The sequence below is a fragment of the Equus asinus genome, chromosome 9 (genome assembly GCF_041296235.1).
Source record: "Equus asinus isolate D_3611 breed Donkey chromosome 9, EquAss-T2T_v2, whole genome shotgun sequence".
NCBI lineage: Eukaryota > Metazoa > Chordata > Mammalia > Perissodactyla > Equidae > Equus > Equus asinus.
Genome location: NC_091798.1, coordinates 61,654,476 through 61,777,113, shown reverse-complemented (window position 1 = coordinate 61,777,113; position 122,638 = coordinate 61,654,476). Strand labels below are relative to the sequence as shown.

General features: G+C 36.1%; 1 protein-coding gene across 2 annotated transcripts; it reads left to right on the top strand.

Moving 5' to 3' along the window:
- Window positions 1-22,615: 22,615 nt before the first annotated feature.
- YTHDC2 (YTH N6-methyladenosine RNA binding protein C2) lies at window positions 22,616-98,589 on the top strand. Of its 2 annotated transcripts, XM_070517576.1 has the most exons (30): window positions 22,616-23,026; window positions 24,205-24,295; window positions 31,397-31,593; window positions 32,914-33,113; window positions 37,733-37,899; window positions 38,650-38,752; window positions 39,895-40,051; window positions 43,132-43,239; window positions 44,391-44,539; window positions 45,910-46,045; window positions 53,092-53,218; window positions 53,427-53,492; window positions 58,495-58,673; window positions 58,926-59,022; window positions 59,103-59,190; window positions 59,274-59,354; window positions 61,326-61,408; window positions 64,752-64,857; window positions 66,329-66,448; window positions 73,602-73,874; window positions 75,904-76,030; window positions 77,522-77,727; window positions 78,077-78,272; window positions 82,624-82,733; window positions 84,119-84,411; window positions 88,946-89,120; window positions 94,265-94,468; window positions 95,222-95,404; window positions 96,634-96,721; window positions 96,824-98,589. In XM_070517576.1, the coding sequence occupies exons 1-29, from the start codon at window positions 22,825-22,827 to the stop codon at window positions 96,712-96,714; spliced, it is 4,305 nt and encodes a 1,434-aa protein (XP_070373677.1). In that variant the 5' UTR covers window positions 22,616-22,824; the 3' UTR covers window positions 96,715-96,721; window positions 96,824-98,589. The 2 variants fall into 2 exon arrangements, with proteins under 2 accessions (XP_070373677.1, XP_070373678.1); XM_070517577.1 differs by lacking the exons at window positions 22,616-23,026; window positions 31,397-31,593 and having other exon boundaries at window positions 24,207-24,295.
- The last annotated feature ends 24,049 nt before the right edge of the window (window positions 98,590-122,638 follow it).

The window sequence follows — 122,638 nt, the reverse complement described above, 5'->3', positions numbered from 1 at the left end:
CAACACAAATATTCCTGGCTACAATGGAACAAGGACCAATACCCAAGTTTCTAAAAATAAATAAATAAATATTTAAAAATCTTTATTCTAATTTTTCATAGAATAAAACTTTTGTTGTTGTCTGACAATACAGCCAGACAGGAGTTGTTACCCTCAAATCCTCCTGTAGACTTGATGGTCTGTGGGGAAAAAAAGCATTTTTCTAAATACAAAAATGTATGGAGAGTATGGAAACCCAAAGGATTTTCCAGGATTTGCGTAGATCTCTACATAACTACACTCCATATATACAGAAAGTGGAGTATAAATTCAGTCAATTACATTTCAAAGCAAGGAATGTTTTTCTCCTGAGAGAATACATGCACGACAGCTCTGGAAATTTAAATTTAAACCATCTTGAATTAAATCTGAGCACACAAAAAGTGGGTCTTGACAAATTTCCTAAACAACATTTGCTCATGCTTGGGTAACTCAGAAATGGCTGAACAGATAGGTTCAACCTTCCAGAAAAGAATTTGCTTCTGAGCTGATAAGAAGCATATGAAATTTCAGCTGAAAAGGTTACTAGAAGAAAGAGAAATTTGTAAGACATTGAAAATAGAGATGGCATGTGAATATAAAGATGATAAATGTAAAGCAGGAGCTTGGAATGAGAGCAATACCCAGGCCCATAAATCTAACAGTCCTGGTTATGTCATAATTTCAAAGGTTTTATGTATTTATCTGAGATGAGTACATAGCTCAACGTCGTTGTCCTTATCCAGTTTTTTTTCTTGTCAGATTCTTCTTGGTTATAATAACACTTCATATTTATGTACTACATTTCAAAATACGCTGTAGACATTATAAGATATGCTGTCTTATATGTCTAAAGGTACCAGTTAAAACAAATAAAACAATGGCAGCACTGTGCAAACTTGATTACCTGGTGCCTGCCCTTCCAAATTCTGTTTACCAAACTAGGACTACAAGCTGGAGTTGAAATGAGGACCCTTCTGGTGCGCTCTGCCCACCTTTCTCTCTCTAGGGCTCTCTCTGAGCCCGGCTGAGGTCCTATATCCCTCAAGAAAACTTCCTTCACCTACCCAGGTGGCACTGATCTCCTAGCGCTCTCCTAGCTTAAAACATACATTTTGAGAGCAGAATCAAATAGTTTAATGGTGATTTGCCTCCCCTACTCACCAATTATTTATTATTAAATGAGGTTGTAAATTGAGAGAAAACAGTGAGGTAGAGTTGAGGGAGCTCAACTAACTTTTACTGAGCCCTTATCACAAATCAGTCAGTTCTGATTTAAATGTTTAAATACTTTACCTCACTTAATGCTATCTAGTGGGGGAAAGTATTTATCATTGCTATTTATGGGGTGGGGGTTGGTGAGTGAGGGGAATTAAATCCAAAAAGTTTAGAGTAACATGCCTAAGTAAAGAGCTGGATTTGAACTCCTATCCACCTGTCAAGCCCATGTTCTTCACATTTACTTCATGTTGTCTTAATATCAGGCCAGTGCTATTTGTGTTAGCATTACTCTTTTTGAGAAACACTGAAAAGGGGTAACAATAATAAACTTTATATTTATATATTTGTTTCTTATATATTTATAATCATAAAGAGTCATCATGAGCTTTTATAATCTGTCCCAGTTTGGGTTCTCTGGGAGACCGCCTCCAAGACAGAGTTTCACATGCAGGATGCTTACTAGAGAGTGCCAGTGAAGGGAGCAGGATGGGACAGAGGGAGAAGTCATGCTGTGACACAGGCCCAGAGCACCCTTGTCTGACTTCACAGAAGCTCTGGAGCTAAAATGGCCTATATTAATTCCCTGTTACTGTTGTCACAATTTGCCACAAACTTAGTGACTTAAAACAAAACAAATTTATTAACTTACAGTTCTGGAGGTCAGAAATCAAAAATGAGGGGCCAGCCCCGTGGCCGAGTGGTTAAGTTTGCGCACTCTGCTTCGGCGGCCCAGGATTTCTGTGGTTCAGATCCTGGGCGGGGACATGGCACCGCTCATCGGGCCACGGTGAGGCGGCGTCCCACATGCCACACCTAGAAGGACCCACAACTAAAATATACAGCTATATACTGGGGGGATTTGGGGAGAAAAAAGCAGAAAAAAAAAAAAAGATTGGCAATGGTTGTTAGCTCAGGTGCCAATCTTTAAAAAAAAAAAAGAAATCAAAAATGAGTCTCACTGAGCTAAAATCAAGGTGTCAGCAAAACTGTGTTCCTTCTGGAGGCTCTATCAGGGAATCCATTTGCTTGTCTTTTCCACCTTCTAGAGGCTGTCTGCATTCCTTGACTCTTGGTTCTTTCCTCCATTGTCAAAGCCAGCTGAGTAGCATTTTCAAATCTCTCTGACTTGAACCCCTTATCTGCCTCCCTCTTACTCTTTAAAGAACCCCTCTGATTCTACTGGGCCCACCCAGATAATCTAGGATAATCTTTATTTTCAATTCAGCTGATTAGCAACCAGAATCTATCTGTTACCTTAATTCCCCTTTGCCATGTAACATAACATATTCATAGGTTCCAAGGATTAGGACGTGGATACCTTTAGAGGGTCAATTATTCTACCTACCACATAGTCCATTCAATTATCCTGTACTGAAATGAAAGGGCTGGGTTTTTACACCTCTGCCTCAATCAGTCATTGAATGTAGAGCCACATGCCATTGGATCCACAACCCGGAAACGTTGTGACCTTGGCAAGGTGACTTTCTGTAGCACAGTCAATTCCTGGTGAACTGACAGGTTGTCACAAGACAACCTTCTTAGTAGCTGGGCAGCACTCTTAGAAGCTAGGCAACAAGTCCTTTCTTGAAGGGAGAACTGGATGGAGCATTTCCATGTTCATCACTGGTCACTCCTTGAGCCATTGGATCCACTTCTTCATGTATGTTTGGGGAACATCTCCTCCAGGATTCTGCTGGCCCTCTCCTTCTGGGGGGATCTTTGAAGAGGAAATTTAGTGGGAAAAGTTACATTCCCCACCACTGCTGCAGGTCCTAGGGTCCCAAATGCTACTCATTGTCTCCCTCCTCCACTACCAAGTCTAGACTCCCTTTACCTCAGAGAGCCAGCCTAGGGGGTTTACTTGGTGTCACAACCAGATCCTCATCTCTGATTGCTACACTTGTTCATTTTCTGTTATAACTGGACAAGGGAGTATGAAGAGGTACCCATATAAATCACCTGTGTGCTAAAAATATTCCTTTTGCTCCTGTTATGTAACTGTAGCCTTGCCTCTCCTTGATGATTAGGGTCAATTGCCTCAGCCAAGATAGTGACTCTTCTTTTTGGCTGCTGATGTCTGTATCCCTTGGTGGAAGTGGTCTTCCATTGGAGAATAGGACTTCTAACCCTGCAGAGGTGAGAGCTTTGGGGACAGGGGGCACAAATTTCCCAAATGGATTGTGAGGAGTCAAGGTAAATGTGGTTACCCTGCTTCCACCCCTTGGTTTCTAGACCCATGTAGTCTTCCTACTGGAGATGCAGCACTATATGAAGTTTTTGATTCAAAGTATAGTTTGTGTCCTGGAGGATGGTTCACCATCATCACCTTCAAGCTGGCACTTCAGCTGTTCTTCCAGGAGGATGTTCTACTTCTCTTTTCAGCAGCTTCTTCGTGGTGCAGTATGTGAAATGACCAGTGAATCCCATGGTCATAGCCCATCCTGCACTTCAGGTAATGTGGTTTACCTCATTTGACACAATCTTATGTGGGATCCCATGTTAACAGATCAAATACTCTGTAAGCCCTTGGACAGTAATACTGGCTGAAGCCCTGCAGGTAGGAAAGGCAAACTCATGCCAGGAACATGTATCCAGTATGAGCATGAATCACTGGCCCTTTCAGAGTAGAAGTGGCCCAATGTAGTCAACCTGCCACCAAAAGGTCAATTGGTCTCCTCAAGGAATAGTGCTACATTGGGACCCAGCATTAGTCTCTGTTAATGGCAGGTTGGACATTTGGTAGCAGTAGCAGCAACATCAGCCTTGTTAAGTGGGTGCTTATGTTGTGGGGGCCATGCATAGCCTCCATTTCTGTCACCAAGTTACTTCATTTTATGCCCATAGTGCTGACACTGCAGTGGCTGATGGCAGGGGCTAGCTGGTGTCATCTGGCTGAGGCATTTTGTCTACTCTCTATACAAAGTAAATGACCACTTGAACCTCTGCTTATTGGGAGGATTGTCCCTTGTTACAGTTTTGGTTCTCAGGGAAGCATACCGGGAGACAGAATTTGTTGTGCAGGATATCTACTAAGGAATGTGCTGGAAAGGACTGTGGAAAAAAGAGAAAGGAAGCAAGATTGGACAGAGGGAGGAGTATAGCTTGGTATAGACCTGATAGCAATCTTAGTTGACCTGATAGGGAGCTCTGGAGCTAAAATGAGTTTTCAGAGTTGTCCTATGTTGGCCTGCGTGACTAGGCCTTTATATCTCTATCTTAGTCAGTCACAGGGTGTAGGCTGCTCTGAGAAGGTCAGTTGTGACTCTGGTCAAGGAGCTTCTTTGAGGCTGAGTCACTCCTTGAGCAGTTGATGGCTGAAGGCTGCCACTGATGGCATTCCTAGCTGCTGGAGCAATAAGTCCTTTCTTGAAGGGGGATTCAGTGGCACATCTTTATGTCCACACTGAATCAGATACCCTGAGTTCAAATCCTATCCATATTAATTACTTCCTGGGTGATCTTGGACAAATTACTTAATCTCTCTGAGTTTTGGTTGCTTCATCTGTAAAATGGGGGTTATAGTATTACTTATTTCTTGGGAATGTTGTGAAATTCAGGGACATAATTCATGTAAAGCACATTATACGAATCACTAGGAAGAGCCCAGTGAAACTGAGGTATTATTATTTTTTATTAGAGAGCTGGATCAGGCTATATATCATGATATTTCTGGGACCTTTACTGTTGGATATCTCATATCATCAGACATTCTCTTTTAAAATGTTTTACGTTTTTCTTTCTGGGTTCATATATAGGAGGTTAGCTATAGTATTTAGATTCAAATCTCTGGAAAAAGGGCCTGGTGTTTTCTTTGCACACACAGCACCTCTTGTATATAAGAGGCTTGCATTTCTTCTTGCAGCTAAAGGGTGTGGCAAACATAGTAGGGAATTCTGGAGTAGGCTGAGTGTGTGCCTGGCTCTGCGTCATCATCATCACTGTCACATTACCTCAGACGATGACTGGCTCTCCAACTCCCTCCACCCCAGCTATGATGGGTTTGATGGGTGTGAAGAGGAGCCTTCCTTCTGGCAGGTGGTCAATGTTGGTTGACTTTAAATAATCCCTCACTAAACATCATCTCTTAAAAGGAGCCTAGGTATCTTGGATTTAAACTGAGCAGCCATACTCTGTGAGGGGTCAAACTGGCCCCCAAAGAAGGAAATGGTGAAGCCAAGAGCCCCAAAGGGAAGAGTTCCAACTTAACATCTTATGCAAAGCCCTTGGGGCAGTGGTTTTCAAACTGCAGGTTGCAACTCATCAATGGATTGAAAAATCATTTTAGTGGATGGTGACCAGCTTTTTTTTTTTTCTAATGAGCTAGAGAAATAGAAAATAGAAAATATCTGAATGCATTAACCTAGTAGTCTTACATATAGTTTCAAAAAATTTTTTCATTTGTACATGTATGTATTTTTTCTGGAATACAATATAAAAATCGTGTGTATCTGGCTGAAATACACTACCTTAGGGGGACGATACATATAGCAAGAACAATTACCCTGACACTTTTAGCCCAGAAGTCTTACTTTTCTTTCTTTTCTTTTGATCGGGAATGGCTTGAGGCGTTTCTTTTATTCCTCTCCATTTTATTCACCTTCTATTCATCATACTTGGAGTGGTCAAGGAAGAATGCATTTTATTTCTGTTCCTCCTATGCCCCTCTCAGTTCCAAGTGGTGCCTGGGGTGGGCCAAGAAGCCTGGTCTGCTCTATTTCTCTCTCCTAGTAGGCAAAGCAGTCAAGAGTGAGCTAGGCTGCTGGGTTCAGGGAGAGAGTTGGAGCAAGCTTCTTTATCTGAGATGGGGGGAGCCAATGAAGAAATTACTGGAAATATCATTTGGATCCTCAAATCTAAGTTGCTAGGCAGAAATCTGGAGCCAATGTACAGAGGTAAACAATGTCAGAAACAAAGTTGGGGGAGGAAGGGTTGACCTCGCAGGGTCGAAATGGGAGGAAGAGACGTGAAAGAAAAGAATTCGCAAAATGAGGAACATCCACAGCAATGCTTCATGATTTGAAAATGAGAAAAGCTAAAAACATATAAGCTACTTCTTTATCTATAAATTTTCATATTATAAATGTGCCAAAAGGAGATGATAGGGCTGTGGGTTACATAGGTGTATCCATTTCCAAACTATATAGCTACAAATTGTGCACCTCAGTATATATACATTTTACTTTAAAAAATTATAATAATTGAGTAAGAGTGGGAAGTGTGTAGAGATACAGATGGATCAAGAATGGGAGATTGTTGAGGTTGGGCATTGGGTACATGGGGATTCATTATACTATTCTGTTTACTTTATATTTGAAGTTTTCCACAATACGAACCGGAAAAAAATGTTTCAAAATGCCTTAAATGCTCTTCCATGTTATTAATCCATCCAAGAGCTGATATTATCTTTTCCCCTGTAATCTCAAACCAACACGGAAGCAACAAATGGGCTACACTGTCTCCACATTCTTGGCTGTTTGGAACAGCCACATCCTGAAGCCTCAATAGACCAAGCTCTCCAGGAGAGGCTTATCTACCATAGCCACACTGGGCAATCAGAAGGGAGCTAAGAGACAGAGATGGTGGCTTTGTGTGTAAAAGACTTATTAAATCCAGCATTTCTTCATTGACCTCACAGATCTCTCTAATGTCACCTTTCCAGTAGCCTGTGAGGGTCCCAGGAGATTTGTGTTTGTTATTTCAGTTGTTGTTGATAATTAAGGAGGCAATGAGACCTGTACCTACCTAGAAAATGCCTGACGTTGTGAATTATGAATAGAGAAGATGAAATGGCAACAGCTGGCAATTCAACATGTGTGGTTTGCTGTAACAGGAAGCCACAAACTAATCTTGGAGGCCCAACACAGCGTGAAGGCTGTAGAACTGCTTGTTCAAGGCTAAGAAGTTAAAGGCTTGCTGTGAGGAAATGGCCCCCTCATCCACCTCCTCATTAACAGGTCCAGAGTGAGGGTGTGCTGCCAGAGGCTGATCTTGATGTCTAGTGATATGAGGCAGAACTGGAGCCCCGGCATGAGACAGTGTAGTAGAAAGGTATTCTAGTCTTGGATCTTCAAGTAACTATACAGCTAACCTATACTTTTATTTCCTCATCTGTAAAATGATCCAGCTGAATTCCAAAGGTCCCTTTTATTTCTAAAATACCATTATATATTTGCCTTAGTTAAAGTTTCACTCACCTATTGCATTGCAAATTATCAATTCGGCAGAATTGTCCTCTCCTCATATGTTACCAAATTCTTGACAAGGGTCAGTCTCAAAGCAGAGAGAGTAGTAACTGCTTCTATGTTGTGATTTAGGGCATAAAGAGATGGAATCCCAAGTTTGCAAACTTCTCACTAGCTATATATTTCCTGAAATTACACTTGAAGAGATTTGTTTCTTTGCATTTTGGAGGTTCATCTTTAAGGTTCATTTTTTTTTATTGAGTTATTGATAGGTTACAATCTTGTGAAATTTCAGTTGTACATTAATGTTTGTCAGTCATGTTGTAGGTGCACCACTTCACCCTTTGTGCCCACCCCCCACCCCACCTTTCCCCTGGTATCCACTAAACTGTTCTTAGTCCATAATTTTAAATTCCTCATATGAGTGGAGTCATACACAGATTATCCTTCTCTCGCTGGCTTATTTCACTTAACATAATTCTCTCAAGGTCCATCCATCTTATTGCAAATGGAATGATTTTGTTCTGTTTTGCAGCTGAGTAGTATTCCATTGTATATATGTACCACATCTTTATCCATTCGCCTGTTGCTGGACACTTAGGTTGCTTCCACGTCTTGGTTATGGTAAACAGTGCTGCAATAAACATTGGGGTGCATAGGACTTTTGGGATTGCTGACTTCAAGCTCCTTGGATAAATACCCAGTAGTGGGATGGCTGGATCGTATGGTAGTTCTATTTTTAATTTTTTGAGGAATCTCCATACTGTTTTCCATAGTGGCTGCATCAGTTTGCATTCCCACCAGCAGTGTATGAGGGTTCCTTTTTCTCCGCAACCTCGCCAACATTTGTTGCTATTAGTTTTAGATATTTTTGTCATTCTAACGGGTATAAGGTGATATCTTAGTGTAGTTTTGATTTGCATTTCCCTGATGATCAGCGATGATGAGCATCTTTTCATGTGCCTATTGGCCATCAGTATATCTTCTTTGGAGAAATGTCTGTTCATGTCTCCAGCCCATTTTTTCATTGGGTTGTTTGATGTTTTGTTGTTGAGTTGCGAGAGTTCTTTATATATTATGGATATTAAGCCTTTGTCAGATATATGACTTGCAAATATTTTTTCCCAGTTAGTGGGTTGTTGTTTTTGTTTCAATCCTGTTTTCATTTGCCTTGAAGAAGCTCTTTAATCTGATGAAGTCCCATTTGTTTATTCTTTCTATTGTTTCCCTTCTCTGAGAAGGCATGGTGTCCGAAAAGATCCTTTTAATACTGATGTCAAAGAGTGTACTGCCTACGTTTTCTTCCAGAAGCCTTATGGTTTCAGGTCTCACCTTTAGGTCTTTGATCCATTTTGAGTTTATTTTGGTGAATGGTGAAAAAGAATGGTCAATTTTCATTCTTTTACATGTGGCTTTCCAGTTTACCCAGCACCATTTGTTGAAAAGACTTTCTTTTCTCCATTGTATACCCTCAGCTCCCTTGCCAAAGATAAGGTGTCCATAGATGTGTGGTTTTATTTCTGGGCTTTCAATTCTGTTCCATTGATCTGTGCACCTGTTTTTGTACCAGTACCATGCTGTTTTGATTACTGTAGCTTTGTAGTATGTTTTGAAGTCAGGGATTGTGATGCCTCCCATTTTGTTCTTTTTTCTCAGGATTGCTTTAGAAATTCGGGGTCTTTTGTTGCCCCATATGAATTTTAGGATTCTTTGTTCTAAATCTGTAAAGAATGTCATTGGGATTCTGATTGGGATGGCGTTGAATCTGTAGATTGCTTTAGGTAGAACGGACATTTTAACTATGTTTGTTCTTCCAATCCATGTGCATGGAATGTCTTTCCATCTCCTTATGTCGTCATCCAATTCTCTCAGAAAGGCCTTGTAATTTTCATTATATAGGTCCTTCACTTCCTTAGTTATATTTACCCCAAGGTATTTTATTCTTTTTGTTGCGATTGTGAATGATATTGTATTCTTGAGTTCTTTTTCTGTTGGTTCATTACTGGAGTATAGAAATGCTACTGATTTATGCAAATTGATTTTATACCCTGCAACTTTGCTGTAGTTGTTGATTACTTCTAAGAGTTTTCCAATGGATTCTTTGGGGTTTTCTATATATAAGATCATGTCGTCTGCAAACAGCGAGAGTTTCACTTCTTCCCTCCCTATTTGGATTCCTTTTATTCCTTTTTCTTGCCTGATTGCTCTGGCCAGGACCTCCAGTACTATGTTAAATAAGAGTGGTGATAGAGGGCATCCTTATCTCGTTCCTGTTTTCATTGGGATGGGGTTCAGTTTTTGCCCATTGAGTATGATGTTGGCTATGGGTTTGTCGTATATGGCCTTTAAGGTTCATTCTTAAGGTTCATATTTGTATTTGAGGAGGTTCCCTTATTAAAATGGAAATGCTCCTGGAAGACTACTCAGTCCTTAGCACAGATTTCAAACTTTGTGCAAATAGTCCATTAGATTGGTCTTGTGGGCAGGAGGAGAGGATGGAACTGGGGAAGAGTGTGAAGACACTGATGTGAATCCAGTGCACTGTCTGGGCTCTACCACCCTGAGTGATGGACCAATTGTTATAGGAAAGGAAATATGAAAAGATTAGGTTAGGGGATGGTATGGGGAGACCTGAATCAGTTGGAGTCCACACAAATTTTAGCACATGACTCTAAAGTCCCCTACATTTCTGTCATGGACTTAATATTCATATCCCTTCCCAAATTCACATGTTGAAGCTCTAACCCCCAATATGAATGTATTTGGAGACGGGGCTTTTGAGGAGTAATTAGGGTTAAATGAGGCTCTGAGTGTGGGGTAATCATGATGGGATTAGTGCTCTTCTAAGAGGAGACATGAAAGAGATTGCTCTCTCTCTCCACACACACATATACACACACACCGAGGAAAGACCATGTGAGTACACAGCAAGAAGGTGGCCTGTGCAAGCCAGAAAGAGAGCTCTCACCAGAACCTACCTCTGGATGTTAATCTTGGACTTTACAGCCAGAAATAAATTTCTGACGTTTGCGCCACCCAGTCTGTAATACTTTGTCATGGCAACTGGAGCTAAGACAATCTCCTTTTAATCACATGGCTCTCTTCCCTTCCAGTGTTAGCCATGAGTCAATTTGCCAAATTAGGCATGAAAGAAATGTCCCCAAAACATCTGGCAAGGGAATATTCTTAAATATTATTCCTATCCCAGAGGTTACCAGGGTGGTCTTTCTTCATGTGCTGTTGCTGAAGTTGACTACTTTCGGTTGAAGTTGACTACTTTTGGATGATCCATTCAAACAAGGTGATAGCATTTCCTAAAGGAGCACTTCTTTTTTAACCTGTCCCACATGTGAAGTTAGATTTACTAACTTGATACGTATTGGAGCTGGAAAGACTTTTACTGATTTTTAAAAAATTATCAACATTTTCAAACATGCTGCAAAGTAAAAACAATAATACAAAGAGCACCCACATCCTTATCACCCAGATTCAGTGATTACCAGGATTTTGCTTGTGAAGATTTTAAAGAAAAATATCAGTGAGAGGCAAAGTATTATATTTACAAATACTACATGTGCCATGGAGAAAAACAATCATTATTTTGTGGGGTGTAATATGCTGTCAAGCTATAGAAAATGCATCTAATCATTCTTCAACTAGAATGTAAGGGTAAATCTGGCCTAAACTTTAAAAGCTGCATTCTTTAATAAAATGGAAACATTAAATATTCAGCAACAAACCATTTGTCTTTCAGTGGGTTTTGATGTTTTCTTCTCTTCAAAGGGCCCCAGGAGGAGGTTCCCAGGAGAGGGCTCCATGAATGGCCAGACTCTCCCTCTTCATATCTGAGCTCTTCTTAACAGTCTCCTGAGAGAGAAACCTAGAAAAGTCATTCTCCTCACCTTACTACATGCTCCGATAGATTCTCATTTGAGTCTTTTTACAATCACAGTTAAATCCTTAAAGTGTCACCATTTCTACACTTGGTTTTTACAGCCTACTCTTGGCTGGCATCCTAACAGCATCATTTCCTTAAAATTCTACAAGGACATATGCCAGCTAACATATTTATGTTACTTCTATCTTCAAAACGGTTTAGTGGTTCCACTTTCCAGGGAAGTAAATGTCCTCTGCTACCAGACCACAGACTAGACTCACATTGATCACCTTAGGTCGCCACTTTCTTTCTTGCTTCCATCAACCTGCCTCTCCATGTTCCCAATGAGTGGTCTTCAGGTTTGTGAACTGGTGCATTTTCTCCTACACCACTCCTTTGCTTAGAAAGTTCTTTCCTGTGAGCTTTTCTAAACCTCTTTTCCCCTTTTACTGTACGTCTCTTTAAAATTACATCTACTTGAAAGAACAAACAAACCTAGCAAGACTGCCTGGAAGAAATGTTTTTCCTCCTTCCCTCAGTCACCCTCAGCATGAGATAGCAAGTACTTGATAACTTACACAATGCATTTGCTGACCTATTGTGTTCACACTTCGGGGCTGAGCTTTAGCTTTTGAGAGATGGTTTTAGAGTGTTCTGAAGGTTTTTGAGGAACGTCCTGTAAAAATATTCATTTAAATTTTAACTCCAAGATCTGAGAGACTAAATCTATTTAAATTTTCTCTATGAGTGCTGAATAAATTAGTTTTTGATGTCTTGAGTAATGGTTAGGATATTGTATGATGACATGATAGTGGGTAAGAAAAAGAGGAGGAATACAAACTAGTTGATAGCACTTCCAGAGAGTCTATTTTCATGAGTTTTAAATAGAAGCACTGCCTTCATGAACCCAACAACTGTCATCTCAACCTTCACTATGATTACTGCTATTATTACAGGAGTTCAGTTGTATGTTAAAATCAATGACGTTCAAGAAGTGGGACCTAAAGCAAAAGACAGCTTTCTAGTACCACCTTGTGGCTAACCTATTAATATACATTGTAAGCTGATTACTACGTAGAAAGGTAGATAGACACATGTACGAAGTATTAGTGAAATATGCATTTTTGATGAATACATAATTATATATGTAAAAAATTATAGAGCTGAAAGGAATTTTACGATTACTTAAACCTCAAGTAGGATAAATTTCATCCCACAGATTCAGATATGTAAGACAATTTCTCTGTAATTAACTTACTCTCAGTTAATTCTGGGGCCCCCTAGTCCACCTTTAGGCGTGCTCCAAATTCTGGAGGACTTAAGGGGCGTAAAGGCATCAGCAAGAGCGGGAAGGGGTTTCTGATCCTTGGTCATCAAACAACATAAGTAACTTCTGAATCTTTTGTTGCTTGTTCCCAGCTGCAAGATGCCTTCAGGTCTGGTGTATTTCTGCCAATTCTGGACTCTTCTTGGGTACCAGGGATCCTCTGCTGCTCTAGGTCACACTGTGCCCTACCTGTCTAGATGCATCACATCACCATTCCTTCCTGGGCTGCCTCTCTGGGGCCCCACTTGGTAAAGCAGCACATGTCATTCTGGTCTAGGATCTCCCAAACCATCCGGAATTTTTTATGTATTTTCTCTAGGAGTGCAGGGCTCAGGATTCCTCTTACTGAGTCACTGGCATGTTAGTACATGACTTCTTCCTCCCCTACGTCTCCCTATTTCTCCCATCCTCTGGCCCCTAGCAACTACCTTTCTACTCTCTGTTTCAATGAGTTTGACCTTTTGTTTTACATTCCACATCTAAGTGATGCCATGCAGTATTTGTCTTTGTCTGGCTTACTCAGTATAATGCCCTCAAGTTCTGTCCATGTTGTTGTAAATGACAGAATTTCCTTTTTTTTTAAGGGTGAATAATATTCCATTATGTGTGTGTGTGTGTGTATGTGTACACCACATTTTCTTGATACATTCATTTGTTGACGGACAGTTAGATTGTTGGCTATTGTGAATAATGTTGCAAGGAACATGGGAGTACAGATATCTCTTTGAGGTAATGGTTTTATTTCCTTTGGATATATACCCATAAGAGGGATTGTTGCATCATATGGTAGTTGTATTTTTAATTATTTTGAGAAACTTCTGTACAGTTTTCCATAGTGGCTGTTACCAGGTTTCCTTACCACCATTCACATACCTATTGGCCATTTGTATATCTTGTTTGGAAAAATGTCTATATCAGATCTTTGTCCATATTTTAATTGGATTATTTGTTTTTTTGCTACTGAGTTGTATGAGTTTCTTATATATTTTGGATATTAACCCCTTGTGGGATACGTGGTTTGCAAATGCTTTCTCTCATTCCGTAGGCTGCCTTTTCGTTTTGTTGATTGTTTCCTTTGCAGAGCATAAGGTTTTTAATTTGATGTAGTCCTGCTTGTTTATTTCTGCTTTTGTTACCTTTGGTTTTGGTGTCAAATCCAAAAAATCATTGCCAAGACCAATGTCAAGGAGCTTACTCCCTTTGTTTTCTTCTAGGAGTTTTACAGTTTTAGGTCTTACATTCAAGTCTTTAATCCATTTTGAGTTGATTTTTGTGTATGGTGTAAGATAGAGGTCCAGTTTCATTCTTTTGCATGTGGCTATCCAGTTTTCCCAACACCATTATTCATTCAATTATTTATTAATATAACTGTAGGCTGGTGGATGTTTATTTTATTCTATGGGTGATAATCCAATACTATCATTATTCTGTTATTCAAATTGTGCCAGCATTAGCTCTTAGGAAGGAGTTCCTTGAGGTTGGCTCCTGTGTTCTTTTGGTAAGCCTGTATCCTATTTTGAGCAATTTCTTTCTTTCTGAGTCATCAAGATGTTTCAGGCTCATCTCGTTTTGTCCTGTCCCAGACCTGGAGTCAATCTTTTCTCTAGGGAGCCCTAGTTCCTTTTACTGGAGAATAGTGTTTAGAAAGTAGGATGTGGGTGCTAGGTATACTTAACGATACTGAGGTGTCATTGCCTCTAGACCCTCCCTGTATTTATACTCATATATACTTACACATTTATTTTTACTTCTTTATCTATCCATCTGTATATATATATTAAAAGCTATTATTTCATACTGAAGCTGCTAATTCCAGTCAAATACCACAGAGCTCATTCTGGCTTTCCCTCTTTCCTTTTTTGTAATTCCTTCCTCCAACATCTGACTGCAGACCAGAGAAGAGGGAGAATCACAGGAGGGGTACTGTAAATCATTTCTTTCCACATTCCATAGGTCAAAGCTTAGCCATATGGCTTCACAATTTCAAGGTAAAAATAAAGACAGAAATGTAGAGGAATATGGAAGAATGTGGTCTAGTGTGCTAAGAAAGAGGAGGAGAAACATGAAAATTTATGAGCACTAGCGTTCTTTACCATACCCAGGGGATGCAAATATCATTTTCTATGTGTGCCATCAGGTGAAAAAGTTTGGGAAGTACTAATAAGAGAGACTAAATGATATGTAAAAATTAAGGAGCAGCTAGATTTCTTCCAATGAAATTATATTATCTACTTAGGGCTAAACATAACTTTATTATTTTTATTTGGAAATATTTTTGATATGTAAACAATGAAATCAATGAGAAAACACCAAAACTTAAATGTGGTAAGTGGATTTAAGGTTTCAATTCAGAACACATTTTTCCACCTCAATCTCTAAGACAAATAAAAATCTGAGTTTTTATATACGTATGTCTGTTTATTGGGCTGGGTTTTTGGTTTTTAGTTTGCAAATTGTCATCATTTGAAACTCTGACATCTTGTTAAGCACTGTAAAAAGGTGACTCACTAACATGGTGGGGATGACAATTACTCTTTAACTGATACTGAGCTGCCAATTCAAATTCTATATGGATGTACTGGGAGTTGTATGCTCTTTTCTGCTTCAGTGAAGGAGACAATTGTTCTCTGTGGCTTTCTGATTTCTTATAAAATCTGTAATGTATGCTCTGGGAATTAGGATATTCTATCCTCAAAGATAGTTATTCTTCCTCTTTTAATGTAACTGTATCGCTGATGTTTTCTTGTGGGAAATCAGACATATTTACTTTAGATAAATTAATTATCTGAGCTAAACAAACCTGAGAGTTAGTATCTTGCGTAACAGAATATTTAATTAATACAGAATACTTGATCATGCAAATTGGGCTGGAATTACATTTAAATTTAAAACAAAAGCTCACATAACAGCTCTGTCTATCCAGAGGTCCCAGGATGACTCTAAAGGAAGAAAAAGGGTATTTATGCCTTATGATATTATGTAGGAAAAAATACTACTAGACTCAAAGTCTCATAGGAGACTTTTTTTTAAAGAACAAATTTATTAAGGTATAATTGACATACAATAGCACATATTTATAGTTTACAATGTGAAAAGTTTTGATAAACATATATACATGTGAAACCATCACCAAAATCAAGGTAATGAACATATACACCCCCCAAAGCTTCCTCATGGCCCTTTGAAATTCCTTCCTCTGCACCTTATCCCTAGGCAACCACGGATCTGCTTCCTGTCACTATAGATTTGTCTGCACTTTCTAGAGTTTTACATAAATAGAATTATACAGTATGTACTCTCTTTGTCCCACTTCCTTCATTCAGCATAATTATTTTGAGTTTCAACCATGTTGCTGTGTGTAACAATAGTTCATTCTTTTTATAGTTGAGTAGTATTCCATTATATGCACATATCACCATTTGCTTATCCATTCCCTTGCTGAGGGACATTTGGATTCTTTCCAGAGAATCCAAATGAAGGCTGTCACAAATAAAGCTGCTGTGAACATTTGTGCTCTAGTCTTTGTATGGACATATGCTTCCATTTTTCTTGGGTAAGTGCCTAGGAATCAAATAGCTGGACTTTATGGTAACTGTGTTTTACCTTTTTAAAATTTTATTTTATTGAAATCAAATTGAAATTGAAATTGAAAAGTGTGTTTTACTTTTTAAAGAAACTGCCACATCTTTTCCAAAGTGATTTCTTTCCCATCAATAGTATGTGAGAATTCCAGTTCCTTTGCTTCCTCTTCAATATTTGGTAAAATCAGTTAATTTTAGACATCCTAATAGGTATGTAGTAGTATCTCTTTGTGGATTGTATTTGCATTCTTCTAATGACTAATGATATTTAGCATCTTTGCTTATTTGCCATCCATATATCTTCTTTGGTAAAGTGCCTGTTTAATTTTGGCCAATTTAAAAAACTGGGTTGTTTCTTTTCTTATTATAATGTTTGAAAGATATTTATATATACTGGACATGTGTTTTGTCAGATATATGATTTGAAAATATTTTCTCCCAGTCTGTGCTTTGCCTTTTCATTCTTTTAATAATGTCTTTCAAATAGCAAAATTGTTAACTTTGAAGAAATCCAATTTATCAATTCTTTTCTTTTATGGTTTGTGTTTTTGGTAGTATATCTAAAAAATCTTTGTCTAACCTAAGATCACAAAGATTTTCTCTTATGTTTTATTCCACAAGTTTTATAGTTTTATTGCTTATATTCAGGTAAGGACTATAACCCAATTTGAGTCAATTTTTGTGTATGGGTTAAGGTACGGTTTGGGGTTATTTTTAAATTTTTATTTGCATTTGACCATTCTGTCACCAGCAGTGGACTCTAACTTTTTTTTCCTGTCTAGTGTAACCTAAATTCTCTTGTCTTGTTAGAAGGTGTAGATATTCCTTTCTCTAATGTCTTTGAATCTTGAGGTTGTTGGTTTCAGCTATGTTCCAGGAAGAAGATCTAAATGCCAACTGCCCTGAACCCAACTGCTCTGAGCAGGACCAGACCGATCCAGAGTGCAACCACAAGAGTGACACCCGCAGAGATGGGTGGAATGTTATACTAAAGCAACCCGACTTCATTAATGTCGTAAATTCTCCTCCTCTTGGAAGGGCAAAGTAGCCATTTTTAGATCATGCAATATATGTAAAAACATGTTTTCAAACCACTTATGTGCAAACTTATGCCCGCCTCTACATGCAATGATGAAACTTCCCCTTTTGAATATTCATTCCCTACCACAAATAAAAGACAACCACTCTCCTTGCCACAGCTCTGTGAAGTGATTCCCTGTGGTCTCCATTTTATTTGCTGCATGCTGTGAATAAAATTGTGCTTTGTGTCACAACTACTTCTGGTGTAGGTTTTGATTTAACTCACCAAGGAGCAGATTCACTTTGGTCCAGTAACAATTCAATTGTTCTATCACCATATTTTGAAAAAAGCCATCCATCTCCACTGAATTGTCTTTTTACCTTTATTGAAAGTCTGTTGTCCAAATATATATAGGTCTGTTTCTGGACTGTCTATTCCATACCAATTATCTGTTTGTCTACCTTTATGTCAGTACAACACTGTCTTGTTGAATGTAGCTTTATAATAAGTTTTTAAATCAGGTAGTATTAGTTCTCAAGCTTTTTTTCTATTTTAAAGTTGTTTTGGCTATTTTAGTGCATTTCCATATGAAGCATCAGCTTGTTAATGTTTTAGAAAACATTGTGCTGTGATTTTAATTGGGATTATGCTGACTTTATAGACTGATGTAAGGAAAATTGATATTTTAACACTTTGGAGTCTTCTGATTCCTGAACACAGTATATCTTTACATTTATGTAGGTCTTTAATTTTTTTAAGCTGTGTTCTCTTGTAGTTTTTGGTTTTTAAAATCAATTAGAATAAGATAATTCATTTTCTTTGTTATACATGTTTTGCTAGTAATTTGCAGCTAATTACAGCAAAAAAGTGAGGTCAACCTGAAAGTGACACATATCACTTCAACTCACTACTCGTTGGCGAGAACTAATCATATGTTCCCACCCAACTGTAAGGGAGCCAGGAAGTACAATTCTGCTACATACCTGGAAAGGAAGGAAACTAGAAATATTTGGTGAACATCACTGTTGACTACCATAATATCCTTGGTTGTTACCCATCAGCCATTCCCCATCCCTTATAGCTTGCTAAGGGGACCCCAGTTTTTTTCACTCTCTTCTAGGTGACTATCTGCTTTAGGAAAGACCAGACCTTTCACAGTAATCCCATTCCTCTTTACTGGTTATTGGGTTAGCCATGTTCTGGCTAGGATACATAAGGATGTCTATTTCTGGGACTTCTGGGAAACTTTTTCTCTCTCTCAAAAAGGGATATCAGACAGGGGCACTTATCTTTCTTGCCTTTATCTGATGCTGTCTGATGATGTGCTTCCTTGTTGCTGAAACTAAGAGGGAGTGGCAAACACTCCAAGGCTGGCAGAGTGGTAGGCTGGACAGATTCTGGAAGACTGAGGGCACTGGCGTACAATGCTGAAACAATCAACCCTAGAATCACCCTACTTCTAGACCTCTTGCTATATGAGATGATAAATGTCCTTATTTTGGACCTTTTCTGCTTGGAATTTCTAATTGTACCATCTAATTGGTACTGAATGCTAAAGAGGAGCCAGGAATTGTGCTAAGCGCTTCATCTGCATAAAGGTAATACAATCTAATTTAATCCCCATAATAACACTGTGATGTAGTTGTGTTTATCATATACATTTTATGGATGGGGAAATTAAAGCATAAGGAAGTTAAATCCTTGCACAAGACCACACAACTATAAAGTGGTAAAAACGAAGATTAGAACTTCAGGCCTTTCTGACACTAAAGACAACTCGAAATCATTTGTAAATATTTTATATCTTCCCTACGTCTAATTTTTCTCTGAAGCATACGTAAAAGGTAGAATTGCAGTGTTTCACTCTAAGCATCTACAAATTTCCAGGGGTACACAAAAATATTAGATAACGTAGAATCTGATTAACCTTATAATTTACTGCTATGTAACTTTAGGCAAGTATTCTCTTTTATTTCAGTGAACATGTTCCATATCCTCACTAGGTACCAGAAATACAAACATTTAGACATTTATCCAAAGAGAATGGCAAGAAGGAAAAAAGAAGCAAAACATTAAATCAATGCTTAAACATTAAATCAACAATTCTATAAAATGAGTATTAAATATATCCATTTGCAGATGGGAAACTTGAGGCTCAAAAGGCAAAGTAGTCAAGCCACAAAGCTAATAAATGATGGAATCGATAAGTGGTGGAATTATGAAGTTACAGAGTGAGATTGAAAGCAATATTTGTCTGACTCTGTGTAAAATATTTTCAGTTTTACTGCAATATATTTAGTGCATCCAGATATTATCTACTATGTTTTGTCCTGAAATGAAGCTAGGCTTCATGATCAGCTGGTCCTGGTTTCCATTCTTACTTCATTAATTACTGTGACAATTAATAAAGGGAAACCTCATTTAAAATGAAGACAGGAGGCCAGAAGGGGGAACTCCTTTACAGTGCCACCGGAGGTCAACTGCAGGAAAGATAGTCAATTACAGACCCCATCAGAAAGAAGTCATCAACTGGAAGGAATAGTCAATTACAGGAAGAAATGTGCATTGCGTCCCAAACAGAAATCTCCCAGCTCAGCAACTCAGCCAGTGAGAAGCCATCACCACCCTAAACTCTTGCTTTTCTCCGATCACCTTCCTTCAAGGCCACTCCTCCCAATTTTTTCCTTTTTCTCTATGAAATAACGTTCTTCTCCTTTGATTGTTGAGTTTGGCTATGGTCTGCCATAGCATACACATCCCAAATTGAAATTCTTCAGCTATTCCTGAATAAACTCATTTTGCTGGCAAAATAATTGCCTCTTTTATTTTTAAGGTTGACATTACCAATATCATGGCCTTGGGCCAGTTTTTAACCTTATGCAGCCTGTTTCCTCATTCGTATCACAAGGTAATATAACTGCTTCATATGGCTTTGTGAAGATTGGGAAAATAAAGACAGTGCTCCTGGGCACTTAATAAATGACAGGCATTATTATTGCACAGCTAAGGAAATTAGGATACATAGAGATCAAAGTAGTGATAAATGTTCACCCAGTTCACTGGTAACCATGCCAGGACCAGAATGTAGAACCTATTTCTGCTTATCCAGAACTCTTTCTAGCAGCCAACCAAGGAGACGAGGACGTTAAGGATTATGAAGAAAGTTTTTGGAGGGTAGAGACAACCAATCCTAATTCCAGATTCTAAAATACGGTCCACTGATAAAATGTTTATTGTGTGCCTATTCAGTTCTAGCTGCTGATGAGACAGTGACAAAAAGATCAACAAGATTCCTGTTCTTAAGGAGCTTATATATATTCTAGGAAGAGCAAGTAGTAAATAAATAAACAAAATAATTTCAAACAGAGGTAAATTATAACAGATTGATGTGGGAGAGCCTGTCTAGGTAAGGGATGGAATCCTGCCTTAAATGATGAGAAAGAGGCATCCATATAAAGTACTGGGAGGAAAATTGTCCAGTGTTGGAGGAAACTGTGCAAATGGAAAGTTCTGCTGATGGTAGTGTCACCGAACCTGAAGTGAGTTCGCTCACCCGTTGCGCAGCAAGCCAATCTCTGACACCGGGGGTGGTGGAAGAAAGTAGGAACTTTATTTTTGCACAGCGCTGAGCAAGGAGAGAGGGCAGCTAACGCTGAAATCCCAAACTCTCTGAAAAGCTAAACGGAAGGGTTTTTATTTGGGGCTTTAGGTAGGGGAGGGGGAGCATATGGCCTTGTTGGTCGGAGCTTTCCCACCAGCCTGTCTTTGGCCTTGAGACACTTGCAGAGAGGAGGGAGCTCTTGACCTTGCTAGTCAGCAGCTTTCCCACCAGCCCGTATCTCTTTGTGGGGAGGAGATGGTCTAGGTGCGTGTCCTTGATGGTGTCTGTCTCCATGGAGGATAGTGGATTCTGGAGGCAGGAAGCCAGAGAATAAGCAGGGAATGAGTGTTTTGGTTTTAACCCCATATATGCTGGGTTTAATGTGGGGAAACTGATACCAGGGTCGGTATCAGTAGTGAGCTTGGTGTGTTCAAGGGAGAGAAAGAAATAAGTGCATTTGAGCACTGTTGAAACAGTAAACAGACATTGATGATTAGGCACCTAGTAACTAAAGTATTTTTTCTTTTTTGCAGTTAGTGATTATAGCTTTCAGTTGTTCAGCTGCCCACTGTTAACTGTGCTGTTTAGGCAATACGCTGACTCCCACTAGTTTCCTATAGATAACATCTCCCTGGCGCCTGATTCATCCTGGCAATGGGTGTTCGAGCTGTTTTTCAGGAATTAGGATCCGCTTGTTCAGATCAGGCTGATTGAGACCACCAACCCATCAACTGGGCCCACGCAGATGCCTGACAAGTGACCTTTTGATGTCAAGAGGCTAAAGACTCCACCCTCAGATCATGCTAATGTCACCATTTCGTGAACATGCCTACTATGAAGAGGCATGAAGTTTGAATACACTTGTGCAGATAATCCATTACCTCACCTCCAATCATCTATCTCCACACTTCAGACCACCTTGCCTCCTACCCCATAAACACCCCCGAGTCTCCATTTTAGAGGAGTCAGATTTGAGATTCGTTCTCCCGTTTCCTCACTTAGTTGCCTTGTGATTAAAACCCTCTCTCTGCTGCAGTCTCATCATCACGGTGTTTGGCTTTCCAGGCAACCGGCGAAAACGAACCTAGTTTAACGCTGTGAGGATGAGAGTAGTGGGAGATGAGATTTAGTGGATGTTAGTAGAATTGCGTACAAGCAAGTGGAAATTCTCACAACCTTTCTTGACCTCCCAAACTAAAGGGTTCCACCTTCCTATTCCATCATCTCATATAGCACTTATACGTACCATTTAATCATTTACTTGTTTATTGTCTGTCACTCTCATTTAGGGTTGCCAGATAAAAGACAGACGCTCAGTTAAATTTACATTTCAGGTAACAAATATTTTCTTACTATATATGTTCCTAAATATTGCATGGGAAATGTGTAATACTAAAAAGTCATACGTTATCTGAAATTAAAAGAAACTGGGCATCCTGTATTTTTTTTTTTTGCCAAATCTGGCAACTCTAGCCTCGCTAGAATGTAAACTCCAGGAGGGCAGGAGCCATTTTTCTGGTTCCCCAATGTCTATCTAGGGCGTAGCATAGTGCCTGCGAGGCACATAGTGGGAGCCCACACACGCTTACTGAATGAATTAATGAAGGATTTAATGAAACAATGAGCGACTGAATCAAAGGATGAACTAGAGCTCCGTAGCGCGAGGCGTGCGCGAGGACGGAGAGGAGCACCTCCGTGCGGGACATTGGACGAGCGTGCACCGGCCCGAGGCAGCCGGCGGCAGACGCGCTGAGGTCACGGGCCCCGGCGGCCCTGGTGACGTCATCACGCCCGCGCGCTCCGCCTCGCAGGGGCTTAAGTGGCACCGGCGCCTCCTTGGCTGTTGTGGTGACTGGGGGCTTTCGGGTTACCCCGGCCCAGCTCAGGCTGCGTGTGGGGCCGTCCGGTCCCAGCAGAGGTCCCCGAGGCTCTCTCTCATTGGCCGTCAGCCAGCAGGCTGGCCGCTCCCCCGCGGGGAGAGCATCTCCTCAGGGCCATGTCCAGGCCCAGCAGCGTCTCCCCGCGGCCGCCGGCTCCTGGCGCGGGCGGGGGTGGCGGGGGTGGCGGGGGCGGCCCCTCTCAGTGTGGCCCTGGGGGCGGTGGCCGGGCCAAGGGGCTGAAGGACATCCGTATAGACGAGGAGGTGAAGATCGCAGTCAATATCGCTCTGGAGCGCTTCCGATATGGGGACCAGAGAGGTGAGGTTCCTGACAGGGACCCCGCCGGCTGCCCCACCTCCCCCGAACCCGGCCCGGGTGTGCAGGGGCCGCCTCTGCGGAGGGAGGGAGGACCCGGCCGCCCCCCGGCCCGCTCGAGCCGGCCTCAGAGGCGGCCCGGGGGCCTGGGCCGCGCTCGTTAGCCCCCCCTGGGAGGTGAAGAACCAGCCGGCGTCCTGCGGATCGGCAGGGGTGAGGGGCACTTGGCCGGCATCAGAGGGTGAAAAAGTCAGGTTACACCCTTGCAGGAGGCGTTTCTGTCCGGAGGGAGAGGCCTATCGGCAGCTTGGGCGCCTAAGCCACAGCTTTAGGTATTAGTAATCTTAAAGGAGGTTGTGGTAGCCTTAACTGAGGCACGTTCAAGCCACAGAGGTCGAAGAGCGGAAGGAAATCAGGCAGTACATGCACTGGCGATCTGTAGTGCTTTGATTAGATCCTAGAAGCATTACGCTAAACACCTAAAGAGATTGAAACTTGTTTTGGTGTAGGAAACGGCTTCCGCACTTCTGAAGGTTAGAAAGGTATTTGATGCAGAACCAGCAGCCGACCTGTGGTCATCTGTACAGTATAATGATGCTCATTCCGATTTGCTGGCCTAAATAGGGGATCCCTTACTGTGGAAGCTTACAGTCCAAGACAGAGAATGACCTGGACAGAGTGTTTCTGAGCTTACATTAAACAAAGGTAAAGCTTCAGCAGTATATAACAAATCCAGTCTGAGATAGTGATGAGTTATCAATAAGGACGTGGAATGGGAATTCTATACAGTTTTGAAGGCAGAGACAGTGGAGTTTGATGTTGCACATTCATAATACTTGAGCATGCCTCATGATGGAAGTAAATAAAAGTTTTGTTAATTAAGCAAGTAAGGACTAAGTTAAAATATTATCATCCGTCATTGTGCCAACTCAAGATTCCAGTACAAGTAAGAGGAATAATCTTCGGTTAGCGTTAGAGTCCTTTATCACATTTAGGTTTATCTTTTGTTAATATAACTCTGGTAGACATTGAGTTGTTATTGAATTAATATGTGCTTTTCAAGTTTGATTATATGCTATATGAGTTTATTCATATTTTAAATCTATATATGTTGTATATTGAAGCACCTTGATAGAAAATTGCTTAGCCTCAAATGGTACTTTCTGTTTTTTTCCATGTAGAAATGGAGTTTCCTTCTTCTTTGACCAGTACTGAAAGGGCCTTTATTCATCGATTGAGTCAGTCTCTTGGTTTGGTCTCTAAAAGTAAAGGGTAAGCTGATAGCTTTTCTTCTTTAAAAAAATTATTTATCAAAAAAAGAGAAATGTTTCTGACTACATTTAAATAGTTATTACTGTTTTAGGTTTACATTCTTAATTATATTGCATGTAGATAAACTGATTTTTGTCTGTATCAAACTCAGCTCTTTCCTTTTCCTCCTATCTCCCTTTTTTAATTTTCCTTAGGGGGCAACAAAGAAGTAAATTTTAAGATGTAAGAAAAAATAGCTTAAAAGTTGAAATTGATTGCTTGAGAAAAATATTTTCTTTTTTTGCAGAAACTAGATCCTTTTTTTAAGAATGGATGGAGTAAAGATAATAAGTACGATTATTTACAAAACTTATCTCTTAATGTTACTGTACTGTAATGGTAAGCTTTAGAACACATATTCATTGTTTTCTTTCCTACCAACTCAAGAATCTGGTGATTAGAAATGGTTGAGTAAAATGGAACAGGAGAAAACAGTATATATTTTTTGAGTGTTCCTGATCCATATGGGGGAAAAAGTCATTTGAGCCCTTCAGGTGGAAGAACTCTAAAATTCTCTGGAGCTGTTTTATTTTGGGAGTAAGGATGGTGGGATTCCTCTATAGCAGGGTTTCTCAGTGTTGGCGCTGTTGATGTTTTGGACTGGGTAATTCTTTATTGTGGAGGGCTGCTTTGTGCATTGAAGGATGTTTAGCAGCATCCTTAGCCTTTACCCGCTAGATGCCGGTGACACCTCCACCTGCAGTTGTGACAACTAAAAATGCCTCTGGACGTTGCCAGAATGTTCCCTGGGGAACACAATTGCTCCTGGTTGAGAACCACGGAGAGAGGGAAAAAAAGAAAATTTCAGCTTACCGGTTTTTGCCAGGTTAAGAAGAGGGAAAGCAAAACTTTATTAAGTACCTATATTAATAAATAAAGAGTAGGAAGGTCTTAAAATGAAATTAGCTTATATAGGAATGTCTTGCATATGAATGCCCACCACTGTGATACATTACTGACTGAGACAGAGGCTTTAGCTTAGGTGAATGTGCATTTTGAATATCATTAAGGCCAGTGCTGGGACAATGGTTAGGTTCCTGAGCATGCCCAAATTATAGTTCTCTGGATAGGTAATATTCTGCATTTGAAAATAAAAATAGAGGACCATAATCCTTTATCCAAAAACACCCGGACCAAATATGTTTTGAGATTCTGATTTTTCAGATTTTAGAGAAGTATTGTGGTATATTTGCAATATGATATGTAATATCCTTAATAAGGTATGGGCATCACCTTTAATCACAATAATATTTCTACTGGAAAATGTATGAATATTCACACTAAGACAAATAAAGACTAGAAATAGCTTCATGTCAATTTAATCAGGATTTGCTGCCGAACAAAGCTGCAGCAAACCTACAGAAATCTTCCAGTTTTCAGAGCTGTTTGGGTTTAAGAGTTGCAGGTAACAGGCAGTAGGCCTGCACTAGAAATCATATATTATAGATGCACACTTCTGCAGCTATGTCATTTCTGTGGTTAAATGGTTTTTGAATTCTGAACAGTTAATTTAGAAATGACCATTGGAAATTATTCTTGGAAAAGCAGTCCATTGGAATAGACCGTCTCTACTTCTGTGCAGTAGCATGGCCGGTTAAGGGATGGTGCAGAATGGAGAAACATCTCGGGAAGGGGAGAGCCAGAAAGAAATTATCAGGACAAAAAAGAGAGATAAGGAAATATTGAAGAGACAGAGAGAGAGGAAAAAGGAGCGAGATGCTAAGGGAAGCAAGGCAACCCTGCCTGCTTATTCAGCCCCTAATACCAATACCTAGTGCTCCACAAACCCTCCTATGAAATTTCTTAGCTCTTTTCTTCCCCTTTTTATCTTTGAGCAAACTTAATACAGTGTTTATCTAGTGGTCCTTGTGATTTTTAAATGTCTTTCCTTCTTTTCACGTATATAAAAAACTAAATAACTTTGAATATACTTCTCAAATCCTTTCTTTTCATTTGTGTGAGAATTTGTACCTGACTTATTATATTTCATGGGTTTTTCTGTTCACCCTTGAGTAAAGATTTTTTTTAACCTCCTAGCATTAACTTCATTAACTTATTAGCAAATTAGTTTTTCTGCTTTTTTTTCTTTTGTGCCTGGTATTATGGCTCTTTAATACATATTTGAGAGACAGTCTGGTGTGGAGGAAAGAGCAGGAAACCTGCATTCTATTCCATCTCTGAGCACTTCATTCTCTAGCTTTGGTCATGCCTCTTAACTTTAAAGGCCTGTTTTCTTAAATGTAAAATATGAAGGAGTTATTCTCTTTGTTTTAGTTAAGATTCTGTGCTTCTGTAGTTCATTTTGAGCTTCCTACAAGGTTTTTAAAAATAGATTCCAGGCTTACTCTGTGATAGTTTACAATTTTTTTCTGATCACTTTTTCCTTTTTGATCTCCTTTCTTTCAAAATGAAGCCATATGTTTTGGATTTTGTTTCTGTTTTCCCAAAGAGTTGAATTTGCTTTGCAATTGATTATTTTTAATAATTGCTTTTTTTTTTTGGTGAAAATATTCTTGTTGGAGTAACACCTTCATTTTGTGTTCTTTAGTATATCCTAATGTTTTCTTTGAAATTTTAGTCGAGTTTTCCCATACTAAAAATTTCACCTCCTTTTAATTTGTTTCCTTTTTTCCTCAACTGAGGTCACTGTGTTTTGGTTTTAAGAGCACGCTTTTCTGAGTCTTTAACTTGTTCATGAACAAAACAAAATCTCTTTCCTATTCTTTTATTCCAAGTTAGACAAAATGAAATTTATAAAATGAACTTTGTTAAAAACTTGTGGAAAGAGAAAATATAATGTATATGAAAGTAGGTTTTCCAAGTTTCTTTCCCTGTGATTGCTTAAATCACTGCTTAGTAAGTATCCAAGTGCTCTCCTCACCCTGACAAGGAGTCTCAACCCTATGAGGAAGCCCCCTTTTCAGATTTGGATTACTGACTCCCTTGCCTCTTGCCTTGGAAGGTTGCATACTGTGCTTCCCCTGTCTCCCCCTAGCTAAAATAGGAAAAAAGGGATAAAAGTGAGGAACTCTCTTAGTGAATTTTGGGATATCTATTGAAAAGAAAAAGCCTATGGTGCTCAATAATATTAGTAATAACAGCATGCAACATTTATTAACCGCTCTTGTGCAACAGGCATTGTGCTAGATGCTTTAAATAGATTATCATTTCATCCTCACAATAGTCGTGTGTGGTGGGTTCTTATTAAAATCTGGTACCTGTATAACAGATGAAGCAATTCAAGCTTGGAGAAGTTAAGTAATTTTCCCAAGACTGCACAACCAGCTAGTAGCAGAGCTAAGATTTGAATATAGTTAATGTTTAATTAATTTTTTATGTTCACACTGAATTCAAAGCAATGTCCTGGGAGCTATGAGGAGTTAAAACGGAAATGTTAGATAGGTCTCATCTCTAAAGTTGCTTATAGTCGTTAAGTCACAGAAAGAACAAATTTACCACAAAACATAGTGTCTATGACATGAAAGCACCTGTGTTTGTGACAAAGTTAACTGGTTGGTGTATTAATTTCTAGGTAATCATAAAAAGGTACAAATTGCTATGATGCAAACTTCAATAAATTTGCAATTCTATATTACAGTATTAGGGAGAAAATGGTTTGGAGTTAGGTCTTTGCATCTGTCTGCCTAATGGAAGTATAAATTAAGGAGATGTGAAATTAAGCATATAGTGGGCATCAAATGAACATTATTTTTTTAGAGACCTTAGCTCCTTGGTGGCCGTGAGCTTTTTAAGTAGTGATTTCAGATTTTGACTCTTTAGATGATATTTTAAACTGTTTACAGATTTGGAAAGTGGGAAATAGCAAGGCGTTTGGTTGTATTTGAGTTAAGTATTCTGTAATGTGCTGTGTAAATAGATAAATTGATAAATGTTAAAATTGCATCAAGTTTGATTAGTTATATCATCATTTTTCTTTAAAAGGAAGAAGACATAGAAATGCCAAAACTTCTTTATAGTGTGTGTTGATTACTTTTACCCTTTGAAAATTGGAAGTTATGATGTTCTTATCTGAAATTTTAGTACATTTACCTTTATACTTAAAAATTGCATATGGGGCTTGCATTTTATTATTTTAAAAAATTCTTATGGGGCCGGCCTGATAGTGTAGTGGTTAAGTTCCTGCACTCTGCTTGGGTGGCCCAAGTTCGCTGGTTTGGATCCCTGGCATGGACCTATGCATCGCTCATTAAGTCATGCTGTGGCGCCATCCCACATACAAAATGGAGGGGGATTGGCACAGATGTTAGCTCAGTGACAGTCTTCCTCAAGCAAAAAGAGGAAGATTGGCAACAGATATTAGCTCAGCGCCAATCTTCACCAAAAAAATAAAAATAAAGAAAATAAAAGTTCTTGTGTAGTTCATTCCTCTAGCATCTTTTCCATATCTTGCAGTTAGTTTCTAGTTAATTTTGCTCTATAAAGAAGACTCTTACAGTTTTCATCAGAACATAGTGTCAGTTACTTTGGAATGAAAGCATAATGAGGAAATCTCAGTATGTTAGTTTACATAGTAGGACAAATCTCTACTGTATTGGATATTTCTATCCTCACAACAATGAGGTGAATATAGTACCAAAAATTTCGCTAATCTTTTTATTGTATATCAGTGTCACTGTGGTGCTGAATGTGGTAGGAACGAGCACTAATAGCCAGAAGTAGAATCTTTTACTAAAACGTAAAAGCTGTCAAGCTGATGTCATCTTTCTGCCTCACCATCCATATTCAAACTAAATTCAGTAAATTTTAAATGGTAATGGCTAAGTACTCACCCCTGCTTTATATGAGTTATTTTTACACATAAGTGCTGTATTATTATTAGGCAACCCAGTGAAACTTTCCTAATTTCAATCTGACCTATTATTTTGGTTGTGAGCTTAATGAGGAAAAAGTGTATTTTACTCAACTTTGTGATTGTAGTGCCTGGCATACAGTAAGTGCTCAATGTATGATGAATGAATGAATAAAAGAAAAATAGTTACAGGTGAAATACAGCAAAACTTTACTGAGATGAGTTTTAAGAAAATTAAAGCATCTTAGAGCTGATAGAAATAGTAGTGAGTTTAAAATTAACTGGTATACAGTGTTGGAGAAGTAAAATGATTTATTTTTGATCATATAGTTAGTTGAAAGATTCTTACCAGCCGAACACAAACCTCCTGACTCTTGCTCTAGTGCTCATTTCAGCATACTTCCTGCCTTCTGTATGTAAAATTTTATAAAGTAAATGGCACAGAGGGGAGTGAATGATTGAGTCTATAACAACTGTGCTGAAGTTTCAGGAGGGTCCCTGGGAAAAGAACCTACAACAGAGACCATCTCTAGAATCCAATAATTCTGATTTACCATGGAAGTAACTAAAATTTCTAGATCAGGTTAAATTTAGTTATTTCATCTTTATACCATCATTTAAGCATGACTAAGCACTTGTTGTGACAGCGTAGAAAGCTTATAATTCATTAAAGCAATAAGGAGTTTCCAGAAACCGAAAATTTTGGTAAATTAAAAACCTCACTTAGATGACTTAGATGGCTAAAACTGTATAGGTTAATCGCCAGTTTTATGTCATTCTCACAGTGAAGATATCGTTGAAAAATTTTAAAGCTAATGAAAGTTAGGAAAATTATACATGTAATTTTCTTTATATTTGTGGCTATGTTGCTTATTTCTGTAACATGATAGTGACATTAACAAATGGTGAAACATATTACAAAATGTTTTTGGTAATTTTTTTATGCTTTTTTTGTTGAGGAAGATTGGCCCTGAGCTAATATCTGTTGCCAATCTTCCTCTTTTTTTTTTTTTATCCTCCCCAAAGCTCCAGTACATAGTTGTTTGTCCTAGTAGTAAGTCCCTTTAGTTCTTCTATGTGGGATGTTGCCACAGCATTGCTTGATGAGCAGGGTGTAGGTCTGTGTCAGGATAACCAGCAAACCCCTGGCTGCTGAAGCAGAGTGCACAAACTTAACCGCTATGCCCCTGGGCCAGCCCCTGGGTAACTTTTTAAAAAATATAATAAATGATATTTTTTCTTGACTATAATTATAATAATAGCTTTCATTTTTTTAAGTGTTTACTCTGTGACAGATACTGCCCTTTACATGCATTCTTATTTAATGATATGTATAGTCCTTTGAGGCAGATATTGTTCTTATCTTAGGCTCAGGGATATTTTTGCTAATAGTCCCACAGCTAGTAAGTGGTAGAGCTGGAATTCAAACCCAGGTCGGTATGCTTTCAGAGGCTGAGCTCTTTACCGATTTGACCACATTGTACTAGATTACAGATATGTATTATTAAATCATTTCAGAACACGTTTGAGGACTTCCTGTGTGTATAACATTGTACTTAGTACTCTTGGAGCTATAAAAGTCATAAAAGACATGGTTAGACCTGGACCAGTTAAAAAACCAAATATGCTTATATCAAATAATGTGAGAACAGTTATAAATCATTATTTTATAATTGAAGACTAGAGTTAGAAGCTTTGAAAAATTTTGTTTTTTTCAATATGCATCTGGGATACTTTTCGGTAATGCTGGTTTATATTTTTCTGGTCCAGCCACCAAACTTGGCTCTCGGCTCTCTTAACCAGTTTTCGGGGGAGCGTGATATTACCAGTATACTGTGGAAACATTCAGTGGGTCTGGACAGTGAACCATAATTTTTTTATCATGATTTTTAGATTCTGTTGTTCAGATTGGTTTTATCCCTCTATGTGTTTCCCAGCATGTATAAACTGGTGATGTTTCATCCACCATGAAGTCTGTTAAGACAAACTTTAACACTTACGGGTAAGTATGCCATTTTTGCTGATTTAAAATTGGATTTGCAGCATTTTGAAATTTTAATTGAAAGTGGTCTTGTGGCCACGTTAGCACTAAACCCCTCTTTATTGAATTTTTTGGGATTTTCAGCATCTTCTCCCGAAGTATTTTGATTTTTTTCAATGTTTTGCTTGAGACTTGTTTTCTAAGTAGGCATACATCATATGTGAACAAATTGACTATATATAGTAAATAAATGATTTTTATTAATATTCAGAAAGGGAGCAAATAGATACCTAACTGTGAAGAAGAAAGATGGATCAGAAACAGCTCATGCAATGATGACCTGTAATTTGACTCATAATACAAAACATGCTGTTAGGAGCCTAATTCAGAGATTTCCTGTCACCAATAAAGAGCGTACTGAACTTCTGCCTAAAACAGAAAGAGGAAATGTGTTTGCAGTTGAAGCTGGTATGTATTTTCTGGGGAGCTTCCTTGTTTATCCTATTATTTGATGACTGTTCTTTTTCCATTTTAAATTTATTTTTGAAAACTAAGATGAAGTAAGATTTCTTAATTTGAATAGTTTGTTAGAAATTATTGAGGGTTGTGAAAATTTTGGAGTAAAATACAGTGTTAAGGTGTGTCATAATGTTAGATAAGTTTTTTTGTGTGTGTCATTATGGCTCCAATTTACTGAGCACTTATTGTGTGCTAGGCAGTATACTAAACTCTTTATACAGGACCTCAGAACAGCCCTTGCAAGGTAAGAATTTCCCCTATTTCACAGGTGAAGAAACTGGTGCTAAGAGAAGTTAAAGAATTTGTTCAAAGCCGCTCAACCAGCTGGTAAACTGCAGAGCTAGGATTTGACTCCGAGGTCTGGACTTTACTATATTAAGCTGCCATGACATGCTAATAAATGAGATTTTGAATTGGGGTTTTAGCTTCTGGTGAGAGACAAGACAGAGTCTTCAGTGCATTAACTTTCTGAAAAGGTAGATAAATAATATATTGAGGTTATAAAATGGAGTTGTAATTTCACTATTTGGAAAAATAACTTCCCTAGTGAGAAAATGATTTTATTACCTAAAGTGACAGAAATTGCATAATTTCCATTGTCTGTTGGAGTAGGTTTGCAGAGTCTAGAAAACATATGGTCCTAGATATCAAGAAATTTAAGTTTTAAATACATGCACACAACAGTATTTTGCATTGTGGGAAGAATATAAAACACAGCATGCTTGTTTTTTTTCCTGTCTGCTTAGTTAAATGTAGATGTTGGGTGAAATGCTGAGTTAAGAAATTTGTTAAGCATTAGGACCTTATATTTACACGTTATTATATTTGATCACAAAATCTATATGTTTAACTTTAAAAATAGAGGATATTTTTCTTTTTCATAATGTGTTTTCATATTGTCCAAAATAGTCTTTATAAGTATAATGCACATTGTTTCCTACTATAAAATTTTAATTTTCTGTCATTATTGATAGATATCAAAGTTGTATTTTATTTTTAATGGTTATTGGATGATTGATTTTTGTTCATTTGTAAACATTATGCGTCAGAAGTAGTTTTGAGAAATCTGCTTTCTAATTGATACTGAAATTTGTAACATGTTGTCTAAGAATATTAAGTGTAGGAGTACAAAGGTTGAGGCATTGCTTGCTAACTCTATGTAGACTGAGTAGAGAAGAAACACTTGAATTACATTAGAAATTATCTTTATTTTTAACACTTTTTTTAATGTTGATCATAAATTTTTTGTTTTCTGTTGATTTTTCAAAGAAAACCGGGAGATGAGCAAGACAAGTGGGCGACTCAATAATGGCATACCTCAGATTCCAGTGAAAAGAGGAGAATCCGAATTTGATTCTTTCAGGCAGTCTCTGCCAGTGTTTGAGAAACAAGAAGAGATTGTTAAAATAATTAAGGAAAATAAAGTAGTGTTGATTGTAGGAGAAACTGGGTCTGGAAAGACTACACAGGTTTGTTTCTTCTTTGACATTTATAGAAGAAAAAGTATTTTATCCCATGTGACGGTTTTATATCAAATGTATACTACATGTATTTTAACAAAAGCAAAAAAAGAAACTTCTGGTTACTTTAATGGTTATTTCAGAAATAAATTATTACTGGAAGTACATTGTGATAGTTTGTAGAAAGGAAATGTTTTACAATATTTATTTTTACACTAGTACTTTGGGCCTTCATTTAAACAGAGGCAAGGATGTGATTTGGCATCATGGAAAAATGTGGACTTTGGCCTTCAGTTCAAGTGCCAATTTCCTTGTTTATTGGATGTGAAGTTTTAGGCTAGTTTTGTAACATCTATGAGCCAGAGTCCTCATTTATAAAATGGAACTAATAATTGCTACCATTTGAGGTGAAGTTTAGAGATGTCCGTAAAGTGCCTACCATAGTGTTTTGTACATACCAGCTAAATTAAAAGCAATATTAATAACATAAAATGTTAATATAAAGTTCACTGTAGGATAGAATTAATGTAACAGTTTGGATGTTTAGAATCAAAGTACTTGATTATCATGAAGTTTCTCTCATGGGGTGACAGATTGGATGTATGGCACAACGTTATGACCTTTTCTTCTTTATGTTCTTTAACATGTTAGCATGTTAAAATAGTAAAATTACTTTGCTTTTGATAGAGGTTCAGATAGAATAGTTCATATAATTTTATATTTTTTTCTTTTATGGACAAATTTGCTTTTGACAATTGCTTAAGATATCCTAGGGTTATGTTGGTTGGTTGAATAAACTTAGTCAATAGGTAAGGCAAGGCCATAGGAGACGTTGACTATAAACTTTACCAATTATTTACTTGTAGGACTTAACTATTTTCATGGAAGTGTAACTCTTTATCCTTAAAACCTGAGCCTGTAAAACTAAATAATTAAAAACGTGATGAAATTTTTATCTGAAGACAATATATAAGATTTTTCTTTAGCATGAATCCATTTATGATTAAGTGATATTCCGTGGAGTCACTCCAGAGATTCTGTTCAGGCATCTTAGATTCTTACAATTGCTTTAGTGTTAGAGTTACTTTTGCCAGTAGGTGTTAATTATAAGTTTTATTTATATTGAATGGAGATTATGGAAGTTTTGATAAATATAATAAATTTTTTTTTATTTAAATTATTTGAATGTCCTTGCTAATGATATTTGTATATTGGAATTATGTATGCCTATTTTCACAATTATGTATATCATTTTACTAGGTATGAAAAGAAACTTGAAAATTTAATTAGGAATTAAATGTACTCTTTGCTTTTCAAAATAAACTGTTAATCTAATGGGTTTAAACCTAAGAAATAATTGTATGTTGTTTGAGGAGTTAAAGTACTAGTGTTTTTATTCTATGAAATATAACAGAATTTAAAGTCAATATCATTAGCCAATTTCATCCTGCTTTTGGTAGCATGAGGAAATTCAGTGCCTTTTGAATTTTCATGTTCATTATGTAAAATTCAAACATTATGGAAAATATTACATAGAAAGTGAAAGATTTCAAATTCTCTTGCCACCTTCTCTCCCTGAATGGTCAGAAACTTGGAGTATACGTTTCTGGGTTTTTTTTTTTTGAGTATCTTTGTTTTGTTTTTGTTCTCTTTATAGCATTGATATATATTGTTTTTTAAAACAAACGTAGGATAATATTATACATCGTTTTTTTTGAGGAAGATTAGCCCTGAGCTAACATCCACTGCCAATCCTCCTCTTTTTGCTGAGGAAGACTAGCCCTGAGCTAACATCTGGTTGATGAGCCCATCTTCCTCTACTTTATATGTGGGACACCTGCCACAGCATGGCTTGACAATCAGTGTGTAGGTCCACACGCAGTACCCGAACCTGTGAACCCTGGGCCACCAAAGTGGAGTGTGTGAACTTAATTGCTGCGTCACCTGGCTGGCCCCTATACATACATTTTCCATCTTGCTTTTTTCCCTTAATAGATATTAGATACTTTTTCATGTCACTACCTAGACACGTACCTCATTTTTTAGACAAGTTTATAGTATTCCTGAACATTTTTCCACTAACAGTGATAAAAAATGACAGTTTACTGTGTGCTGGACTTTTATAAGAATATCTCATTTGAACCTCTCAATAACCCTAATTCGTGTAGGCTTTCTATTATCTCTTTTTACAGATGAAGGATAAAAGCTAAAACTTACAGATGTTAATCTGTCCAAATTCACATAGCTAGGAAGTGGCAGAGCAGGAATCTTATTCTTGTATTGTACTTACTTTCTTATACTATATCCTAATATTTCTTTGCTAATTTGTGGGAGTCTTTTAATAGGATAAATTCCTACAAGGGAAATGCTGGATCAAGAATGTGCCAATTAAAATTTTTATAGCTACATTAGTAGTTATTGTCTATTAATTGAAAAAGTTATTGTATTAAAATAGTATTGAAAGTATTGAAAGTTCCCATTTCTGTAAAGCTTGGGCAACAATGGACAATTTTTTTTTTACCTTTATCAATCTGATAAGCAATAAATAGTTTTAATTTGCATTTCCTTATTCTTAGAAAGTTGAATATCTTTTTATTTGCTTATTATCCATTTATATTCTGCGAATTGCTTATTTAGATCTCATTTTTATTTTTGCTTAATCATTTTAAACTTATTTTTAATAGCACTCTGGTATATTATGGATTCATGCCTTTTGTCTGTTAGATATTTTAAAATTAATTTTCCCCATTTTTCGTTTGCTTTTTGGCTTTGCTTATGGTATCTTGCTTAGTAGTTTTACATTTTCATTTGGTCACATCTGTCAATCTTTTTTTTAGGGCTCTGAGCCATGCTAAGAAAGGCATTTCCTACTCCAAGATTAAAAAGCATTCTCTTATAAATATTTTATTCTAATACTTTTATATTTATAGTTTTAAAAATCCATCTGTAATTTATTTTGTATCATATCAGGTAGAAATCTTTTTTCTCATGTTAACATCTAATTGTTCCAATATAATTTTTATTTAGTTATCCTTTCCCCCCTGATTTAAGATATCAGTTTTGATCATATACTAAGTTTCTATAGTACCTCAGTCTATTTCTGGAATTTTTGTTATGTATCTTTAATTATCTGTTCCTACACCAGGATCTTACTTTTTGCTTTTTTGTAGTTTTATAGTATGTAGCATAATATTACTCTTCATTATCTTCTCTTTTTAGATATTTCTTAGTTTGTATGAATTTATGCTTCTGGATGAACTAGTCAAATTTAAAAAAAATCCTAGAGGCTCAGACATGGATGAAAAGATGCTCTCTCTCACTCATAGTGAAAGAAATGAAATCAAAACAATAATTATGTTTTTCAACTATCATATTGGCAAAAATTAAAAAATTGATATCTAGTATTTGCGTAGGTGCTGGGAAAACGGCATCTTCTGCTTTGTTTGTAGGAGTATAAATTGTTTTGGAGGGCAATGTGATAGTGTTCTATCCAAATTAAATTTGTATATTCTTTGACTCAACATATATGTCTTTGCAAAAGTATGTATAGATTTTCATTGCAGCACTCTTTATAATAGCAAGCAACGACACCAACAGTAACAAACCTAAAAAAACTGGTAATTACTTACTGTGTAGTTGTATTTGTTAAATTATAGCACATCCATAGGATGAGAATATACAGCTATAAAATGGATTAGGTAGAGCTGATATGTTAGGTGAAATCTGAAAATTATATACATTAAATGTAATAATAACTTTGTGTGAATAAAAACCTGTTTATATACACAAGTATTCTAAATTGTGTAAACAGTTTTTTTTCCCCTGAAAGAGTTCTTAAGAAACTTAACAGTAGTTACTTTTTTGGATAGGACTGTTCGTAGTGATAGGAGTGGGAAGACCTTTACTTATTTTAAATCTTTCTGACCTGTTTGAGTGTAATCATAGAAAAGTATCTGCAAGCCTGGTATTAGGCTATTGTTTTTCTTCATGCTTTTTACTATTTAAAAAATCCCAATGGAATTTTGATTGTCATTTCATTGACTTTATAAAATAATTTGGGGAGAATTGACATTTTTGCAATATTGATTATTCCCATCCCAGGAATATGTCGTATTTCTTTTGTATTCAAATTTTATGTTTTTCAGTAGCATTTTATAGTCTTCTTTGTGTAAGCCTTAACTATTTCTTTATGAATTTGTTTTTCAATATTTTATTTTTAGTTTCTGTTGTCAACAAGATCTTTTTAAATTACATGTTCTATATTTAGACATGTTAGAGAATTTTTTTAGTTCTAATAGTTTTTTGGTTGATTGACTTGGATTTTCTGGGTGTTTAATCATGTCATCTTTATTTTTATTTTTATTTTTTTAAAAGATTTTTAAAACCTTTTCCTTTTTCTCCCCAAAGCCCCCTGGTACATAGTTGTATATTTTTAGTTGTGGGTTCTTCTAGTTGTGGCATGTGGGATGCCGCCTCAGCATGGCTTGATGAGCGGTGGGATGTCCGTGCCCAGGATCCAAACTGGCAAAACCCTGGGCCGCTGCAGTAGAGCGTGTGAACTTAACTACTCAGCCACGGGGCCGGCTCTAATCATGTCATCTTATAGTACTTTAAAACTTTTGTTTCAGATTCCTCAGTTCCTTTTAGATGATTGCTTTAAAAATGGTATCCCCTGTCGTATATTTTGTACTCAACCAAGACGATTAGCAGCTATTGCTGTGGCTGAAAGAGTTGCTGCAGAGAGAAGAGAAAGAATTGGTCAAACAATTGGATATCAAATCCGATTAGAAAGCAGGTAAAGACAATTCTCCTGTAGCCTATCTGTTATCATTCTTAGAAAAGACTGAATGTTTATATTTCACTAAATATAGAGAATGTGTTAGTTAAAAAGTTAGATGATCATTTTGCTTCAAGTAAGTCTATGACAGGACCTTGAGGTCATGTCTAAACTTAGGTTTTGAATAAATAGTTTGAGAAAGAGTTTGGGCTATAGATATAAATCCCATTTCATAGTGTCATGATCAAGTACAAGTTTTTTCACCTCATTGAGCCTCAGTTTCCTCATCTATAAAATGGGGCTAATAAAAGCATCTAGAGCACACGTTTGATGTGAAGTGCGTAGTAAACATTCATTAAATGTTAGTGACTGAACTGATTATTATTAGTACTAGTAGTACCTTCTTGATGAGTAGTGCTATCTCTTTGCTCTCAATGGTTTGGATATAGTGATTCAAAAGGCTGATCTCATTTATAATATACTTTTCCCCCCCAGCAAAAATATTTAAGTTCTTAAAAAAATCTGTTTATAGCTCTTTAACAAAATAGTTAATTAATTAAAGCTGTTAGTAATAAAAAATTTGTGAGATTGTCAGGCATAAAATACATATTTCACATAACTTTGTTAATAAAGCATACATACAAGTACTATTGTATTGGTAACTTTAAGTAGCATTTAAAATACATACGATACTAGTATTTAATGTGATCATGTTTTAGTTACATATGAAATTTGTAATTGTGCACTTTATTTTGATTTTTTAAAAAGGGTTTCTCCAAAGACACTTCTGACATTTTGCACTAATGGGGTATTGCTTCGTACATTGATGGCAGGAGATAGTACATTGTCAACTGTGACACATGTTATTGTGGTAAGAATATTGCTGAAATTTCCATATATAACTCAGATTGCTTAAAATTTAATATGTGATTATACTTTTAGAATAGGGTATAAGTGAGAACCAATTTGTTTTTTTGAACAGGCTGTTATAATCAGGCTACTTTTTATTGTCTATAATTATTTGGAATAAATTTTTTTGTGTTAAATAAAGATATCCTTACCGTCAAGTTTTATGAGTAAAATAAAATAAGTAGATAGTTTTTTTAAAAAGCTTTTTTTTTTGCTGAGGAAGATTAGCCCTGAGCTAACATCTATTGCCAATCTTCCTTTTCTTGCTTGAGGAAGATTAGTCCTGATCTAACACCTGTGCCAGTCTCCCTCTATTTTTTATATGTGGGTCGCAGCCACAGCATGGCTAATGAGTGGTGTAGGTCCATGCCTGGAATCCAAACCTGTGAACCCGGGCCACCCAAGCAGAGCGCTCTGAACTTAACCACTAGGCCATGGGGCTGGCCCCTAAAAATATGCTTTTTATATATGAAAATGATACATATACTTAGAGTTCTCCAGAATACTGAAAATTTTCTTTTTTCTCTATGCTTAGTCATCTGATTCCTCCTTTAACCAATACGTATTTCCCGGTGTTAGGGACATACTTTATAGTCATTTAACTTCATGGTTAAGGTGCTAAATTAACTAGTTGGTGATGAAGTAAATAGATGAGTTACCACCTTATTCAATTTTTCTAAGCTTTTATCCAGTTTGTGTCAGGAAAAAATTAGATTAAGTTTTATAAGCTTGTAATAAGCAGCTTTTGGAAACTTAGTTGCGTGTATTCAAACCAAAGGATGCACCTGAGCCCTAAGGCTAACAGAAGCATATTTAATAGATTGTGTGTGTATTAAAAGTATAATTAATTAGACTCCACTAATTCAGAATTTGTTGTATTTTGTGGGTTTTATATTCTGTGATAAAAAGGGTGCTAGTTTATTACCCACAGTAGGTTGTTACTGTCTGATTATTTCTGAATTGTTCATAATACAAAATTTTTGCTAATTGGCCTTGTCCACACTTAGTTTGGATTAGTGTAAAACCCAGCAGCTCCATAATTTTAAACACTCAGTCATCCATAAAGTTTTAACTGTTCCATGGTTTTATTTCTGTTTACTGCAGGATGAAGTACATGAAAGGGATCGATTTAGTGATTTTTTACTTACAAAGTTAAGAGATTTGTTGCAAAAGCACCCAACTTTGAAACTAATTCTTTCTAGTGCTGCCTTGGATGTAAATCTTTTTATAAGATATTTTGGAAGTTGTCCAGTCATATATAGTAAGTTAAATTATCAGATTTCTTCTGGAATTTTTATGAAAGAATACTTTTTGACATAATTATATTTATTGTAATAGGAATTGGGGGTGTTCTGAAGTAGAGGGCATCTATTTCTGTTTCCTCTGAGATATGCTTAATCAGTCATCTTTCTGTATTTTCATCCTCTCCTTTTCCATCTACAACTCTTTGGTATTGTGTTTGAGATCAGTTCTCTAGTCTTGAAAAGAAATAAGCTTTATTTTGGCCCTTCATTCCCCTTTAAATTCTGTCCTGTAGCTTTCCCTTTATTGCTAGACTCCTTGAAAGAGTAGTCTACACTCCCATGTTTACTTCTGAGTATGTTGCCACTTAACTTGTGTCCTTAAATCAAAACTAGTTTTGCCACTATTCTTTAAAAAAATTATTAAATTCCTCCTCAAAAATTGAAAAAGTTGTATGTGTTCACCTCAGTGATACAGTATGAACATATATAGGAAAAAAGTTCACAATTGCCCCATCCTCTTTTTATTTCATATCCTACTTTCCTGACATTACTTGATGTTAAAGCCTAGTATACATCCTTTCTCATCTTGTCCATGCTCATACAACATTTGTAAATATATACGTATGTATTGGGTTTACAGAAATTGGTTTTACAAAAAATAAGCACATGCCTTATATGTTATTTTGCAGTTTTCTTTATTCATGTGACAGTACGTCATGAACAGTCCTCCTGTTCAGTAGCTCCAGATGTAGTTCATTATTTTAAGCAGCTATTTTAGTATTTCATAATATGAATGTACCATGATTTATTTAACCATTTCTTTATTTTTGGACATTTAGGTTCGTTCTAGATTCTCCCTTCCCGCCACTGTAAACAGTGTTGTAATGAACATCCTTGTACCTATATCCTTACATATTGCTCTTATCTCGAGGGATAGATTCTTGAAAGTGAAATTGTTGAGTAAAAGAGTATTATCTATTTTGAACTTTAACAGGTTTTGCCATTTTACTTTTTCAAAATGCTGAAATGTTTCCCGTTTCTGCAGTGTATGGGGCTGTTCATTTGTGCATTCTTGCCGTTGTTATTTTGACACTGATTTAATGCCAAGCCTACTATTCAAATTTTACATAGAAATCTTAGATTTTCTTAGTATTTCTCATGGTTGCACCCCTCCAAACTTTTTTTGTGAAATGCTGAGATCCCATAATTTATTTGACAACCCTGCCTTCTAAGTCTCATTTTGCATTATAGCCTGTACTTCCGTGGTCTCCTTTGTGGGCTTCTTTTCTTTTCATGGTGCTTAAATATGGGTATTTTCTAGGATGAGTCCCTTGATCTCTTTTTTTTCCTCTTCCTTCCTCACCTTCTTTTCCTTTCTTCCTTTCTTTGTTTTTCCTCTTCTTTCCTGCTCTGTGCTGTGCTCTACTAGGTACTGGAGAGGCACACTCAGTTTCCCTGGAAGCTCTCATTCATGCCCTTGGCTTCTACTTTCTCTTTTATGCCCATGACTTCTGAATCTTTATTTCCAATTCAGACTTATAAGCAGCTCACTTCTGATATGCCCCAAACTGAATACTTAATCTGTTTTTACAAAATCTATGTCTCTTGTGTTGCCTGTTTTGGTTAATCATACCATCAACCTACTCACCTAAGTCACAAACCTGTAAGTCTTTTTCTTCTCATAATATTCCTGGATGATAAGGCACATAAAATGTATACATGTGCTAATTGAAAGCTTATTTTGGCACCTCACATGTGACATGTCTAAAACCGAACCCCAGTACCCACCAGCCAACCTGTTCCTCTATAAGCTTTGCTTATTACCTCAGAGAATGACTTCATCATCTCTCCAGTTTTGTAAACCAGGCATCCAAGAACCATGGTTACACTTCCTTATCATTCCTCCATATCCAATCTAATACTGAGTTCTGTGGATTTTACTTTCTGTTTCTAGAGTCGATCTCTTTTCCATTTTTACTATCACTGGTCTTATTCAAGTAATTGTCTTCTTTTACCTAAACTGTTGAAATAACTCTTAGCTTGTCTGTTGCATCCACTTTGCTCTCTTTGAAATCCGTTCTTCACGTTGCAGCCAGAGTGGTCTTTTCTGAAGTGGAATTCCAGTGATGTTGAACACTTCTCTGAGCTTAACATTTTGAATGACCTTTACCTTAGGATAGAGACCTAAACCCTTAATGAGACTTACCTGTTTTTTCTGCCTCATCTTGAACTGCGATCCCCTCTCCACTTCCCCTGTCCCACCATGTTCCACGTAGCTTGGCCTTTTAGTTTCTTAAGAATATGATATTCTTTCCCACTATGGGATCTTTGCATGTGCTGTTCTTTTCTTTATTGTATACTCTTTTCTTTCCATATAGTTTATTTTGTTTACTTCACTTGTCTTGGTCTTCATTTTCTCAGTGAGGATGCTTTTCTTGACTCAGTCAGATCCCCCTATTATATACTGTCATGGTATCTTGTATTTCTCTCTCTTTTTTTTAAAGATTTTATTTTTCCTTTTTCTCCCCAAAGCCCCTGGTACATAGCTACATATTTTTAGTTGTGGGTCCTTCTAGTTGTGGCATGTGGGATGCCACCTCAGCATGGCTTGATGAGCGGTGCCATGTCCACGCCTAGGATCTGAACTGGTGAAACCCTGGGCTGCCAAAGCGGTGCGCGCGAACTTAACCACTCAGCTATGGTCTCGGCCCTGTATTTCTCTTTCATAAGACTTGTCACAACTCTGTTTTTACATTTGTTTTCTGGATCATTGGTTAATGTCTGTCTCCCCTGCTAGCTTGCAAGCTTCAAGAGGTCGGGAGGTAGCCCTGTTTCTGCTTACTATTTGTATTCCTGGTCCCTAGCATGATGCCACACACATAAGTAGATAGTAAACATTAGATAAAGCAAGCTAATGAACAGTTGTCTAAAATAAAGATCAAAGTTATATTTAAAGGACAGTATCGTGAGGATCACTTGACCTGTGGAATTGCTTTTGGATTTTACGCTCAGGTTCATTAACTTGGATTCTCATGTTTTTATGTGAATTATCTCTAAGATGCAGGTTGACTTTTTAAAAGTAAATCATATTATTTAGTACAGGGAAGACCATTTGAAGTAAAAGAAATGTTTCTGGAAGACATTTTAAGAACCACTGGATACACAAACAAAGAAATGTTGAAATACAAAAAGGAAAAACAGCGAGGTAAGCTTTTATTAAACAAATATAAAAGAAAATTACTATTGATTTTGACTTTTTGGACTGCTCCGCTCTTATACTATGGAGGTACAAGGACACTTGAAAGTGTTTCTCTCTTGTGTATAATTGTTTAATATTATATTAAAATACTGTCCTAACTGTACCTTTTGCATTCTGGTTTATGTCTGGGAGTTATAATCTATAGAGAGGAATTGAAAGTGGATGTGCCAGAGTTGAGCAGCTTGAGTGTGTCTCTGTCCAAAGATTCAACCACTATTTTGAGGAGGCAGAAGAGTATATGCTTTTCTGCACATATAATGTGCTACATATGAGAAGAGTATGATATGCCACAGCATATCCCATAGGACAGGAGTGGGGAGTGGGTGGGAGGGAGTGAAAAGAGTAGCATGTGAGTAATAACAGGCTCATCTTTGATACAAACGTCAAGGTTTTCAAATCTTGATATTGTTATGAATTGCAATTTTACTTTGAATTTAGCATATTTGCCTATTAATACATCTCTTACATGACTTATACTATATCTCAACTTTTGAATTAGGGTTAGATTCTTTTTGCTTACTTTTGACTGCATTATTCATGATAGATTTGGCTTCAAGCTTTGATTTCTCTTAGTCTGTGTGACCTTAGATGAATATCTTACCTTCTTTGGGTCCTCCACTTGGAAAAAACCTGTTAGCAATGCCTATTTCACAGTGCAGTGCTGGATCACTAATATGTATATTATAAAACGCCTAGATCTCGAAACCGTTGAAGGTGAAAATTGTATGTAACTTGTCTCTCAAACAACTAGTGTGGTGGTAGAAGTTCAATAGATGGTTTTCTGCAAAATGCTGTATCAGTGCTGTCATTGATTTAAACAATATTTTTTGTATGGCTAAAATACTGTTCTTTGAATTATAAACTTACTTAGAAGTAAACTTCTTACTAGTAGATAAATAGATGATGTTTTTAAGCAGTTTCATGTGTCCTAGTTCAGCATAACACATTTTATTGAATTTCCTAGTGTATTTTTAAAAAGTAATTTCAAAGTAAGGCCAATTGTTAAGTATTTTTGGATTCATTTAATTTTTTAAAACAAAGGGATATGTTAAAAAAAAGAATTTATCTACTTATTTTTCCTTTGGTAATTAATTTAGAAGAGAAACAACAAACCACGCTTACAGAATGGTATTCAGCTCAAGAGAATACTTTTAAACCTGAATCTCAGAGGCAGAGAACTGTTCCAAATGTGACTGATGAGTATGATTTATTAGATGATGGTGGTGATGCTGTCTTCAGTCAGTTGGTAAGACCTCACTGGTTTCACACTAGTATTTTCAGTGAAAATTGTGTAGTTCAAAGAGCATCTTATGAGATTATAATTTTTTATTGCATTACTAAAGTGAACTCTCTTAGTTTGTCTTAGGCTACAAGACATTTTTCAGAAGAACTTTCTAACACTTTTTTTTCAAATAGTGCAACATCCTTTATTGTTTTATTCTGAGTTTAAATTATTTCAATATTTTCTCGAAATTTTTTGAAGTTATAGATATTATGCATATACATTATTATTGCTTGCTATTTTATCATTTCAAAAGTTTAAGCACTTATGAGCTAAACAATGTAAGATAAGCTAAGTTAGGAGAAAACTGAGTAAAGACTGTTGGTATTAGAGCAAATGATCAGTACTGGTATTTGTTTCCACCACCGACCAGCGATGTGACTTTATAAAATCAATTACCCACAGTAGACCTCAGTTTCTCCTTTTTCCTTTTCTTTGTTTTCTTTGGCCACAAAATCTTTTACAAATGAAATACTTCATAGAAGCCCTGCCTGCTCATTCATCTCTCTCCATCCACTTCCCCATACTGGGGCCTCTGCTACCTTGGGTTCCATGGAGTCTGCTTGAAAACTACAACTGGCTGATTTCCTAGGTCCCTCTGGTCTTTGATTCTGGTTTGGAATTCTCAAAAAGGCATTGGTGATTAGTGTGATGCAGAATATAGCTGGGACTACGCACTTTTTAGAAAAAGTGTTTAATTGTTTTGAGCATGACACAGATATGCTTGCAGTTCCTACCAGTGGTTAAAGTTCTAATGCATCCAAATGAAGTATATATGAGTTTTAAAAATATCTTTAAAGAATGTTTAAAAATTGTTATTTAGAATAGGGAACATCCTTTTGGTTCAGTGAACAGCATTTTGACTATTAAATTATTGGTTCTTAAGCCTGGCTGCACATTAGCATCACCTAAGGAACTTTTAAAGCCCTGTGGAATCTGGCCTTCATCTCCAGAGATTCCAGTGTACTTGCTCTGGGGTAGGACCTGGCATCAGTGTTGAAAAACTCCAGGTGATGGTCCTTCTGATGTGCAGTTGGGAGAGAGAGCCACTGGTGTACAGGTACATTGTGCAACAGCCTATCAGAAGCCCATTTAGTTAATATTTTGACTGGATCATACTCTTTTGTTGACAAGCTCATTCTCAGATAAAAGATGAATGTAAGAACAAGATATAGTATTGTGAATGATAATGTTTGTGATGAGATGAGAAACTTTTATGTGAAAGCCTGTGCTATGGTATATAGATTCTTGTGGATATTTTGGCCATCTCATGTTCTTTGCAAGCAAAGGTTAAGATGTGTGGTAATTTAAAATCTTTACTTTTTTTTTTAAAGACAGAAAAAGATGTTAATTGCCTTGAACCATGGTTAATAAAGGAGATGGATGCTTGTCTTTCTGACATATGGCTACATAAAGATGTTGATGCCTTTGCTCAGGTCTTTCACCTTATTTTAACTGAAAATGTTAGTGGTAAGTGTAATTTATTTAAATTTTCTTTTTTTTATTACTCTTGCAGTCATTTTATGGTGGAAGGGTGGTTTAATTCAAAATGTATGTACTATGTTTTTTTGTTCACAGCTAATAATTTAGTTTTTTGGAGTACTTATTTCAAATGCACAAATCAGGATCTTATTAGCCTAGTAGAATAAATAAATACTGTTAAATGAGGGATTCTTAACCTAGTTGTCTCCAGAATAGTTTTATGGGGTCTGTGAATATATGACAGTTATGTGCAAAAGTATTTTTGTGTATATATGTGCACATAAATACACTGCCCCCAACCCCAAGGGGAATATCTTGGATTTTCAAAGAGATTTGTAAATTCAAAAAAGGAAGGAAAAAAAGGTTATCGACCTTAAAAGTGAAATAACAAGGTCTTTAGCCAATATTAGTTTATTCAGGAATAACAGAGGAATTACAATTTGGGATAAGCAAACTCTGGTGGACCACAGGCAAGTTTGAGGAGACAGAGGGATGTTCAGCTTTTATTAGGTTTTAGGAGGAAGTTGGAGAGGGCTGTGGCAGTTTTTCATTGGCTGCAAGCGCTGAGGAGCCTGTTGTTGGGTCAGAAGGAAATCATCTTTCTTCCTGCTGGGGTCTCTAAGCTGTGCTGAGTGATACGTATGTGAGAGTCCTCTTTTCATGGCTTCCCAACTCCATTTTGATTTAGCTTTCCTTTGTTCATATTCACATTTTCCCCCTTTGATCAAGATCTTTCCTTGAAAATATCGCTGATCAAGAATCAGGTTATCCAGTTTTAGTGAAATTATATTTTGTCCCTTGGTGCCAGAAAGAACCTTTCCTGGATGTCATGTTCCATGTTGGAGGGAAAGTGCATAGTGATTGGAAAACATTTGAGGCCATGTTTGAGTAACAAAGAGGGTAGAAGGGAGGAACTCTCAGGCATTTTCACTTTTAAGATCATATCTTGTCAAGGTTATTAGCATTGGCAGTCATCTCAGAGTGTTGAGCTAACATCATTCTATTTGGTGTGTCATTTCTGTGAAGTTTGACAGACAACAGGTACAAAGTTAAAAAATAATTGTGCAAAGCAGAATTAAAAGTAATATGACAAATCCAGTTTGTATGATGGTTCTAGACCATGACCCTAGACTTGAAGGTAGCCAACTGAACAAATCAAAGGGTGATGGAGAGTCAGGTGAAATTTGTTGTAACCAGTACACTTGTTCCTTGATCTTGTGTAGTTGAGTTTCTGCTTCTCCAGAGGTGTTGGATTACCCATGTGTGATAGATAGTATTTGCTATCACACAAACACCTCCTTGTTCAGCAAGTAGGTAATCAAGGGCTATGTAATTGTCTAAAACTACTTTAGCCAACAAGTCAAGTGATCATTGTTGGGCAGCTATTGCTTTGGCTTTGGAATTGGCTAGCTCTCTTAATGTCAGGGGGAGATTTCTGATCATACACTTGTGGCACTTAACTCTGCCCCAAGGGAGAAAGGCTCTTTCTATGGAGGCAAATCTGGAGTTGTGTATGCCCCCAGGTAGTTCCCATTTAAGACACTGTGGTCTTCAAGTTTAGTTCTGAGAAAAACAAATTTGGGGAAATTGAAGGTTCCCCATAATGGCCATTGAAGTTCTAAACTATATTTGGTTAGGTCAGTCCATTTAGTTAAAAAGGCACATGAGGAGGGACCTGTGTTTTTCAATATAAAACTGGCTGGGGCACTAGAAGGAGGGCCATCCTTAAAGTGTTTAGAGGATTGGGATCCCATAATCTTAACTTAGAAGTTCAGAAAAAAAAAGAGTACTCACCAAAAGGACGATGCCTTCAAGAAAACAGATCCTGAACAAAGTCAGAGAGCTCGACCAAAAAGAGGGAGCTCAAATCTGAGAGGAGGCTTACTGAACTTAAAGGAAGAAGGTGATTCACGGAAACGGAAAGCACAAAGGGCTTGAGTAGGTACTGCACATGATTCTGGGGTCTTTAGTTCCTCAGGGGTTCATCTCCTTCAGGTCCCTTTGTGGTTGTCATGAAATCAACCTTAAAAATGAAGTTACAAGGTTTTTAGCTAGCCAAAATGAGGTTATTTGGGAATAGCAGAGGAATTGCAATTTGGGACAAGCAAACTATGGTGAACCATAGGCAAGTCCAAGGAAACAAAGGGAAGGTCCACTTTCATAGGTTTTCGAAGGAATCTGGGGAGGGCTGTGGTGAATTTTCACTGACTGCAAGTGGTGGGGAGCTTGTTATTGCTGAATCAAAAGGAAATCATCTTCTTGCTGGGGTCTGTAAGCTGTGGTTGATGTGTGTGTGTGAGTACCCTCCTTTCATGGCTTTCTGACTCCATTTTGATTTAGGTTTTCTTTGTTCATTTTCACATGGTTAATAACTTTGCTCTATACTTTTCATTTAGTAAATGGGGAATTTGAGCATACCTTTGGTTATGTAAGCTCAAGTTCTAATTCACATGTACATGCTTTATGTCATGTGACATGTTTTCACTAATGAGTTATCCTGATTTTGTTAGTTGCTTATGGTGGATATTGGCAACCAGAGGTGAGTTTCAGAATTCTGAAGGCTTCTAGGCAAAAGGCAGAATGAAAGATCATAGAAAATCAGTACTGGAAAGGATTTAGATGTCAAGTAATTTATCCCCTCACCTTAAATTCTCAGCATTATTATTATTATCGATCACTACCTTCTTGAAACATTTTCTTCAATTAACTTCTGATATTCCATACTTGATTTATTTTAGTCTCATCTTCCTGGCTGGAACTTATTGGTTTTCTTGGCAAGATTTTCCTCTTTTTCCTGACCTCTAAATATAGAATGTCCCAGGCCTCAATCCTTGGATCTTACTTCTGTTTACACTTGCTCCCTGTGTAGATCTCATCTAGTCATAGCTTTAAATATTTGTTTTAAATGGCTCCTAGTTTTTGTCTATAGTCCTATCTCCCTGCCACCTCATTTCATTACACCTAATCACTTGACGTCTCCAACTGGATGTCTCTTAATGGAATGAAACTGGATATACCCCAAACAACTTTTCATTCCCTTCTCACCTCCGTCCCTCTCAGCCTGCTCTTTCCTTGGTGTTTCCTTAGTGAACATAATCAATTGTAGACCTCTTTAAAAATGCATGCACCTGCCCATCCCAGACCTACTGAACCTGAATCTAGGGTACTACCATTCACCTAGTTGCTAAGACAACAAAATATAAAATCATTCTTGCTTTTGCTCTCACACCTCACATATAATCCATTAGCAAATCTTTTTAGCTTTACCTTCTAAATAAATCTCAAATCTGACCATGATTCACTTCCCCTACTGCTGCCATCCTAGTCCAAGACAACATTTCTCACCTGGACTATTGCAGTAGCCTATTAACTGCTTCTATTATGTTATTGCAGTCTGTTCTCCAGAGAGCAATCAGATTAATCCCTTTAAAAAGGAAATTGGATTATGCCGCTTTCCTGCTCTCCACTCTCCCAGGGCTTTCAATTACACTTTGAATAAAAGTCACTCCTTCTTCTGAGTTGGTCTCTGACTGCCTCTGATCTCATTTTCTGCCACTCTTTTCCCTGTGTTCACTGTGCTTTAGTCACTCTTACCTTGCTCTTCTTCATTTATGCTGGCACATTCCCATCTTTGGATCTTTGCTTTTGTTGTTTCCTAAGCCTGGAATACTGTCCCCACAGATACTCCTATGGCCCAATGCTAGCTTTGTTTAGGTCCCTACTTAGATATTGCTTTGTCAGAGAGGCCTTTTGTGATCACGTTACTAAAACTGCGCCCTTCTCTCACTATTTCTCCCTATACTGCTTTATAATTCATTATTGTACTTTCATTGCCTGACATCATATATTTTTGATATTTTTACGACGTGACTCAGACACTAGAATATAGACTACTTGAGGGCAGAAACCTTGTCTGTTTTACTCATCTCTGTGTCCCCAGAGGTTCATAGTAAGTGCTCAATAAATATTTGTTGACTAATGACATAACTTTTAAGCATCCTACCAAATGCTCATCTATTTGAACATGTTTAGCAATAGGAAGCTCACTGTCTTTGTTGAGGACATTTTCTCAGATTTGGTTTGTTTTAATTGTTAACTTTTTAAATATGTTTTGAAGTGAAATCTACCTGTATAGATTCCATCCTTTTCTGCTTCTGGGGTGATAATGAAGAGATTTAGTATCTATTTTTGCCTGACAGACCTTCAGGTATATGAAGATAGTTATTCTTTCTCCTTTTTTGTTTTCTGGTCTGACCACACCTATGACTTCAGCTATTCCTCTTTAACATAACATGGTGTCTAGTCCTCTCCTGCCCTTGTCCACCTTTTCTGGTTATGTTCTAGTTTGTCCCTTTTAAAAAACATGGTGTCCAGTCCTAAGTGTTAATCTCTTAGTGATCAGCTTTAGGTCGAGTAGATCTATCAGCCTGAAAACCTCTACTCTTTACTTATATTAATTCAGCCTGTGGTAAGTAAACTCTACCAACCACATTGTCTTACTGACTCATATCGTCTTTGAAACTTCTAGTTCTTTTTTTTTTAACGTATGATTTTATTAAATTAATCCCTCCTAACATTTACTTGTTTTTAATTTTTTTGAGCTTAAGACATTCTATTTATTCCTTTTAAATCTCATCTTATAGTTAGCTTTGGCCTATTGTGTCTGCTTAACAACTTTTTTCAGTTCTAATTTTTATTAGAATTAACTAATTAATTAGAATTATCTAATTTTAGTATATTAACAAGCTTTCTCTGTTTATTAACTTGAGGGACCTGGGTCACTGACCAAGCATTTTGTATGCTGCAAGAGGCCTTAGGTCAATATTTGGGTATTATTGTTCAAGTGATTGTAATTCCACATATCTGCTAGTCTAACAAACTTCTTAAGAAAGAAATTAAGATCTTTGGCACTTTTTGTTCTTTGTGAATGTATTTTGGCTCCTATTGATCTGCTTTTTTTCAGCTTATCATTCATTAAAAAAAATAATCAATCTGTATTTTGAGAAGTCATTTTTCTATTTGGAAATGTGGACATTTGTTCATCTCCAGTGTTCTGGCAGTCTTTTTTTCTCCATTATTTTTAAAAGTATTTGTTCTGGAACAGTTTAGCTATCTCACCTGAAAGTTAGGAAATTTGAACTCTGAGATATGTTGCTGTAAACTAGAGTGTTATTGTAGCTCTATGAACGGTTATTTACTTCCTATCTTTTTATTTCTCTTCTAAAATCTGAACTCCCAATTGGCATGAAAGTTGAAAATACTTCATGTGATCCAGGAAATCTTGGGCTTCTTTTTAATGCCATCAATATCCTTGTGTAATCCTGGCTAAGCAGCTAGTAATTAGCTGGTTTAGTAAGACTAAGCATTCTCTGGCACATTTACTGTCCTAGTCATCTATTGCTGCATAACAAATGATTTCCAAATTTAGCATCCTAAAACATTTATTATCTCACATAGTTTATGAGAGTCAAGAATCTGGAAGAGACTTAACTGAGTGTTTCTGGCATCTAGTCACTTGTGAAGTAGTAGTTAAGCTGTTGTTAGGGGATGCAGTCGTCTGAAGGTTTACTGGAGTTGGAGGATGTGCTTCCAAGAAGGCTCACTCACATGGTGTTGGCAAGAGGCCTCAGTTCATCTCCGCTGTTGGCAAAAGGCCTCAGTTCCTTGCCATCTGGACCTCTCTGTCGGGCTGTCTTATTCTTCCCAGGATGTGGCAGGTGGCTTCTCCCAGAGTGAATGCTTCAAGAGAGAAGGATAAAAAGCAAATAGGAAGCTATAGGTACCTTTTATGGCCTAGTCTCTAAAGTTGCACATCATCACTTTGACTTTATTCTCTTTGTTAGTGTGAGACACTTAGTCCAGGTTGCACTCAAGGATAAGGGAATTAGGCTCCACCTCTTGAAGGAAGGAATTTTGAAGAATTTTTGGACGTTTTAAAACGCCCACTTATTCATACCCTTCTGCTCAAAATACATACATGTTGGTTCTGTTCTCCAAGTATCAGTTGAATATTCAGTTGAAGCAGTAATTCTCATATGGTAAGTGCGATCATAATCCTTGCAGACCTCTTTAAAAATGCATGTGCCTGGCCATTTCAGACCTCCTGAACCTGAATCTAGGAGTAAGACATGGCTATCCGTGCTTTCCAAAATAACAAGCCTGAGGTAATTCTCTTGTAAGTCCGCCTCCCCACTTAAGAACCACTGATTGATGTCAATTGGGGATACCATGTTTTAGAGTGTCATTAAATAATGAGGGTAATTGGGTATATATGGAAAAGTAAAATTGTCCTTTTGTAGTTATCTTACATATTACTGCAGAGGGTTTTTCACATAATTTCAGAAAGAAATTACCACTTTTGTAATTTAAGCAAATTAGTGCTAAGCAGTTATATATTGTATTGCTTGAGAAATGTATTCTAGGAAGGAACTTAAATTCAATAGAACTTTAATTACTTTTGTCATGGAGGGGTTTTACAGGAAGTAAATTTTCTGCCAGTGTTATTTCCATAAAGCATTTTGGAAAATAACAGCCTACAATGATGGGGGAATCAAAGCAAAACAAAAGAACAACAGAATATTGTCTTGAACTTTGCATTTGCACTTTTAAGCATTCATTACCAGCTACTGATGAAAATTAGCTTTAATTCTTCTTTAATTGTTTCTTGTCATTTGATGATCAACGCAATATCTAGGTTTAGGAAGATTATTTGAGCGTTCTGCAAGTTAGTAACTTTCCTTTTCTGTATTATCTTGGTGAGATTAAGACAGTTTAACAACTGTCTTTCCTTCTCCTGTCTTCCAACTGATATTCCTTATTCCATGCTGTTTATACTAAGGGCATATCAATAACAGATTTCCTTGGGTGATCTGAGTTAAGGGTCAGGTAAGGCTATTATCATGTAGTTAGGTGAAGGAGCAAGTCCCAGGTTCATTCTCCTGACACTCAATTCTTTCATTTAAGATTTTTTTTAAATTAAAATAATTTAAAATAATTTGGAAATTTAACATATATTTATCTTTTCCTTCTTTTAGTTGATTACAGACATAGTGAAACCAGTGCAACAGCTCTGATGGTTGCTGCAGGACGAGGTTTTTCAAGTCAAGTAGAGCAGTTAATTAGTATGGGAGCCAATGTCCATAGTAAAGCATCAAATGGCTGGTAATTTTAAACTGTGTCTACTTTTTGTATATCTTTATAGAGCTGCACATATCTTTTTTGACTTCTTATATTTATCGTTATTAAAAGCTATTGTGTAACAATTGCTGATATATCTCTAATGGGTGAATGAATAGTTTTGAGTGACTAGTTTTATAATTTTGAGAACATTATTTCTCTGTCTTAATCTGATATCTTTGAATTTTGGCAGGATGGCTTTAGATTGGGCTAAACACTTTGGACAGACCGAAATTGTGGATCTTCTAGAATCTTACAGGTAAAACTTTATACTATGTTTAATCAATCCTAGCTGCTTTTTAAAAAGCCATGTAAATTGTAGAATATGACAAATATAGGCTATTTATACTCTCTTATCCAGAGACTTTTGGGTTTTTTTCGTACTTCTAAGGAATTTTTCTGTCTGATTTTTTGATAGGTTGCTAATAAGATACACTGTATTGTAATATTTATCTTTTTTTAAAATTTTATTTTGAAAAAGCATGAGGGAGTTTTCCAGTTAAACCTGGTAGATAGAACATATATATTTTTCTCTGCATTTTCCCAAAGCCTCACTAAAACGGTAAGGAAGGAATATTAAAATGTGTAACCTAACAAAGTCAAAGAGAATGCAAGAGGACATGGCAACTGATGGAAGATATTAGTACATTTTTGGATAATAGATGGCTAATGGATCAGTGGTGTTTGATTTAGCAGAGCTAAGGAAACTGAAACCTGAGTGCCTGCAGAAGGAAGTGCCAAAGAGAAATTTATTTCAGCTTTGGAACTTATTAGAGGCTCATTTAACTACTTGTAAATAAGGCAATGAAAGAAGGGGCTGAAAAAGTAACAGAACTGGTTGAAATTCTCTATGAGGAACGTTTAGAATTCCAGATTCCCTTCTTCCCTGCCATTTGATATCCCTTCCCCATCTTGGCAGGAAGTGGGAGGCTTATTAAAAAATTAAGCCACAGAGGCTTTGGACTTGGGGTTACCAGGCACAACTGGAGAGTGGGAATGAGGTGTCTAGCAGGAAAGGGATTTAAGTGAAAGTCTACTTAAAGACCGAAAATTGAGTCACCTGTCACCTTTTCCTGTTTCCTATGTTCTTTGGCAGAAAACTTGAGAATTCTTTCCTGGAAAAATAGACCAAGCCTAGAGAAAATAATTAGAGTTATAGAAGGTTTAGCATTCCTTCAATGAAATGACTGTCTTTAAACCAGGTAGCTCAACAGTCACCACTGTGTACGTGGAGTTTTTTGTTCATTACTTTTTAAAAATGAACAAACCTCCAAGGATTGATCATTAGGCATTTGAGGGGGAAAAAGCACCCACAAATCAAACAAACAACAATAGCAACAAAAAACCCCGGATCTTGCCTGAAACTAAGCGTCAGTGACTAGAAGAAAACTTCAAAAACAGTGATAGAAGATATTCATGAAACCAAAACAGTATACTATTAAAAAAGGAACAGAACACAAATCTTTATTCAAATTTCATTGTCGTGAAGGCTGCCCAGATTTACCCTATCTGTTATTGCAATTTACCTCCTTGTGCTATTGATTCTCCTTAACCGATTCTACTTTTTCTTCTGTCCACAGGACCTGCCACTCTCTAATAAACTGTGTAATTTACTTACTTACTATATTCACTGGTTTATTATCTGTCTCTTCTCTCTACTAGAATTTAGCAAGCTCCTTTTCTTCTTTGTTCAAGGACAGTGCCTGGATATAGTAGATGTTCAGTGAATATTTGTTGAAAGAATGAATAAACAAGAAAGAGCTCGCATAAATTAAAAATATGATAGCAGAAAAAATTCAGAAAGGTTGCAAGATAAGGTTGAGAAAATCACTTAGTAGGAAAAAAAATACAAGAGATGGAAAATTGTAGAGAAAAGATAAGAAAGTTTATTTTCTGTATGCCCTTTATCAGGAAACTGTTGGAGAATGTGCTCCACAAAACTGAGAAAGGAAAATAAAGCAGAAAAACAAGGTAGATTCAGCATAGAAGATAGGTGAAAGAAATGCTCAGTATGCTGGTGCAGAGGACTGTGGCTGTGATGTCTGCCTAGTAGGGCTAGTCTTAGAGAAGCAGGATATGGAAAGCTCCAGGAGGGAAGTCCCTGAGGGCGAAAAAATGATTATTTGATGTTTTTGACCATATTAAAAAGACTTTATGAATCTGAGACTTTGGGAAGAATTAGTGATAAGTACACAGAAAACTAAGCAAATAAAAATTAGACAGTAATTACTCAAAAAAACCCCAAAAAGTTAGAGAAGAAAGGAGGTGTAATCATAGTTCACTATATGGCTCATGGTAAATAATGTTTACATAGTTAAAGTAAAGGCTGAATGAAGATTTAACAAAAATTGTACAGATTGGTGTGAGTGGAAAGTATAGGAGGGTGGAGGTGCTGACTTCATTTTTCATTAATTGGTGGTTCACAGATAATGACTAAATTGTTAAATCAATAAACATAAATGTTGCTTAAAGAATTGAAAAATGTCCTAGGCAGTGTGACTAGGAATGGAGAGAGGTTTTTGTTATAACTTTCATAAAACCATTTGTTTATTAACACGATGTACATGTATTACTTTGGTTTAAAAAAAAATGAAAGGGCAATACTTTAAAAATCCTATGAAACTAATCTTCTTTTAGGTAATTAAGGATTTTAGGTAAATTTAGATAGATTATGTAGATTTTAGATTAGATATCTAAAGAAAAGATAAAAGATATTTAAAAGAAAAGATAAAATATATTTTATAATACATTGATAACGTCTGTTTTCAATCTGTAAGAATCTCAAAAAAGAAAAAAATGGAGTCTGAAGTTAAAATATATTAAAACTTTTGTTATTCAGGAAGATATAAAATGTTTTATTTGACTTGGGTTTTCATTTTTAATTCTATTTAGTCTCAGACATTAGATGAAGTAAATGTTTGAAGTATGAAATTAGTTTTGTCACTTTAATTTCATTAAATGGTAGTGTAGGTTACAGAATCTCAAAGTTCTTGCCAGATCCAAATGCTAATTCTAGTATGTTGTCATTTCAATAATAGCTCCCAGAACTCGCAATCCTTTTAGTGCTAACATTTTGAATATTCAAGACATTCTAATGATGTTAAATGTAGGTCACTAGACAGACACTGTAGATGACCAAGTAAAGCAATTATCTGGATAATATTTTAATTATGCTGGCTAACTGGGCTTTCTTTTTATTCTCTAGATCATGACATTGTCAATTATAAATTTTAAATATTTAAAAATTAAATTTATTATTATGTTTTCTAGGTTAAGTATAATTGATATCTAAAGTTTATAGCTTTAAGCAAACAACATAATACTGTTTTCATTTACCTGTTAAGAAATAACAAAACAAAAAAAGTTGGAATGTTTTAAAATGGATCTTAAAATTTAAAATACTACAATTATAAAATTGTATAAGTTTAATGTTTTCCCTATTGGAAGCAGTCTTTTGTTATTTTTCTTATGTTATTTTTCTCTGTTTAAGAGAGATTGGGCTGCACTGAACTTCCTCGGAATCTTATTGATAGTTACTAGTGATGGCAGTGGTTTATACTTACACACAAGATGAAGAAGCAAGGCATTTATTTCAGTAATTTATGCTGATTCTGGGCTTTTGGAAAACAGCATAATCAGCCTGCTTTTAGTATAGAAGTACCAAATTAGTAGTCATGTTAAGCTGGTATCTATAGAGGTTTTTTTTTTGGGCTGAGGAAGATTAGCCCTGAGCTAACATTCATGCCAATTTTCCTTTAATATCTTTTTTAGTATGTGTGTCACCAGCACAGCATGGCTGCTAACAGAGCAGTATAGGTCCATGCCCTGGAGATTGAACCTGGGCTGCTGAAGTGGAGCGTGCCAAATTTAACCACTAGGCCACTGGGGCTGGCCCAAGTTTCTTTTTTTTTAATGTGGACTTTTCTTCAGAGTATTGTTTATAATAGTGAACAATTAGAAACAATCTATTAAAAAATATAAATGATGACCAAAAGTTTGTGTTTTTAAAGTTTTGTTGAGATAAAATTCACATACCGTATAATTCACCCATTTAAGGGTACAATTCAGTAGTTTTCAGTATGTTCACAGTGTTATGTAATCATCACCACAGTCAATTTTGAGAACATTTTTATCACCCCAAAAAGAAATCTGTACTCATTAGCAGTCACTCCTCATTTCCCCTAACTCTCCCAGCCCTAGGCAACCACTAGTCTACTTCATGTTTTTATAGATTTGTCTATTCTGGACATTTCGTATAAATGGAATCATATAAAGTGTAGCTTTTTATGATTGGCTTCTTTCACTTAGCATAATGCTTTCAAGGTTTATCCATGTTGTAGCATCTTTTTTTGACTAATACTCCATTGTATGGAAAGACCACAGTTCGTTTATCTACTCATTCATTCATGAACATTTGGGTTGTTTCCAGTATTTGACTGTTATGAACGTTTGTGTATACAGATTTTTACGTGAACATACATTTTCATTTCTCTTGTATATCTCCCTAGGAGTTAAATTGCTGGGGCATGTTACCATATTACACTATGTTTAACATTTTGAGGAACTGCCACATCGTTTTCCAAAGTGGCTGCTCCATTTTATGTTCCCACTAGCAAGGTATGAGGGTTCCAGTTTCTATACACCCTAACAATTATTATCATCTATCTTTTCTTTTTTTTTTTTAAAGATTTTATTTTTCCTTTTTCTCCCCAAAGCCCCCCAGTACATAGTTGTGTATTTCTAGTTGTGGGTCCTTCTAGTTGTGGTATGTGGGACGCCACCTCAGCATGTCTTGATAAGTGGTGCCATGTCTGCGCCCAGGATCCAAACCGGCAAAACCCTGGGCTGCCGAAGCAGAGCTCGAGAACTTAACCACTTGGTCACGGGGCTGGCCCCTATCATTGTCTTTTCGATTATAGCCATCTTAGTGGGTGTGAAGTGGTATCTCATTGAGGTTTTGATTTTTATTTCTCCGATGACTAATGATGTTGAACATCTTTTCATGTGCTTATTGGCAATTTGTATATTTTCTTTGGAGAAATGTCTTCAGATTGTGTTTTATAAAGTGCTTATTGCCAAATTTTACTTTGAATAATGTACTTGAAACCAAAACATAAATTATATTATAGCTAGGACATTAAATATCACTTACCCTCCTTAGGGTATATTGAAAATTTGAAGAAGGACATAATGCGAATCTTTGGCCGTTAACAGTTACTCTTTTTAATGAAAATTGACTTAAAAAATTTTTTTTTTTTTAGTGCTTCATTGGAATTTGGAAATCTAGATGAAAGTTCTCTGGTTCAAACAAATGGAAGTGACCTCAGTGCGGAAGACAGAGAGCTCCTAAAAGCTTATCATCATAGTTTTGATGATGAAAAAGTAGACTTGGATTTGATCATGCATCTTCTATACAATATCTGCCATAGTTGTGATGCTGGTAAATACGTATTGTCTAAAAGATCTGGAACAAAAATATATACTTTGATTTAAAAATTAGTATCTTGTGTGTACAAAGTTTTATATAACTCCATTGATAATAATGCATAAATAATCTCTTAAGCGTCATCGTATAAATATTACGGTTTATCAGTACTTGAAAACACATGATGTGGTTCATTATAGCTAGTTTTGTTGATTGGTTCTGCTTTTACAATGAGATTTAATATTACGAAAATCATTCTTCTCCAAGGTGCAATTTTAATTTTCCTACCTGGATATGATGAAATTGTTGGACTGAGGGATCGCATCCTGTTTGATGACAAGCGGTTTGCTGACAATACACATAGGTAAAAGCTAAAGCTTTGTATTTGTTGCTTTAAATAAGAGGTGAGTACCATAGTATATTTTCTCTTTTAATTGTCAACAGATATCAAGTCTTTATGCTTCATTCAAATATGCAAACATCTGATCAAAAGAAGGTATTAAAAAACCCACCTGCAGGTGTTCGAAAAATAGTAAGTTTCATAAAATATTTTTTCCATTTTATTAGACATTAGTTCTATTTTCATGTTAACTATAACATAACATCCCATTGCAGATCCTTTCCACCAATATTGCTGAAACCAGTATCACAGTCAATGACGTTGTCTTTGTTATTGATTCTGGTAAGGTGAAAGAGGTATGTATGGATAAGTTGTATTTTCACTTAAATGAAGAAGGTTAAGTGCCATTCCAGTAAATGCTTTTATAACCAGAATTCACTTTAATGGGAAAATTTCTGGTTCTACATGAATTTAAGATGGCAAATGTTGATTTCACTAAAGTGAATATTCTACCTTAAACAATTCAGTATATAGGATGTATCTTATATTTTAAAAAACTATACAAAAAAATTAGCTTCTGCTAACTAAATACTAAGAAAGTAAAGGATTTGGCAGTTTTAGTGAGAATTTTGTCAAACGGTATGGGAATTTGATTCATATTTTGTGTGTTTTCCTGTTACATGTGGGCATGGACCATGTTCTTCTTCTTTGTTGTTATATCTTCTGTGCTTCACAGATTGTAGGTATTCAAAAGATGTTTATTTCAAGAGAACCATGCTGAGAGAAAGCAAGCAACCATCAAACCAGGGTTCAGCAAATGAAAGTTAACAGCCAAATTGGGCCCATCACCTGCTTTTATAAAAATAAATTTCACAGGATCACTGCCACGTCCACTCTTTTACCTGTTGTTTGTGGCTGCTTTCAACACTGCAGTGGCGGATTTGAGTAGTTGGAACAGAGACCCTCTGCAATGGCTGAAATATTTACTGCCACCCTCGATATAAGTAAAAGGCAGTGTTTATTTCTTTTTAGTATTGCAATGCCCAGCAGTTCTTATTACCCTTAACTTTGGTAGATCCTTTTACTGAAAGAATTGAAGGTGATAGAGGTGGTTGATTTTTCAGAGAAAGAAATACTATCCATGTTGTGAAAAGCAAGTTGTGTCTGTTCTAGTGGATATAAATGCTCATTTTTAATGTGAAAAAGATCATTAGTTGCAAAATATTTTCAATGTGATTTTTAGGAATTACTTAGAGAAAATAAAGTTTTACTGTAAAATTTGGACATTTTATTATAGTTGGATACTGTAAAGGAGGGATAAGTTTCATTTTTTGTAAGAAGATGATGAATATTGTCACTGAAAGTCTAAATGTTGAGTCAATGAAGATTCAGATTTTATTGTCCTAAAATTATCTAAAGCTGATGAAGTAGATTTTGAATATTTTAGAAATTAATTCCTTTAGGTGTTGTTTATCAGGTAAATCATGGTTTAGAACACGATGGTAGTGTCAAGTTATTTTACTTACGAAATTGACAAATTTGACAGTTTATTAAAAACTAAATAAATGGCATCTTTTCTGAAAAGCTCATAATTAACTCTTCTGAGAAGATGTTTGTATTTGCTCTGTGTAGTTATTTTATGAAAGGGAAAGTAGAAGTCACTGAATGATTGGAGTATATATTCTAGTTAGGAATGCATTCTTTTAATATATTTTTTGACAGTAAATTTTGACTTTAGATTCTTTAAGGAAGTATGAGGGTAGTAATGGTTCTTTTTTACTTTCTCTTCTATAACATTCTGGATAGGCTAACTGCGTTAGTGGCTCAGCAGGAGGTAAAATGGAAGGGGTTAAAAATTCTTCACTTTGGGATAGATTTAGTTCAGCAATTGTTATTCTTATCCTCCAGATCAGCTGCCCGGAAAGTATTTCAGAAACTGTCTTTCCCTGATCACTCCTATTCCGTATAATGATGTAAATCTGATAGAAAATGACCTTAAGAGAATAGATCAGTTCTCTCTAATCTTGATGCCTTATGAGAACTGACTGCTGTTATCCAGCTGTGGCAGAGAGAAAAAAATAGCTCAGCAAGGCACAGAATGAGGAAGTTTTACAGCTCTTCTAAGTTTAATTTTCATTCTTTTTCCATGGAATGGTTGTAACCAGAAATCTGGATTTTTTTTTTTTAAATCAATACCTTGTTCTAATGATCTAATCGAGAGGGGCTTTGAATTAAACTTGGCATGTTAAAATGTGTTCGTAATGTTTCTTGCTGTTACTTTTTAAATACCTTTATGTTTTAACACGAAGATGATTTAAATTATACAGAAATCCTTTGATGCCCTGAATTTTGTTACAATGTTAAAAATGGTGTGGATTTCCAAAGCTAGTGCCATACAACGAAAAGGCAGGTAATGTATATTTAATGTACATTCATTCAATTGCCTGTAAAATGGAAACATTTTCATATGTATTACATATTTAATGTATATTCAACTTTCTATGCAATGTTAACTTTTTCATGTTAGTCTGAATTTTTATATTATTTTTGCAAAGCAAACATTTTAATACTTTTTTAAAAGTCAAATTCAGGTTATGTTAAAATTAAAAAGTTTTTCCTAGAATAATTTACACATGAAGATGTAAGAAATTTAAAAAACAAAAATAAAAGCAAAAATTTGGGCTCGGCCTGGTGGCACAGTGGTTAAGTTCGCCCGTTCTGCTTTGGCAGCCCAGGGTTCACTGGTTCAGATCCCAGGTGTGGACCACACACTGCTTGTAAAGCCATGCTGTGGCAGGCGTCCCACATAAAATAGAGGAAGATGGGCATGTATGTTAACTCAGGGCCAGTCTTCCTCAGCAAAAAGAGGAAGATTGGCAGCAGATGTTAGCTCAGGCCTAATCTTCCTTAAAAAAACCCAAAATAAAATAAATAAAAGCAAAAATTCTGAATATTTGCAATACACAGGACAAAGGACTAATTTCTGTATTATACATAAAAGCTCTTTTAAATTAATTGATAAAGATTAATCCATTAACCTCACATATTCCACCTCATATATACCAAAAGAAATACAAATTAATGAGGTACTAGTTTTTGCTTATCAGATTGGCACTGATGAAAATGTTTAACAGTGTACACAAGGGAGTTGGCAAAAGCATGGGCCAATAGGCTTTCATAGTTTGTTGATGGAAATTTAAGTTGGTGTGTCTTCTTCAGAGGGCAGTTTGAAACTGTTTATTCAGATCTGCCCTTTGAAGGTAGAGTCCACTTCTCGTAATTTGTCCTGAGTGTACTTGCACATGTGCACAAAGATGTATGTTTAAGAATGTGTTTTTCAGTATTATTTGTAATAGTGAGAAGTCTGGGAGCACTGCAGTGTCCATCAACAGTGAAGTGGTTACCTAAATTATGTTTTAGCCACACAATGGTAAACTAGGTAACTGTTAAAAGGAAAGATGTAGATGTATGTGTTTTTATGTGGAATGAGTTTTCAGACTATCTTATTTGGAAAAAGTTAGGTATAGAACATGAGTCTAGTGTTCTTTTGTGCTAAAAAATATATGTATATGTTTGTGTGTATATTTAGACACATACGTTGTTAAGTCTGAGAGAAATATTAAAAGACAATTGTTGTTGACTCTGAGGAGGAGGATTTGTGGGGCTCTTGAAGGAAGGAGACAATTTTCATTTTATATTTTTTGTAGTTTGGTTATTTATTTTAGTATATGTGTTACTTTTTCATTTTTAAAAAGGTAAGATTAAAGAGTATCATTTTTCAGTAATTATTTGACTAATTTTTCTTCAATTTTAACTAATAGGAAAACATCAAATACTGACTTTAAAGAATGCCTCATATGCTGAAGACAATGAATGCATTATTTCTGTACTTTGTAACTTCATAAAATGCTCTTGAGGGCTTTGTTGTTATTGTATGAATTGTCTTCTTATGACAAAGTGTGGCTTGACACATTGAGTTGTATTTATATGCTGTGAATAGTATATTATTAGGGATAAAAATCAGAAATTGTAGACATTTCCATTGTCATCTTTTTCAACAGATATTTTTTGACAGCCTTCACTGTGCAAGTGTTATGGATACAATGATGAATAAACTATAATCTGATGGATAAAGTCTGAGGTGGGCGGAATGTTGCCACCCATTTTGGAACCCATTAAATTAAGCAATTTGTTTTCTTTGCTACAACTGGATAATGCTTCTAGAGGAGTTAAGATAGAATCTGAGATAAATATGAATAAAGAGATGTTGTGGAAAGACATTTCTGGCAAAGGGAAAGCATACACAAAGGCCGAAAGGCAAGAATGAGCAAGAAGGTTGTTTGGATGGAGTTTAGTTTAGAGGAGAATAGTGAAAAATGAGTGGAAAGAGGTAAGTTGCAGACAGGTCTTTAAGGCCCATTTTGTGTTTTTCTCTCTCTGCTTTTTTTTTCTTCCCCTCTAATAAACCAGGGGATGGCATGATTATAGTTTTCTTTCAGCTCTTTGACGAATGAATTGGTAGAGACAAAATGACGGCAGGAGGACCCAGTAGGAGGCTCTTTTATTAGTACTTCCATTTACAATAAGTAAGAGATGAAATCAGCTTGGATTGTTATAGTGGTGGTAGAAATAAAGAGAAATTGATAATTAATTCAAGAGATATTAAGGGATGTAATATTGGTGATCGTATATCCAAGGGCATGAGGGGTAAGGAATAGAGTGGAGTCAAGGATGTCAATCAGGTTTCTGTCTTAGAAAAATTTATGGGTGGTGGTGCCATTGTCAGATAGGGAAAATGCCAATAGTGGTTGTATTGGGGAGAAGAATTAACTTTTGGTTGTGTTGAGTTTGATTTGACTAGAAAATCCAGGTGGAGCTAAGAGGCTTCTGAAGTATAGGTCTAGAATTAGGATAAGGAGATCTTGATGGAGGGAAATTGAAATCAGGAGGGTAATTAAGATGACTTTGGGAGAGAGTAAGGTAAGCAAACAGAGGGCTGAGCTCCAACCTCATGGGCAAAGATAGAAATCTCTCAGAGGTGGCTAGATAGATGGGAAAGCTGATGGGTATCTAGTGAGGGAAATATTTGATGAAGGAATGGCCTGACAATGTCAAATTTTGTAACTTGTATCACATTATGTTATAGTTATGTTTGCTGCTCTGGATTGTGAACTTTGTGAGGCTAGGGATTTTCTGTATCTCTATCACTTAGCATATTCAGCCTTGCCATTAGCTCATATAGTGACTTTGGGTAAAATTGAAAGAGACTGCTTTTCCCCAAGATATTTTTCTACAACTTTCCGGAAAATATAAGTCTCTATGATGATGAGGTAAATGACACTTCCTTGGAGTTATGTAATGCATAATTTGCACAATTCTAATCAGTGGGCCTAAATGTACTGCTTGGTATCAGCTCAGTAAATAGATTAAATTTAAATTACCAGGTACTTATTCATGCTTTATTTTTTACTTACTTTCATATGTATTTTATTTTTTAATTTTTACTATTACCTTTGAAGGTATATCAGGTAAGTGTCATTTATGAATCTCAGTTTATAAATGAGGTAATTGAGTTCTGGACAAGTGAAACACCTGAAAGAATTCACAGCGGGTACGAATCAGAGCAGGAATTCAAACTCAGATGTCGTGATCCTGGTTCATTGTTCTGTCTCCTATATCACATTGCTTTTTTAGTTTCCTTAGTATAGCCTTTATTCTTTCTTTGAGTTTTAATTTTGTGTTTTACTTTTAAGGGCAGGGAGATGTAGACCTGGAATTTGTTTCCGGCTCTTCAGTAGACTCCGATTCCAGAATATGTTGGAATTTCAGACTCCAGAACTTTTGAGAATGCCATTACAGGTAGAAATTTACTTAACTCTATAAGTCTATTTTTGTGGGTGAGGGATGAGAGGTACCATTTTGGACTTTTAAATAATTTATAAAACAAAATTATGAAATATATATTATGGAGGGTAGTTATATAAATAACTAATATTTTTTCTATACAAGAAAATTTAATCCATAAACCTTCAAAATTTTAACAAATTACTTGAGTTCATTTAAATTAGGTACAGTTTATAAGTATTTTTTTTATGCAACATTCTAGGAGTCTATCAACCACATAGTGTTCACCTTTTACGTTCTCCATGAGGATTAGAAAATAAATTATTTAAGGTCCAAAAGAGAATACCAAAGTCCCAGTTTAACATACTGAAGTACTTTGGTAGTTTTGGAACTGAGTTTATTGAGATTTCCTGACCTTTATTGTTTTCCTTTAGATTTTCTGACTTCAGGGAACAGCCAGACACTGGGTAGTTTCTAGGGAAAAAACACCAGAAGTACATTAATTTGATTCTTTCGTGTGCTGAACTAGACTCTGACTTCCAAACCTTTAAAGAGACACTGGATCATGTTTTTGGCATCCATGTATCTAGATGACTTCCCACTTCCCCAAGTGTATGTGCCGTTTTCTATTCCTCTTAGGATAAAATACAAAATTCTTAACAAGAGCCTAAATTATCTCTTCTGCTTCCGTCTCCAGTTTTAATTTTTTAATTCTTGCCTTTCCTCCTCTCTCTACTCATACAAGTAGTTTCAATTTCTCAAGCATATCTTGTTTCTTTCTATTTTAGGGCCTTCATATGTGCTCTCCCCTCTCTCTAGAATCCTCCCCCTTGTTCCTTTTATAATTAACTCCTGCTCAATCTTGACATCTTAGTTTGTGTCATTTCCTCAGAGAAATTATCTTCAACTTCCCCTGGCCTCCTTCTCTTTCCTTAACTTGATTAAATCTTTTATTTTACCTCTTTAGCTCCTTCATGGTATTCTTCATAGCAGCTGTCACAATTCTAATTAAGTAGTTGATTTTACAATTATTCTGTTTTTCACACAGTGAAAACTCCGTGAAGGCAGACTCTTGTCCATCTATCTTCTTCTTTTTCTCCAACTTGCTGCATAGTGACTAGCACCTAGTAAGCACTTAAATATTTGTTGAATGGATAAAAGATTCTAGAATGTAATATAAAGAGAAAAAAAACGTTTTTTGGGACAGTAACTCTTGTTGTTGTATATAAGAACTATGTGAGGAGACATTGCCAGTGGGGGCAAGATGACTGTGATGAATTGATGATGGATGTTTATTAAGATTCTAGCACTTAGGGCAAAGTATGAGCCCATCTTTCATAGAAAGACATTGTTCCCTCTACTCTTCATTTTAGTAAAAGGCTCTACTAGTCTGTGTTTGGGAACTGTACTTCCCATGTTTTCTTTGAAAATAAAAATCAATTATAAATTTCAATATTTCAAAATTATTTGCTGTTTTTATTTACAGGAACTTTGTTTACATACCAAGCTGTTAGCCCCAGTTAATTGTCCTATTGCTGATTTCCTTATGAAAGCTCCTGAACCTCCACCAGCTTTAATTGTAAGAAATGCTATACAAATGCTTAAGGTTGGTATCTTAATGGTTTTATTTTACCTGACTGTTGTACTTGAAATGTAAACCAAATGAAAATGCATGTTAACTAATTTTGTACTTAAAAAATTATCTTAAATAATCATGTATTTTGAATCTCATGGTAATTAGAGTAAAATAGTAAGTATAGTTCTTTTTTATATATTTGAAGCAAAATATATATAATTTTTTTATTGAGGTCATAATAGTTTGTAACATTGTGAAATTTCAGTAGTACATTATTATTTGTCATACACCATATAAGTGCACCCCTTCACCCCTTGTGCCTACTCCTCAACCCCCTTCCCCTTGGTAACCACTGAACTTTTCTCTTTGTACATGTGTTTGTTTATCTTCCATGTATGAGTGAAATCATGCTGTGATTGTCTTTCTCTGTGTGGCTTATTTCACTTAACATAATACCTCAAGTTCCATCCATGTTGTTGCAAATGGGACAATTTTGTCTTTTTTTATGGCTGAGTAGTAGTCTATTGTATGTATATATATCACATCTTCTTTAATGAATCATTGGTCGATGAGCACTTGGGTTCCGTCCATGTCTTAGCTATTGTGAATAATGCTGCAGTGAACATAGGGGTGTATAAGTCTCTTTGAATTGTTGATTTCAAGTTCTTTGGATAAATACCCAGTAGTGAGATATCTGGGTCATATCATATTTCTATTTTTAAGTTTTTGAGAAATCTCCATGCTGGTATTTTTTTTTTTTTTGGTGAGGAATATTGGCCCTAAGCTAACATCTGTGGCCAATCTTCCTCTTTTTTGCTTGATGAAGATTGCCACTGAGCTAACATTTTTGCCCATGTTCCTCTACTTTATGTGGGATGCCTCCACAGCATGGCTTGAGGAGCAGTGCTAGGTCTGCACCCAGGATCTGAACCTGTGAACCCTGGGGTGCCGAAGCAGAGCTTGCCAACTTAACCACTATGCCACTGGGCCGGCCCCTACATACTGTTTTCCATAGTGGCTATACCAGTTTGCATTCCCACCAGCAGTGTGTAAGGGTTCCCTTTTCTCCACAACCTCTCCAACATTTGTTGTTTTTTGTCTTGGTGATTAGAACTATTCTAACAGGTGTAAGGTGATATCTTAGGGTAGTTTTGATTTGCATTTCCTTGATGATTAGTGATGTTGAACATCTTTTCATGTGCCTATTGGCCATTCGTATATCTTCTTTGGAAAAATGTTCATATCCTCTGCCCATTTTTTGGTTGGATTGTTTGTTTTTTTGTTGTTCAGTTGTGTGAGTTCTTTGTATATTATAGAGATTAACCCCTTGTTGGATATGTGATTTGTAAATATTTTCTCCCAGTTGGTGGGTTGTCTTTTCATTCTGATCCTGGTTTCCTTTACCTTGCAGAAGCTCTTTAGTCTGATGAAGACCTGCTTGTTTATTTTTTCTTTTGTTTCCTGTGTCTGAGTAGATATGGTATTTGAAAAGATCCTTCTAAGACTGACGTCAAAGAGTGTACTGCCTGTATTTTCTTCTAGGAGTTTTATGGTTTCAGGTCTTACCTTACAGTTTTTGATCCATTTCGAGTTTATTTTTGTGTATGGTGAAAGATAATGGTCTACTTTCATTCTTTTTTTTTTTGAGGCAATTTAAAGAAGCTTTTATTTATTTATTTATTTATTTTTTGAGGAAGATTAGCCCTGAGCTAACTACTGCCAATCTTCCTCTTTTTGCTGAGGAAGACTGGCCCTGAGCTAACATCTGTGCCCATCGTCCTCTACTTTATATGTGGGACACCTGCCACAGCATGGCTTTTGCCAAGCTGTGCCATGTCCACACCCGAGATCCGAACCGGTGAACTCTGGGCCGCCGAGAAGGGGAAGGTGTGAACTTTACCGCTGCACCACTGGGCCCGCCCCTACTTTCATTCTTTTGGATGTCACTGTCCAGTTTTCCCAACACCATTTATTGAAGAGACTTTCCTTTCTTCATTGTGTGTTCTTAGCATGTTTGTTGAAGATTAGCTGTCTGCAGATCTGTGGTTTTATTTCAGGGCTTTCAGTTCTGTTCCGTTGATCTATGTGTCTGTTTTTGTACCAGTTCCCATGCTGTTTTGATTACTATAGCTTTGTAGTATATTTTGAAGTCAGGGATTGTGATGCCTCCAGCGTTTTCTTTTTTCTCAGGATTGCTTTAGCTATTTTGGGTCTTTTGTTGCCCCATATGAATTTTAGGATTCCTTGTTCTTTTTCTGTGAAGAATGTCATTGGGATTCTGATTGGGGTTGCATTGAATCTATAGATTGCTTTACGTAGTACGGACATTTTAACTATGTTTATTCTTCCTATCCATGTGCATGAATATTTTTCCATTTCTTTATGTTGTCATTGATTTCTTTCAGTAATGTCTTACAGTTTTTAGTGTATAGGTCTTTCACCTCCTTGGTTAAATTTATTCCTAGATAGTTTATTCTTTTTGTTGCAATAGTAAAATGGGATTGTATTCTTGAGTTCTCTTTCTGTTAGTTCATTATTGGAATATAGAAATGCAACTGATTTTTTAAGTTGATTCCATACCCTGCAACTTTGCTGTGTTTGTTGATTATTTCTAATAATTTTCTGATAGATTCTTTAGGGTTTGCTACATATAAAACCATGTCATCTGCAAACAGTGAGAGTTTCACTTCCTCATTGCCTATTTGGGTGCCTTTTATTTCTTTTTTTTTTCCCTGAAGATTGGCACCTGAGCAAACATCTGTTGCCAATCTTCTTTTTTGTTCCCCGTCTTCTCCCCAAAGCCCTCTGGTACATAATTGTATATTCCAGTTGTACGTCCTTCTGGCTCTGCTATGTGGGATGCTGCCTTAGCAGGGTTTGATGAGCGGTGCTGGGTCTGCACCCAGGATCTGAACCAGCAAAACCCTGGGCCACTGAAGCAGAGCACACAAACTTAACCACTTGGTCATGGTGCTGGCCCCTCCTTTTCTTTCTTTTTCTTGCATAATTGCTCTGGCCAAAATCTCCAGTACTATGTTGAATAAGAGTGGTGAGAGTGGACACCCTTGTCTTGTTCCTCTTCTAAGAGGGATGGCTGTCAAGTTTTTCCCTGTTAATTTGGCTCTGGGTTTGTCATATGTGGCCTTTATTATGTTGAGATACTTTCCTTCTGTACCCATTTTATTGAGAATTTTTCGGATAAGTGAATGTTGGATCTTGTCAAATGCTTTCTCTGCCTCTGTTGAGATGGTCATGTGGTTTTTATTCCTCATTTTGTTAATGTGGTGTATCACATTGATTTGTGAATGTTGAACCATCCTTGTGTCCCTGGTACATATCCCACTTGATCATGGTGTATGATCTTTTTAATGTATTGCCCTATTCAGTTTGCCAATATTTTGAACATTTTTGCATCTATGGTCTTCAGTGATATTGGCCTATAATTTTCCTTCTTTATGTTCTCCTTGTCTGGCTTTGGTATCAGGCTGATGTTGGCCTCATAGAATGTGTTAGGAAGTGTTCTAGCTTCCTCAATTTTTTGGAATAGTTTGAGAAGGATGAGTATTAAATCTTTGAACGTTTGGTAGAATTTTCCAGAAAAATAGGATTTTTATTTTTTGGGAGGTTTTTGATTACTGTTTCAATCTCTTTGCTTGTAATTGGTCTATTCAGATTCTCTATTTCTTCTTGATTCAGTTTTGGGAGGTTGTATGAGTCTAAGAATTTATCCATTTCTTCTAGGTTGTCCAGTTTGTTGGCATATAGTTTTTGATGGTATTCCCTTATAATCCTGTGTATTTCTGTGGTATCCATTGTAATTTCTCCTCTTTCATTTCTAGTTTTACTTATTTGAGCCTTTTCTCTCTTTTTCTTAGTGAGTCGGTGTAAGGCTTTGTCTATTTTGTTTATCTTCTCAAAGAACCAGCTCTTTTGTTTCACTGATCCTTTCTACTACCTTTTTTTTTAAAATTTCACTTATTTCTGCTTTAATTTTTATTATTTTCCTCCTTCTGCTGAATTTTGACTTTGTTCTTCTTTTTCTAAATCAATTAGGTGTAGTTTGAGATTGCTTATTTTTAGATTTTTCTTGTTTGTTAAGATAGGCCTGTGTTGCTATGAATTTCCCTCTTAGGACTGCTTTTACTGCATCCCATATGAGTCAGTATAGGGTATTTTCATTTTCATTTGTCTCTAGATATTTTTTCATTTCTCCTTTAATTTCTTCATTGATCCATTGGTTTTTCAGTAGCATGTTGTTTAGTTTCCACATCTTTGTCTCTTTCCCAGCTTTTTTCTTGTAGTTGATTTCTAGTTTCATAGCATTATGGTCAGAAAAGATGCTTGATATGATTTCAGTCCTCTTAAATTTATTGACAGTTGCCTTGTTTCCCAAGATATGGTCCATCTTTGAGAATATTCCACGTGCACTTAAGAAGAATGGGTATTCTGCTATTTTTGGATGGAGTGTTCTATGTATATCCATAAAGTCCTTCTGGTCTAGCTTTTCCTTTAAATCTACAGTTTCCTTGTTGACTTTCTGTCACCCATTGATGTAAGTGGGGTGTAGAGTTTCCCCTACTATTATTGTGTTGTTGTTAATATCTCCTTTTAGATTTGTTAATAGTTACTTTATGTACTCTGGTGCTCCTATTTTGGGTGCATAGACATTTATAAGTGTTATGTCTTCTTGATGGAGTGTGCTTTTTATCATTATATACTGCCCTTCTTTGTCTCTCATTGCATGTTTTATCTTGAAGTCTACTGGTGTCTGATGTAAGTATGGCAACACCTGCTTTCCTTTGTTTGCCATTAGCTTGTAGTATCGTCTTACATCCCTTTACTCTGAGGCTGTGTTTGTCTTTGGAGTTCAGATGTGTTTCCTGGGGGCAGCATATTGTTGGGTCTTGTTTTTAAATCAATCCCCCCACTTTGTGTCTTTTAATTGGAGAATTCAGTCTGTTTACATTTAGAGTCATTATCCATATATGAGGGCTTATTGCTGCCATTTTATCACTTGTTTTCCACTTCTTCTGCATTTCCTTTGTTTTTTGTCTCATGTATTTTGGACTGCCAATTCAGTTAGGTAGTTTTCTATGATGATTTTCTTAGTTTTCTCTTTATCATTTGTGTCTTTGTTCAAATTTTTTGTTTACTGTTTACCATGAGGTTTGTATAAAAAATCTCGTAGATGAGCTAGTCCATTTTCTGATAGCTTCTTATTTCCTTAGACTAAGCCAATTCCATCCTCCTCCTCTTCTCCTTGTAAGTTATTACTGTCACATCTTATTCCATCTTGTGTTGTGAGTTTATGGTTAAAATGATGGGATTATATTTATTTTTGGTGTTTTCCTTCCCTTTATCTTTAATGTTATAATTAAGTGTTTGCTAACTTGTTCTGATAGAGAGCTGCAATTTTCTGATTTTGTCTACCTATTTATCTCCTTACTCAAGGCTTTGAAACCCTTTTCTTTTTTTTTCAGGTATAGGGGCCTTCTTGAGCATTTCTTGTAGGGGGAGGATCTGGGGGCAATGAACTCTCTTAGCTTTTGTTTATCTGGGAAAGTTTTTATTTCTCCGTCATATTTGAAGGATATTTTCACTGGTTAGAGTATTCTTGGCTGAAAGTTTTTGTCTTTTAGAATTTTGAATATATCATTCCACTCTCTCCTAGCCTGTAAGGTTTCTGCTGAGAAATCTGCTGAAGCCTGATATGGGTTCCTTTGTAAGTTATTTTCTTCTGCCTGGTTGCCCTTAATGTTTTTTCTTTGTTATTGACTTTAGCCAGTTTTACTACCCTATGCCTTGGAAATGGTCTTTTTATGTTGATATAGTTAGGAGATCTCTTGGCTTCTTTCACTTGTATTTCCAGCTCCTTCCCTAGGTTTGGGAAGTTCTCAGCTATTATTTCTTTGAACAAGCTTTCTGCTTCATTCTCCTCTTCTCTCTCTGGAATACCTATAATCCTTATGCTGCATTTCCAAATTGCGTTGGATATTTCTTGGAGAATTTCTTCGTTTCTTTCTACTCTTAGTTCTCTCTCCTCCTCCATCTGAAGCATTTCTATATTTGTCTCCTGAAGACTGCTGATTCACTCCTCCATAATATCAGCTATATTGTTCAGGGAGTCCAGATTTTTCTTTATCTCATCCATTGTATTTTTCATCTCCAACATTTCTGATTGGTTCTTCTTTAGAGTTTCAGTCTCTTTTGTGACAAAGTTCCTGACTTCATTGAACTTTCTATCTGTATTTTCTTGTAACTCATTGAGTTTTTTTTATGATAGGTATTTTGAATTCTCTGTCATTTAAATTATAAATTTCTGTGCCTTCAAGATTGATTTCTGGGTACTTGTCATGTTCCTTCTGGTCTGGAGATTTAATACATTTTTTCATACTGCTTTATGGCATGGGTTTGTACCTCTGCATAGTGATAGTACCTGATCACAGCTTCTACCTGCCACCACTGGGGCGGGGGGATGGAGGTCAAGAGCTGTATATTTTGAGCCTGCCATCATCTGTGGCTTGCTCACTCCAGCTGCTGGCTGCTTTTCTATCTGTGTGGCGCTATGGCTGACTGGCTGACCTGGAGTGCTGGGCTGGGGATGGGCACTCTCTTTCACCTTGCATGATCCTAGGGGCGTTCTCGTTCTGCCCTTGCTAGCTACTCTCCTTGGGTGTTGGCTTGATGAAGACACCCCCGCAACAGCTTAGGCACGTCTATATGGGGCTTTCCTACAGGCTGTGAGGGAACTTGGAGAGCAAAGGTTTTCCTGCAGATGGCCATCTCCCCCCAGTCCTTTCACAGCCACATGCAGTCCCCAGGTTGCTGCTATTTGGGAGGGAGAGGAGATTCCCCTTACCTCCTTCCACTTCCTCTGGGGTGTCCAGCTCCTCCACCTTCAGACGTATGGCTGTGTGGGTCTCTCAGACGTCTTTTGTGATATGTGAATGTCCTCTGTTGGTATATGAATGTCCTTTTCGTTGTATCTTAGAGGGGAGAGTCTAAGGGGAGAGCTCACTCTGACATGATGCTGATGTCACTTCAGCAAAATATATTTTTTATGAGATGTGGTAGCAAAAGAAAATTTACATTCTTACGTCATACTTATGGATTTTTAAGTGTGTGGTTTGATTAAACATAATTTTTGGTCATGTCAGATTCTGTTTTGTATCCTTTTGTTTAGACAATAGATGCAATGGATGCATGGGAAGATCTCACTGAACTTGGATATCATTTGGCTGACTTGCCAGTAGAACCACATCTTGGTAAAATGGTTCTGTGTGCTGTTGTTTTAAAGTGTCTGGACCCTATCCTTACAATTGCCTGCACGCTAGCCTATCGAGACCCTTTTGTCCTACCAACCCAGGCCTCTCAGAAACGTGCAGCTATGCTTTGTAGGAAACGTTTTACTGCAGGAACTTTCAGTGACCATATGGCACTTCTTAGAGCATTCCAGGTATTATTATTGTCATTTTATTTCTAAAAGTGTTGCTGGTTAAACACATTTCTGGGTCGTGTAACAAATTAAAAAAATACATATGATTTCACTAATTTTGTTATTATAAACTCACATTTTATTAATAGCCCAGAAAAATATCTTCCTAATGTTAGTATGTTAAAATTATCACAGTTTTTCTCTATTTTCTTTCATTTTCTCAATGTTCTCCTTGTAGGAATATATGTATGTTTGTATGTATATATTTATTTATACTTGTATTTATTTTTTAACTAATAGGTTTCTTATCTTCCTTATGTTTCAGACATGTCTCGACAAGGAATGCTTTAAAATTTTAGTTAAGCAACATTGTATATTCAAAGTACATAGAACAAAGCTTGAGAGAAGGTTATCTTGAATTTAGTATCTATTTATTGATTTTTAGAGTGCATCTTTTTCTTGTATGGTCAAGACACTATGCTAAGAACCTCATTTTATAAAGTGAATTCCAAAAATCGCTTAACAACCTTTTAAGATAATAGTAGTGAGAAAGTGAGGAAAGTGATAAATGGGAAAGAAAAGATAAGGAAAGTGGGACTCTGAGGAAGGGAAATGATTTAGAAATTCAGATATGTGGGGAAGAATATGTTATTTCTTGAAAAAGTAGATATGTTATTTATCCTTAAATTCTCTTGAATGTAGGCTGTGCCTACACATTTTTAAAGAGTTTCATTTTGTTTATGCAGGAAGTACTCTTTTTCAGGCATACAGGAATTTTCCAGTGCATGCAATTTAAAAAAATAATTGAACTCTCTTTTGTGGGCATTATTGAACAGTGGATGGTGCCCTGCTATTAATTGAGTGTATTAGATACCATATATTCTAGTAAATCAGTTGAGTGATAATAATTAGAGATTTTGAGTAGAATTCCTTTCTATTCTTTGCTTTTTCCCCGGCTCCTTCAAAAACAGAGAGGAGAAATTGCTGCCTTGGTCTTTCAGTTATATTGCAAAGCAAGAGATCTCATTTTCAAAGAGGAGCTTTCTTGTACTGCATATAGATGGTTTCTGGAAATCACTTTCCATTCTTAGACAGTTTAGGAGGTTGATATAGAGCTTATTTTTGGAGGACTGGAGTGTTAGAATTCTTAGATATAAATGGTGTTATGCTGGCTTAGTTGAAAACCTGCCACACTTTGGTGGAGGAAAATTAGACATATCTGCAAAGGTAAATATTTTTACGTAGCTGGTCATTTAGGTTACCTGATACTTAGTTCTCAGTGGTATTTTATTAACTTAATAGTTTCATAGCATTTGAGTATAAATTAACTAACGATAAATTTTATTTGATCATAAAGTCTTAGATTTTGTTTTTTATATTTTATTTTTTATTTTTTTTATGTAATTGACACATAATAGTAGTTTTGGGTGTACAACATAATGATACAATATTTGTGTATGTTGCAAAGTGATCACTGCAGTAAATCTAGGTAACATCCATCACCACACATAGTTACAAATTTTTTCTCTTGTGATAAGGACTTTTAAGATCTACTCTTGAGTCTGTTAACTAGACTCATTGTGGTGACCTCCTCAGAACATATACAAATGTTGAATCAGTATGTTATACACCTGAAAGTAATATAATGTTATGTGTCAATTATATCTCAATAAAAAAATAAAAGTTTATTAAAGCAAAAAAGATCTACTCCCTCAGCAACTTTCAGATACACAATACAGTGTTATTAACTACGGTCACCATGCTGAACATTACATCCCTAGGACTTATTTATTTTGTAACTGGATGTTTGTCCCTTTTGACCACCTTCACTCACTTCACCCACCCACCACCCTCTGCCTCTGGCAACCATCAGTTTGTTCTCTATATTTATGAGTTTATGAGTTTTTTAAATAAAATCTTAGATTTTATAAAATAATTTAGAGATAGAGAATTAACTTTGAGTGGTTAATGTAGTCATTTGCAGTTACTGTATTATTTAACTAGGAAGTGATCGGTAAATACATCTTGTTATGTAATTATATTTTTATAGGCATGGCAGAAAGCACGAAGTGATGGGTGGGAGCGAGCCTTTTGTGAGAAGAATTTTCTTTCGCAAGCTACCATGGAAATAATCATAGGCATGAGAACTCAGTTACTTGGTCAACTTAGAGCATCAGGTAAAGTTTTCCCCCAAAGAACCTATTTAAACCACTGAGAGTACCCTGCCCATACCTCATAGATTTCTAGTGTAAACTGATGCCATCTTATATTATTTTTAAGACATTATTACATTGTTGTATATCTTATATTCATGAACTGCTTTGTAGATGTCTGTGTGACCTCAACTTTTGTTTTTGGTTAAAAAAATGATATTGCAGAAGCTGTAGTTGAGAAATATATGAACACCTTTGGATACTGTTGACAATGAGCAATTTATAATATATTTGTTGGCAAAAATCAGTTTAGATATTGTAGTTACATTTTATTACTATTAATAAACAATTATTTAGCTCTATGAAATAGAAATTATCAAAATTTAAGTAGATTGATATGAGTGCTGGTCTTCATATTTTTGGAACATAAATAATAATCTCTTGAAGGCACTTGATTTTTTTTTTCTTAAAGAGAATGCCAGTGTTGCTATTTCATTTTAGAATTGCTTCCTTGAATTTCCCTTTGAGCAGCATAGTACATTGAAAAAATAGTCAGAAGAAAAGTACCAGGGCCTTGATTCACAAATTAGCTGATGTGTCAAAGTAATATAATTAATGAACCAGAGGATTTAGAGTTGTCTCAAATATGGGGAAATATGAAGGACTTTTGAAATTCAAGAATAATCTATATTTACTTGACTTTACTTCCAGAACTAGTGTCTGTCGTAACCAAGATGTTATCAGTACCAGTCAGAAGAATGGTTTAGGTTTTCAGCTATGATTTTAGTATGTTTCTTTTTTTTTCAATTTTAAGTATATTTTATTTAACTCATATCTAAAGTGTTATTACAATATGTAATAATATAAAACATTATTAATGTGATATTTTAAGTTTTTTTGTACTAAGTCTTTGAAATTCAGAGAGTATTTTGCATGTAAGCATATCTCAGTTAGGACTAGCCACATTTCAAGTGCTCAATAACCACATGTGACTAGTAGCTACCACGTTAGATAGCATAGATCTATATAATTGGGAAAATTATTGTTGTGGTGGGTAGAAACCTGATTCAAGCAGTCATAGTAATAATTATTTATTTTTTTATTGAGGTAACATTGGTTATAACATTATATAAATTTTGGTTTTCATTATTATATTTCAACTTCTGTATAGACTACATTGTGTTCCCAATGAAAAGTCTAGTTGCCATCCGTCACCATATATATGCGCCCCTTTTTAGTATGTTACTTATAGCAGCTTATGCAGAACTGTGTAACAAGAATGTGCATTTTTTTAAAATTCCCTAAGTCCCCGAGTGAATCTTCTACTTACTTTATCCTGAGCAAGCAAACTTCCTTAGAACATATTTTAAACTTTCCAGAGGAGATTTTCTTATTGTGGAATTTGAATATCATTCAACTTGTGTGAGTTATACAATTTTTTGTAAAAACACACAAATTTAAAAACGTATTTTGTACAATAGAAAAAAAGTTGATATGGTTTTTTCCTCTTTCCAGGTTTTGTTAGAGCGAGAGGTGGTGGTGACATTCGAGATGTTAACACAAATTCCGAGAACTGGGCTGTCGTTAAAGCTGCATTGGTGGCAGGCATGTATCCTAATTTAGTCCATGTGGACAGAGAGAATGTAGTATTGACAGGGCCAAAGGAGAAAAAAGTACGGTTCCATCCCACTTCAGTGCTCAGTCAGCCTCAATATAAAAAGGTAAAACATTTTTAATGCTCCTAGGCCTTGAAGTAAAACTAATCTGATTTAGATAGTCGAAGATCAGTGAAAAATGCTCAAATACTGACCTACTGTAAGAAATTAACTAGTTATAACTGTATAATTCAACATTGGAACAAAATTTTGATGAAATCTTAAGAGTTGGAAGAGGTAATGTGCTAAGTAGTGAGGACTTTTGTACAAACTACATGAACAATGACTTTAATTTTTGCTTGGGTACTAATATACATCATCTATTTCATTGAGGGTCTTTTTACATTTTAAAAGTATTGCCAGTAAATTAGGTGATAAATACAGTTAACAATTTTTAAATTTATTTTCCTAATAGATTCCTCCAACTAATGGTCAAGCTGCAGCAATTCAGGCATTGCCCACAGATTGGCTTATTTATGATGAAATGACCAGAGCCCATAGAATAGCTAATATTAGATGTTGTTCAGCAGTGACACCCGTCACTGTATTGGTATTCTGTGGACCAGCTAGGTTGGCAAGTAATGCTCTTCAGGAACCGTCATCCTTTCGAGGTAAATGCATTATGAGAGAAATAAAAAACATTTGAAATGAATTTTTTTCTTTTTACTATAAGAAATTATAAAAATTTATATAGTTGCAGCTCTCTTTAGGTGTATTAAAACTAATTAGAAAATACTGAAATGTACCACTGTTCTTAAACTTGATTTCTAAGGTAACTTGATATTGATGTGTGCATATTTGATTAAGCCTGCTGATGGGAAGTTTGTTTTTCTCTTCCACTTGAATTTAAATGATAGTTTAAAATAAATAAAGGTAGTTTAAAGGAAATAATTGTTTGGTGATTCAGCAAGTATTTTTTGGGCAACTGCTGTATGTCAAGTATTGTGCTAGGCATTGAGGATGTAACAGAAAACAAGATAGACAAGGTGTTTCTGTCCTCAGGAGTTTACGTGATAGTAGGGGTAAACAGCAAAAAAGTAAATAATCTGCATGGTACTATGAAGGAAATAAAGAGAACTGCCTTAGAGGTGACCTACTTTAGAAAGGGACCCTAGACAAGTTTCTCTGAGGAGAGATGTGATTTAAGCTGAGACCTTAAGTATGAGGAGAAGTCAGCTATGTGAAGATGCAGAAATAATCTCTAGGTAGAATCAGATGGCAAGGGCCAAGACTGCACTAGGAAATGATCTAGGAACTGACAGAAAGGTTATGTGATTGGGAGCATAATGATAAAGAGGAGAGTAGGGTGAGACAAAGTTGAAAGAAAGGCATGGACTTGTAAGTCATGGTAAATGCAAGGGAAGGCATTGAGGGGTTTTAAGTAAGGGAGTGACATGATGTAATTTATGTTGGAAAAGATTGTTTTGGCCACGAGAATGGATTGCTGAAGGAGCAAGAATGGAAGAAAGGAGACAGGTAGGAGGCTTTTGCAGTGGTCTCATGATGTAATGATGGCTCAGAACTACAGTGGTGGCAGCGGATATGAAGAGAAGTAGATTCAAAATTATTTTGGAGGTACTAGTTGGATTGAATGTGGATGGAGAGTGGAGGGGAGGAGTCATTCACTCTCAGGTTTTTCTCAGTGGTAGCTTGCTGAATAATTGATGCCACTTATTTGAAATTAAGAAAACTGGGAGGAGCAGGTTGTATAGGGGAGAAATCAAAAGTTCTGTGTTAGGTATGTTAAAGTTTAAGATGGCTAAGGCATCCTAAGTAAGATTTTTTTCTGAAGGCAGTTGGATTTTCATATCTGGAGCTCAGGAAAGAAGCCTGGGGCTGGGAAAACAAATTTGTGAGTCATCAGCTTGTAGATGATATTAAAGACATGAGAATGAATTTCCTAAAGTGAATGTGTAAATAGAGAAGAGGGTTCTTGACAAAATTCAGAGAAATTCTAATCATTAGAATTTGAGTAGAGGAAGAAGGAGTAGCCAGGTATTGAAGGTATATAGATTTCACAAATGTGTCGTCAGCTCTTTTGACTGTTATTCTGAGAGATTGAAAAAGATATGTACTGAAAATTCTATTTGTTCTATTTGGTGGTATGGCGATCATTGATGACCTTGACAAGAGCAGTTTCAGTGGAGTAATGGGGCCCATAGGGGATTAAGTTTGTTTAGAGAGTATAAATAGCCTGGTAAGTAACTCATGAGAATATGAATAAGGTGAGGGCATTGGTACATTGACATCTTTATCTGTGTGTCCTTTTGCTTTCATTAAATATTTTCCTTGGGATAAAATTCCTTAAAGTGTAAGTTAATTTTGATAAAAGTATATGAATATTATTTATGGTTCTTCTTCCTTATAGAGCCATATTAGGGCCATCAAGAGTGAGTTTCATTGCAACTGCACCATCATTGGGTGCTAGTGTTAAAAAAGAAATTTGCTATTTTAATAAAATATGTTATAAAATAATATATTTTTTAAAAAGTTCTTTCATTTACACTTTTAATTTTTTCCTGTCAAAAAGAAATAATTCACCGAGCATTTGTTTATATTTCCCTTTAGTTGTTTATTTCATCTTTTGCCTATTTGAATACTGATGTTTTTCTTAAAAATTTGAATTACAGCTTTATGATTTTAAAGGTTTAGTCCTTTCTCTATCATATTTAATATAATCTATTATCCTTTTTAGTTTTACATATTTTGAATTCTGTGTTTTGATTACTGTATATTCAGATTGAATATCTTTTCCTATATTAGTCACTTTCAAAGCTGGGAAAGTTTCATTCCTTCATTGACCTGATAAGTATTCTGTTTTTGTTTGTCTTTCTTTTTCTATAATTTGATTTTTAAGATATTTAATTTTCTAAACCGTGTTGAGTTGACTCTGGTTTAAAGTGTAGATCCGAGTTTTTTCTAAGGCTTTCCCCTCATCTGCACCATTTATTAAGCTTTGTGTATTCTCTTTTTAGAAAGCTTACATTATTGCGTATTACATTTGGCATCTTTATTGCATATTACCTTTGTCATTATTAAACTTTCTGTATACTTGATAACTTTAAATTTCTGCCTTTATATTACACCATCTTGTTTAGTAGTTTTGATTTTTAGTAAGTTGTAGTATCTGGTAGTGGAGGACCTACCTGTAACTCTTTGCTGCCTTTCTGTTATTAAACTATTCTTTGATAATCTTACCTGTTTTTTATAATGAATATTCAGTAGTCGTCATCTTATAACCCTTTCTGCAACCAACAATTCTTTTGTGATTTTAATTTAGTGTTTGCTTCCAGGAAATTTAGGATATTATTCTGTTTAGCCATACCTTCTATTAAATCTAGCAATATCTTTTTTTGGTAAGTTTTATAAGAGTTGGATAATATTTCTTAAGATGATTTTAAGATTTTTGTTGTTGTTCTTGAATTATTACAGTGAATGAGTTCTCTTTGTGTCATTTTCCTGCTGATCTTGTTTAATAGGAACACTACCACAAACAGTATATTTACTCTGTTGCTTTACTAAGCCCTCATTAATCCTTTGAATTTTCTATTTATTAAATTATATCACCTTCACGTGGTAATATTTTAATTTTCTACTAAAATATACTAATTTTATTGCTTTTTTATGCCTTCGGAAAACCATGTTAATTGTCCACTTTGTCTTGTTGAATTATAAAGATTTAAAGTCTAAAGTTGTACCATTAATGTTAATTTTTATTTTAATAAAAGTACTATTAAATTAAGGAAGAATTCTTCTGTTTTTAATGTTTTAAAAATGTGTTGAATTTATTAAATAGCATTTGGGCATTTCATATAATCAGAATTTGTTTAATCTATTGATGTGATATGTATGTTTTCTTAGGGAACTATCATTTCCTGCCAAGAATAAACCTTCCTTGGATTAAGGAGAATTTATTGCATTGCTGAATATTTTGCTAGCATTTTATTTAGAATTCTTATATTTGTGTTCATTAGTGGGGCTGACCTGTAGAGTTTGTGTGGTGTGTGTATGTGCATAATCAGGTATCTTTAGGTTTTATCAGGTTTAGCATTAGATTCAGATTTGTTTTGTTAAAGGAGTTGGCCATTATTTGATTCCTTGAATGTTTGAGAGAGTTGGTGTTCTGGAATTTTTTGTTGGTGTTCTTTAAGGACATCTTTAATTTCTTCCTCAAATAGTCTGGATTTTTCTCTTTCTTGTTCTTTTAGTCATTTCTTGTTCTTTCAGTTTGTTTTGTAGAAAATAATTTCTTTGAAGGTTTCAAATTTCTTCTAAAATTATGCATACTATATCTTTTTAGTTAAAACATTTTATATTAATTTTTATAATTTTATTGTCATTTCTGATTTTGTAGATAGATTGGTGCTTTCCTCTCTGTTTATTAACTTTACTAGCAGGTTGCTTTTTAGTCTTTTCAAGGAACTAGATTGTAGTTTTTACTACTATCGTTTTGTCTTATCTAATATAATTTTTTTCCTTACTATTTTCTTCTATTTTTCTTTGGGTTTTATGCTGTTTTTTCTAAGATGTATTTAAATCTATAGTTTCTCTTTTTTCTTTTTTAAGTTGAAAACTGTGAATTTATATGAGTAGTGGTTGATATATAAGGTTTTCATTTCGTTCTTTATGTTCTTAGTTTTCTTCTTCATACAGTTATTTTTAAAGATTGTGCTTCAATTTTTATGTTCTTGTCTTTTTTGTTTTGTTTTGTTGTATTGTGATTAGAGAGTGTGATCTTTACAATGTCTTTTTTTCTCTTTTTAAATACTGAGATTTAATTTGTGACCTGTTGGGTTTGGAGAACTCCCCACACAAATTATTAGTATAATCAGAAGGATTTGTATATATAGTATAGTATATCAATATACTAAATACAGAGTATCTATATTTACTTACTTTTTTTGCTATGATTATAATATGGTAAATGTGAAAATTTTTTCCTTTTAATGTTTGTTTGAACAGCGGATGGTATTCCTAATGACAGTAGTGATAGTGAAATGGAAGACAGAACTACTGCTAATTTGGCAGCTTTGAAACTTGATGAGTGGCTCAATTTCAAACTAGAGCCTGAGGTAAGCTTTGTGGTACTGTGATAAATTTCTTTCATTCAGTTAGTATGAATTGATATACAGTATGATGAAAATTGTATCTTTAATGTTGAGCTCCTAGTATTAGAGAATACAGCTTATTTTTCAGTTTTCATAGGGCCCTATTCTCTGCCCTATTGGGATTTATTCTAATAGAGAATCTGAAAAACCTAGGTGTGGCTCAATATTTAAGCGTGGTAATATCTGAGTATTTCTGTGTATATAAGAAAATATTGAGTATTGGGTACACAAGAACTCCCTTTATTTTATACAACTCTGTTTCTAAGAGAAAGATAGTGAGTTTATCCTGTTTTCTTTTTTTGTAAATCTCTGAATTGGGAAATATGAATATTTCTTTTCAAATTAAAAATTTTCTTGACAAAGCCTTCCCTTAATTCCATCGCTACTTTTAAAGACCTTTCTATAACCTTTTTTTTTTTTTTTTTTTTTTTTGCAGCTAAGCTATCAGTAGTTGACCCTGGCTAGATTTACTTTTTTATTACTCATTCATTCATTACTTCAACTTACTGTAGTCTCGCTTCCATTTCCACCAGCCTTTCACATCCCTGAACCTGTACTTTCCAAGGTTAGCATTGTCCTCCATGTTGTCAAAGCCAGCCTTGATAAATTTAACCTTTCTCTCATATTTGGCACTATTGTCCATACCTGTCTTTTTGTAATTCTGCCCTTTCCCATTTTTCTCTCCCTCCCCTCCTTCCCTGTCCCAACTTCTTGGTCACTAATTACTGTGACATTAATCTTTCCTGATTCTTCTTTCTAGAGAGGTCTCTTAGGTTCTTTCACTGACTCTTCTGTATGTGTTTGTGTGTTGAATGTTAGATGTTCTCCAGTACTGTGTTTTATTCTGCTCTTCTCACTGTCTCTGCACAGTCTCTAGGGACCTCACCTTTGTGTGTAGATTTAGTAACCATTTATGCATTGATGACTCCCACGTCTGTCTACATCTCTAGCTGAGGCCTTTCTCTGGACCTGTGAATCCAGCTGCCTTCTGGACATCATCTTTTGGATGTTCTACAGGCACTTAAAGTATGAATGGAACTAAATGTATTTTTCTTTCTTTACCCTGCTGTTACTTTTCCAGTATTAATCACACTCCACCACACATTGTTTATTGTCTCTCTCATTAGACTGTCTCATTTGATTTTGTATCTCTAGTGCCTAAAATATGGTAAATGAGAAATTTTATTTCATTCATGCAACAAAAAGAATGAAATTAGTAGTAAATTATATGATATGTAAATGCATTCTTTGGAAGCAATTGCAGACCTTAACTAATAAATAGCTGTCTTACAAGTGTAATATACATTTTGCTTTTATCTATTTGAACTGAGGAGACTATCTTATTATAGGCAGCCAGTTTATTGTTGCAGCTCAGACAGAAGTGGCACAGCTTATTTTTACGCCGAATGAGAGCTCCATCTAAACCTTGGTCTCAAGTTGATGAAGCTACCATAAGAGCCATCATAGCTGTTTTAAGCACTGAAGAACAGTCTGCAGGTTTACAACAACCATCTGGAATTGGCCAAAGGCCAAGGCCTATGTCTTCAGAAGAGCTTCCTTTGGCATCATCTTGGAGGTCAAATAATAGTAGGAAAAGTTCAGCAGATACTGAATTTTCTGATGAGTCTACTACTGCAGAAAGGTAAATTTATAACATTCCACCAAAGTGGGAGATATTTTCCCCAGGAAAATGAACTGTTCACCATAGAATCATGTGCTTATATAATAATAAAAATTGCTTTCCTGTAATCTAAGATACACAAAGAAGTTACGGTAAAAAGAGAAGAGTTTTACACTTTTAGAACATAATTCTTATAAGTTTTAAGGTAATATGACGGATTTCAAGCTACTGGTATTTGTGTGTTATTTATTAAGGACATTTTTTATAAGGAAAAACTCAAGATATTTAATGTACAGAATTCGCAAAGACAGCAACATGTTTTTATTATATATTTTAGTTAATATATGTCGAGTGACATCTTTTCTAGATACCTTACAGCAAGAAGTATTATTAGCTATGGTCATTTAAAAGAACAACCTTCCCACAAGTCTTACCTTGATATCTATATTGCTGACAAATACTTCATTCATTCATTCAGGGACACATTGAATGCCTATTATTCTTGGTGTGGGGGATATAGCAATGTACAAAACAGACAAGATCTCTTCCTTCGGAGAGTTTACAGTTTATTGAGAGGAGGCATGTAATAAATAAGTAAACAGATTTACTGTTGTGACAAAGTTTGTTACAGTTTAGCCAAGTTCTTTTTTCTTTCTATGATTTAGCAAGTAGATGTGATGTTTTTGTTTGTTATGTGATTCTAAATAATAATAAGGGAGTTCTTATATTGAATTATTTAGCTAAAAAATGTATTCTGGTAATATAATAGTTGTTATAGTGAATTGTTGGCTATGATTCAGAAATATTTCTTCTTGTTAAAGCATTTGTTATGGGGGCTGGAAGTTCAGCACATTCCACTTCAGCAGTTCAGATCCCAGGTGCAGACCAGCACCACTTGTCAGCCATGCTGTGGCAGTAACCCATATATAAAGTAGAGGAAGATTGACACAGATCTTAACTCAGGGCTAATCTTCCTCAGCAAAAAAAAAAAAAAAAAAAAGTTAGGATCAAATTTAAGTTTCTTTATATCAGTTAAAAAAAATTTTTTTTGGCCTGTTAGAATTGATAACAAAGACAACATTCTTGCCTGTGATGCTAGTTTTGGCAACATTGAAAGTGTAGAAAGAATATGATTTCATTGTTAAAAAATGGAAAATAGAAATGATGGAAGCATAAAAGATATGTGATGCTTACTGTTTTTCAAGGATCAGTTGGGGCTTTTAGTACCTTCTTTTGATCAGATTTTGCATATTTGAATGAAGCAGTAAGGCTTCATTGGTTCAGACTTCAGTTCAAGAGGAATAGTACATACTGGTTTCTAAGTCAGATATTACATTTTAGTAATAATTTATCCTGTTGCCATGAAAACTTGCTCATAATGTGCCTGTCTTCACCTTTCTTTCTGATACAGACCCTGCTGAGTGAAAGGAGAATAGTAAAAAGCACATTTTCTACTTAGATACTCTCCACTTTTTGAAAATATTTTTCTAAAAGCTTACTTGAACAATGATTGTTAAGAATGTGTGAATATGTTTCCATAGAAATTGTTGTGTGGTAGTGTTATTTCTAGACCCATCTATAAAAAAATCTGTGAGATTCATAGAGACTACATATGTGTGTGTGTATAAATGCATATGTATATATGTGTATGTGCACATAGTCACACACACATATAGGTGCACACACACATTTTAAGAAAAAAAAAGTTTTTTTCCTTTATAAAAGTAACACATACTCATTTAATAAAATTTGGAAATACAGAAGGTAATCAGAGTTAAAAAGTGTAATATTAGTTATACTTTAGGAATTGGTTATCTTATAAATTAATTTTTTCACCTATGGTACCACGATCAACCATTTTCATTTCCTTAGAGATTCAGCCTGGCACTCTTCCTTCTCTTTCCTATTGAGTAGTGGGATATAGAATTTCACCTACTTTCAGACTTTTGGTAATATTAATAAATAAAGCCTGGAGTTGATGAATCTTGGTGAGAAATAGAATGAGGACTCTTAGGAAGATTTATTTTTAAAGGGAGAAGTTGTAATCTTTGTGGGATAACTGCTTGGAGAAAAGGTATTTATAGTTAGAGTTTTCACTCTTGGATGGCAAGATACAGATTAGATAATTTCTTTTAATAAAAGCATTTTATTGAAACTTTTAAAAAATAGTTTAAGAAACCATTAAAATAATTCAAGTTGCCCATGTCCTACCCTAAAATCAAACCAATGTTTTTTTCTTGTCATTTTCTAAATAATAATTTGATGGCAGAGGACACACTTACCTTTTCTTTAAGAAAAATGAGATATAATTGGGTTCTATATTGGAACTCTTTGTTCCTCTTAAGTGAAAATTTAGGTGAAAGGGTTTATGGGAATGTTTTGGTTTTTTTTCAATGAAATATTCAGGGGAAGCCAAATGTGAGAGAGAGAAAAGCTAGAATAGAGCTCAGAGTAAAAGATCAATTTGCAAATCACAAGAGTAGACATTTAGTTCTACTGAAAACATCATTTTTATTTTAATAATGTTTTACCCTCATTGAGTTCTGTCACCTAATTTTTGGGTCAATTAGGTACCAGGGTAAGAATGATGAAATTGTAGAGGTTGTAACTAGATAACTCATTGAACTTCAATGCACAAGAGGAAAAAAAAAACCTGAAAGGTGTTTTTCACACTTCTTAGCAAGCTGTTGTTAATGATTCAGATGTACATTCGTTATATATTTTTTGTTAGTATCTTTATGCTTTAGCTATTTTATTTCATTTGTGAAAGAAATAGTCCTCGATCTAAGATATTTATTGAAGGAGGGTGGAATTGTGGGGATAGCTATTTTAACTTGTCTTGAAGCCAGACTAGTCATAATTGCAAGACTCTATAGAAGGTTAAGAATTATTGAACGCATTCTTTTTTGTTTTAAATTTATTTGTTATAAATATTGTTAAACACAGCAAAATAAATGATACCATAATGAACTCCATATCCCAGATTCCATGGTTACCAAGATTTTCACCTATTTGCTTTATCTGCCCACATTTTCTTTTTTCTCTTTTGCTTTCTTTTTTTGTTTACATAGTTCAGAGTAAATCCACACATTATGTCATTTTACCCTTCCATGTTTATTAAATATGCATCTCTTAAAGATAGAGGCATTTTTCCTGCATAATAAAAATTTAATTATCAATCCCAGTAAAATGATTGTTTCTCAATTCTCAAACTATAGGTTTATTGGAATTAGCATCCAGGGGGAGGACTCATGCATTGTGTTAGGGTGTTCTGCTTCTTGAGTCTCTCATGATCTAGAGCAGTTCCTCTGTTGGCTCTTTTGAAGAAACTAGGTCAGGGGTACTATGAGATGTACTACATTCTGGATTTGTCTCTTTGTTTCTTCCTCTCATTATTTATTGCTATACCCCATGTGTTTCATGTGAACTGGTAATTAACTCTCAGGGCTTGATTAGATCCACTGTTTTGGCAAGAATATTTTGTAAGTGGTGCTGTGACTTTATATTGCACAACTTTAGGAAGTACTCAATGTCTTTTTTTTCTTTTCTTCTGGTTGTTCACAAAGACATAGCTTTTTTTTTTTTTTTGAGGAAAATTAACGCTGAGGTAACTACTGCCAATCCTCCTCTTTTTGCTGAGGAAGACTGGCCCTGATCTAACATCCATGCCCATCTTCCTCTACTTTTATATGTGGGATGCTTGCCACAGCATGGCTTTTGCCAAGCAGTGCCATGTCGGCACCCTGGATCCAAACTGGCAAACCCCGGGCCGCCGAGAAGCGGAACGTGCGAATTTAACTGCTGTGCCACCGGGCCAGCCTCAGACATAGACTTTTTAAAAATTTATAACATTCCTGACTGCCATCTTTGCTGCATTTATTCATAGAATTTTAGAATAGAAGACTCTTACATTTTATCTAGTATAATTGTTTTTTGAACAGATAAGGAAATTAAAGCTCAGGTAAGTTGAGAGAATTGCCTAGGATCACATACCTAGTTAGTTGTAAATTTAATACTGTCCTAGAAATCTTCTTTCCTGACTCTAGTCCAGTATTATTTCCATTTTGCCATACTGTAATTTTTAGTATGCTTTTAAAATCTATTTTACTTGCCTCTAAGATATTCTCTAAAAGTAGAAGGGAAGTGGAGTGGGTGATATTTTAGTAAGGGCAATTAGCATAGATGTATTTAAATAATTTTATAGTGTTAAAAGACATTAAATATCAATATAAAGTATTACAATTGTTAAAGACCTCTCCTAAACCATCATAAAAGAGGTTAGGAATTTTGTAAGGGAATTAATACCTGAGTATTTGTTAATACTAAGTTAAAGACTTTCGTAGATTGTTTTAAATGTATTTTTACCCATTGTTTTTGTAAGTGTACCCCAATAGTCCAACTGTTTCTTCACTTTTAAATGTAATAGAAGAATGAAATTCCCTTTTTAAATAGTATTCCATAAATCATGATGTCATTGGAACTTTGGTTTGAAATGGCATCTGCTATGTTATGAACTTACGTATAACTGATCTTTGCTTCCTCCTTCTCACTCAAGAGTATTGATGAAATCTCCATCTCCAGCACTACACCCACCTCAGAAGTACAAAGATAGAGGAATTTTACATCCTAAACGAAGCGCCGATGACCGATCGGATCAGTCTTCTGTGAAGTCTGCGGACAGCAGTTACCCAAGTCCTTGTGCCAGTCCTTCTCCTCCGCCCTCAGGAAAGGTAGAGTATCTGAAGGGCGATACAGAGGGGCAGGTTTGTAGCACATCTAATGTTACGTATTTAAACAAAATTATAAAACACTTCTACTTTTTAGTTGCTAATCATGGCCTCAGTTCTAGATATAAATTCAAGCTGGCAAACTTGAGACACCTTGAGTAAGTTTTTTAGCTTTTCTTTCTTGTTAAATATTTCTAGTTATTACCATCTTGAGGTGTTTTAAAATGATCATTAACTGATGGAATATAGCTAGGCACTTCATTATTTCCATTCTGTATCTTTAGAATCTTTTTTTGTTAAAACAAATAACAAGAAGATTATCTTAAATTATTTTTAGTTTATAATTTCAGAATTGAAAACAATGGTTTCTTTCAATTGTTAATTGATTTCTCCAAATCAATGGTTATGTTAAAAAATACAAGACAGGATAGGGATAGGAAGATGGGAAATGTTGATAGGGAATTGAGAACTATGTATCTTTTTAGGAATTTGTCACATGAATGATTTCAAATGTTTAGAATATGTTTACTTTTACTTTCCCGCATTGTTAGTACCCGAGTGAGTACTTGATTAGGTTTATTTAGTTATATTCTGGCGAAAATGTCTGCTGAAACACTCTTGTTAAATAAGATGAAAAGAAATGTTTTTGTAGATTTACACCCTTAGGTTTTAGGTTTTTTATTTTTAAATATCTTTATTAAGGTATAATTTATACACAATAAAATTCACCAATTTAAACTGTACAATTCAGTGAATTGTATACAAATGTATGCAATCATATAACCATACCACAGTCATGTACTGAACATTCCCGTATTCTGTGGCTCCTGGCAACCACTGAACTGCTCTCTGTCCCTTGAGTTTTGCCTTTTTGGGAATTTCCTGTAAATGGAATAATATGTATGCAGTTTTCTGTGACTGGCTTATTTCACTTTTGAAATTCATCCGTATTATTGAGTGTATTATTAGTTTATTACTTTTTATTGTTGAATAGTATTTCATTCTTTGGATGTACCACAGTGTATTTATCTATTTACCAGCTGATGGACATTTGGATTGTTTCCACTTTTTGGCTATTATGAGTAAAGCTGCTCTAATATTCAAATACAAGTCTTTGTGTGTAAATATGTTTTCTATTCTTGAATAAATACCCAGGAGTAGGATTGTTGGGTTGTGTGGTAAGTGTACGTTTAACTTTACAAGAAATTACTCAGCTATTTTCCGAGATGGCTGTATTATTTTTCATTCCCTTCAATAATCTATGAGAGTTCCATTTGCTCTATATTCTTGACTTACTTGCCATTATTAATCTTTTTAATTGTAGCCATTCTAGTGGGTATATAGTGATATCCTATTGTAGTTTTAATTTGCATTTCCACAATGACTAATGATGTTGAGCATTTTTTCATGTGCTTTTTGCCATTCTTGCATCTTCTGTGGTGAAGTATCTGTTGAAATTTTTGTTCAACTTTTTTGGGTTGTTTATTGGTTGTTTGTCTTTTTTTATTTAGTAGTACGAATTTTTAAATTACATCCTGGATACAAGTCTTAATTGTATATGTTTTGCAGATTTTTTCTAACAGTCTGTGTTTGCATTTTCATTTTCTTAATGGTGTGTTTTGAAGAGTGAATGTTTTTAATTTTAATGAAGTCCATTTAATCTATTTTTTTCTGTTATTGTTTATGTTTTTGGTGTCCTAAGAAATCTTTGTCTAACCCAAGATTACAAAGATTTTCTTATATTTTCTTCTGGGAATTTTATAGTTGGAGCTCTTACTATTTAGGTATATGATCTATATTGAGTTAGTTTTTGTTTATAGTATGGATAGGTCAAGGATCATTTTTTGATGTTGGCCATACAGTTGTTCCAGCACCATTGTTAAAAAGATTATCCTTTTTCCATTGAATAATTACCTTGGTACCTTTATCCAAAATCAACTGACCATAAATATGTGGTCTATTTATTGGACTCTCTCCTGTTTCATTAATCACTATACTTCTCATTTTGCCAATGCTACAGTGACTTGATTATAGTAGCTTTATACTTAGTCTTGAAATCATTTACTGTTTTTTCTCCAACTCTGTTCTTCATTTTCAAAGTTGTTTTGGCTATTCTAGGTCCTTTGTACTTTCATATAAATTTTAGAAAAAGCTTGTCAATTTTTACAGAAATTTGTTTTTGTATTTTGAGTGGAATTGCATTAAATCTGTAGATTGATTTAAGGAAAATCGACAACAATTTTTAGTCTTCCAATCCTTAAGCATGGTATCTATCTGCATTTATTTAGATATTCTTTAATTTCTCTTAACAGTGTTTTGTAAAGTTCAGAGTTGAGGTATTATACTTTTTTTGTTAAATTTATCCTTAAGTATTTTATATTTTTGATTGTGCTTTTTAAAATTTTAGTTTCCAGTTTGTTGCTAGCATATAAAAATACATTTGAATTTTGTTTATTTACCCTATATCCCATGATCTTACTTCATTTATTAGTTCTATTAGCTTTTTATGTAGATTTCTCAGGATTTTCTACATGGATAATCATGTCATCTGTTAATAAAGGTAGTTTCAGTTTTTCCCTTTTCAATGTGGATGCTTCTAGCTGAAACCTCCAGTGAAATGTTTACTGAAAGTGTTGAGAGCAGACTTTTCTGCCTTGACCTTCGAGGGAAGACAGCTTTAGTTCTTTCACCATTTAGCATGATGTAACTGTGGGACATTTCCTTTAGGGTCCAGTTTGCTGAGAGGGTTTGTTATGAATAAACCCTGAATTATGCTTAATGCTTTTTTTACATCTATTGAAATGATAACACAGTTCTTTTTTTCGGTCTGTTAATATAGTGGATTTCATTGATTGACTTTCTAATGTTTATACCTCACTTGGTCATGATGTATTATCCTTTTTAAATATTGCTGGATTTGATTTTGTTCAATCAAAAATTTTGTCAAATGAGGGATCTTTGTTCATGAGGGATATTCTGTAATTCTCTTTTCTTGTGTTATCTTCGTATGGTTTTGGTATCAGAGTAATGCTGACAACCTCATAAGATTAGTTGGGAAGTGTTCCTTCCACTTCAGATTTTTGGAAGCGATGTGTAGAATTGGTATTATTTTTTCCTTAAATGTTTGGTAGAGTTTACTAGTGAAGACATTTTTATCTTTCCCTAGTGTATCTTGAATCAGTATTATGCTACTTCAGGTATAGTTTGAAAATCTTGCAGCAGTGTACTTTCATTTTACACTTCTGTCCTTTGTGTTAGTGGTTTCATACATTTTATTTCTACATGTTATAAATACCACAGTGAATTATTTTTCACTTACATAGTCAGCTATCTTTTACCAAAAGTGAGAAAAATATCTTTTATATTTACTCAATATTTACCATTTCCTGTGCTCTTTATTCTTTTATGTTGGTGAGAACTTCTATCTTGGGTCATATCCTTCTCCCTGAAAACCTTCTTTTAACATTTCTTCTAGTCCAGATCTCCTGGAAATGAATTATTTAAGCTTTGTCTGAAAAGCCTTTTTAACTTTTATTTTTGGACAGTTTGACAGTGATTTTCTTTCATTACTATAAAGATGTCACTCTGTTATCTTCTGGTTTACGTAGTTTCTGATAGAAAGTTTACTATTATTTTCATCTTTGCTTCTTTGTATATAACATCTTTTTTCCTCTATCTGCTTTTAAGATTTTCTTTTTATCACTGTTTTTCAGCAATTTGATTTTGATATGACTCGATTTGGTTCTCTTTATATTTTTTCTTCAATCTGCATATTTATAGTTTCCATCAATTTTAGAAAATTTAAGACATTTTTCTTCACATATTTTTATATCTCACCTCCTCCCCTTCCTTCTGGGACTCTGGATACACAAATGTAAGTCTACTCGATACTGTTCCTCTTCATTTTTTTCAGTCGTTTTGTCTCTTAGCTTCATTTGATATAGTTTCTATTGCTGTATCTTTAAGTTCACTGATGTTTTTATTTGTAGTATCTAATCTGCTGTGCATTCTTTCTAGTGTATTTTCACGTCAAATATTATATTTTAATTTCTAGAGTACCTTTTGGGTCTTTAAAAAATACCTTCCATTTCTTTTCTCCTCATGTTTAGTTTCCTTTACCTTCTTGAATATAGTAATAGCTACTTTAACATTCTTGTCTCCTAATTCCATCATCTGTCAGATCTGAATCTGTTCCTACTGATTAATTTTTTTCCTGGTATGGGTTATATTCTGCTGTTTCTTTATATTCTCTTAATTTTGTTTGGCTGCTAGATTTTTGTTATATTCCTTTAAATAGTGTTAGACATCGTTCTGCTCCACAGTTAAGTTAGTTGCAATCACTTTAATCCTTTCTATATTTACTTTTAAGCAATGTTAGGGTGGGTCCAGAGCAGTTTTTATTCTGGTACTAATATCATTCCAATACTAAGATGTGACCCTTCTGTTGTCTAATGCCCTAGGTATTACAGATTATTTGCATTCTAACTGGGGATAACATGAAAGATCCCCAACCGTGTGTGAACTTTGGGACTTTTTCAGTCTGCTGGTTTCCTTGGGATCTTTCCCTGGCCGGAGGTCATTTTTTCTCACTCATGTGCAGGTCAATACTTAAGCCAAAAATTTGTGGGGACTCTCTGCAGTTCCCTGGGACTTCTCTTTCCATGTAGCTTCCTTCTATCTAGTACACTGCCATGCAAATTCTAATGACCTTGGCCTCTAAACTCCAAGCTCCATCTCTGCAGTTCAGCCAGACCATTGGATTCTGTTTGTGTTTCCCTTCCCTGCACTGTAGCCTGGAAACTGTATCCAGGCAGTAAGCCTGGGCAATTTCTGTTTTGTTTTCAGACTTTGAAAGTTTATTAAAATATTTTCTGAAAGTACATTTGGAGTATAAATCAAAGTTGGTAATCCAGGATCTTTTCTTGATAATGGATTTTGAATGCTCTGAAAATGAATACTTGGTTTTGGCTCTTAACCTTGTTTTAATTCACCCTGTGAAGGTTTTCAGGCATGATAGAGCTGTTTGCATTTGTTGAGTATTTGGTAAAATATTTTGGTTTATATGTTTATGAAGATGTTATTTAATGGAGCCTGTTGATTTCGAAAGGTCAAATTACCTTTCAAGAACTTATGCAATTTTTTTATAGGGCTCAAAATCTCCTTCACCAAGACCAAACATGCCTATTCGATACTTCATAATGAAGAGTAGCAATTTGAGAAACCTTGAAATTTCTCAACAGAAGGGTATCTGGTCTACAACCCCTAGTAATGAGCGGAAGCTAAATCGAGCCTTTTGGGAAAGCAGCATGGTTTACTTGGTATTTTCTGTTCAAGGATCTGGACATTTCCAGGTGAGCCATCCTGAAACGCTAAAATGGGGTTGTTCTGGCTGCAGGTTAGCACACAGAGATAAAAACAAAAACAAACCAACCCTGGCTTTTTATTGCATCAGAATGCAAGAGTGCATTTTGCTTTACTGAGAATAAGGAATGTGCTGCGCCTCTTTAAGGGAATGATAAATAGGGGTCCCTTTGTTTTTGCCTTGTCTTACCAGAGCATCTCCAGATAAACAATTTCTCCTTCTGAAGACAGCTTTAGATTTACTATTTCTCAGGTGGATTAAAAGTAATGAGAAGCTTTACTTTTTGGTAAAATGTTTATTTAAATAGGTTAAGGAAGTTAGTATTGACAATTGAGAAACTGAGTGTGTTTCCTAACTCATCTTGACTTATTTGAATTTATAAAGTAATGAATTTATTATTTGAGATTATTATTAATTTTTGAAGTAGAAACTTAGAGATTAGATTGTATCCATTTATCATGGAATAATGTCAGTTTAGAGCTGTTGATACATTATTTAGAAAATATTTGTTCATATTTAAAATTATGTTAGAAGACTGGAATTGGTCTTTCCTCTGAAATTTGCTAATACATCTTATAAAAAACACTTAAATAGCTTATTTTTTGTTTTTGTTAGATAGCTGTTATTTTTATATTACATTTTTATCTTAAAATTTAAAAAAACCTCAGAGCTTTCTGGGATAAATTGAATTCAGACATAAAATCATCCTCACCTTCCCTCTTCCCCCTCATTTTGCCCGCAGGGATTTTCTAGGATGTCTTCTGAGATAGGAAGGGAGAAGAGCCAGGACTGGGGCTCCGCTGGCCTGGGAGGAGTGTTTAAGGTGGAGTGGATACGAAAAGAAAGTCTTCCCTTTCAGTTTGCACACCATTTACTCAATCCTTGGAATGACAACAAGAAAGTCCAGATAAGCAGAGATGGGCAGGTATACAAGGCATTTAACATTTTTTCTTTTACTTTTCTTTTTGTTTTGCTATTATTATTCAGTGATTTGTTTGAGGAGCAAATGTAAGAATACAAATTGTATATTCCATATGCACGTGGGAGGTAGTGGTTCAGATTTGTAAGAGAGCTAGTAGAACCCTACTTGCAAATGTGTCTGACAGAGCTCATTGCTTTTTTAGCATTTTGTAAATTTGCCTTCCCTCTGTCATTGCATATATAGAATCTTTCATCAGTTACTTCATGGAGGCTCTTGTTATCTTACTGACTAAAGATTTGATCAAAACTAAGTGTAATTCTGAAGTAATGTAAAGTCTAAGGATAACAGTATCTAACTTCTTTATGGCTTTAACTAATTATGTAAAACAACCTTTTTATATTTTTGTGGCTTGTTTTATTTATTTTATGTTTTGCTTTGCCTTCATGAGGCTGCTGACATGCATTTTAAACTAGTTAAGGTAAGGGAATTAACATATATATGGAATACTGGGCTAGCTGCTTTATATGAGGTAATTTCATTTAATGCATAAAATGAGTTATTAGCTCAGTTTTATGTAGGAGAAAATAGACTCAGAGAAATTAGCCTTGTTTAAGGTCACACAGCTAATAATTTATTTGAACTAGTGTGATTCCATTCAGTCACCATATGAAAAGTGTTCAGGTTCTTTTTAAATGCACGTCATATCACAAGAGAAGTATAAATGACATTCTTTTCAATTGTATAAGAATATTTTCACTTTTACTATATAATAATGATTTTGAAATAAATCTAATTCCTAACATAAGAATATTATGATATGGTCATCTAAGATAGTTTCTTGAAAAAAACTCCCAAAACATCTAATATGTTAGGTTTCACAGTAAACCGTTGGAAGTTCAAGCACAGTGATTTTGCTAAATCTCCATTAAAAACAAAATTCATTATTTCTAGATAGAAAACATTTTTAGGAGAACTCCATGGAAATCTCTCACCATTTTGTCACAAATGCTTGTGATATTTGCAGGTTAACTACAATCTTGAAGTTTGGAAGTCAGCTCTGTAAACCTTCATGCAAAGAATTAGAGCAATACATACCATATGATTTTAGCATGTTCTGGTAGAAAAGTGAAATTTAAAGTGAGTTTCTAACATTTTTATCAGTATAGATTCTGGTGATTAAAAAAGTTTAATCTAGTTCTTTTTATGTTTATTCTCGCTTTTGATTTATCTAGGAACTAGAACCTCAGGTTGGTGAACAGTTGCTGCAGTTATGGGAGCGCCTTCCATTGGGAGAAAAAAGCACAACTGATTGACACTCAGGTTATACCATGCTTCACTTTGAGTGCTGGCCATATTTGTGATCATTAGGGATGTCTCTCAGATTATTTATCTTTTCTTTTCTTTTTTTTTTTACCCTTCCAGAGTTCTTAGCTACGGAAGAACATCATGTCTGTTTATAACCACTGAATGCACTGACTTCCAAAAACTGAGATGGGGTTGTGTGTTATGAATGGGCTTTTCTGGTGTAGCGTGTTGTTTTAGAGCCACCATCTTTATATAAAAGAGAAAAGGATAACTTTAGTTTTTATAGTGGTCATAAGGAATGATTGATTATGTAATGTTTGTTAATTGTATGTTTATAATTTAATAAAATAGTAGTTTCATTATTTGACACATCAGTTATTTTAAACATTCTTAGTTTGAAGTTAAACATTTCATTTGTTTAAAACACTGACTTATAACTCTTATTTATGATTTTTTTAATGCAAAATAAATTACTTTAAGTAAGGCCTGAATATATCAATACATCTGAGCACCATTTTAGAACAGTCAGCTCTTAAGATTTATCATTAAAAAACAAACAAGCAAACAACCAAATTCTAAAAATGTCCCTTTAAAAATAGTGTGACTGATTAAGGACTATTCATTCTGCCATTTTTAACCACAAGGTACGTTAAGAAAAAAAAGGAGGGATGTTCTTTTTCTGTGATTATGAAATGCAGTAAAATCTGAAGAAAGGCAGAGTTTCTCTCGGTCTTTGATCAAATCAGATTCAGTGTTTAGTTTTATTCCTGGTCTTGCGTCTTGTAACCTGATGTGTACCATGCCCCTTCTTTCCCCCCATGGTAGAACCTTCACAAATCTCATGTGAGCACAGTAATTATGACCTCTTGTTTTGGCTTGGGAAACTTGATTTAGACAAGTTAAAAATTTAAACAAGTTATACAAGTTAAAAAAAAAGCTCAACATTTAATGGTAGCTTGATTGCTGTATGTCTTGCAAACTAAAGTCCACAAGCACCACAAATCTAAATGCCTTCTGTGTGTTTTCTAGTATTTCTTATCCTACTTATATTTTTAGATATGATTTCTCTTGTTGTGCATTTATGGTTTAATAAACAGGGGATAATTTTTTGTAACCTGTGTTAGTGCCAACTCTCATTTTTCTTTGCCATCTCAGAATTGTTTGGTTTGATCTCTTTATCACCATTGTCTATAAAGTTTCCTAAAATCCTTTTCTAAGGGAAGTAGAGATACAAGGAAAAATGCAAGAAATGCCTTGGTTACTGAGCTCTAAATATAACTAGTTTGATAGCACTTCTCATGATACATTTGGATCATTGCTGTATAACAAAAAACTAACATGAATCTAATTAAAGACAAAGAAAACTAAGTCCTCTGCTTCTGTATTTGAGAACAAAGAAGCAAAAAATCACGGGTCAACATAAAATCTTGAGAACCCTTGTACTTTCTCTGGGAAAATATTATATGTTGGTGCATTAGTTTAGAATGTCAGCTGTGATTTTTGCCTGTATTTGTAGTTGTTGGGGTTTTTTGTTTGATTGTTTTATACTTTGAGACATATCAGTAAATTGAGCCTACGTGAATTATGTTCCACTGTATGTGTATTACAGTTCTTTCGCTATTACGGCAACTTATGTTTTTCTGATAATGTATATACACATTGTTTAGGTATATATCTAGCAGTTCACGGTGTTCTAAATCTGGAAGTAAGGACTTTTAAAAAATAAAACTTGTTTTAATTTCCATCTGTTTTATAATATCAACCCTTGAATGTAAATGAGTTTGTTGATATTTAATATGAATACAATTTGAATGTAATTAAAATGCTGTTTTTGGAAGAGATGAACTTTAAATATGCTTATTAAATGAAATTCTATTAAATTATTTCTGTCTTGTTATTTCTGATACATATAATAGGACCAAGGTTACAATGATCAGCAATATCCCTTGAGATCTTAGTGAATTTCAACACTTTGAAGGATAAAAGTAAATTGATATAGAAGGTGATATTTTCATATCAGTACTCCCCTTAAAAAAATTTGCTTTATTAATACAGGGGGATGGAAAAAAATCTCGACGTGTTTTCATATAAAATCTTTTGACTATTAATATATGCAGCCATCCACCTTCTGTTCTCAGTCAGAACACTGCATTATGGTAATGTGCTATTGCATCCACTGAACAACTCAACCTCCCTCTACCAATTACAGCAGATAGGCAGTGAGGAAAGAAGAATGTCAAAAGCGTACTTCAAGAAAAGACAGTTTGAACTAAGATTTTGTTCTTAGTGACTCATTCTTCACCATTTAAAATCTTATGTATTGAAACAGAGAAAGTCTTGAGGAATAAGTCACATGAGCTTCACTTCTGAGTCAACACCAGGGCAAAAATATTGCAACTGAACATGTAGCTCACAAGTGACCACACCTTCCAGTCTGAGATAGCTTCCCCTAGCACAGATCCTCACTGTGATTCAGAACTCTCCACAATTCCTCTCTACCCAAAGGACTGCACAGTGCGGTCTATGCCCAAAGCCACTGGATGCACTTTGGTCTTTCCGGCCAAATGTGAAATTTCCACTTAGCTGTCTAATAAAATCTCAGGCTCTGCACATTCAGAATTGAACTACTATTCTTTCCCCAGAACCTGTTGCACCTAAAGCTGTCCTCTTTTTCAACTGATGCTGGTTCATTGTTTTGGTTGCTCAGGCCAGAAAACTCAGAATCATCCTTGACACCTTTGTTTCTTTCAATCCAATCCATCAGAAAATTTTCTTGGGTCTACCTGCAAAATACATCTAGACTCCAACCAACTGTTTCTCACCACATCTGTCATAACGACTCTGGACTGAGCCACCATCATTCTCACCTGGATTATTGAAATAGCTTCCTAAGATGTCTTCCCTCTTCTACCTCTCCTCCCTGCCACCAATCTATTTTCAACACAGAAATCAGCAATCCTTTTAAAACATTGGATCAGTTCATATTACCCTGCTGCTCAAAACCCTGCAATGGCTCCATATTTCACTCAAAAGCCAAAGTCCTTATAATGGCATAAACCCCTTATGTGATCTGGTCCTCCATTATCTCTCTGACGTGCTCTCCTCTCCTCTCGTCCTCTACTCGTTTTACTTTAGGCACATTGACCTCCTTACTATTCCGTGAATAGACCAGGCACATTCCAGCCTCAGAGACTTGTTTTAGCTGTTCACTCTGCCTAGAAGGCTCTTCTCAGGATATCTGGCCAACTAATTGTCACCATTTAGTTTTGGGTTTCTTGTAAAGTTTTCCTTAAAATGTATTTAACTTTTAGAATTAACATACATTAAAATCAACTTTTTAAAAAGATGTACAGCTCTGTGAATTTTAACCCATATGTAGATTTATGTAATTTTCTCCACAATCAGCATACAGTTCCGTCACCTCCAATACTCCATGCTATCCATTTGTAGTTATTTCCTCCTCTCATCTCTAACTTCTGCCAGCTATTGATCTGTTCTGACATTCTAGTTTTCTCCTTTTGAGAATTTCATATAAATAAAATCACATAGTATGTAACCTTTTGGGACTGACTGCTTTCACTCAGTATAATGCCTTTGAGATTGGTCCAAATTGTGTATATCAACGTTCATTTGCTTTTAGTAGTCCATTGTATAGAATGTGCCACATTTTTTTAAAACCACTTACCCACTGAAGGATGTTTAGGTTGTTTCCATTTTTTTGTGACTATAAATAGAACAGTTAAACATTTGTGTACAGGTTTTTGTGTGTAAATATGTTTCCATTCCTTGAGTAAAGACTTAGGCTAGGATTGCTGGGTCACATGGTAAGCGTATGCTTTATTTTGTAAAAACTGCTGAACTATTTAGTTGCTATGCCATTTTGTGTTTTTATCAGCAATGTTTAGAGTTCCAGTTGCTCCACATACTTGACAGCACTTACTATTGTCAGTGTTTTTTATTTTCACCATCCTATTAGGTATGCGATAGTGTCTGATCATGGTTTTAGGTTGTATCTCTCTAATGGCTGTTAATGTTAAACATCTTTTCATGTGCTTATTATGTCACTGTTTTAGTCTGTTCAGGCTGCTATAACAAAATGCCACAGACAGTGTAGCTTATAAATAACTGACATTTATTTCTCACAGTTCTGGAGGCTGGAAGTATAAGATTAAGGCGCCAGCATGGTCTGATTCTGGTGCAGACCTTTCTGGTTGCAGACTGCTGACTTCTTGCTGTGGCCTCACATGATGAAAGACAAGCAAGCTCTTTGGAGCCTCTTTTATAAAGACACCAATCCCATTTGAGAGAGCTTAGCCCTCATCACCTAATCACCTCCCAAAGGCCCCAAAAAGTTCTGCTAATACCATCACATTGGGCATTAGGATTGCAGAGTCCAGAAATAGAGACAAACAAATATGGCAAACTGATTTTTGACAAAGATGCAAAGACAATTCAATAATGGGTAGATTTTTCAACAATGGTGTTGGAGCCATTGGACAGCCATATACATAACAATAAACCTCAACCTAAATATCACAACTTGTACAAAAATTAACTCAAAATGGATTATGAATCTAAATATAAAATAAAACTACGGAACTGTTAGCAGGAAACATAGGAGAAAACCGTCATGACTGGGATTAGGCAACGAATTCTTGGATACGACACCAAAATCACAAAACATAAAAGAAAAAAAACTGACAAATTGTAGTTCATCACAGTGAAAAACTACAAAAGATACTGTGAAGAGAATGAAAAGATAAGCTACAGATAAGAGGAAAAAAATACTTGCAAAATGCGTATCCGACAAAGGACTTGTATTCCAAATATGAACTCTCAAACTTAATAGTAAGAAAACAACTTAATTTTAAGGTGGTCAAAACTCTTGAACAGACACTTCACCAAAGAGGATGTATGAGTGACTGTTGTAGGGACAGCTCATCATATTGGATAAAAAATCAAGACTCATCTACATGATGCCTGCAAGAAATGTGCTTTAAATATGAAGACACAAATAGGTTAAAAGTTAAAAAAATGGAAGAAGTTTTATCGTGCTAGTATTAATGAAAAAAGCTAGAATGGCTACACTACTATCAGGCCAAGCAGAATTTAGAGCAAAGAATATAACCAGGGATAAAGACAGTCAATTTAGTAATGATAAGGGTCAATGGACATGATAATCCTAAATGCTTTAGCACCTAATAAAAGAGCTTCAAATACTGAAGTAAAAATTGATAGAACTGAAAGGGTAAACAGGTAAGTTTACAATTATTGTTGGAAATTTCAATACCCATCTCTCAATAATTGATAGAAAAAGTAGGCAGAAAATCAGTAACGATATAGTAGGCTTGAAGATCATTAGCAATGAACTTGATGTAATCAACATTTACAGAACATATCACCCAGCAGCAGCGGAATACACATTCTTTTTAAGTGTGCACGGAACATTTATCATTATAGGCCATTTTGTGGACCATAAAAGAAATCTCAGTAAATTTATTTATTTTTTATTGTATTAAGAGAGCTTACCACAAGATCTACCCTCTGAACGAAGTTTTAAGTGTGCAATACAGTAATGTTAACTATAGGCACAATGTCATACAGATCCCTAGAACTTATTCATCTCACATAACTGAAACTTGATACCCTCTGAACAGCAACTCTTTGTTTCCCCCTCCCCCTAGTCCCTGGCGACCACTATTCTATTCTCTATTTCTATGATTTTGACTATTTTAGATACCTCATATAAGTGGAATGATGCACTGGCTTATGTCACTTAGTATAAAGTTCTCCAGCTTCATTCATGTTGTTGTGTAAAGCAGGGTTTCCTCCTTTTTTAAGGTTGAATGATATTCTGTTGAATGTACCACATTTTATTCATTGATATACATTTGGTTTGTTTACATAGCTTGGCTATTGTGAATAATGCTGCAATGAACATGGAGTGCATATATCCATCTATCTCTTCGAGATCTGATTTCAATTTTTGTGGATATAGACCCAGAAGAGGGATTGCTGGATCCTATGGTAATTCTATTTTTTAAAATGTCAATAAATTTAAAAGAATTCAAGTCCTACCAAGTGTGTTCTCTGACCACAATGGACTTAAATTAGAAATGAGTAATGTTCCATTTCAAATTAGCCAGAAAGAACAATGTTTTCCTACTAGTTTCCTCATAAATTCCAAGGTTGGCTCTCATTGGATCAATTGGTCATGTGTTTATCCTGACACCAATCACTGCACTAATTGGCAAAGTCTATGTCAAATGCTCACTCCAACACATGAACCAAGAATAGGAGAGAAATGGTTCTCTAAAGGAATATCAAAGTGATAGTACCAGGATAAGGATTCTGGGGTAGGCAAAATTATTAGCTATCCACTACTAAAAGCTACTAGAACTAATTAGTGAGTTTAACAAGGTTGCAGGATACAAGGTCTCAATATACTTGAAAAAAATTGTATACTTCTATATACTAACAAGAAACGATTGGAAAAGGAAATAAAAACCAATACCATTGATAATAACATAAAAAATATTAAATACCTAGGAATAACTCTGAAAAAAGATGTGAAAGACTTGAACACTGAAAAATACAAAGTATTGCTGAGAGAAATTAAAGAAGACCTGAAAAACAAATAGAGATTTACCTTGCTCATGGGTTGGAAGACTCAATATTGTTAAGATGTCAGTTCTTTCCAAAATCTATAGATTTAACACAATCCCAATCAAAATTCCAGCAGACTTTTTTGTGGACATTGACAAGCTGATTCCGAAATTCATATGGAGATGCAAAGGATTTAGGATAGCCAAAACAACTCTGAAAAAGAACAACTTTGGAGGGTTCACACTACCTGATTTCAAGACTTATGAAGTATAGTACACAAAATAGCTTGGTGTTGGCATAAAGATAGACAAATAGATCAATGGAACATAATGGAGTGTCCAGAAGTAAACCCAACATCTATGGACAACTGATCTTTTTTTTTTTTTAACAAGGGCAATGTGGTGGAAAAAGTATAGCCCTTTCAACAAATAGTGATGAAAGAATTGGTTACTTAAGTGCAAAATAACAAACTTAGATCCTTACCTCACGTAATATACAAAAATTAACTCTGAATGGATCATAGGCTTAAATGTAGGAACTAAAACTATAGAATTTCTAGAAGAAAACATAGGAGAGAATCTTTCTTACCTTGATTTATGCAGAGATTCCTTAGACCCCCCTATCTCTAAAGAACAAAAGGAGGGGCTGTCCTGGTGGCATAGTGGTTAATTTCACACGCTCACTTAGTGGCCTGGGATTTGTGGGTTCAGATCCTGAGTACGAACCTATGCACCGCGTGTTGAGTCATGCTGTGGCAGCATCCCACATACAAAATGGAGGAAGATTGATGCAGAAATTAGCCCAGCAACAATCTTCTTCAAGCAAAAAGAGGAAGATTGGCAACAGATGTTAGCTCAGGGCTAGTCTTCCTCACCAAAAAAAAGAACAAAAGGATATATTTGGCTTCATCAAAATTTCAAACTTCTGTTCTTTGGAAGACACTGTTAAGAGAATGAAAACACAAGCCACAGACAGTGAAAAAGTATTTGGAAGATATATATTTAATAAAGGACTTCTATCCAGAATACTTAAAAAATTCTCAAAACTCTATTATAAGAAAGCAAACAACCCAATTAAAAAATTGGGCCATTTGAACAGATACCTCACCAAAGAAGATATACAGAAGACAAATTAGCACCTGAAAAGATTCTTCACACCATTAGTCATTAGGGAAATGCAAGTTAAAACCACAATGAGATACCATTGCACATCTATCGGAATGGCTACAATGAGAAAGACTGACCATGCCAAATGTTGACATGGATGTGGAGGAATTGGATTTCTCATGTACTGAGGGTGGGAATGTAAAATGATACAATCACTTCAGAAAATAGTTTGGCGTTTTCTTAAAAAGTTAAACGTACACTTACTATATTCCACTCCTAAGTATTGACATAGTTTTTTCCTCATGCTTTGCATATTTTCATTATAGTAATCATATTGTTTTATGATTGTTTTCATGTCTGCCTCCTTTTGCCCTGTCCACAGACTGCATACTCCTTGGAGGTGGGAAATCTTTCAATTTTATATGCTGACTTTCTTGCACAGTCTCTAGTAAGCATTTAATAAATATTTATTTAAGAAATTACTAAGAACAATAAAGAAAATGACGAGAAAAATTCATTATTGAATATGAATTTTACTTAGTCTCTTTTATAGTATAGCATAATGTTTTAGTCTACTTATTTTCACTTAAAATTATATGGTAATGTTTCCCCCATGTTATTGCAGATTTCTGATTCATTCATGGTAATGGCTATATAATAATAAATTCCATTTATTATAATAGAATTTATAATTTCATCTATTTTTCCCTATTGTGAATAGTATTGTTGCAAACATTTTCTTATTTTAAGTAATTTCATTAGGATAGATACCCAGGAGTGGTATTACTAGATGAAAGGCTATGAACAATTATACTAAATTATTTTAAAGTACACTTAGCTACAATCGGAGCATGTAGTTCCCAAAACAGGGTCTTAGCTATACCTGGGTAAATTTTTTTAAATTTACTTTTAAATCAGGGAAATAATCTGTTAAGAAATTGGGCCTAATCTGTTTGGGTTAAAAAAACCTACCTGTTTTCAATATTGATGGTTCTTTCTCCCACATGTGGCAATAATTTTTTAAAACAATTCTACAGTTGCAATTTATCTGTTTAAGAATATGTTTTATCCACTCTTAATTCATCCTGGGTAACCATCAGAAATTCTCATGTGAGTGTGTAAAGATATGAAATACTCTATCTTGTTCCAAAATGATTTGAGATTTTATTAAATTCTGGTGTGAAATGTAAGAGAAAATAACAAAACAAGAAACGACTTTTTGGAGGACTGTATAAACAGCCAAGTGTAGGGTTCATCAAATGAGAGAAGGGCATCTATAAGACTGGACTATATTGCTTTAACGTACTGTCAATACTTTGATCATCTTCAGAGAAGAATTGGATTCTGGAAATTTTTATTAGTTTTTGTCTTTTGCTTTTAGTAAAAGTGCTATTACATAAATGATAAAATACGTTGCATTGAAGGAGAGTTACATTTTTGGTCACCCCTAAGAATTTGGTGTATGTATCCATCAAAAACTTTGGTGTTACTTAATTGTAAGTAACACATTCTGACTTAAGCAGTAAAAGGATTTGTTGGAAGGATGTCAAACAGTTCACAGAACTGACGGAATTGAAGAACCAGGTATGAAAATGAGCAGGGGAGTGGGTAGAGGGAATTAGAGCCAAGGAAAGTTTGGGCCAGGACCTCACCCCCAGCTTTGATGCTGCTGGACACTGCCAATGCTAGATTCTCATTTCTTTCTTCAACAATCTTCCAGGCTCCCCTGTATCTTTGCCACACCCTCTCAAGAATCAAAGTTGGTGGGGTAAATGACTGGCCAAGCAGGTGCCCTTCCTCCTAAGGAGTAGGAAACAGAAGGAGGGTGGGATCCTGTTTCCCACCAGCCCTAATACAATGAAGTATCTCCTCAAATAGGAAGGAGGTTTGGGTTATGGTTATATTAACAAAACAAAACAAACATAGATCTGTTACAACATCTATTGATTCTTGATGATTATAGGATCATTTTTCATTTTCCAATGGTTTATATAATGTATACAGTGGAGGTTCTTTAACTGTGGCCCATGCATGGTTAGGTAAGGCTAAGGAAGGCCATATATACCCTGAAATTGTATGCAGAATTTTGGTCTATGTGCCTTTTGCATTTTGGGGGTGGTGGGAGGATCCACAACTTTTGTTAGATTCTCCAAGAGGCCCACAATCTAGAAAAGTTAAGAAATACTACCTGGTGGTGGGGGGTGATGTCAGCAACATGGTGGAGTGAGCTGTTCCCTTTGTCTCTCCCTCTTTGAACTACAACTAAAGGGACATTCATTGATCAGGGGAGGATACCCACACAGCACATCAGGACGTCTGAGAGATCTGCACAGCTATACATCCGAAGGTGGATGGACTACCACCTGGGGAGGTGGTGGAGATAGGTGAGCAGTCTCCTGCCCCCAGGCAGCCCAGTACATGTGTGTGACTGCTCTCCTGGCTGGAGTGCTTATATCACAGCTGCAGCCCTGAGGGTAGGAGCACGCCTCAGTGTGACTGCAGAAACAGGTGATGGCAGCCTTGAGCCCCCGTGTGATCACTTGCCTGTCTGGCGGGAGAGTCTACAGGGCCATGTGATCCACAGGGAGTGGAATTGGCAGTCCAAAATATATGGAACAAGAAACAAGGGAAATAAAAAACAACTGGAAAACAAGTAATAAAATGGCAGCATTAAGCCCTCGTATATCAATAATCACTCTAAATGTAAATGGTCAAATTCCTCAATCAAAAGACACAGAGTGTCTAGATGAATTAAAAAACAAGACCCAACAATTTGCTGTCTTCAGGAAATACATTTCAGCTCTAAAGACAAACATAGGCTTAAAGTGAAGGGATGGAAGACGATACTCCAAGCTAATGGAAAGCAAAGAAAGCAGGTGTTTCCATACTTACATCAGACAAAGTAGACTTTGAGATAAAAAAAAATGAGAGACAAAGAGGGGCAGTATATAATGATAAAAGGGACACTCCACCAAGAGGACATAACACTTGCAAATATATATGCACCTAACACATGAGCACCAAAGTACCTAAAGCAACTGTTAATTGACATAAGAGGAGACATTAACAGAAACACAATAATAGTAGGGGATCTTAACTGTCATCAATGGATAGATCAACCAGATAGAAAGTCAACAAGGAAATAGTGGAACTAAATGGAAAACTAGACCAGGTGGACTTAAGAGATATATACAGAACAATCCATCCAAATCCATCCAAAATCACCAGATACACATTCTTCTCAAGTGCACATAGAACATTCTCAAAGAAAGACCATATGTTGGGGAACAAGGTAAGCCTCAATAAATTTAAGAAGATTGAAATCATATCAAGCATCTTTTCTGACCATAATGCTATGAAACTAGAAATCAACTACAAAATAAGAGCTGGGTAAGTGACAAACAGGTGGAGACCAAACAACATGCTACTGAATAACCATTGGATCAACAAAGAAATCAAAGAATATCTGGAGACAAATAAAAGTGAAAACACACCATACCAACTCAGATGGGATGCAGCAAAATTGGTCCTAAGAGGGAAATTGATAGCCAAATAGGCTCACCTTAAGAAACAAGAAAAATCTCAAATAGGCAGTCTTAAGCTACACCTAACAGAACTAGAAAAAGAACAAACAAAGCCCAGAGTCGGCAAACGGAGGGAAATAATAAAAATTAGAGCAGAAATAAATGAAATTGAAAGAAAGAAACAAACAAAACAGTAGAAAGATCAATGAAACTAAGAGCTGGTTCTTCAAGAAGATAAGCAAATTGATAAACCCTTAGCCAGACTCACTAAGACAAAAAGAGAGAATAAATGAATAAATAAAATTAGAAATGAAAGAGGAGAAATTACAATGGATACCACAGAAATACACAGGATCATAAGAGAATACTGTGAAAAACTATATGCCAACAAATTGGACAACCTAGAAGAAATGGATAAATTCTTAGACTCACACAACCTCCCAAAACTGAACTGAGAAGAAATAGAGATTCTGAATAGACCAATTACAAGAGATTGAAAGAGTAATCAAAAACCTCCCAAAAAATAAAAGTCCAGGACAAGATGGTTTCTATGGGGAATTATATCAAACATTCAAAGAAGATGTAGTACCTATCCTACTCAAACTGTTCCAAAAAATTGAAGAAGACAGAACACTTACTAACACATTTTATGAGTCAACGCCACCCTGATCCCAAAGCCAGACAAAGACAACACAAAGAAGGAAAACTACAGGCCAATATCACTGATAAAACACAGATGCAAAAATCCTTAACAAAATATTGGCAACCCAAAACAGCAATACATCAAAAAGATACACCATGATCAAGTGGGATTTATACCAGGGACACAGGGATGGTTCAACATCCACAAGTCAATCAATGTGATACATCACATTAACAAAATGAGGAATAAAAACCACATGATCATCTCAATAGAGACAGAGAAATCATTTGACAAGATCCAACATCCATTTATGATAAAACCTCTCAATGAAATGGGTAAGAAGGAAAGTACCTCAACATAATAAAGGCCATATATGACAAACCCACACCAAACATCATACTCAAGGGGGAAAAACTGAACGCCATCCCTCTGAGAACAGGAACAAGACAAGGGTGCTCACTCTCACCACTGTTATTCAACATAATATTGGAGGTTTTGGCCAGAGAAATTAGGCAAGAAAAAGAAATAAAAGGGATCCAAATTGGCACTGAAGAAGTGAAACTCTCGCTGTTTGCACATGACATGATTTTATACAGAAAACCCTAAAGAATCCATCAGAAAAGTATTAGAAATAAAACTACAGCAAAGTTGCAGGGTACAAAATCAACTTACAAAAATCAGTTGCATTTCTATACTCTAAGAACGAACTAACAGAAAGAGAACTCAAGAATACAATCCCACTTACAATTGCAACAAAAAGAATAAAATATCTAGGAATAAACCAAGGAGGTGAAAGACCTATACAATGAAGACTATAAGACATTATTGAAAGAAATCGATGATGACATAAAGAAATGGAAAAATATTCCATACACACGGACTGAAAGAATAAACCTAGTTAAAATGTCCATACTACCTAAAGTGAACTACAGATTCAATGCAATCCCAATCAGAATCCCAATGACATTCTGCACGGAAAAAGAACAAAGAATCCTAAAATGCACATGGGGCAACAAAAGACCCCAAATAGCTAAAACAATCCTGAGAAAAAAGAACAAAGTTGGAGACATCACAATCCCTGACTTCAAAATATACTACAAAGCTATAGTAATCAAAACAGCATGGTACTGGTACAAAAACAGATGCACAGATCAATGGAACATAATTGAAAGCCCAGAAATAAAACCACACATCTACGGACAGGTGATCTTTGACAAAGGAGCTAAGAACATACAATGGAGAAAGGAAAGTCTCTTCAATAAATGGTGCTGGGGAAACTGGACAGCCACAAGAAAAAGAATGAAGCTAGACAACTATCTTTGACCATACATATAAATTAACTCAAAATGGATGAAAGACTTGAAGGTAAGATATGAAACCATAAAACTCCTAGAAGAAAATATAGGCAGTACACTCCTTGACACTGGTTTTAGAAGGATCATTTCAAATACCATATCTACTTGGGCAAGGGAAACAAAAGAAAAAATAAAGAAGTGGGACCTCATCAGACTAAAGAGCTTCTGCAAGGCAAAGGAAACCATGATCAAAATGAACAGACAAACCACAAACTGGGAGAAAATATTTGCCAATCGTATATCTGACAAGCAGTTAATCTCCAAAAATAGATAAAGAATTCATACAGCTCAACAACAAAAAACCAAACAACCCAATCAAAAAATGGGCAAAAGATCTGAACAAACATTTTCCCAAGGAAGATACATGGAAGGCCAATAGGGACATGAAAAGATGTCAAACATCACTAATCATCAGGGAAATGCAAATGAAAATTACAATGAGACATCATCTTACACCTGTTAGAACGGCTATAATTACCAAGACCGAAATGCAACAAATGTTGGAGAGGATGTGGAGAAAAGGGAACCCTCATACACTGCAGGCAGGAGTGCAAACTGATGCAGCCACTTTGGAAAACAGTATGGAGAGTTCTCAAAAAATTAAAAATCAAAATACCATATGATCCAGCCATTCCACTAGTGGGTATTTATCCAAAGAACTTGAAATCAACAGTTCAAAGAGATTTACACACCCTTATGTTCATTGCAGCATTATTCACAATAACCAAGATGTGGAAGCAACCCAAGTGCCCATTGACTGATGAATGGATAAAGAAGATATGGTGTATAGATATACAATGGAATACTACTCAGCCATAAAACAGGACAAAATCGTTCCATTCACAGCAACATGGATGGATCTTGAGGCTATTATGTTAAGTGAGATAAGCCAGACAGAGAAAAACAAACACCATATGATTTCACTCATATATTTAAGATAATAAACAAATACATGGACAAAGAGAACAGATTAGTGGTTACCAGAGGGAAAGGGGTTTGGGGGCCAGGGGTAAGGGATAAAGAGGCAGATATATATGGTGAATGACAAATAATAATGTACACCTGAAATTTCACAATGTTATAAACTATTATGACATCAATTAAAAAAAAGAAAAGGAAATTACCTGGAATGGTCTACTTTCTCCCTGTGAAATTTCATTTGCTTGTAATTGTCGCTAGTATTACAACCTTTTGTCCGCTAGATGGTGCTGTTCTATGCATTTTCAAACGAATCACAAGCTTGCTTGATATGAAGGAAAAAGTGCAGTGGTGTAAATGGCAAGTTCTCAAGATCATTTTAGGGTCGGAAGGAGTTTTAGAAATCACATAGCTCAACCTCATTGTTCTACAAATGAAGAAACTTATGCCAAAAAGGTTAAGGGAGAGCTTTGACTGGAACCAGGAACACCTGGAGCTGGGGCTCTCCTTCAATGGTAACAACACTTTAAGCAAGTGCCTCTGGCTGCTGAGGGACTGGGGTGGTACTGGCTGTGGACTTTGGCTTCTTTGGCTCTGAGACATTTGTAAATTTCATTTACAATCATGACTTGAAATCCAGTCCTTCTGCCCTGAGCGATGGTGGTAGTGCTGAGGAGCGCATTAGTAAGGAGGGCGCTTGCACCGATCCTTCCCCGTGACTAACTCTCCACGGCCCACTTCTGTGGATGGCTTTGGACATATCTTATAATTAAGTGCATTATGTTCTTTCCCGAGCCAATAGCAACCCTATAAATGTGTGCATAAGGAATATTGATGACATATAAGGGACATGCTATAAATTTTGGTGTTTGGATTCCTCAGACATGAAGAGAGAGAAAACTCTAGCCAAATGAGGAGACAGCTCTGGGAAAGTGGCTGGATACATTCCCTGCAGTATCCTTTGTGTACAGACCACTAGACCAAGGCACAAAGCGGAGCCACGGCGTCTGCTCAGGACTCAGCTCTCTAGGGGATAATCCTTCCAAACTTCTCCCAAAAAAGAGTCTCCAGTGCCTAAGTCTTCAAAAGATGTGCTCTTTATTTTTTGCCTCCACTTCCCTGTTCTCTTTGTTCCTCGGTCCTTTCTGACTTTGACTTTGGCGATATCCTCAGCCACACTCTAGCCAAGGCAGGAACCAAAGTACTCACCATTCACACCTTTTTCCACCAAAGCTAACAATATTGAATCAATAAAGTGCTCTTTGAAAAAACAATCTTTTCATTTGTGCTGAGAAACAGATGCAATTATATTTAAAACTCAATGTTGTGTCTTAAATTTCAGTAAACAACTGTGAAGCTCCCTATAATGGATAGTCGCTGTTTGTCTCTATAAGTCCACTGTCCTTTGTGCCCAGGATGCTGACTTTTATTTCATGATTTCCTATTCGGTTTGGCCAGTGGGAGGCACCAGCAAGAGATGGGAAGGTGGGAGGAGACAAAGCTGGGGAATTTATTTCCCTACAGCTCCGTCTGCTGGGTCACTGGGCAAGTTGGCTGTGTCCTTTATCCTCTGCTGAAGGCCCTGCTCCTGTCACCCAGCCCTCTCCTACAGCTGGGACTTTCTGGTTTCCAGTAACTCCTGTTCCTTCTTTTGCTCCCTCCAGCCTAGGGGTGTTAGGAGCTTGTGGCTATGACTAGTCATGGAGTGCTTCCTTCTCCCTTGCCGTTTTTCCTTAACCCTGTTGCCTCCTTTGTAAACAGACATGTCATTAAAATCTCTTCTTCTTTCCATCTGTTTTCAGCCAAAACCCTGACCCACTCAGCCAGAAACATCACTGAATTTCTTAATATGAGATTACTTATAAACATCTATTTATGATGCTGGATTTGTGTGTGAATTTTCAAACCGAAACATTAATGGTCAAGTTTTATTAGATTTAGTCTCGAAACATTTGCTGAGTGTGTTGGGGCAGAGGAAAATCCTTTTTCTATTCACCTTGTGTTCTTCTGGTTGGACTAATAATAAAATTGACACAACACCAGATTAACAGGAGAAAAACCCAGTTCAGTCTGTGCGTATTGGAGATCATAGAGGAATGACGCTCAGAGAGTGGACAAAGCAGGCAGTATATATGTTTTACACAAAGAAACTATACATCTGTGAGGAATGACGGGGCAAAGAAACTTAGATCTGAGGGATGTAGTTAGTGAGGAATTTCAGCAGAGTTTAGGCTTCAGGTAGTAAATCAACAAGGCGGTTGATACAGGTTTCTCGGCCCTGCATCCCTTAACTGGTGATAAGGATGCTGGGAGAGCAAACTTTCACGGGGGAGATGTATTCCCTGCTTTCAGGGGGAACAGAGACGGGAGGGTCAGAATGCCCTTTTTGCTTCTCAACTAACTTTAATTCAAAATAATCGATATGCTATTGTAGGGTATTTTGGGGTGGGCTGCCCTGGGCCCCAACAAGTGCCAGGCAGGATGCGAGGCACTTCAAGTCTCCCATTTGATTCTCATCACAACCCTCTGGTTGAATCAAAGCTTTTGTAGTTAAAAGTTTTCAGGTGTTTAAACAAGAGTTGAACATTGACATTTGTATTGTGTATGCGTTTGTATGTGTGTTTTAAAACATTATCACAAAACTCCATTGTTTACTGCTAGTCTTAGTTTCTAGGATAAACGCCATTGTATGTTACCAAGATACCCCTTTAGGAAGGAGGAACTTACGCCCCTCAGACTGAGTGGGCTGCTGACAGAAAGCCCTCAGATGTCAGACCCTTGTGGGTATTGTCATAGCTGAAGAGAGGCCTTGCCCGGGTCATGCCCCCTTCAAGGGTGGCCCATCTCCAGGGATTGATTGATGCTTGGGGTGTAAAGGCTCAGCTCTCTTCTACCAACTTGAGACAACTCTGAAGAGTCATCCAAGCTTCAAGACTTCCTGTAGAGGGGCTGGAACCTCCACTAACATTGCATTGTGGTTCATCTTCTCCTTCTTCCCAACTCTATTTCTTTTGCTTCCCTTTTTAGGTATTTATCACAAGGACCCTCCTGCATGCCATCATCCTTCTCAGAGTTGAACCCAACTTGTCATATTTGGTACCAGGAGTGATCCAAGAATGCGGATGCTGGGATAGGATCTTGGATGTAGATTATGCACTGCCTGGTTGACAGTGAGGACTCTCATCACCAGCGGAAAGTGGAGTGCAGAGAGCCCCCGGCACAAAGTGGAAACACAATTGTTAAAACTTTTGACCCTGCTTGAGTCACGCCTATTCACTGTGGACTGGATGAGAGGGGACGATGCTGGACCTGACTTGAGTCATGTACTTTGCTGCCTAGGAACAGCCAGGGAATTGTGATGAAAATTCAACAGAAGCACATGGGAGAGGGTGGGAATTCACTAAAGAAAGGGATGATGTGGTGTCCAGTGCAGCTGGAGACACAGTCCTTATTACTAAAGTCTTTCTTGTGGGCTTCAAGGCTCTACTTGACCTGGTTTGTCTTTCTAAACTTCATCTCCTTCCACTCCTCCCTACCCCACTCCCCAGCTTTCTAGGTGGCACTTGCCTTCTAACTGTTATGTCTTGAGGAAATGTCTGATTCCTGGTTTGGACATAAAGAGGAAAATGGAAAAATTCTGAAGTCGTTTTCTCAGATGCATAGTTTACTCCAATTCTGTTTGATTCTTGTTTCCCTATAGTTAACGTTAGATCTTTGTGGCATTAGTTCTCTACGACCTAAACACTTTCTATACTAAACGAGAAAAGGAATTGGTGAAGCAAATTTTGACATTTTCCAAAGATTTCCATGGTTTAGGTCATTTCTGTTTTCTGTATCCTGAGATGATCAAAAGTTGACTGGAGCTGACGATCACACTGAAAATTTTTGTTGTTGAGTGATTTCTTTTTCTACTTCCAGGATTTTTAATGTACATGGGTTACCAATTATTCCATACCATTATTTCCCATATATGTGCTGTAGTCCAAAGAGAAGGTATTAATTTCGGCTCTGCTGTTTACTTATCTTTGTGACTTGGGGCAAGTTTCTTAGTGTGTCCACGTTTTGCCTTTGTAAAATGCAGATAATATGCACCTTAAAAGGTTGTTGTCAGGATTAAACAAGATATGGAGAATACCTGGTTCAGAGTGTGAGACAGAAAGGACATACTAGTAATATACTATTGTTTCTTATTTGATAAAAAGAGCTCGTAAGTAATGAAATATGATAATGCCAAAAAGAATGCTTCCTTCACCGAAGGATTTTGCTTCTCCTAGGTAGTAGCCCAGGCATGACATCTGTTTCATTACTCTATATTCTTAAAATTAGCATGGCATAGCATTCTGCTGGACATTTAATGGATGGAAATAATTAGAAATTTTATTTTTGGTTCAAAAAATGGCCTCAGAGCATATGGAAGTCTCCTAATTCATTGGCAAGAAGTTCATAAACTCTGTTGGATCTACAGCTGTGAACCTACAGTACACGTCCTCTGGGCATTTTTAACAGATTTTCACTTGGTGATAATTAATAAATTAATAATTGGTGCTAGGAGAATTGAGTGCATAATGCAAGGAGAATTAGAAGTGGTAAGTAAGAAATGCATGTTTCTAGAAGTGACCTGCTATTAGAACAAAAGGAAAGCTTGAAGGGTGACTTGACCTTGGCTAACATCCTGGCATGTTCGATTGATTACTCTCCACCCACTTGTAGTAGTAAAGTGAGTGTCCTTCATTTAAACACTGATCACTGATGCTATGGAATTTGTTGTGCTTTATTAGAATGGTGGTATGATGGGACTCGTGAATTATTAATGACTAGTGCTGAAGTATTAAATTCATACAGAATACATTTATAGCCTTTTAAGGAAAAGTGATGTACATATTGTCTTTGAAAAACTGCTGATGTTGAAAGTCACATTCTTCTCCATAATTGCTATCTTTTCGTATGAAAGATCTCTGTGTACAGTCTTGTCATTTTCAATGTTACCAAAGTTCAGTACAATTGTAGGCACACAATAACAAGAGTTCAGAATCTGTAGAATACAATTCTCTCCCTAAATCAGTGATAGAAGTCGGTCATGTTTCCATGGGGTCTACTGCACTCTTTAGCTTTTTTAATCCTTTTATGGATAGGACTAGGGAGAATGGAGAGTGGATTCATATTGTTTTTTTCATCCTGTTGCCCCATCTTAGACTTGTCCCATTTCTGAAGCATTACCGGTTTGGGAGTTGAGGAGACAGTTGAGCGGAATCCTCTGTGTTCACTTCCTGCTGGTTGGGTGTAGGAGCCCTGTACGTGCCTTCCCTCCCACACCCAGGAGTTACATCTGAGACTGATCCACTCTTACAGACCCGGCGCTTCAAAGCAGATGAAGCAAGCAATAGACAAATTAACATCCCCACTCAACACTGCTATAAAGTACAGAAAAACACTTTATAACTGGTTTAATAAAAGAAGGTATTACTGTTTTTCAAATTCAACTAGGCACTGACACTGTACCAGGCACTGAGCTAGGTGCTTGCACATATATTATTTCATTTTATTCTTAGCATTGTTGTTTCCCCCAAAGTTCCACTGGGAAATTAAGTGATACTGTAAGCCATTTGTGGGTGAAATTGCTGCCAAATGTTCAGAGGAAAATCAGAGCTTTAATGAATGGTTTAATTCAAGGCTGAGCTGAACCAATCCCAAATGCTTTCCTTTTCCAGTTCAGAATGTGTTGTTTTTGCCTCTTTCCTTGAATGTCCCCCTAAAGTTCTAAGGTCTGAAACCTTGTCACTGTGAACACTGGAATAATGCAGACATATTTGAAATGTACAAACTCTGCAAGGACACCAGGTTGACCTACTGTTGTCAAAAAGCCCATTTATTACATTGATTCAGCTAAGACGTTGGCATCACACAGCTTCTTTTGAAATTTACAAGCTGCTTTTAAAACCCCTAGGAAAGAACAGCCGGACGTGTGGATGCATGCAATGAGGTTTTATGACAGGTGGAGAGGCGCATCCCTCAAGCTTAACTCTGACTCCTCCATTCAGATGAGATGTTGATGGAGGGAGCCAGCATGAAGACAAGGCATGTGGGGCTGTCTGGATGACGGGACCTCAACATGTGTTTCTAGTCACGTTCCGATTCCAGATAGAAAGTACTTTCTGCAGGCACCAGGTGAGAGGACTTACCGCCTCAGCTTTTAACCCTTCCTCCAAAGCATCATATGGAAAGGCGTTTGAGCCCAGAGGTAATATGACACTTCCAAGACAGGGTCAGTGTCCCAGCCTAAGGGAATTCATGTGGTCTAGTGCAAGGTCAGAAGATAAGAGGAGAACAAGAGGATTCTCCAACGTCACCATCAGCACCCTTCCCTCTCCTTCCTCCTCAGTCAGGAGCTGGGATGAGGGTGGGGGGTCCTGGCTCTCCTCCCTCTCCACTCCATTCTGTAAAATTTCAACTTGTTCTGAATCTTTCATGCCTGTTCAGACTGATACCATCTCACTGTCAGGATGTTTTCGGAGGAGGCAAGGAGCCCTTCAGGGTCAGCTGACACCAAGAGTGGTAGCCGTCGTCTAGGGGAAGCAGGGAGGTGACACAGGTGGAGGAGAAGCTCTGTGCACACAGGCTGAGGTCCTGGGCTCCTCCTCCAGCTCCTCCAATCCAGCTGAGAAGCATGACCTTGAGGCAAAGGAAGGGGTTTACAACTGGTGAAAGTGTACCGCATAGGATTGGTACTTTGGAAAGAAAAGCAAATCCTCAGTAGCACGTAAGCAGGTACAAGAGCACGGCTGAGGACATTTTTATATTCAGAGCAAGGACACAGCTTTAGGTGTGTTTTCTTAATATTGTGGTAAAATATATATAACATAAAATTTCCCGTTTTAACAATTTTAGGTATATAGTTCAGTGGCACTAAGTACAATGCTGTGCAACCATCACCACTGTCCATTTCTAGAACTTTTTCATCATCCCAAACTGAACCACCACATCTATTAAACACTAACTCCCTAGTTTCTCCTCTCCCCAGTCCCTGGCAGCCCCATTCTACTTTGTGTCTCTACGAATCTGACTTCCCTAGGAATCTCATGTAAGTGAAATGATACAACATTTGTCCTTTTATGACTAGTGTATTTCATTTAACATGTCTTCAAGGTTCATCAATGTTGTAGCCTGTGTCACAATTTCCCTCCTTTTCAAGGCTGAATAATATTCCATTGTATGTATATACTACAGTTTGTTTACTCGTTTAGCGGTCAATACCCGTTTGGGTTGTTTCCACCTTTTACCTCTTGTGAATAACGCTGCTATGAACGTGGCTATGCAAATATATGTTCAGGATCTTGGTGTTTTTACTTTGAAAAATTACATAGTATCTACAGTTTGTTAGGTGTTGGAGCATTATGTATTATTTTTGGATTATGTTTTCATACTGGAAGAGTGTCCCAGCATGAAAGAAAGGGTGACCTTTTCAAACATTTGACTAGAAAAGCTGGACACAGCCTGGTAGCCTGAAGCAGAGCATCTGTAAATTAATGCTAGTTAAAATTGTTTATTCTAATGACAAAATCTTTTTCAGGTTAGTAGGCTGCCAATCAACTTTAGAAATTGACTTTGCAAATCCTAAGTGATGTTCTTACCTTTAGTTTCCGGTGTTTCAGGAGGCAGCTGGGGTTGAAGTGCCCAGCAGCTCCGGATGGGGGCCTCCCTCTCGTCTTTGTTAAGAGGTGATAACTCTGTTTATTTCACTCCTCCACACTTTGCTGAGAGAATGAGGTAGTAGTGATGGAAGGAAACAACTATAGCGACTTCTGTGTGTGGTTAGGAGAGCGAGGCTGAAACACAGGAAAGCGCTAATTCTAAGTGAAAACCCAGCAGGGAAGTGGAAGTACGAAGGCTCCATCCATCATTTCATCTCCCTACGGAGCGGTTTCTCTGGGCTGCGAGGCTAACGTGTGATAGAGAGCTCCTATGAGTTTAAGGATTTCTGTACATCTTCTACCTGTAGTTGGAGAGCTAATGCTGCTTCTCTTTGGCGTACTGAAGTGGTTTCACGATCTCCAGAAGTGTTAAAATCTCAGGCATTTGCTTCTGGCTCGCTCTTGTTGTTGACACTGGGAGAAACTGTGCAGATAGCTTCTCACCCCTGAAAATCCACACCAACTGAACACACTGTCAAACAGACCAGCAGAATCACAGTCACCACGGTAAAAACGCCTCAGAAGTGAAAAGATACTCAAAGCAAACTGCTGCTAAGTGATGAAAAGAATATGAAGAGCACTTTATGGCATTAATTTTATTATCCTTTGTAGTTTCAGCTCAATGGTAAAGACTTACAGGTGCTTGTTATTAATCAAGAGAAAAGTCAATTTAAAAGCTCATAAGTGGCATAAATGATAAAAGAATTTTATCCAACATTGAATCGGGGAACATTTTAAAGAAAAAAAAGTAGAAGCAATACTTATCTACAAAAGTCATGGAAAATATGTGCCCATTTATAGCTATTAAACATGAGTGCAACTGTAGTAGTATTCTTAAAAATATTTGTTTTTCTTTTTTGTCTTTTTCCATGTATTTTTCTTCTATAGCCTGAGGGTTTCATATGGCTAAGGGTGGAGATGAGGTTATAGGATGGTTACAGTAGGAACATGAAGAGAAAGAAAGAATTAACATTCAATTTCTGCCATTTCGAACAAGATTTTGCATTAAGGCAACAGGCTTGCAGGGCAGCCTTTATTAAGGAAGAAACAGTTGTCTCAAATTTAAGCATATCAAGAATCAAACACAGAGAACTTGGATCAGAGTATCACAGTTTCTTCCATAAGGGTGAACAAAAATCCTCTCTACCTATGTTGGCTATTCCCTGAGACTCGCTGCCCTGAGGATGGAATGAAATTCTCTTTCCTGAGGGATAAGGAGGGAGGACAGAGGCAGAGTGGGTAGGGAGTAAGAGACATCCTTAGCTCTTCTCTCTGGGCTAAAATATCTTAAATAATCCGAAGGGTATGCCAGGGGCAGGGAGCTGTGTCCCTGATTGGTATCTTGGTGTTGAGCATAGGGGTTTATTTGTAAGTTACCTCCTAATTTGTGGCAGAGGTCACATCAAATTAAATTGGGTAACTCAGTGGTTTTAAGCATAAAAGGGAGGCTAAGCTTAGCTTTCCCACTAACCTTTCGTTAATGGGTGGCCTAGACAAGATCCAGAAGGTTTCGATATTCTCTAGGAAGGATACAAAATTTTGCTAAGGGTTAAGATGTGTAAACTCTTTAGTAAGTGCTCATAAATATTCACTCTCATTAAAAAATATGAACTATCTATTGCTTTATGTGAAATCATAAACTCAGGGAAACTGTCTAGGAGTAGATAAATCATGGGGGTCCTGTTGGAGGGGCTTCTCTGTGGGGGTGCATTTCGAGTGTCCTGGGCCTGTATACTTGGCAGCAACTTTATTCTAAATCCGCAGATTCTCCAGTTGATGGTGAATCATTATTTGACCTGGTTAGAAAAGCGCAGAAAAAGACTATGATTATGAATGGGTCATTAACAGAATCCCATTGTGTTTTATCATATTAAATGTCACTTTCAGAGATCAGAATAATATCATAAGACATAATAAACCAGTTAGCTTAATATATGTATTTTATGTCACAGTAGAGCCCACCTCATGGGTAGGTATAATTGCCCCTAGTATTTGAGTGTTCCCTGTAACTTGTTTTGCATTTGCTACTCACGAATTTGTCTAAATCTTTGAAAATAATGCACTGGTATGATCTCTTAAAGATAATGGTTTCCCCCAGTTTTTGCCCACACTGTTAAATGCAAATTCCTTTTATTTGTAATAAAACCACCTCTCTCAAACACAAGTGTTTCTCTTTGTTATTTTCTCAGACAAAAGAAATGCAGAAAAAGATGTTTTTACTTTCATGACTCATAGTCATCTTTAAAATGAGATAGTTTGAAGGTGACCTGGCAAATGAAATAGATTGTTTACAAAAACACAGAAGACATTGTTCTCTCTACCCCAGTGAAAAACACATGATTTCTTAAAACGGCTGAGTACTGTTACTCATTGTGAAAGTCAAAGCCCTTTCTCCAGTTAAAGTTTGGGGATTATTGTCTTGGATAAATGTCTCAGCAAGGCTTCTCTGCTTTTCTGAGGCATGGTTAAGTACAGCACCTAATGGGGGTGTTTTGGTCCTTACTTTTCACTGGGGAATTAAGGAAACAAGCTCTAGATGACCAGCAGTTTTTAACTGAATGGTACCATACTCAGTCTACTTCCTGGGAAGAATGAACTGAAAAACAAAAACTGTACGTGTTGGCAGACAATCCTCCCTGTGTCTCTTGCGTTTCTGCATGTCTCGTGAGCGGAGGCACTGGATGTCTTTGTTCTGGGGTATCTTTGCAATGACGTTTATATGGCAAACATCCTGGGAAGATAGAGACAGTGTGTCCTTCTGGAACAAAGGGCAGGCATGCTTACCGTCCTTGTAAAAGCTTACTGCCCTTGTCCCTTGTGTGCAGGTGTCCCTCGACTCTCTTTGCATTGCCCTTTGGGAACTGGGGTTCAGGGAACTGACAGAAGAAAATGCGGATACTCTGGCAGCTCCTATTGCTGTGAGTAACCAGCTGTTTTGGCTCTGACCCGGGAGTTTTGTGTCTTCTGTCAGGATCCATAAACTGTGGCAGACTGAGAGTGAAAGACGTGCGGATCTTCAAAGGAAAGTTGGGATGCAATTACCTGAAAAGGAAGGAATGGATTCTGGGCAAACAATGATCAGATATCTGCTACCATGACATACACTTTCATATCTGTGGTCCTTTCCTCCCACTGATTTTCATGCTTAGTGGCCCTCCTTGTCCAAGTCCTAGTCGTCACTCAAGGCCAAGCAAATCTCTCCAGCCCAGGAGTGGCATTGAACCTCTTGGTATCTATTCCTAGAAAAATGCATTGCGTACAGTAAGCATTTCATAAATAATTGCTGTTGATGAATTTGATTTGTGTTCCCCCCGTCCTCTGGCTATAAGATCTTGGAGGACAGAGAGTGTGAGATCTGGGATTTATTAAAGTCTTTAGCAAATATTAAAGTACAATGTAAAAAGAGTCTTATTAATCTGGTAAATACATATTAAAATTAACTATATTGATAAATAGTTTATTACTGGTGTCAAATGTATTGCGGGAAAAAATTGCTCAGTAATATAAAAAAGATATGAATTAGGTACAAAATCCTTATTTTGGTAGATATAAGCTGTATTCTAATCTGTTATGGGCTTTCGAATCATGTGACAGCTTTTGGCTGTATCCTTGTTGAGAACGTTAAGATTTAGTGTGAAGTGTCAACACATAAAAATCAGAAACAAATTCAAGAGGCAAAGTGTTTATTTGGGATCAAAAAATTGCAATTTGGGAAGCACAGATTCAGATACAAACCCAAATAATGTCCTGATTATAGGAGAGGGGCTCAGGGTTTTCTTATGGGAAAAGAGGAGGAAGATGAGGTAAAATGTTTTTAGGAGGTCATTGGTGCTAACAAGCTAAGCTATTCTTGGCTATCCATGATGGGTTATGATGCTCTCTTCAGAAAGCCCACAGTCATCAGTCTTGTGATCAGGATGTCCCTTCTCCTGCTGACTTCTCAAACAATTGCGTGTAAAACAGTTGCCATTTTTGGCCCAGTCCAAAGGTTTGGCCCAGTCCAAGTTTCAGGAAACAAGATGAGCAGGGCAGTTCCTCCAGAATGGCTGCTCCAGCTTTATTTTAAAATGGCTCCACTTAAGTCAATTTTTC

What these genes read in the sequence shown, in the direction of transcription:
- YTHDC2 (XM_070517576.1), top strand. Translation starts at nt 22,825, where the DNA reads ATGTCCAGGCCCAGCAGCGTCTCCCCGCGGCCGCCGGCTCCTGGCGCG. An exon ending in AGTAAAGCATCAAATGGCTG is followed by an intron (nt 53,219 to 53,426) that starts GTAATTTTAAAC and finishes GAATTTTGGCAG; the next exon opens with GATGGCTTTAGATTGGGCTA. An exon ending in TTTTGAGAATGCCATTACAG is followed by an intron (nt 64,858 to 66,328) that starts GTAGAAATTTAC and finishes TTTTATTTACAG; the next exon opens with GAACTTTGTTTACATACCAA.